Source organism: Mustela putorius, unplaced genomic scaffold (genome assembly GCF_011764305.1).
Source record: "Mustela putorius furo isolate JIRA1106 unplaced genomic scaffold, ASM1176430v1.1 tig00000095_pilon_pilon_pilon, whole genome shotgun sequence".
NCBI lineage: Eukaryota > Metazoa > Chordata > Mammalia > Carnivora > Mustelidae > Mustela > Mustela putorius.
In genome coordinates, this window is record NW_025421280.1 from 22,222,937 (window position 1) to 22,337,057 (window position 114,121).

Consider the following 114,121-nt stretch of genomic DNA (forward strand, 5'->3'; position numbering starts at 1 on the left):
AGAGCTCACCAAATTACTTTTCTGTTACCTCACCTTTACAGACTTCAGTGTTTGCACACTACTCAGGATGCTCTGCCTCATGACTTCTTGTACAAACCTGTGCTTTCCTGAGGGCAAATATTTCCTAGAAGATAACAGACTATATTCTAATCTATTCCTGGCTTTATAAATCATGGCTGTGTAGAAGAACTTGAGTAGGGATGCCTGGGAGGCTCAGTTAAGCATCTGCCTTCGGCTCAGGTCATGATCCCGGGGTCCTGGGATCGAGCCCTGAGTCAGGCTTCCTGCCTGCTGCTCCCCCTGCTTGTATGTTTGCTCTCTCTTGCTCTTTCTGACACTTTTTTTTTTTTTAAGATTTTATTTATTTATTTGACAGACGGAGGTCACAAGTAGGCAGAGAGGCAGGCAGAGAGAGACAGAGAAGCACGCTCCCTGCTGAGCAGAGAGCCCGATGCGGGACCCGATCCCAGGACTCTGGGATCATGACCTGAGCCGAAAGCAGAGGCTTTAACCCACTGAGCCACCTAGACGCCCCTTTCTGACACTTTTTTAAAAAAATAAGAACTTGAGTAAACTTGGACCTCTTTACAAACCCATTTAATTCTCCTAATGGTGAAGAATATATCACTTGGAATGTCAGCAGTTCTAACCTCGCCTGGAACAACCACAAAACACCAATAGTTGGGCAGATGGGCAGACCTTGGCTGGACCTTCCCTATGTACTTTCTGCTCTTCCCAAGCTCTTGTGAAGGAGCTTCCATAGAGCCTGGACTCCCTAACTGCCTGGAACAATGACAGTCTCTCTGCCTGTGTTACCATGACCCTCACTGTGTTTCCTCCTGGCTGGATTCCTCTTTATGAGTGTCCGATGACTATGTGTACATATCTAGGCTCCACAACAATCTATGTCTCAGCTCTGCCACTTCCCAGGTGGGACTCCAGCCACTAACTTAGGCTTATCAAGCGTCCATTTCCTAGCCTGCAAAGTTATGATCATGTTAGCCTCTCTAAGAGGAGTTGTGAGGGTGGAGTGGCTGACGTAGTTAAAACCCAAAGTCAAGGGCACCTGGGTGTCTCAGATGGTTAAGTGTCTAAGCATCTGCCTTGGGCTCAGGTCATGACGCCAGGGTCCTGGGATCGAGTCCTGCATCGGGCTCCCTGCTCACTGGGGAGCCTGCCTCTCTCTCTCCCTCTCTCTCAATCTGTCTCTCATAAATAAATAAATAAATAAATAAATAAAATCTTTTAAAACAACAAGAACACAAAGTCAAGTGGCTGGTATACATATGATCAGCTTCATCATTAGTTGTCTCGCTGGTGGGTGGTCTGGGATTTGAGGATTTTGTGCCACACCCTTTCTCCTGGGGAAGAGCATGAACACAAGCACTGGGGGCAGGCAAATGACCTGACCTTGGCTCAACCCAGGCTCTTCAGGCTTCACAGACGCCAGTCAGTGTGGTTTGGGCTACTTGGAAGCAGGGTAAAGAAGGATGCTTGTTTTCTATTTTTGTAGAAGCCAAAGGAGCTATGCCTTTCCACAGATTTAAATCAACATGCCCCTGGTTCCAATGGGGGTAATTAGCCCTACCCAGCCAGTGGGACTGGGGAGTTGCCCTCCTCAGAGTGGATTCCTGGCTGTTAGCAGACCTTCAGGATCTCTGTTGCCTTAGTGACAAATGACATAGTACAGTGGACCCAGGAGGACCTGGAAGTGCTGGTTAGTAGTGCCCCTACCTTCCTTTTAAACTCTCAGTTCCACTTCTCTGAAAAGCATACCCAGAAACATGCCTGCTCTATCCACATCCACACCTGGCATCCAGCCCAGGGACTCCTGCTGGCTGTGGGATGTTGCTGGCCTCTAATTGTCTGGATCTCTGATTTAGTCTCCCATTTTTATTCAGTTCGGGGTTGTTTCATTCCCCTTGACCTAGAGCAGGGGCTCCTCAACAGCAGGAATTTGTCTGACTGGTCTTATCCCCTAGGCTGGCCTTCAGTGGGGAATCAGGGCTAATGGCTGGGCTGGGTTCTCTATATGACCCTGAGCATTTCCTTCATCTGCACTTTCAAAGGGTTCACCAGCTTAAAAGCACCCCAGAGGGATCTTTGGCTATAGCGGTTACATCACTGCATTTGGGTTGTTGACTTAAGTAACCGGGAGGGTGCTAAGATTGGGTCCAGAATTTCTTTTCTTTTTTAAAATATTTTATTTATTTATTTGACAGAGAGAGACACATACACACAGGGAGAGAAAGAACACAAGTAGGAGGAGTGGGAGAGGGAGAAGCAGGCTTCCTCCTGAGCAGGGAGCCCCATGCGGGGCTTGAACCCATGATCCTGGGACAGACAGATGCTTAACCGACTAAGCCACCCAGGCGCCCCAGGTCCAGACTTTCTCCTGGTAGAGGAGTTGTAGAGGAGCTGTCTGTGCTGACCCAGGAGAATTGACTAGGCTTAACTTCATAACAGTGAGCAAACAAATCTCTCAGTCCGTGCAAACCAGGTGTGTGTTACGTCTGATACCATTCCTTCTGGATCCAGCTGCTGTCCAGCCAGGAAGAGGATGGACCTGGAGACCCTGCAGGAATTTCCCAGCCCCCTAAACCTTACTCGCCGAAGGTATCTTCTTCCCACTTCAGTGTGAGATATGACACCTGGCAGTCATTTTGGAGGATGACTGGATGGGAAGATTATCAGTCTATGTGCCAAAACAAATGGATGCATGTCCACTTTCTTCTCCAGTGTGTGCTCTCAAACACTTGGGAAAGGCTAGGGGGGAAATGGAAGAAGCAAAAAAAAAAAAAAAAAAAAAAAAAAAAATCCATCCAGGTTGGAAAACGCCCTGTCAGAGCCAGCCCGCTACTGGGATTTATGGAAACACTTCATCACTGGAAGGCAAATCTTGGGAGAATGAAGAGGTGCCAGGCCCCAGCAGCTGCAGCCGGATGCCAACTGGGCCACAGACAAGGCAACATGCAGATGAGCCCCAGGAAGGCGAGGAGTGGCAGAATGCGGGCTGTGGAGCTTTCCTGCTTCCCCACCCCCTCCCGCTCCCCCTGGGAGCTCCTTTAGTTGACAGGCTCTGCAGAGAGGCTCAGGATCCGAAGAGGAAGATGCTGACGGGGGTGAGAAGAATGGCGAGCTTTGTAGGCAAGAAGAGGAGGTAGAGAGTATGAAGGTGGAAGAGAATGAGGAAGGATGACTGGGGACAGTTCTGGACCATGTGAGGCAATGGGCTTTGGACGGTTCCAGAGAGGCTGGGAGAGCTGGCTCCTCGCTCTTCTTTCTGTTGTGCTGCTGCTGCTGAAGCCTGTCTCACCTCCCGGTGGGAAGCAACTCAGGAAAGCAGCTCCCTGCCCGCACTCCTCGGCAGGGAGAAACAGCACTGAAGAGGAAGGAAGGAAGACCAAAGAAACAGAGGCTTTCCCCACTGGCTGAGGTTTGTCAACACCGCTCACTCCACGAGGAAGAAGGCAGCTTCCCAGGCAAGCCTCAGGCTGGTGTCAAGATACAAACAAGAGGGGTGCCTGGGTGGCTCAGTGGGTGGCGCCTCTGCCTTCGGCTCAGGTCATGATCCCAGGGTCCTGGAATGGAGCCCTACATTGGGCTCTCTGCTCTGCAGGGAGCCTGCTTCCCTTCCTCTCTCTCTCTGCCTGCCTCTCTGCCTACTTGTGATCTCTGTCTGTCAAATAAATAAATAAATAATCTTAAAAAGGAAAAAAAAACAAACAAACAAGAGTTCTGTTCTTTGTCCTGCTCAGCAGCCTACCTGGGGCTGGTCTGGACAACCCTGTTTGTGTCCTCGGGTCTCTAGCTGACCCAAGGGCCTCAGTAGAGTAGGAAAGAGGAATGAAGCTGGAAGGTACAGAATTTGCTTAAGGGGCACCTGGGTGGCTCAATTGGTTAAGTGACTGCCTTCAGCTCAGGTCATGATCCTGTAGTCCCAGGATGGAATCCCGCACTGGGCACCCTGCTGAGCAGGGAGCCTGCTTCTCCCCCTGCCCCTCACCCTGCTTGTGCTCTCTCCTTCTCTCTCAAATAAATAAATAAATAAATAACATCTTATTTATTTGAGAGAGAGAGAGAGAGAGAGTACGCACAGAGAGGGAGAAACAGACTCCTGCTGAATGGAGAGCCCAACTTGGGGCGCAATCCCAGGACCCTGAGATAATGACCTGCGCTGAAGGCAAACGCTTAACAATTGAGCCCCCCAGGCACCCCTAGATAAATAAAATCTTTTTAAAAAAATCATTTGCTTGATGCATTGTCTCCATAATTCCTTTCCTGTTGTAATGCATAAATCTTTATTTGCATTATGTGAAAAAAAAAAAGCCAGTAAAAAGCCAGTAAAAAATCATCAGAAATGTTTACCACCAGCCTAACCCCATCGCCAATGCGTGACACCCAGAAAAGCTAATTAGGCCCCACTGCTATTAGAGTTATGTGCTTCCAAAGGCTTGTTATGACAAGAAAAAATAACGAAGACACAGTTTCTCCAAGTGTAAGCATTCAAGTCAAAACATGCTGCTTTTCCTGCCCCTCTGCACTCCCCCAGACAGCATCCCGGCTGGATTTGCCTTTGTCATTAACACGTGTATGTTCTCATCCCTCAGCCAGTGCACACCCAACTCCTCCTCCGTGCCAGGCCCAGAGAAGACTGCAGGACCTGACCTCAAGGCACTCAGCTGGTAGGAGGAAGACAGGCCCAGAAATAATTTCCCGTAAACTATAAAAATGCTGCCTTGATCCCTATTGCAATCCTGCCCACCAGGATCCCGGAGCTGCCTTACCTACCTCTGTCCCATGGACAGGAAGGTGGGTGCAGGGGTGGGGAACGGGCCCAGGTAGAAAGTCAGGCATATATGTCCTCTCCTAACCAGCCCACATGCCCTAGCAACCAAGGTTCCGACATGACTCGGACCAGGTGGGGGAATGCAGCTTGCTAAGCACCTCCGTGAGACTCAGTTCCACATTTCTTTGGGGAAGTCTTTTGGACAATGCCCTACCTCGGACACCCTCTCCCCACCACTGCCATGGTTTTATGGCAGCAAACCCAAGCATATTAGTGAGAATCACTCCTTACCACCAGACCAGCCTGTGGGACACAGCCACTCTCTCCACTGAGTTTCGCCTTCGTCCTGATCAGAGTGGATTGTGATAGTGCCTGTTATCCTTGTCCTCTTTACCGAGTGCTCAGGAAGCCTCCAGGAACCCCTGGAAGAGTTCTTGCCTTCCAACAAAGATTGACAGAATGGGGCAGGATGACTGATGGTGAAGCAAAAGCCTTGTGGCAAGGAGAAAGGTCCATAGCCCCTTAGGCCACAGCTAGGTGGGATGAGTTCAATATAGTTAAATTTCAGTGTCAGTTAAATTTGGTACTTCCGAGCCTTAGGAAAAGGATAGGACCGTGCGAGGCCCCAAGGACACAGCAGAAACCAAAAATGTCAAGCCGCTCTACCCTCCCTGGGCTTGCAATCTCCACGTCTGACCTGTGTCTGGCTGCTCCTCAAAGCAGGTCCTGAATCGGGGTGGGAGAGGGCATGACAGCTGGTCCACAGTGTAGGACCACTGTCCTTCCCTAGAGTAGGTGACCTTCCCAGTCAGCCTTCCCAGACTCACCTAGCTTCTGAGTTGTGCAGCAGCAGGTATCAGGGAGGCAGCAACATCTTGGCTCCCCCTGCTAGTTAGGTATTATTAACTCCTTCAAAGGGGAGGCCCAGCATGGCTACAGTCTTTCGGACAGTTGACTGAGTAGACTGAGGAATTCCTAGTAACCCTGGATAAGGAACATCTGCCATTTTCCACCAAAAAGGGGGAGTCTCCCCCACCTCCTATCTTTGCTGACTCCAACTAAGCACACCCCCATCCCCTGATCTGCTCCAGGGATCTTCTTGGGGCTCCCAGGGTGTCTCTTCCCTCTCCCACACCTGCCTGGCCCAGGGCTTCTCTGAGGAGGCTGGGGGTCCAGGAGTAAGCTGATGTGCCACTTGGAAGCCAAGGTAGGGCTTGAGGGGCACTGGGGTTGCTGAGTCAGAGGACTGGAGTCACAGTGGAAGCCTCCTCTGCCTCTCATTTGCACTCTAATCACTGGAAGACAGAGCTGCCCAACTCTCAGGAGCAAGACACCAGTGACCTCCAAGCCCCTTGTGCCCGCAGGGCAAGCTCACCCAGGACAAAGCTGGTCCTCCCTGAGGCACACCCAGAGCGAAGCTGCTGCCACCTCCCACCAGGACCTCCCCACCCCTGCCATCATTAGCCAGTGTCTTTCTTCACCTTTCTCTCCCAAGACCTTTTCCAACAGAGGTGTTGGAGGAAGTAGGCAGTGAAGTGAGGAGTGATCCCTGGAAAAGGAGCTGTCTGACCTAGCTCCCAGCCATTTCCACAAGTCCCAAACCTGGGCTCTGCCCTCTACAGCCTGAGGCTGTGACACCATGAAGAAAGAAGGCAACAGAAGGAAGCTCTGTACCTAGGAGCCTTGGCCGGCTGCCAACTGGATGTTCCCAGCTGCCCCAGTGTGTGCCCAGGGCTATGGAGGCAGCTTTGGGCAAGGTGTTCCCTGGGGCTTCAGGGTGCCTCTACCCCCGGGTCAGTCCAGAGAAAAATCAATCTTCTCTGGCCACATCCCTGTCTGCTTCCAACGCCAAGTGTCCCCCCAGGGGCTCAGACTAGCGGGACTCCCAGTCATGCCACTGGAGGGCCCTACTTCCACACAGGAGCCTTTCAGACCGCGCAATACTTTGGGCCTTGCGCTGAGGAGCTCTGAGGCCGGAGGAAGGGGAGATTCGGGGAGCATTCTTGGAGCGCTGAGCGCTACTGCGTGCAGACGCCGTACACAAAAGCTAAGGCAAGCTAGTGCGCAAAGGAAGCATCCTTTTTGGTTCCCGCCTGAGTACTTCGGAATTCGAGGATCCCCGGCGGGGTCCAGGAGCCGAGGCCCTTGGGAAATCCGAGGCCCAAATTTGTCCCTCCTGTTCCCTGCCAGCTTCCCTTTCGGAAGGAGCACGGCCCCAACGAAGGACAGGTCCCGAACCCCAGCTACACTTGTCGCGGTGACTTCGGGGACTGTGCGGCCGTGGCGGAGCGAAAAAAGAGCGGCCCGGCGGCACCCCAAGTCCAGCCGCTTCCCCTGTGGCCTCGGCCCTCCGCTCAGCTCCGCTCAGCCCTGCCCTCCCGCAAGGCCTCGGTCCACTCGGGGACGGCATCAGCCACGCTCTAGCCCGGGTTCCGCCGGGGGCTCCCTGGAGGCCTGTGCCCCGCCCACAGGGGGCCTCGCCCGCGTCTCGCTCTCCCCACGCCCTCCTCAGCCCTCCCACCGCTGCCAGGCTTACCCCGGCCTCTGGCGCCACCTAGTGGGAGCCCGCGGACACTGTCCGCCTCTCGGGCCCGGAGCGGCTGACAAGCCACTCTGCCTGGAAGCAACAACTAAGATTGAGAGTTACCCCCATCACCGCCCTGAACCCACCTAGGGGCACCGTTCTGGACACACGGACCCTTCCACAAGCTTCACTCCAACCCAGGTGAGACTTCAGGGTCACCTTTACCAAAGCCGGGGGTAATAGAGCTAGTGAGGGCCCCAGAGGCCGGTGCTCATGCTGCCCTCACCACAGGCTGCTCCTACACGGGCCCACTCCACCCCCAGCAGATGGTAACCCCCACTTTAAGTCTCTTGCCCTATCTTCTCTGGGTCTTCTATAGGTTCCTCTTAAGGGAAATGGTACCCAGTATCCCGCAGTGGGTTTGGAGGGGACTTCAGATAATTCTTTGCTGCTCTACATGAACAAAATCTTACAAGCAGGAAAAAAAACCTGAAGTGTTGAGAACTGAAGCTGCCTTGCACTAGCCACACGACCTGGTCGCTTCTCTTGGCCTCAATCACCTTGCCTCAAGATGGTGATCAAGAAGGTAAGCAAAGCAGGAAAAAGTTAAGTCATTAGCCAATTGGTTTTTTTAAAAGATTTTATTTATTTGACAGAGAGAGAGACAGCGAGAGAGGAAACACAAGCTGGGAGCATGGCAGAGAGAGAAGCAGGCTTCCCGCTGAACAGGGAGCCCAATGCAGGACTCCATCCCAGGACCCTGGCTCCGTGACGTGAGCTGAAGGCAGATGCTTAATGACTGAGCCACCCAGGTGCCCCACCAAATGGCATTTTTAAAAATATTTTCCTTATTACTTTGAGAGCAAGAGCAAGAGCACGAGCAGGGGTAGAGGCACAGGGAGAGGGAGAAGCAGACTCCCTGCTAAGCAAGGAGTCCGACGCAGGACTCAATTCCAAGACCCTAAGATCATGAGCTAAGACCAAGGCAGACGCTTAACCAACTGAGCTGCCCAGCTGCCTCAATTTTTGCTGTTGTTGTTGTTTTGTTTTTTGTGAGAGAGACAGAGAGAGAGAGAGAATTTCCTGTGGACTCTGCACTGAGCATGGAGGCTGACATGGGGGTCCAACTTATGACACCGAGTGCATGACCAGAGCTGAAACCAAGAGTTGGAAGTTCGACCAACTGAGTCACCCAGGCAGCCCAGCCGATTGTTATTTTTAAGATACAGTAATCTTTAGAAAGGAGTGAAGCTCACCCTCAAAAGGCTGACACTGGGGTGGGGTCTTCCATGCTTTAGAGGACCTAGGGAAGGGCCTCTCCCCGGAACTTGCTCAGCCCGGCACCAGGGGAGCCCAGGCTGGGAGCTGCAGCAGGATGTCACATAGAGCCTTCCCACCAAACTAGCGGCATTCTAGAGGAGCTCCTAGAGTCCCCGATACTTCCCAGCCAACAGCTTTGGCCCAGGCCGAGCCTGAGGATCTTGGCCCAGTGAGGTGCTTTCACAAGAGGAGAGAATGCAGGTTCTTCAAGCGTCATTCAGATGAGTGCTGGGGAGCAGGGGTCTGCCAGTCCAAACATCGGATATTCCCAAAGAAGAGCGGGACAATGCAGAGGCCAGAGGCCCTTGTGGTTTCTCTCCTTCCTGGCCCTGCTGACCTTACTATTCTCTGCCAAAGCCAGGAATCCCTTTGCTTGAGCTCAGAATACGGAGTCCACTCATAGCCCAGTGGTTTCAGGTTAAACATTAAGCAGAACTTCCTAAGGACAAGAGAGCAAGAGCAAGGTGACTTCCTGGGCCCCTGCTGCTAGGTCTAGTGGTGAAGCACGTATCCCTGAATTGGGGACAGCCCTTCCTGGCACTTATCAGCAGGGTATTCCACAAGTAGTCGTGGGAACTCAGCTCCACCTACAATCGGAGACAGGTCTCAGCTCTACCTCTTAAAGGTGATGGGCAGAGAAGCAGCCTGGGGGATACAGGTGGAGACAGCGAGGACCCTGTGGGGGTGGGAGCAAGCCCAGAAGAGGTACCAGTTGCTCTGTGGCCAATGGCTCCTAATACTGCCACTAGACACAGCTGCTGTGTCCCCTGCCTCCCACACCCTGGGCCGTGTCCCAGGACAACCCAGCCTCTTCCCGGGCACGGAGTCATGCTACCCAGCTGGCCTTTCCATCCCAGGAAGGGCACTTAAGGGCAGGCCCCCAGAATCCATAGGCCCAACCAGGGCAGAACAGAAACCATTCTCTCTTCTCCCCACTAAAAGGCCAAGGCCAAAACTGCCTTCTTGAGACTCCCTGGGAGACTGGCCAGACCTGAGACCTCAAGACAGTAAGGTCAGGAGCTGGAGTGGAACTGCAGAGGTGTACCCACCCTGGGGCAGCCAAGCCTACGGCAGGCAGGATCTTTCCCACGGTCGTCCCACATGAGGAAACTGAAGCTCAAAATTTCTCTGCTGGCTCAGGCAGAAAGAAGAGTGGCTAGGGAGAGCTGTGTGTTGGCAGTTTCTGGAGCCCACGCCCACCCCTTTCAGGGCATGAAAGTGCTAAGGCACGGAGGCTATCGGGTCAGCTGCACAAAGGCCACCTCCAAGTCCTCTGAATGGGCCTGGCTGGGTCCCCTCCTCCCTCCATCACATGGACACCAGACGTGCAGCCCATTCGTATCCTAGAACATTGCAGGGGCCGGGGAAATAGATGCTTGGAGGCAACGGCATTGTAATAAAGACACTGCTTTTATTTAGTTTGATATGTTTCTATACAGAATGCAGAAAACACATCTTAAAATCATATAGAAAGAAATAAAAACATGTCAGTGGTTGGTGAACACTTGAATGTGAGATTGGCTCTGTCTCACAGAGTCCAATGGCCATGGCCAGCCCGGCGCTCAGGAGAGGAGGCTGCCTGCAAGGGCATTGTTGCTGTTGTTATTCTGTTCACTGCCCCATCGCCTCCGGTTGCTGTGGCAACAGGCCATTCCGGGCCAGCCATTTCTCTGCGTGGCAGTGCCCGATGGTGGGGTTGCTAGGGGCAACGGAGCTGTTTGGAAGGCCTTTCAAAGCCCTCACCTGGAACACTAGGAATTGTTTATTTTTTGATGAGGTCATCAAAAATAATCTCACCAGGTCAGACCCCACTTGTGCTCCTGACTGGGGCAATGGGGAAACTCTGGCTTGGATCAGGGCTGGGAGGCATGAGACCCAGTCACCAGAGGTCCACTGAGCCCTCAACCACAGGCTCCCCCACCACAGGGACACTGCTCGCTTGAGTACCAAGGGCTGGGCAGGGGAGAGAGGCTGGGCCCTGTGGGAAAAGGCGCAGGGGGAATGCCCTCCTGAGAAGGGCAGGCTGGAGACCCCCTCCTCTCTGACCAGCCCTCCCCTCCTGAGGCAGCACACACAAATCCTCTGCGAAACAGTCGATATGGCTTAGAAGTGGCTGCTCGGTGTGCAAAGGGAGCCTGGGTCCACCCACCGGCCTGATCACGGAAGGGATACATTATTGCAAAAGGCATTCCTCCCTAAAAGGTACCCAAAATAACTCTTAGACATCAAGAAAAGTCATGCTCAAAATGGTTTCTTCCAAAGGAGGAGAATCAAAGCAGAGTGGGCACCCCTGAGTCACGGGACAGAGATGCAGATGGACGGACGGACGTTCTGCTAAAAAAAGGCAAAAGAAGCTCAGTGTAATTTGAGAATTTAAACCATTATGAAAAGGGGGGGAAAAATCAAAATGAGCAAAGCCGTCAGTTCCATGGAATCAACACTAAGAGCTCGTACAAACTGCTGTAAGCATCACCATTTTTAATCTTTTTTTTTAATAAAACAATTTGAGGCTGTATAAAAACTTTAGTAAAAAATTAGCTTTGAGAGCCCACAGATTTCGACTATGAACTATTGCTGGCACTCCTCCCCCGCCACCAGACCTTTCCCAGCCCAAGGCCCAGGGCTGCAGTGCCAGAGAAGAGGGATGGGGTGGGTCAGGGTGGGGCTGTGGACTGTTGGGGCAAAGCGGCCAAGGTCAAGTGAGGAAAGAGCATCACATGACATAAAAATATTGCATCTTCACCAAAATGTCCCCCACTGAGTGTTTCAAAAACCATGATATTCCTTTCAGGAGGGGAAAAAAAAAACACACAGAAGAAGGGTAAAAGAAATATGTTGATGTGGTCGAGTCCCTCGACCCCCCAAGCCACCCCCATGAGCAGCCGGCCCACCCTGGAGCACCTAGGTTGGGGGCCACAGCCACCACTGCCTCTTGGAGTCCCTTTTCCATGGAAATGAAGACCCCTTGGTGGTGGGCCACTAGCGTGCATGGGGTGGGGGTGTGGATGTCCACGGCCAAGAGGCCCCTCCAGCTTCCGGCCTCTGGCAAGAGCGGGAGAGCAAGCCCAGCACCAGGACCCCGGCCCCAGAGCCACGGCCGGGAGGCCCCCAGGCAGGCTCTGCGGTATCAGAGCAACCAAGTTTACATAGTGTGAAAAAATAGGATTCCTTTGATAAAAAATACTGTCCCTTGGTCTTCTCTAAGTTTGAAACACCCTGGGAGCTTATTTTTAGCAAAGCAATTTCCCATACCCACCCAAAAATTATACATACAAGTTTAGGTAAACAGCAGATTAAATGTAAAAACTTAACCTTAACTTCTGAAAGTCCTTTGACTTTAATCTTTAGCTACTGTTTTCCATGTTACATCCTGCAGCTAGACACACGTGAATAGAAAAAACAGTACAGTTAGTGTTAAAGGCAAAACGCAGAGAGCCGGGAGGCCGCCCAGCACTGCCCGCGAGTTCATTCACGGCCCCTCGCTCCCTCCATCTACCTCTACTCCAAACAGTGCTTTCAGAGCCAGCCATCAAAACCGCAGCAAAGAATTTTCTATGAACAAACAAAAAAGCTGTTAGGCAAAAAATAAAAGTAAAAATGTCCCCAAAGTCTCTCCAGCTGCTTTGGGGTTTGGAGGACCAGAGAGGGCGGGCTCGGCCAGGCCTCGCGCGTGTCAGTGTGTGCTAGGTCAGGTGTCGGCTCCCAGTGGGCGATGGTCTGCAGGCCACCGGTCTCCACAGACAACACCGTGTTGTCATCCAGGGCCCTGCCCTACCCCTGCCTCCACCCAGGCGCTTGTGGGTTAAGGGGGCACGTAGGGAGGGGGCGACCGGTATGGGGTCATGTTCTTGGGACGGGAGCCCTTGCCCTCCATGGGGGCCGTGAAGGGTGGGGGGGGCTGGTAGGGAGGCGCGTTGGGATCCTCATCCCGCAGGGGTGTGTACTCTCCCACGGTGTCCTGGTTCAGAGGAGTGGTCTCGGGCACGCTCTGGTTGGGGTACTCAGGAGGGGGGAGAGGGGCTTTCTCCTCCTGCAGGATAAGTGGCATGCTGGAGGAGGGTGGGGGCTTGGAGTCATCCAGCTCGTCTGCAAAGATGATAGGCACCCCCTTCTTGATGAAGGTGGCCTGGTCCTCGAGGGTGAGCTTGCCCTTCCGCTTCTTGCGGTAGCAGATCATGGCAATGATGCCGGCGATGAGCAGGATGGCCGCGACCACGACCGCCGGGATGACCGTGTGCAGGTAGACATCATCCTCACTGCTCTTCTCGGGGTCCCTGTCCGGCACCTCTGTGGGCGGCGCCTCTGAGGGCACTCTCTTAGGCGGCGCCATGGGGATAAACTGCAGATGCCGGCAGCTGCCAGCACCAGTCACCGAGATGCTCATGGCCTTAAAGTCAGGCTCCAGGGCATTGGAGAAGGCAGCCCGCGGCTTCCCGTCATCCTCTGCGATCCTCCGGCTCAGCCCCGTGATCTGCTCCTTGGGGCAGGGCTCCAGGGGCAGAGTGTTGTTTGTCCACTCCACCACAATGGAGCCCCGGGTGATGTTCTGCAGGGTGACAGTGCTACAGTTGCGGTCCCCAAAGGCAAAGGCCAGCTTCTTCACCAGGGCGATCTTCTTGTGGATGTCATTAACCAAGGGGGCTGGGTCACCCACAAACTTGGCCTTGAACCGCGCAGGAGCCCTGTCCCCTTGAGGGCGCTTGTGGACGTGGATCTCGAAGGCATCCACAGCGGACAGGCCCCCCTTGTCCGTGGCATGCATGAAGTACTCGTGCTTGCCCACGTGGCTGCTGTCGGGCAGGCCGTACATGAGCTGGCTGTTGCTGTTGAACTGCACCCAAGACTTGTCGCCTACCAGCTGCTGCTCCCGAAGCTTCAGGGTCAGCTTCAGCTTGTCGGTGGTGGTGTCCTCGTTGTCATAGAAGGTGTCTGACGGGATCTTCACCTCGAAGTAGGTGCCCACCCAGGCATCCACCCTGTCGATGTGGTTTTTCAGCTCTGGCCGCTGGTTGGGTTCTCCTCCGCGGGGAACCCCACTGGTGGTGGTGCGGATGCGAGTAGGCGGGGAAGCGGTTTCCAGTCTGGTGATGGGAGCTTTGGTGGTGACCCGCGGCACCGGTCGGGGTGTCCGTGGCTTTTTGGTAGGCCTTCGAGTTGTGGTGGAGGAGTCAGTAGAAGGCGTGGCTGGTTTTGGTGTGGATACACGTGGCTTCTTGGTGGTAGTCGTGGGAGGGGTGGCGACGGCCGTGGGCTCCACGTAGCCAGGAATGGTCATCGTTGGGCGGATCTGGCCAGGAACCGTGGTGCCAGCTTCTGACACCCGAGTGGGCTGGATGGGGCCTAAGGTCGGGGTCTGAATAATGGCACCTCGAGTCCGAGTGGTGACTGTGGGCTTTCCAGGAACAGGGTCTCTGACTGGAGGAGCCAGCGTCTCTGTTGGAGGAGCAATGGCTGGGGATGTGGGGGTAGGCACGATCCTGGACGGTGGCTCCTGGATGGCCGTGGTGGGAGGCCCAATGGCAGTGACAGGTGTGGGAGTGGCATGGATCTGCCTCCGGATACGCTTGGGGAGAGGGGGCTTCTTGTTGGCGATATGCCAACCCACCACAGGGTAGCCCAGCTGGGCAGACATAGCGCCCTCCCTGGCAGGGGCCTCCACACCACGGATATCAGGCACATTGTTCTGGTTCAGGGAGCAGCCCAGCTTCCAAGAGAGCAGGGCCCCGTTCTCCACCACCTTTTTCGCATTGCCTGGGCCGGCCATGAAAGCTGACATGTCGAACAGTCTGTTGTTCACCACGGGGACCAACTTCATGTTGGAGAGCTCCACTTCGGAGAAGCTCCGCATCCTGTGCAACAGGTCAAGCCTTTGCTTCGGGGTCATCTTGGTAAGGTCAGCATCTAGAATGACCGTCAGGACAGTCACAGGCTCGTCAGCAGCACAGGCAGAGGACGCTGCCTCAGCAGGCTCTGGTGATGCCGCCCGCACAGACTGCGGCTCGCTGTGGTCTTCAGGGTAGACCTCGATAGAGAACACACTGGAGCTCTGCGGGACGTGGCTCCCGTTGGCCCCCAGCCGTGTGGCACTCACTGAAATGTAATGCACACCCTTATCAGTGTCGAGAGGGAGGCCCTCCAGGGTGTGGCTCTGCGGGTCCCAGTGCAGCCAGGACGGCAAGGCCTCCTTCCCTGCCGTGGACACCTAGAAGAGACACCAGCATGAGTTAAGTGGCACTGTCAATGCCTAAGCAGACAATAATAACAACAGTTCCTCCCTGGCCTTGCCTAAGCTGTGCGACAGGCTGAAGGTGCTACTGAAGAATTTCTGTTCGGGGGCACCTGGGTGGCTCAGTGGGTTAAAGCCTCTGCCTTCAGCTCAGGTCATGATCCCAGGGTCCTGGGATCGGGCCCCACATCGGGCTCTCTACTCAGCAGGGAGCCTGCTCCCCTTCCTCTCTCTGCCTACTTGTGGTCTCTGTCAAATAAATAAATAAAATCTTTAAAAAAAAAAAAAAGAATTTCTGTTGGGAGAACCTGCTCTGCTCCTGGAGCTCTCACTCACCTGTCATGGAAGACGGGGGCTGCCAGACAGGCTAGCTTGGAAGGCGAATGACTGCCCAAGGTCACACTGCGGGCAGACAGCAGTGGTGGCACTCAAACACAAGTCCCATACCAGAGAACTCATGCCACTGGGCTCAAGAATGTTATGGGTCTCCATGACAGCAACATGCTTTGCCGCCTACTGGCCCGCCTGGCCTGCGGAGTCAGGTCCCAGCGTCTCCTCCCTCAGCACTCCTTTTCAACCCTGTCTCAGACTTCTCCCTGCCCTCTGCAGACACCACAGTTTTGCTTGAGTCATATACCCTTCCTGCCCAGAAGTGGATATGCATACAACCCTGGCTGCAAGGGACAACTCATTATCCCCAGACGCCTCACTTACAACTACTCCGTCAGTGGGACATACATTCAAGTACAGTGGGACACATTTGGGTAGCAAGTACAGCTAGCCGTATCTAATGTCTAATGAACCTGCTCTTCAAACCTCAGGAAAAACTGCAAAACCCAGGGTGGGGAGCTGGAAACAACTACTCTAGAAGAGTATTTATCAAAGAGTCCAAGGAGCTCTGACTAAGGGAGAGTTCTTTAGTCAACTAAGTTCGGGAAATAGAGCCCACTTCTGTCCTTGGAGAGCCCAGGCCCTAAAGCCGGCCTGAGGAGCTCACCCCCTTATTCCACCCAACAATTTTAGGGTAGAAGTCCTTTTCCACAGGGACATGACTGGTAATAATCAAGGTATCCAAAGGAATGCTGCCAGAGAAACTTCTACCAACAGCTGACAAGAGGAAAGCAAGGCTTGCCTCTTGCCCAGGCCCTATCTGTGACTACTCTCACCTCTGGGAAATGCCTATTTCTGCCCCCAGTGCAAGAAAGGTGGCACCCACCCTCTGGTCTAACAAAAGTCACTCTCAGCTCCACGATCCTGTCCCATCAAGCCTAGACACAAACGGCATGTCTTACCACCAGCCTCAGCCCAGGGATGGCCCTGCATGGCCACTGCTTGTCAGCAGAGGGACACTAACATGCTTCTCTGCCTGCAGCAGGTAGGCCAGAGCCATGCCTGCTGGGCTCGCTAAGAGGCTCTGGTTCCTCAGGATTCCTTCTGCCAAAACCCAGGTGTCTGACTGGGAAGTAGACCCATACCTGACCTTCCCAGTCAGGAACTGCTGGCAAAGTCATGGCATTCTATCAGTCTTACCAGAGACTAGATACTCCCCTGTGAAGAGATTTCCTACCTCCAGCAAAAACCCACAAGAAGACATCCGACATTATTAGAAGTTACCACTACTGGGGCTGTCCTTCGGTGACTGCTTCTGAGCCCCTGAGATCACAGAGGGTCTGTGAATAGCTTCATTCATGACACCACAGCAACTCAAGGTGCATCACCACCTACTTAAGGCACCACCAAGAACCCCACTTCCTGTCGTCACCATCCACTGCAAACACAGCCAAATGGATTTGTCTTCAGATCCATAAAAAACACTAAATATAGTTCTCCTTTAAAATCTTTTTTAGCTACAAAAATAATACTTATTTTGAATGTTTTGGTTAAAGCCTATGTTTTAAATTTTTTCAGTTCAGTTATATTAAATATGAAAATTGTCACATCTACATATAAACATGTAAAGCAAAGGCTAACTGCTCTCCTTTTGAAAAAAATAGGAAGCAAAGCTGTAAGGCCCAAATTGAGGAGTCAGGGACCCACAAAGTGTTTTACAGTGCTAGGCTGCGGCCTGGGGTCCTGAGAGGCGGATAGGAGGGGAGCCAGGCAGCAGCTGGGTTCCCAGCCACCCAAGCATGTTTCCTCAGCGCACTCCATCCCAGTGGCCACCACTGGGACGACAGCATACCCAGCAGAGGGAGGGCCTAGAATGGAGAACTCAAGGTGAAGTCTTCCCAGGAGAAGCCACCTGCAGAGAAGACCAAACAGGGCTGGGAGAGAGACCAGGACAGGCTCTGGATGTGGGTGCCAACTGGCTGGCCAGGACCCTGAACATTCCTGAGTAGCCAGGTGGCTGTACCTAGTCCTATATGCTCCATCAGCACAGATGAGTAAGTAGTCCCAGTGCTCTTCCAAGTCTCACCAGCTACACAAGGACACTTTCTAACAGAGAAAACCGAGAAGGGCCCCGCCTCCTCAAGCTTCCCAGCCCAGCTTAATTCCTATTCTGCTGACCCCAACAGCCACAGCTCTGCTGCCAGACATTTCCTAGGGAATAAGCCCAAGCCACTCTTCAGCCAAGGCTCCCACATGGCCAAGCTCGAGGACATACACTTATTTAAACTATGCCAAGTAACATTTTTACATGTTAATAACCTGTAACAGTCTCTCCAACCCACACTTCTGCCTTCCCTTCTACAGATCCCGGCCCCTCCGGATCCTGGAGCATTGGCCATGGCCTGGGCACAGGACATGTGTCCAACCCGGATCTATAAACCTGAAGCAGACAGTCCCCAGGGTCCTGGGTACTGCTCAGACAGGAAGGAAAGGTATCAACCTGAAAGTTCTAACACCATGCATCTCTGAGCATCTAGCTATCGGCACTGTCAGGCCCAGGCAGCACTTTAAGTGGCAGTGATTCTCTTCAATAAAGGGCCACAAGAAGCAAAACAAACACAAGCCCTACAAGGAACCCAGCCAAGTCACAAGCAAGCTGGCATCTCTGCATTTTCAAGGCCATTTGGGGAAAGCCCCTGAACTGGGAAGCCTGAACATGCCTAAAGGGCTGGCAGTGTCCACATTCCCTGAAAGATCCCACTAACTCCCTCCCTCCTAGGGCACTCAGTCAAGGGAATGTTCTGAAATGCAACACCTGCTCTACCCTGTCAAAGCGGGTGCCCCTCAGACCGGGGAAACTCCATACATCCTCCCAACCTTTCAAAGCTTCCAGACTCTAGAACGCTTTTCCTCTCAGGGCCTAAGTGCGAAGCAGGACATGAAAGCTCCTCCTGAGAGAGCTGCCCCCATGACAAGCCAGGACTCTTCCCTACAACAACAGCAGATGTGACAGGAAGTCCCATCTCCAAGCCTCAGTCCTTGGCTGAATCCTGGTTCCAGGCAAGCTGAGGCTTGACCCAGACTCAGCCCCGGTTTTCTCGTGTGTAAAAGGGGGGAAACGATGGCATCCTTGCACAATCGCTGGGCCAGGCACAGGCTGGGTTCTCTGCGGGGACCACCCCCTGCCCACTCCCAGGTTGAGAAGACCCAGTATGCATTGGAAGGCTGCTGCAGCAACAGGCTGAGGGTCCACCCCTCCTTCTGGCCTTGGACCCAGCACACAAACTGTGGCCTTTTCTCCTTGGTCATCCCCCAAAGCAGAAGCTCAAAGCATCAAAGGGAAGTGGGGAGGCCCCAGGAAGGGGAGCCAGGACTCTACAGGGGAACAAGGCCTTGGGACACTCGGGGACTTGCTTGACCGTTGAGAGCTATCTTCTGGGACTGGATGAAAACCCTGAGGTGCCTGGGGGAAGAGAGAACTTGCTGCAGGGGCAACCCAAAGACCAGCATTCACCTCTTCAGTCTCAAACGGATGTGCTCCAACCTGGCATGTTTGCACATGAGATTCCGACTATTCTTACAGTCTCTGGGTTTTATGCACACAAAGATTTCTGCCCTAGGTGTACCACCCACAACTGAGCCTTAATGGCAGGAATGAGAGACAAGAGGCAGGAATCAGAGCTCTGTGTGAAGTGCTCCTCAGCACCAGCACATATGTTTGGGGAACAAGCTGGTCCAGGTCATGGGACAGCCCCAGGGTTTCAGATCACTCAGCTCCCCATCACTAGATACCAACACTGTCTTGGAACTGGGGGAGGCAAGGCCTGCTGACCTTATAAAGCAGCCACCTTAAAGAAAAAGCCCTCAGGCTATCAGTGGGAACACCTGTAGGGGGGCAGAAGCTGCAGGAAAAAAGGTTCATTTAAGAAGATCACAGGCTCTAGCTCATAGACTCACACAGAGCAAGCCAGGAATCTTTCCAATTTTAGCAAGCCTCAGAGAAGACATGCTTCTGAGAAGGCAAGCCCACCACCGAGGAAAATAAGATCTCCAACTGCCCCACACCCAGTTTTAGAAATCTTGATCCACAAAGTACATCCAAAAACTAAGAATCAAAACCACGAAACTTGGGCAGACCCATATGGAGCTCCAAAGACTACCCGCCCAGCAATGCCCACAATGAATCACCATGACCAATAACTGGGGAACTACCAAGTGTGAAGGTTTTAGTCACTCTTTAGTCTATATCAGTAGATAACTAGTAACTGACTCTCTGTTCAGTTCTGGGCATTCTCTCCAACTGCCTCACTGCTACCCTCTCTCACACACAAAAGAATGTCAAACACAGGTTTGATAAAGATACATGATCTGTTCCAAACACCACACGACACAAGCAGCATGTCTCACCCCAAATCAGTATCCTTCTAAGCCTGGAGAGAGAGCAAATGGGCAGAGAACTTTCAGTACTTTATCCCTCACCAAAAAGCAAGTTCCCAATACCAAAACCAGATAAAGCCACCAAAAAAAAAAAAAAAAAAAAAAAGAGAAGCACAGGCCAATATCTCTGATGAACACAGATGCAAAAATATTCAGCAAAATACTAGCCAACTGAATCTAACAATCCAAACAACAATCCAAAAAATCGTTCACCATGATCAACTTGGATTTGTTCCTGGGATGAAAGGTGGTTCAATATTAGCAATTTAATCAATGTGATATGTCATATCAATAGGAGAAAGGCTAGAAATCATTTGATCATTTCAATAGATGCAGAAAAAGCATTTGACAAAGAGCATACATTCATGATAAAAAACCCTCAACAAAGTAGATCTAGAGGGAACACGCCTCAACACAATAAAGGCCATATGTGAAAAACCCACAGTAAACATCATATTCAATGGGGGAAAAAACTGAGTTTTGCCCCAAAGTTCAGGAAAAAGACAAAGATGTCACTCTCACCACTTTCATTCAACATAGTACTAGAAGTCCTAGCCATGGCAATTAGACAACAAAATGGGGAAAAAAGGCATCCAAACTGGATGTAAATAAGTAAAATTTGGGGTGCCTGGGTGGCTCAGTTAGTTAAGCGACTGCCTTTGGCTCAGGTCATGATCCTGGAGTCCTGGGACCAAGCCCCCGCATCGGGCTCCCTGCTCAGCGGGGTGTCTGCCTCTCCCTCTGACGCTCCCCATCTCGTATTCTCACACTCTCTCTCTCAAATAAATAAATAAAATCTTTTTTTAAAAAAAGGAGGTAAAATTTTTCCTACTGCAGATAACATGACACTTCATATAGAAAAGACTCCACAAAAAAACTACTAGAACCAATAAATGAATTCAGTAAAGTCACAGGATACAAAATCAATGTACAGATATCTGTTGCATTCCTATACACTAAGTAGAAAGAGAAATTAGGAAAACCATCGCACTTAGAAGTGTACCAAAAATAATAAAGTATCTAGGAATAAACTTAACCGAAGACATGAAACATCTGTACTCTAAGAACTATAGAAGACTGATGAGGGCGTGTGGACGGCTCAGTCGGTTCAGCACCTGCCTTCAGCTCAGGTCATGATCCTGGGGTCCTGGGATCAAGTTCCGCATTGGGCTCCTGCTCAGCAGGGAGTCTTCTTCTCCCCCCTCTACCCTTCCCCTCTGCTCATGATATTTTTCTCTCTCAAATAAATAAATAAATAAATAAATCTTTTAGAAAAAGGAGACACTGATGAAAGAGATTAAAGACAACACAGAGAAATGGAAAGACAGTCCATGCTCACGGATGAGAAGAATAAATAAATATGATTAAATATGGTTAAACTGTGTACACACCAAAAGCAATCTCCAGATTTGATGTAATCTCCATCCAAATACCTACAGCATTTTTCAATGAACAAACGTTCCTCAAATTTGTATGGAACCACCTGACTCTGAATAGCCAAAGCAACCTTAAAATAGAAAAACAAAACTGGAGGTATCACAATTTCAGGCTTCAAGTTGTATTACAAAGCTGAACAGAAACAAAACAGAAAACCCAGAAATAAACCCACAATTATATGATCACTTAGTCTTCAACACAAGAAAGAATATCCAATGGAAATAAGACAGTCCCTTCAACAAATGATGTTAGGAAACTGGTCAGCTATATGCAAAAGAAAGAAATTACACCACTTTCTTATACCATACACAAAAATAAACTCAAAATGGATTAAAGACCTAAATGTGAGACCTGAAACCATAAAAATCCTTGAAGAGAGCACAGGCAGTAATCTGTAACATTGGCCATAGCTACATTTTCCTAGGTACGTGTGCTGAGGCAAGGGAAACAAAAGCAAAAATAAACTATTGGAACTATGATCAAAATAAAAAGTTTCTACACAGTGAAGGAAACAATCTAAAACTAGAATGAAATCTAAAACTAAAAAGCAACCTAATGAATGGGAGAAGATATCTGCAAATGACATATCCATTCAAGGATTAGGATCCAAAATATATAAAGAACTTTTACAACTCAACACCCAAAAAACAAAGAATCCAATCAAAAAATGAGAGAGGGACAAGTAGACTCCACACTGAGTGCGGAGACCGACACGGGGCTCCATCCCATGACCCTGAGATCATGACCTGAGCCAAAATCAAGAGTCAGCTGCTTGACCAACTGAGCCACCCAGGTACCCCTCAGTGGTGCATTTCAAAGTGGCAAAGACTGCTGCCCTGGGATACCCGGCTGCTTAGGCCTCTAGAAGCCTTCTCTGGCAAAATCCCTGCCGTCCCTCAGACCTGGTTACTGGCTCGTGACCTTTCAGTTCCCCACTCCTCAGCCAAGTTGCAAAGCTGGGCCAACCTGCAGCTACCTATGGCTGGGTACCATATGCAACACCCTTGAGGCACTGAAACATGATGTGATCAAGGCATTCTCTGTGCAGGCCTACTATGTGGTCTCCTCTGCCTAGGGAGATAGGAAATGGTCCCTCTGGTGGAGTCTGAGCGTCCAGTCAAGTTTCAGAGGCCCCATGGTGCTGACTCACATCAGGGTGATCCTGATCTGGGCCCTGGACTACGACAATGAGACCAATTTACTCTGTGGCCAAGTTCAGCTTCTGTGAATGATGCACATGGACAGTCACATGACGGGGCTGCAGGGAAATGGCACAAGTCAACAGGAAGATCCTCTGGCTGGAGCTCAAGGAGCCAAAACTTTGTCCCCATTAAGATGAGGAACCATGGAAGTGGGTATAAGGGGCCTTTGCTTTGCTGGGTAAAGCAGAACCATACCCATGAGAGACCATCTTTGCTGGACATGCAAGCCTCAAACCAGCACACGGCTCTTGCCATAAAGGCCAAGGCCACCAGATCACATGCTGAACACAACTTGTCCAGTCCAGCCAGTGCCTTCCAGGTCTGAGTTATGAAGCATTTTACCTGATGTTAACTGTGCTCATCTAAGAACAAAAATTTTCCCCCTCAGAGGGACAGCTAAGCATAATTATAGCCATTAATAAAATTCTCACAATCAGCCAGTGCCTCAATCCCAACACCATCTATTTTTACTTTGTCATATTTTTTCAGCCCTTGTCAGGAAAAAAAAAAAATTTTTTTTAAAAAACAGAAGTCAAGTCCACACTTCAGTAAGTATTTGAGTTGATGGGTCTGGGCAAATGTCATTCTTACAACCCACCCCAAAGATGCCTTCCCTCGCCAACCCGCATTTCCCGGTGTGCTGTGTTCACAAGGGCTCCATTCAGAGCCAGGGAACACCCACTCGAGGCAGGAAGAAACTGCAGTTCATCTCATGCAGGCGGGGTTGCCACAAAGCTCTCAAGCATCCAAAGAAACGGTCCTTTCATGAGTTCCCCTTCCTGGCCAAAAAGAGTACCCATTGTTCTCAGGGGAACAATTGGGGGCCCACGCCAGCAGCTAGGAGCACAGTCCCAGGAAGGGCTGCTCCCAGTCTGCCGACATCTTGGGCTGAGGGAAAGTCCACATTGTCTCCAGCCTAGGAGGATAAGGGGAAGCAGGAATGAAAATTCAACCTTGCGGGCTCTACCAAAATGAGACATCTGAAGGGGCAGCCAATCATTTCCTGAGATGCAATGGTGTCTCTCCTGACCACCCTACAAAGGAGGGGTAAGAACGTCTCCAGGCACATAATCACCTTCCTCAGCCAGCCCCTTGGTCACTGAAGTCAGAGGAGAGGCACTTGCAGGGAGCTGAAGCCAATCCCGAGGGAGGCAAGAGTCAAGATGGGTAGCTTATACTGTGGCCAACTTGGGAGAGCCGATGATCTAGCCAAGAAAGGCCAACCTGGCTTTGTGGGACCCACCCACACAAACCCTGACAAGGAGGGAGGGTGCTCTAGGGTCCAAAGGCATCTGTGAGAGCAAAAGACAGCTGATGTGGGGTGAGCTCTGCATACAGGTATCCAGTCTGGTGCAAGGTCCACCTGCTTTTGAGTGTTCTAAGGCCACAGAAGAGAACAGAATCCCAAGGCCCAAGTCTCTCTGGAAGGTCATGCTGGCCACTAGGCCTGGAGGTATCCCACAGCCCCTGCTGGCATCATCAGGTCAAGGGGATCCATGTGGGAGTTAAGCCGGGGTCAGCAATAGCAAATCAATTCTCGAGGCAGAGCTAGAGAACAGCAAGGGAAGCAGCAGGTGCTGGGCAAGCTAATATTGAACAAGGGCCATCTGGACATGAAAGGGTGTCAGGCGTGAGGCAGAGCAGAGAATTCAGGACCTCAGGGCCACCTCCTCGGGTAGGTCCCCTCTTTTATTTCCTTGCGGCCTGGTGTATAAAGTACAGGGTAGCCCTTTGTGAAGCTGATGGGCACATTTGGCTAATGCAAAGCAATACGCCCTCTGCCACTGTGACTCCCAGAGTCACCACAACCTCCAGAAATAGGCAGCATAACCACACAGGTTCGATGTACACAGGTCAAATAAGGCTTGGGCAGGTGGTCAAGGCAGCTCACTCAGAATGAGACTGACTTTTCCATCCCTTCAATACACTACTGATTGCTTCGTCTGTTCCAAACACTGACTTACTCCATCACCAATCTCCATGCATATCCCCTGACCAGTCACAGCAAGAAAGACAACCACACTATCAAATCGCATCTGGGGGCATCCGGGTGGCTCAGTCATTAAGTGTCTGCCTTCGGCTCAGTCACGATCCCAGGGTCCTGGGTATCGAGCCCTGCATCGGACTTCCCGCTTGGCAGGGAGCCTGCTTCTCCCTCCCCCTGCTTGTGTTCCCTCTCACTGTGTCTTTCTGTCAAATAAATAAAATCTAAAAAAAAAAACAAAACAAAAAAAAAAACCTTGTCTGATTTCAAGAGAGCACCACGCTCTGTTTGTGAATCCTCATTAGACAACTGGGCCATGGCCAAAATGGCTAGAAGACCAAGCCTTGCCCAGAACCAGGCTGACAGAAGAAAGTCTATGCCAGAGGCCATGGTGGACCCTGAGCCAGGCATGTCCATGGGGCAAGAAAGAGGCCAGTATGGCTGGGACATGACATGCAAAAGGAAAAGGGGAGAGAAAGGAGGCCAGAGGCCAATCACGTGGGCCTCCATTCTAAGTGCAGCTCAGTAATAGTTGGGGGAAAGGGGGTGTGTTAGCAGATTTAAGCTTTACCAAGATAAGAACATCTCTTGCCTCAGTGCGGAAAACAGACTGAGAGGGGAAAAACAGAAAAAGGCGGGACACCTGGGTGGCTCAGTCAGTTAAGAGCATGCCTTCAGCTCAGATAATGGTCCCAGGGTCCCCAGATGGAGTCCCCTATTGGGATCCTTGCTCAGCAGAGAGCCTGCTTCTACCTCTGCCTGCCACTCGCCCTGCTTGTACGCTCTCTCTCTCTGACAAATAAATAAAATCTTTAAAAACAAACAAAAAAAGGAACAGAGAGCGGCAGCCTGGGCAAATAAGTGGCAGCTCAGGTGACGGCAGTAGTAGTGATGGATACCATTTGGAAGTCACCTTAAAACACTCCTTGGGGGGGGCGCCTGGGTGGCTCAGTGGGTTAAGCCGCTGCCTTCCGCTCGGGTCATGATCTCAGGATCCTGGGATCGAGCCCCACATCAGGCTCTCTGCTCAGGGGGGAGCCTGCTTCCTCCTCTCTCTCTGCCTGCCTCTCTGCCTACTTGTGATCTCTCTCTGTCAAATAAATAAATAAAATCTTTAAAAAAAAAACAAAAACACTCCTTGGGAATAAGATCTGAGATATTCCTCACATACGTAAGAATATTGGGCAAGTCATTAAAAATCATCTTCCCAAAGAATACTTAAGGACTATGAGGAAAAAACTCAAACTACAGGGAATAAAAAAAGGTAGGTTTAGGGGTGCCTGGGTGGCTCAGTCTGTTGAGCATCTGACTCTTGGTTTTGGGTCAGGTCATGAGATCAAGCCCTATGTCAGGCTCTATGGTCAGTGGAGTCTGCTTGGGATTCTCTCTCCCTCTCCCTCTCGCGTTCTTTCTAAAGTAAATAAATAGGGCGCCTGGGTGGCTCAGTGGGTTAAGCCACTGCCTTCGGCTCAGGTCATGATCTCAGGGTCCTGGGATCGAGTCCCGCATCGGGCTCTCTGCTCAGCAGGGAGCCTGCTTCCTTCTCTCTCTCTCTCTCTGCCTGCCTCTCAGTGTACTTGTAATTTCTCTCTGTCAAATAAATAAATAAAATCTTTAAAAAAAATAAATAAATAAATAAAAATAAAGTAAATAAATAAATCTTAAAAAAAAAAAAAAAAAGTAGGCCCAGAAAGATGTCTGGTATAGGGTATATATAGGTATACATAAACAAGTATAAATATTTTTTAAGATTAAAAATAATTTTACTTATTTATCTAAGAGAGCATATGCACGAGCTGGGGGAGGGGTAGAAGGCAAAGGAGAGAATCCCCAAGCAGACTCCTCCCCCATCATGCAGCTTGACATGAGGCTCAGTCCCATGACTGGAGACCATGACCTGAGCCGAAATTAAGAGCTGAACATTCAACTGACTGAGCTACTCAGTTATCCCAAGAAAGAAATCTTTCTTTTTTTTTTTAAGATTTATTTATTTATTTGAGAGACAGCATGTGCACCAGCAGGAGGAGAGGAGAGGGAAAGGGAAAGAAGCACTCTCCCTACTGACCATAAAGCCCAATGCGGGCTCACAACCCTGAGATCATGACCTGAGCCGAAATCAAGAGTCAGATGCTTAACTGACCAACTGAGCCACTCGGGCCCCCAGACTCTAAATAAATCTTTAAAAAAAAAAGGAAGAGGAAGAAGTTACACTACCAGGTATTTATCCAAAGGGCACACACACAGATTCAAAGGGGCACATGTGGGGCACCTGGGTGGCTCAGTGGGTTAAAGCCTCTGCCTTTGGCTCAGGTCATGATCCCAGGGTCCTGGGATCGAGCCCCGCATCGGGCTCTCTGCTCAGTGGGGAGCCTGCTTCCTCCTCTCTCTCTGCCTGCCCCTCTGCCTACTTGTGCTCTGTCTGTCAAATAAATAAATAAATAAAATCTTTTTTTAAAGGGGGGAGGCACGTGCATCCCAACGCTTATAGCAGCAATGTCCGCAACAGCCAAAATACGGAAAGAGCCCTGAAGTCCATCAATAGGTGAATGGATAAAGATGTACTTGCCCATCAAAAAGAATGAAATCTTGTCATTTGCAGCAACATGGATGGAACTAGAGTATTATGTTAAGTGAAATAAGTCAGAAAGACGAATATCATGATTTCACTCTTATGTGGAATTTAAGAAACAAAACAGATGAACATAGGGGAAGGGAAGGAAAAATACAGTAAGATAAAATCAGAGGAGACAAACCATAAGAGACTCTTAACTATAGGAAACAAACAGTGTTGCTAGAGGAGAAGTGGATGGAAGGACGGGGTAACTGGCTGAGGGGCACTAAGGAGGGCCCCTGAGGTAATGAGCACGGGGTGTTCTATGCACCTGATGAGTCACTCAACTCTACCTCCGAAACTAGTAATATGCTGTATGTTAATTTATTTTAAATAAACAACAAAAACAAAATTTAAAATTTAAAAATTTAAAAAATATATGGCCAGTATGATCTCAGGTCTAAGATGTCTGTGTGTGTGATAGGGACACCTCCTCACAAACAGAAAATGGTAGAAGACTTCACTCTGAATGGTAGGAACAAGAGATTTTTCTTTCTCCCTTTTCTACAACACACATTTATATCTCATTATTATAATTGAGGGGGGAAAAACCCTTTTTATATAAAGATTTATTAAGCCGCTTTACATCCAGGGAAATTGAAGCTCCAGAGACCAAGTCACGCTTTCTGATCTGATTTCCCACCCCACACAATGCTGATGGCAAGACTGTCTGGAACAAAGAGTCACACATTTTCATCTGTTTTTCTATAGGCTGATCAGCTACTAAATGGTCTGCTTTCTACAGATAAATGTGCTCAGATAAAATCCTGTTTTCCCAATAAAATCTCTTTACTCCCCATAAGCCTGTTAAATATTTCTCTGCCAGATACAGCAAATACCCAGCTTGCTGCATTGATTCAAGGCACCTCTTGTCAAAACTAATCCACGTAAAACATTCCAGTGATCACTGGAACAAGGGCAACCACTACAGGGTTTGGACATTCAGAAGATCAAATGTGAAGGTGGCCAAGGACTGCACTCCCCAGAGTGCCACTCTTCTTTTTCTAAAAGGCAAACTAGCAACTAGCTTGCTGGGGCATTACAAAGATGACACGGAAAACTTCTGCAAACAACAACGAGCTCTGTGGACCTGAGCCAGGATTTTTAAGAGTATGACCACCTCTGACCTCAGAAGGCCACCCTGAGAACAAGCCATGACCTAAAGAAAAGGGGGCTGGAAGAAAATGAAGGGAGCACAAGGAAGGTGCAGGTAAGGAGCAGGTCTGCCCAGATCTAAGGGAAAATGGCACAGAGCCACCTCTCAGTGGGACGAGTGGCATAGTGTTTGTGACCATATCTAATCTAGATGCCTGGGGCTTGTGGATCAGAGAGGAGAAAGTTGGAAAGGACCCACCAGAGACTGTGAGTGCTTTGACCAGTGAGTACAGTGAAGTGTTGCTGTGCAAGTTACCAAGCCAGGCCTTAAGAGACAGGGAGTTTCCACTTCCTGTTTCTTGGAATACCCAATCCTGGAACCCACCTAACTGTGCCGTGAGGAAATTCAAGCAGCCCAGGGGACGGTCTAAATGGAGAGGAACCAAGGACCCTGACGAACAGCCCCAGCTAAGCTCCCTGTCCAGAGGCAGCACCAACTTGTCAGCCAGGAATAAGCCATTTTAGAAGTGGACGCTCCGGGCACCTGGGTGGCTCAGTGGGTTGGACTCTCTGTCTTCGGCTCAGGTCATGATCCCAGGGTCCTGGGATCAAGCCCCTCGTCGGGCTCTCTGCTCAGCAGGGAGCCTGCTTCCCTCTCTCTCTCTGCCTGCCTCTCTGTCTACTTGTGATCTCTGTCTGTCAAATAAATAAATAAAATCTTAAAAAAAAAAAAGAAGTGGACCCTCCAGACCCAGATGAGCCACTCTCATTAGTGCCATGTGAAGCAGATATGAGGTTTCCCGATGAGCTCTGACCCCCTGAATTCCTAGCCACAAAACTGTGAGCAAACAAACTGGGAGTTCTAAACCTCAAACTTTTGGTGGTTTAAACACAGCAAGAGATCACCAGAACACTGTGTCTGCACATGTCTAAAGGCAAAAGAGACATAAAAACTACCATCACAAAGTACCAATCTTGGGATATTTTTAGTTCGGTTTCAAGCCATACCTCGAGGGAAGAATGCTTGCCGTAGGACAACTGTGGCCAAGAGCCAAATGTGGCCTACCACTTGTTTCTGTACAACCTATGATCTAAAAATGGTTTTTGCATTTTCAAATGATTGAGAGAAAATAAAATGAAAAGATTATCTTTTGACATGTGAAAATTATATGAAATTCAAATTTCAGTTCTAGCGTCCACAGGTAAAGTTCTATTGGAACACGCTCACGCCCATTCATGTACACATTATCTATGGCTACTGTTGTGCTACAATGGCAGGGCTGAGGAGTTTCAACAGAAACCACGCTGCCAGCAAAGCCTAAACTATTTACTATCTGGCCCTCTAAGAAAAAGAATTGACCTCTGCTCTAGAAGATGTTCCTAACTTGAGAAGTGCAGCCTACCTATCTTGTGGCCACCGTGCAAACTCACTCAGGATCCAGGGGAAATTCCAAGGACCCACAACCCCAGACAAAGGGATGGTGCTTCCTGACACAAAGGCTTCCTATTTCACCTGATTTCCATCTTGGGCCAACCAAGACACTCTTTTGTCACGTGGGTCTCAGATCCCCTTGTTCTCTGGATTGCTTCCCCAAAGGAGATGGGGCAAGGCTGAAGGCTGGATGCTAATACTCGTCCTTAAGTGATCAAACACATTAGTAAACATACAACACCAATGAGAGCAAAACTCCTATACTTACTTATACCATATTTTATAAAAATAGGTTCAAATCATTTCAAAGTTCTGTATTTCTTGGGTTTAATACCGTGGTTAATGAAAGAAGACCTTTTCCTGCACTTAAGCCTTTCCATCAAATCCTAACACAATGACCATGAAATTTTCCAAACCACAGATGTAAAGGCTTTTTAATGGTAACACCTTCAAAAATAGGAGAAAGAATAAAAGTTTAGGAAGCTATTCAGAGGTATCTGGAGACCCTCTGGTGAGAATCAGTGGTTGTCCCTCTCTTATGATAATTGCACAGGTTCTGGAAGAACTGAGCTCAGAATGTGGAACTTAGAATGGAAAGCTAAAAAAAACCCCAAAAAACATAAACAAACAAAAAACAACTAAAGCCAAAATGCAGATGAGACTTCTTCCTCATTTACTTAAGCTTTACATCCATCTCACCTTGATGAGTTCTCCATTGGAGGCAACTGAATCCGCTGGAATGGTCACTCGAAACGAGCGCCCAACGACAGCCGTACCATCAGGAATGCCCACCACTGTGGGAACAGCCTCGTGAAGATCTGAGAGCACTGAATGCATGGACGCCTCGAGCTGGTTCTCCCAGTCCCTGCCAGCCTCCGAAGGCCAATGGGACTGAGCCACAGTCACAGACAGCAGAAGGAGAAAGGTCCTCCCCCAGAGGGGGAGCGGCAGCGAAAGGCCTGCAGACATCCTCATCCTGGCTTGGGTCTGCTCAAGCCAACAGTCTTACTAAGAAAGGAGGCAAGTGACCTGGTCCCAGAGCTGGGTCCTCACCCTCTGCACACCTGCTCCATCCCAGGGCCTGAAAAAGAAGAGAGCAGACTCAGACTTTAGCAAACCCCATAATTTCCAAGTTGTACACAGGCAGTTACTACCCCCAAGTGTTGACAAAACATCTACCCTGAGTTAGATCAAGTCTCACCCTACGCTGTCCAGGACAGAGGAACCAGCTACATGTGGCCACTGAGCACTGGAAATGTAGCTGGCCCATTAAGGGTAAAATATACATTGAATTTTGAAAAGTTAGCAAAAAAAAAAGGAATGTAAGATATCTCCTTAATACTTTTAAAATACCAATTACATACTGAAATGATATTCTTTTGGATATAAGATATATTATGAAATAAAATATTAAGTAAATAATACACATTAACAAATGATAAATAAAGAAATGCTTAAGAAAATACAGGACCAAAATTAATACCTCCTTCTTATTTTTATTTTTTCACATGCCTACCAGAAAATACTAATGTGTGGCTCACATTATATTGCTATTGGGCAGTGCTGCTCTAGACCTAATTCCCAGTATACAGCAAACACAGCAGTCATGAAGACACGATGAGACGAATCTAGAATGTGGGACCTTCTACAAGATAACTGGCCTGGTATACCCAAATGCTGACACCCCTAAACACAGGGGGACTGTTCCAGATTTAGAAACGGCCACCAGATGTACTGTGTGCATCTTGACTGGATCTGGATTTACTTAAAGCAAAAAACTTAAAAACTTTAAAACACAGAAGCCCAGCTCCGAAAGAAATAATTGGGCCTCTGGGCAGGAGATTGGATTTATTATTAATTTTTTCAGGTGAGATGATAGTAGTGTGGTTGTGTAAGAGATTGTCCCTAATTTTGAAGGATTTAGGGATGAAGGAGCAAAATTCTCTGCATTTGGGGCGCCTGGGTGGATCAGTGGGTTAAGCCTCTGCCTTTGGTTCGGGTCATGATCCCAGGGTCCTGGGATCGAGCCCCGCATTGGGCTCTCTGCTCAACAGCGAGCCTGCCTCCTCCTCTCTCTCTGCCTGCCTCTCTGCCTACTTGTAATCTCTGTCTGTCAAATAAATAAATAAACTTAAAAAAAAAAAAAAAAAAAAGATTCTCTTTTTCCTTCTCCCTCTGCCTCTTCCCCCACTAAAAACAATGCTTTTGAAGAGACTAAAAAACCAAGCATTTGCACAGAGAAATTCAGCAACTGTGTATTCCTCACATCCCAAGCACTAATCACAGGACTTGTTTATTAAACCCGTATTTACAAACTCAGTGCCAGTGAACAAAACTTATTTGGCCTCACTTGCTTCCCATCCCCAAAAGAGAGATTAGAACCCTGCACCTTGTCCCTCAGTCTCCTTACTTGCTTCAGCAGGCAGCTCAGAACACTTGCCCTAAGGCTGACAAGTCATACTGATGCACTGTGGGACTTGATGGGTGTCCCCAAGGTGACCAGAGCAATTTCCCATTCTAGAAAAGAAAGCCCTGCCCTAAGCCAACCTGCCAAGGGGCCACATGATATTTTTTGACTGGGGTATGCAAAGTAAATGATACTGCTAAAAAAAACAAAAACCAAAAAACAAGGTCACCGAAGTGGGCAATGTACTATAAAGTCAATGCAAATCCAAGCCAATTCCAACAGGCCTGGGGTTGGGGTTTTTCTGGCTATTGATTTTCCCATTTCTGTTCCTACTTTGTTTTTGAACTAAAATTCATGAGACAGCCAAAGCCCAAGTAAAATAATTTTGAAGTCCGGGAGTCCTAGCTTACCAAAGACTTATCATGAAGGTATTTAAAGCAGCATTACAGCGGAAGGGCAGAAGTGGATTGTGGAAGCAGACAGAGAGCCCGAAATCAGCTTGCAAAGGAGCAATTCATAGGCACCAGGACCAAGGGCCATTTATGCAGGAAATCAAGTACAATTAGGGTCCTCCCTCGCTTCTCCATTATAAATAAGTCCTGGGTGGATTAGCTATACAAATGTAAAAAGCTGAACTTATAAAAAAAAATTTTTTTTAGACTTTTATTTATTTGTTAGAGAGAAAGAGAATGAACACAAGCGGAGGGGGAAAGGCAGAGGGACTGAGCAGGGAGCCGATACGAAACTTGATCTCAGGATCCGAGATGATGACCTGCCATAAGCAGCTGCTTAATTGATTAAGCCACACAGGTGCTGCTGACTTATAAGTATTTTTCTATGAAAATAACTATTTTTTAAAAGATTTTATTTATTTATTTGACAGAGATCACAGGTAGGCAGAGAGGCAGGCAGAGAGAGAGGAAGGAAAGCAGGCTCCCTGCTCAGAAGAGAACCCAATGTGGGGCTTGATCCCAGGACTCTGGGATCATGACCTGAGCCAAAGGCAGAGGCTTTAACCCACTGAGCCACCCAGGCGCCCCTGAAAATAACTTTATAAACAGCAGTTATATCTAGCCCTAGTTTTTTTGTTTGTTTGTTTTACATATTTATTTGACAGAGAGAGAGTGTGTGTAAGCAGGGGGAGTGGCAGAGGCAGAGGGAGAAGCAGGCGCTGGACTGGATCCTGGGATCCTGACCTGAGCTGAGGGCACTTAACTGACTGAGCCACCCAGGAGTCCCAAAATCTTAGAATACAGTAGAATGTCAGGATAAGAAAGGATTTCATTTAACAAGACATCAAAAAATAAAGCATAAAAGAAAAAAAACAACTGGACTTCCATATCTAAGAAGATGAGGTAGACCTATTTTTCTCCTAGTTTCCCACTAAACAGGACAAAAAATTCCAGAAATTATATATAAACACGAGACTCTAAAAAGTCAAGGGAAGAAGGCAGACCAGTGAGAGACCTCAAGACTCAAGGAAAGACAAAGTGGTGAGTTCTTTTTGCCTCAAACATCCCAGATTTGGAGCTGAAGATGCTGGCAACCCAGAAATGCCAACAGATGACACGAGAGAGAGTCCCAACAAAAGTCTGCTCTCTTTAGCCAGAGGAGCAGGAAGAGGGTAGCCTAGCAAGACAGAAAACATTTAGACAATAACAGCTCTATTCTAGCCAAACACCACAGAAAAAACTATGGCCCCACTCCCACCCAAGCCAGCAAAGGCCAAATGGAGAGCCTCAGACTTCCACCCTCATGAGGCTATAACAAGGCTCCCTAATCCCCACTGGGGTGGTATCAGAGAAGGCTAAGTAGGACTTTCACCCCTACTGTCCAGTAACAACGTACCACCTGGCCTACTCCTCTAGTTCCTTGGTGTCAGTGGAAACCAAACCTAGACTCTATGCCCATCCAAGCAGTAACGAGGCGTTTCTCCCACTACCTGTGGGGCTGGTGTCAGAGAAAAACTAGTGTCAGAACGCTCACTACCGCTCATTGATAAAGAGGACTAGGGAACGAGAATTCCCACCCCTACCCAGCAGCAGTTAACAAGGACTTCACCAGGCTTAAGGTGTCAAAAAAAGGCTGAGTGGGGCAAACAAACAAACAAAAAAATCAGACTCTTAAATAGGACTGGTAGTTGCCAAAGGGGAAGTTGGGGGGGGGGTGACATAGATAAAGGTGATTCAGAGGTACAAACATGGGGCCCCGGGGGGCTCAGCCCATTAAGCCTCCAACTCTTGACTTCAGCTCAGGTCATGATCTCAGGGACCTGAGATCAAGCCCCGAAATGGAGTTCCACTCTCAGGAGGAAGTCTGCTTCTCTCCTTCTCCCTCTGCCCCTGCCCCCCAACTTGCACTGCTCTTTCTCTTTCAAATAAGTAAGTAAATCCACGGGGGCACCTGGGTGGCTCAGTGGGTTAAGCCCCTGCCTTCGGCTCAGGTCATGATCTCAGGGTCCTGGGATCGAGTCCGGCATCAGGCTCTCTGCTCAGCAGGGAGCCTGCTTCCTCCTCTCTCTCTCTCTCTGCCTGCCTCTCTGCCTACTTGTGATCTCTCTCTGTCAAATAAATAAATAAAGTCTTTAAAAAAAAGTAAGTAAATCTTTAAGAAAAAAAAGAGGTACAAACTTCCAGTTATAAAACAATCATGGAGATACAAAGTACAGCATAGGGAATAGTTAATAATACTGTAATAGTGTTTGGTGACAGATGGTGACTACGCTTATCATGGTGAGCACAGAGGAATGTATAGAGCTGTTGAATCACTATGTTGTCTGCCTGAAACTAAGAGAATACTGTATGTTAATTATACTTCAATTAAAAACAAAGGCTGAGTAAGGAACCTGGACTTCTACCTCCACTTTCCAATAATCAGGCAGTACCTCCCTCATTTGTCTCCTGCCAGAGTATTAGAAAAAGCCAGGAAAAATAATCAGTTTCAGAACAGAGACAAAACTGTTCAGGTTTCAATCAAATACCACTCATCAGGGGCACCTAGGTGGCTCAGTTGGTAAGGCGTCCGACTCTCGGTTTCAGAGCAGGTCATGATCTCAGGGTTGTGGGACTGAGCCCCACATCAGGCTCTGTGCTGGGCATGGAGCCTGCTTGGCATTCTCTCTACCTCTCCCTCCGCAGCCCCCTCTCCCCCACCCTTTCTTTCCCTCTCCAAAAACAAAACAAAACAAAACAAAACAAAAAAAACACACTCATACCATAAACCAGGAAGATCTCGAACTGAATTAAAAGGCAATCAATAGATGACAATACCAAGATGACGAGGATAGGTGGAAAGTAAAAGAAGAGAAAAAGAGGGGCGCCTGGGTGGCTCAGTTGTTAAGAGTCTGCCCTCAGCTCAGGTCATGATCCCAGGGTCCTGGGATTGAGCCCTGCATCGGGCTACCTGCTCGGCCGAAGCCTGCTTCTCCCTCTCCCCCTGCTCATGCTGCCTGTGTTCCTACTCTCACTGTCTCTCTCTGTCAAATAAATAAAATCTTAAAAAAAAAAAAGGAAAAGAAAAAGATATAACATGCACACATTAATTTAGCGAAAGCAAGAAAGGCTCTATCAATATCAGATAGAATAGACTTTAGAGCAAAGACAATTACCAGAGACAGAGGGAAATGATATAATGATAAAAGGCTCAAGCTACCAAGAATAACAACCCTAAACGTACACACACCAAACAACAAAGTTATATGAAAACTGACAGAACTGAAAGGAAAAATAAACAAATCCACAATTTTAGTTGGAAACTTCAACACCACACTCTCAACAACTGAGAACAACTAGAAAGAAAATTAGCAAGGTTACAAAAGAATTCAAAAATACCGTCGATCAACATGATCTAATCAACATTAACAGCAGAACATACATTCTTTTCAAATGTCCATGGAACATAAATACAGATAAATCATATCTAGAGCCATAAATCAAACGCTAAAAAACTTAAAAGAAATAAAGTAACACTGAATGTGTTCTCTAACCACAATGGAATCAAATTAGAAATCCGTAACAGAAGGATAATAGGAGGGGCACCTGGGTAGCTCGGTCGTTAAGCCTCTGTTGTCGGCTCAGGTCATGATCCCAGGGTCCTGGGATTGAGCCCTGCATTGGGCCTCCTGCTCAGCGGGGAGTCTGCTTCTCCCTGTCCCCTTCCTCCCTGCTCATACTCTCTCTCTCAAATAAATAAAATCTTAAAAAATTTTAAAAAATTAAATTTATATGGAAAGGCAAAGAAACTACAATAGCCAAAAAAACAATTTTGTAAAAGAAAAAGAGGGATTATTCTACCTAATATCAAAATTTAGCAAGCTACAATAATCAAGACTGTATTAGTGGAGAGACAAACATATAAATCAATGGAACAGCACTGGGAATCCAGAATATTTTTTTTTTTTAAACATTTTTTTTTTCTTAAGATTTTATTTATTGGGCGCCTGGGTGGTTCAGTGGGTTAAGCCACTGCCTTCCGCTCAGGTCATGATCTCAGGGTCCTGGGATCGAGTCCCACATCGGGCTCTCTGCTCAGCAGGGAGCCTGCTTCCCTCTCTCTCTCTCTCTGCCTGCCTCTCTCTCCGTCTACTTGTGATCTCTCTCTGTCAAATAAATAAATAAAATCTTAAAAAAAAAAAAAAGATTTTATTTATTTACTTGAGAGAGAGACAGTGAGAGAGAGCACATTAGCGAGGAGAAGGTCAGAGAGAGAAGCAGACTCCCCATGGAGCTGGGAGCCTAATGTGGGACTCGATCCCGGGACTCCAGGATCATGACCTGAGCTGAAGGCAGTCGTCCAACCAACTGAGCCACCCAGGCGCCCCCAGAATATTTTTTAAGATTTATTTATTTATTTGAGAGAGAGTGTTTTTTTTTTTTAATTTTTTTTTTAAAGATTTTATTTATTTATTCAACAGAGAGAGATCACAAGTAGGCAGAGAGGAAGGCAGAGAGAGAGGAGGAAGCAGGCTCCCCGCTGAGCAGAGAGCCCGATGCGGGACTCGATCCCAGGACCCTGAGATCATGACCTGAGCCAAAGGCAGCGGCTTAACTCACTGAGCCACCCAGGCGCCCGAGAGAGAGTGTTTTAAGCAGACTCTGTGCTGAACACTGAGGGGCTCGATTCCATGACCCTGAGATCCCAACCCAAGCCAAAACCAACAGTTGGACACTTAACCCACTGAGCCACCCAAACACCTCTAGAATCCAGAAACAGATTTAAACAAAAATACCCAACTTATATTTGAAAAAAATACAAAAGCAATTCAATGGGGGAAAATAGCTTCTTCAACCAATAGTGCAACCCAGATGTCCTTCAGTGGATGAATGGTTAAACAAACTGTAGTACATCCATACCATGGACTACTAATGAGCAATAAAAGAAATAAACTATTGATATACTAGACCAAGTGAACAAATCTCAAGGGAATTGTGATGAGTGTAAAATGCTAATCCTAGAAGTTTACATACTATATTTTTATACATACCTTACATATACGTTATTACATATATTATATTTTTATAATATTCTTGAAGTAACAAAATTATAGAAATAGAGAATAGATTAGTGATTACCAGGGACTAACGAGGCAGCTGGGGTATCAAAGAAGTTGGTATAGCTCTAAAAGGGGCACAGGAAAAGGTGGGTTCACAATGGTCTCCAAATTCATAACTGCTTTATCTCCTAAAATAGGATATTACAAAAATACAAAAGAAGAGGAGTGACTGGGTGGCTCAGTCAGTTAAGCATCTGAATTGGTTTTAGCTCCAGTCGTGATCTCAGGGTCATGGGATCAAGTCCTGCGTCTGGCTCCCCACTCAGTGCCATGCACTCTCTCTAAAAAATAAATAAATCTGAAACAACAACAACAACAGAACATTAAGGCATGACAAAGCGGAGTAGCAGATACTAAGGTTATATATAATGTTAGTCTATGTTCTCTGCTAGAGACCTAAACACCGTGAAGGTAAAGGGCTGTCATCTCAAACTAATAAAAATCCTAAAACAGGAAGTCCTGCTCCGTGTCTTCTTCACCACCTTCTGAGGACTGGAAAGCCCTGTCCTCATTCATGTGTCTAGCAAATTCTGAATGGCATCCAGATCTCAGCCCCTGGAGCTACTGCCCTGCCCCAACCCTACCCCACTGATCAACTCCATTTCTGTCTACCCCTACCCTCCTGGGCCCCATTTCACTCAAGTTCACATACTCCTAGTTTCTAGTTTCTAGGACTGCACTTGCTCCCTAAAGGCTCAGATAAAAAAACACATGAAGCTGCTCCACAAAGATAAGAAAAGTGATTTGAGATTTATCTACCTTGGAAAGTCAATGAAGATATTTTATGATCTGGCACGACCGCATCCTCTCATCAGTGCTAGATAAATACTGGGTATAACACTGTCCTCCTTCCTGTTTCCACTACCTTGTTCCACCCTAAGGCCATAGGCAACCGGGTAGTTCTCATGGGATTTCAGACCCATTCCCCAAAAGGGACTTCTCCTGCCAGCCATCTGGCTGTATCACTTTTTCCCAGCACAGACTTGCCAAACGTGTTAAATGTCACACTTCCTCAAGGGGACACCAAATGACCACGGACTTAGAGGCTGGGGTCCTGTGGACATCAGCTCCCAAGAACCACTTAACTCTCTGTGACCGCTACAGGGTCCTCCACCAGGAAGGGCAAAGAAGGAAACACCCTGACTCCTCAACACACAGGTTCATTGTACTCTCGGTAGAGGTCTTCTCAGATTTCTATCAAGTTCCCCAAGTTAAAGGTTTTTCTTGGAATTCGTGTGTGTGTGTATGTTTGTATCTCCCAGTTTCCTGTCTGTGCCTTCATACCCCTTTTATAGCTTATTTTATTTATCACTTAATTTTTAGAACTAAATCTTCTGTTTTATACTATTTTTTTAAGGATTTGATTTATTTATTTGAAAGAGAGAGTGAGAGCACAAGGAGGGGGAGCAGTAGGCAGAGGGAAAGGGAAAGGCAGGCTCCCTGAGCAAAGCCTGATGCCTCTGCAGGGCGCCATCCCAGCACTCCGGGATCATGACCCAAGCCAAAGGCAGACACTTAAGGATTGAGCCACCCAGGCGCCCGTTTTATACTATTCTAAATTGTAACTTGACAGTTTACTGTTGCACAGTGCTTCTCTTAATGGCCTTTTCTTTCTTACACATTGTAACTCTTATTTAGTTAAGTGTTCAGCTCAACTAACACCCTACAAAACTGGAAGCTTGGGGGGACAGGGGGACATTTGTCACTATCAGTAATGTATACTAAGCACACACACATTTCCAGACACACACCTAATGAATTAATGGAGAGGATACAGAACTTGGTGTTTTTTTAGCTTCTTCCTGTGTCTTTACTCTTTAATTTACTTATTTTACTACTTATGAGATCCAGTTGATCTTTTACTTTTCTAATCTGATTCTCCATTTAAAAATTCTCAGCTTAGGGGCACCTGGGTGGCTCAGTCTGTTGGGCATCTGCCTTCAGCTCGGGTCATGATCTTGGGGTCCTGAGATCCAGCCCCATGTGGGGTTCCTGGCTTAGCAGGGAGTCTGCTTCTCCCTCTCCCTCTGAAGCTCCTCCTGCTTGTGCTCTCTCATTCTCTGTCAAAAAAATGAATAAAAATCTTAAAAAAAAAAATTCTCAGCTTATTTGAAAACAGCAACAGTATGAGACACACCCTGTCCTACCAAGAACATAAGCTCAGTCTGCTATCTGCGGACACATGACGACATGGGGTATCTGTTTCACGGGTATGACTAAGTGCCTCTACATTTAGCAAGCAGGCGATGTCCAGGGCACAACTCCAACTGCTATACGTCGGTTTTCCATGCCCCGGGGAGAAAAGATCTTTTGGAAACTTGGCAAAAAGCAGCCTGTGTCTTTCTGATGCTGGCTTCCTATAAGCAAGGGTCATATCTCCCCATGCAAGGAACTTGGCAGGCTGCATTCAAACGCCCAAACTAGGACATCCCATTGGAAGGTTTTTACATAGTCTCTTACTCACGCACTTGGTCATTCAGAGATGGAAGCACTCCAGAGACCCGCCTCCTCCTTTTTTCAGGGAACAAGGCCCTAGGAGAGGTAACATTCGACCATGGTCACACAGCCTGTGGCCAGAATACGGTGAAAGTGCTCAGGAAACAGAGACTCAGGCAGAATCACACAGTCTTCCTGACACAGCCACTCATTTTAATACTGCATATGTGCACTCTTATTATACCTTCTAGAAGACCAGGAAGTGCTCAGGGCAGCCCAAGAACATGTTACATCTCAGCTGAACTCACCACTATCTGGCTAACAGAAGCTGACAAAGATGATCTATCAGAGAACACGTAGTGGAATGGGTAACTTACTCCCTCTGTATCAGTACCCAGTCAGTGCCTGCCATTAAGTCTGAATTCAGTTCTGTCCTCTACCCCAGAGCAATACAACTCTGTGAAGAGGGGCCTTCCCAGTGCCTTAGTGAAGCCCCTGGCTCTCTAAACACATGTTCAACAGCCATGACAGAAAGTGTGAAAAGTGAACAATGCTGCCAGGCGGCAGTTCCACCCCTTAGTTCTAGACATCCCCCCGCCCAGGGGGGCAGGGAAACCTTAAAAGTGTCAGAGCCGGGGCGCCTGGGTGGCTCAGTGGGTTAAGCCTCTGCCTTCGGCTCAGGTCATGATCCCAGGGTCCTGGGATCGAGCCCCGCATCGGGCTCTCTGTTCAGCGGGGAGCCTGCTTCCTCCTCTTTCTCTCTCTGCCTGCCTCTCTGCCTACCTGTGATCTCTGTCAAATAAATAAATAAAATCTTTAAAAAAAAAAAAAAGTGTTAGAGCCTGCAAAGCCTGGACACAGCACAGCCCTTTGGGACACTGCTATCCCAGGGCAGGCACTCGGGCTGCCCTCTCTTTCTTCTCTTGGTAAAAGCCTGCACTCCTGCCCCAAGAGCCAGGGAAGAGAGCCCCACGGTACCCCAGGTACCCATCGCACCCCTCCCTGGGTCAGGTGAACATTCAGTACCTGAGAGCACCACTGAGGCAGCACTTCATGGTGCTGGCTGTGGTCAAGAATATCTTAGCAGGGGAAGCCCCCACCAGGCTCCTGGGATATGGGTCCCCAAGAGTGAAAGGACAGTCTGGGATAGGAAGCCCAGGGGGCCCAAGACCCCAAGACTCATTTCAGGTAAGTGTCCTCACTCATAGGAACCCGATCTAGTTGGGGTTGGAGCTGGCAATCCCCTGAATCTCCCAACAGCCTCAACGATGCTTTCTTTCTCCAACTGTGACCCTGGGGACTCTTCAGTGATAGAGAGACACACACAGACACACACACACACACACACACACACACACACACACACACACAAACACATACGTCAAGTTTTCAGCAATGCCAAAAAGGTAGTGTCCTTTATAAACCAAATACTTAATATCCGCCCTGGAGGCAAGTGTATTTTAAGTTTACAAAGTCAAGAGACACAACTAAGGAATCAAAAGCAATATATATGACAGGCAAGAACCCCAAACTTCCGGGGGCCCAGTTCAGCAGGAAAGAAAGAATCCTTCCGGCCCTTCCTGTCACTAATACTAATCCCCAGCTATATATGACTAAGGTACATGCCTTGTTTGAGGGTGGGGGTTGGGGGGGGCATATGTCCATGAGGCACAAGGCCTATTCTGTCTAGACAATCTAGACAGAGCTGGGGATTGCCAGCTCCTGGGAACTAGAATATTCCACCGGAAGCCCAGCTCCAGGAAAGCAGATCTCTTCTGCTCAGCCTGCCTTTCCAGAGCTGATGAGTGCCCCATGCACACAGGAAGCTCAGTCAATAAATGCTTTCCACACAATAAATGCAAGAACAAATGTGTATATGGCACCAGCTCAATTCATAGTAAACTTAATGTTTCCTCATATGCAGAAAAGCCCACAGGGAATGAAACTAAGACATCTTAACTAAAATCCTAGAAGAACAGCTCCCTACGAGTTTTTGCTTTCCAAGAATTAAAGAAAAATTGTGAGAGTCAATCCCATACTAACTACACAAAATGTGACTGAGGCCGACGCAGCCCTCACCCCCAACCACTCCCAGGAACTGTACCTCTCCAATAGCTAGGTTACCTAGAAACTGTACTTAAACTCTCAAACTGCTTCTTTTCGCCGTAGTAATTAAAACATTTAAGGAAAATGGGACTATCTTTTTAAACCAAACAAATAATAGAAGTCCATGTCTCTGTTTCAAATGGTTTTAAAAAAGTTAAAAGCAAACCAACTGAAACAACCGCTTTAAGTTCCATCTAGCAAAAATGCTCTTGTCCCCGGGGGTACCTGGGTGGCTCAACTGGTTGGCCATTTGACTCCTGGTTTGAGCTCATGATCTCAGGGTTGTGAAGCTGAGCTCCCCATCCAGCTCCTCGCTGGGTGTGACGCTTAAGACTCTCTCTGCACCTCTCCCTCTCCCTCCCCCCACTACGCTCATGCACTTGCTTTCTTTCTCAAAAAAAAAAAATAAAATAAAATAAAATCTTTTGTCCAGACACTCAAAAGTTAAAATTAACTGTTAAATATCAGTCAAACATTAATATAAAAATTCTGGAGGGCTAACCAGTTTAAAACTGCTCAAACGGATGGCCTACAGGATGTACTCCCACAATGGAAAACAATAGTGTGAAGTCACTGTTTATTTGGGCTCCAAATACCATAAGACAGGCAGCTTTCTCTGCTTTGAGTTAAAAATGGGCCTTTTTCCCTCTTTAGCATCAGATGAGACAAGTGTTGAACCAAGTCGCCGGTGAAGATTCAAGGTGTTCCCTCAAAAGTGCTCACAGCCAGAGACAGCTGAGGACCCACCCGACACAAGGCAAGCCCCCACCTGGCCGGCATGCTGTGGGATACCACCAGAGGTGTGGGGCAGACCCCCAGAGACACCACCAGGGAGCTGGAGAACCCACCAAAGGAGTCTAGGCTTACATACACAGCAAGACACTTGAAGTAAAAATATGTGGAAGAAAAAAATTACTTCTGCGAAGCAAGCACTACATAATCATCTATTAGAAAAGCTGCTTCGAACTTTTCTCACTTGGAAAACTCTTGCAAATTCTCACTTATCACAGTTACCAAAAGGAGAGGTGCAGGAAGGGCAAGGGTTTCTGCTGATGGTGGTTTGGTTTTTTTCAACCAACGCAGGAAGGAAGCAAAGCTTTAATACCTAAGTACAAACTCACTCAGGTACAAACATGTCCTAGAGGAAGAGAAGGAAAAGGCTCAAAATCCCAGGGCTGCAGGCCATTCTCCACCAGACCGTGGTTTTTCATCTGGGTCTATTTTTCACATGTTCTGTGACAAAACTCACTGAGAAACAGTTCATTCTACACTCCACTGACCTCGGTATGCCCCTTGCTGTTAAACATTACTTGGTACTAAACTGCAAACTTAAAAATTATTAACATGTAAAAATCTGTTAGATGTTTTTTTACCACAATTTAAAAAAAAAAACTTTAATGGATAACAAGGTAAATTTTATTATGCATTTTAACCACAATTACAAATTAATATTTTTTTAAAAACATATTACTCGGGGCACCTGGGTGGTTCTATCAGTTAAGCATATGCCTTCCACTCAGGTCATGATCCCAGGGTCCTGGGATGGAGCCCTGCATCAGGCTCCCTACTTAGCAGGGAACCTGCTTCTCCCCCTCCGTCTCCCTCTGCCTACCGATCCGGCCCCCTTGTGTGCATATGCACGTGCTCTCTCTCTCTGTCAAATAAATAAAATCTTAAAAAAAAACACCACACACATGTTACTCAGAGTCATACCAATCAGACTTCAGAAAAAACATTCATGAGGCTTAGGTCCTGTCTGAATCACCAATGCCCAGGCAGGGCCCTGAGAACAGAAAAGGGTAAACTGAGCCCAAAGACAAGGGCCACCTGGCTGTAGCAGCTGGAGTGAGAGGTGGGGTAGGGCGGGGAGTAAATGTGAGAGATCGGGGGCCAGACTCAGCAGAATCCAAGAGAGAATGAATTACCACATCCGCGTACCCCTGTGGCATCCGAGAACCCAATTACAGCAAATTACAATTATCTCAAGACAGCCCAAGAATAATTACACTTCAGTGCATATTTACTGACTACCTACCCTGTGCTAGGTGTGAAGCTTCATCTGCTATGCATGCAGCCTTCCCGCATTTCATACGAAAATATTCAATTAGGATTTGCACATATTACTAAGTCATAAAGCACAAGAGATAATAAAACTAAAGTACTTATAAATCGGCAAATTTACAAACACAGAGTAGGTGCTTACTGGAAACTAAAATGTTTCCTTCTGACTCCACAGACTTGCCCTGGCTATCCAAAACCCCTCCATCTCAGCACAAAGGTAGAGCCAGACTATGTTTTGAGGGCAGGATGGTCAATGTCTGTCTGCATCAAGGTCAGATGCCAAGGGCTACCCAGAGGGGAAAGGAGGCAGAAGAGGTCCACTGCTGGGGTCTCAGCCACATGTGCCCTGCTGCCCTCTCCCCCAGGAGATCTTAGCACCAAGCAGGTGCTTGGTCTGCCATCTGCCGAGTGTGAGTTTCCACCAAATCCTTGAAATGATTGACTAAACACAAAAGCAGTCATCACATCTGATTTCACAGGTTAAAAGTTAAAAGCTGATTTCCTGATATATTTTTCCATTATCCTATAAAAGATTACAAATAAGGGCCATCACTCAAAACTAATATGTTAATCTGACTTCGATGAACTAAGTTGAGAAAAAGCGTGCTGACTGCTGGCCTTCCTGACCTAATTGGCTAATTAGACTCCAAAACAGAGGAATAAGGGGAAGCAGGGGAGTGGCCCCAGCGCTCCCTGCCCCCTAGTCAGGTCTCTCCTTACCCCTTACCCCAGCCCTCGGCCCTGCCAGCAGCCTCACAACACAGACGCCACAGAGGGGTGTCCTTGCTCTGGTGAATGGGGGTTCTTGCACCTTCACCGGAAGGCTGCCACTGCACCCCATGTTTATCCAGGCACATACTTCGACCTTCAGTATTTAACGGTGCGATCTGCTTTGGCTACATTCTTGTTTTGGGCCACATTCTTAAGGCTCGACCGTCGAGAATATTTCAACCATGCCAGAAACTGCCAGACCAACAAACATTGTTTATAAAAGGACAAGACACAACTAGCACCCACTCGTTTGCTCAGGCTTTCTTGCTGGCTGAATTCCTTCCCTCCCACGTACAGCTCTAATTGGCCCTTCTACCCACCTCAGCCTTGCAACAACTATAAACTCTAAATCATTACAAACTTCTCCGGTAGGTTTTAGAGGTATGCTTCTGAAGGCTGTGGAGAAAGAGCCAAAAGACGGCCTTGCAAACTCTTAGAACTCCTATTCTGCAAAGCCATGGCTGTGCTGTTTTCAGGCAGTGAGGAGGAGGCAACGCCAATGCAGAGCAGGACAAGGTCGCCTGACTGCACTGACCTCACAATCAGGCTTCCCTAGAGTGGCACCTGAGAGCACCAGCTCCCAATCAACAGGCAAAGGCAAAACTCCTGGGCCGGGTCCTGCCAGCACCTGCATTGCTAGCCTTACCCAGAAGAGGATGCTGGGTTGCTCCTCAAGGAGATTCAGAGAATCTAAATCTCGTTTCTCCTCAGATTTAGGGAAATGTGTCCAGTTCGGGCACCTTCACACCAGGTATGCTGGATCTCCTCCCATCTGATCAAGAGTGCAGGTCCAGGGCGCTAAGTCAGCTGGGCAGCCAACTCATTATTCCCACATGGGTCATGAGCTGCAACCCCACATTGAGTGAGCAGGTCACATTTTTTTTTAAAGATTTTATTTATTTATTTGACAGAGAGAGATCACAAGTAGACGGAGTGGCAGGCAGAGAGAGAGAGAGAGGGAAGCAGGCTCCCTGCTGAGCAGAGAGCCCGATGTGGGACTCGATCCCAGGACCCCGAGATCATGACCTGAGCCGAAGGCAGCGGCTCAACCCACTGAGCCACCCAGGCGCCCGAGCAGATCACATTTTACACACACACACACACACACATCCCAGGACCCCGAGATCATGACCTGAGCCGAAGGCAGCGGCTCAACCCACTGAGCCACCCAGGCGCCCGAGCAGATCACATTTTACACACACACACACACACACATCCCAGGACCCGAGATCATGACCTGAGCCACAACCCACTGAGCCACCCAGGCGCCCGAGCAGATCACATTTTACACACACACACACACACACACACACACACACAAAATGAGTACACAGGCACCTTGCCCTTCCCAGTCTCCACACAGTTATCTGCACCGGGAAGTTGACTACTTAAAAGACCGCTTTTTTTCTTTTTTTTTTTTTTTAAGATTTTATTTATTTATTTGACAGAGATCACAAATAGGCAGAGAGGCAGGCAGAGAGAGAGGGGGAGAAGCAGGCTCCCCGCTGAGCAGAGAGCCCGATGCGGAGCTCGATCCCAGGACCCAGGATCATGACCTGAGCTGAAGGCAGAGGCTTTAACCCACTGAACCACCCAGGCGCCCCAAAGGACCTCTTCTGTAAGCAGAAAATTTACCTTTGTCCTCTCACTGTACGCCAGTCCACTGAATCTTGAAGTTCTGGGGTATTTCTTTCTTTCTTTCTTTCTTGTTTTTAAACCTTAAAGCTGTGTCTTAAGAATAGACCTAATTAAGAGTCAGGGACCTCTTCTTTGCATTCTCTCATGCACAGATCAAGAGGACACTATCAGAGATTTCATGGCAACACAGACCTCCTAACAGGCCAGCCAATTCCTCTCAGAGCCATGGGGATAGTCACTTGCCCTACCTGCTCAGAACTTTCGTGGTAAGAGAAAAGACCAGGAATGTAGAGGTCACAGGCAAGAGAGAGAGAGGAGGGGGAGAGAGGCCGAGAGCTCTGATTCTATCTCCTCAGACTAACTGCCCTGAAGAGCTTGACTGATAAAACAGAATCTGGCCTTTGTTCCCCGACTAGTCCCTCTACCTCAGTTATCTCTTGATAAGATTTCTGATGCGAGAGTGGGAAATGCAAAGATAAAACAGTCAAAGCAACAACCGCCAGGGAATGGGAGGGAGATTGCCCCCCACACCGCAGCCGAACCGTTCATCCTGAGGCAGTTCAGCCAGGCCGCATTTCTTACCTGGTTGAGAAAACGACCACAAAAACCATAGCCCTCACTCTCTCTCTGCTGATGCCTCTGCAGGAACACTTCAGGATCTCACAGATTGTTAGAAGCCAAATGAAGTGTCCCACCCAGCAACCTGCTCTCAGAAAGGCAGAGGGAGCAAACAGGAAGCCACAGGTTCCTTAGAGAGGATTTTCATCCCAAGGGAGGGAGAGGCCCTCCAGTCCTCTGCCGGCCTCAGATCATTAACCACGTTCAACCAATGCTTTAAAGGAAAATCCAGATTTCCTTAGCACAAAGAACTAAAAATACCGCAAATTCACCAGTTACCAGTTTATTTATGTAAAGAGCTAGAGTTTTGTCTTTTTAAAAAAATAATCAAGCGGGACACCTGGGTGGCTCAGTTGGTTAAATGGCTGCCTTCGGGTCAGGTCATGATCCCAGTGTCCTGGGATCGAGTCCCACATCGGGCTCCTTGCTTGGCAGGGAGCCTGCTTCTCTCTCTGTCTCTGTCTGCCACTCTGTCTGCCTGTGCTCACTCTCGTTCTCTCTCTCTGACAAATAAATAAATAAAATCTTAAAAAAAAAAGAATACTCAAGCTCTCATAATCCACAGACATCTCAAAAAGTCACTCAGGCTCTCTACATGCACAAAGGTTACGAAAGCAGGAAGTCACCCTGCATGCTCTTGACACCAGAGTTTCCACCTCTCAAACCCCAAGGGTTAGTGAAGCTGCAAATTGGAGCAGAGGTTTCTGGGACGGTAACACTATAAAGTAAGCAACTATAGGTAATTCACAGAAAGCTAATTTAAAATCTGCAAATCCACTTTTTTGATTATCTGTAATGCACCCAGGGATCTCCACTATCTTTTGCCCTTACAGACTAACTGCTTAGTATTGAATTTGTCACCGCCCGAGGAGCTAAGGGAGTGAGTGACAAGGTTCACCTCCGTGACTCACTAAGCACCACGCACAGGACCAGTGTACACCGGTCTGGTACTGGTTACTTCCCCGTGGCTCCGCCCCCGTTGGAGGCACCACAAGGAGGACAACCCGGACGGCGGCGCCTGGATACCAAGACCTGCAGATGGCCAGTGCACAGCACTTAGGGCCTCAACACAGTGGCCTTTAAAGAAATCATTTCCGAAACACTCGAGACTGCACATGTTCTAACTGCATCTACCCCTCGACAGGAAAGAAGCAGTCCTGCCCAACAGAACCTCAGGTGTGACTGTCCTCTGGGTATGGAGCAGGCGAGAGGTCAGTGACTATCCAAGGTCCCAGCACTCCAGAGAACAGAGGAACAGAGGCTGTGATGGATCAACAGCGATTTTTTTGGCCAACAGAATTTTTAAAAAATTGTTTTATAAATCTAAGTTCATTCTCAGAAGCCCTTTTTTCTAGGCAAATACAGAATAAAATAACACCAATCACAACAATGATCACTAGCATGGACACATATTACTTTGGACAAATGGCAAATTAAATAACGATACTTGGTATCTATTTTGCTCTTTAGATGAAAGACACCAGATTAATATTACAGAAACACATACTCTTTGCTTTCGCAATAATTACTTTTCTTTCTCCATAAGCACCTTGCTCTAACAAGAACATACATGATAGGAATATGTTCTTGATAATTTTTATTCAACAAATTTGGACCACCTACTCAGTATCAGATACTGTCCTACCTTCCCCTACCTGCTTTTTAATTCCAATCCCACTCCATTTGTTTTACTCTCCACAAATGAAGAACAATATAAAATGAAAATGCTTACTTCTTACTTAGAAGATTAAAATCTCAAAAAAAAAAGTATATGAGCTTCTCTTGTTTCCCAATAAAACTTGCCCCACTAGACTGAGTGTCCACTGAGGGCCAGAACGAGCCCTAATTCACCTGGGTCCTGGGCTCAGACTGGTTCAATGGGAGACAAATAGCAAAGCTTGGACAGAGTGGAGGAGAATGTAGGTCAGCATCAACCAGGGAACACCAAGGCCTCAGAGTATGGCCTCTATTTCCTAGACAAGTTGGGAAGGAAAGGGACAGAAGGATGCAGGCAGACACCTACTTTCGCTCAGTCTTCCATGGGAGATGGGCCCACTGTCACCACCCATTGATGTGAGTCAAGACCCAGCCTTTCCATCAAGTTGAAAAATAGGTTAAAGACCTGAGAGAGTGTGCACTCGATCCTTACCCCCTTCCCACCTCCAGGGTGCCTCCTGCCTCACCTGTCATCACTGCCCCCCACCCCCAGCCTTGGCCAATGCCTTGGCCGTGACTCCTTGCTCACACCTGGCCTCTGGTCACTCTGCTCTGGGCTCCTCCCCTCCACAAACCTTCAGGTTCTCTACTTACCTTCAGGACTGGGCTCCAAGTCCTTTTCTCCCAAGGACTGCCATTCTTTCGACACTCCAAGAGTGCTTTTCCTCCTACCCAAGCATGTCCAACCCCTGCCACTCATTTAACGAGCCCACTCCATACCACGCCCTCCTTAACACAGAGCCACAGATGTTCCCACAGCACAATTAGGCTCCACTTAACCCGGACTGCTCACTCCCACGGCAACCCAACCCTTCAACGGAACAGGTGTTCGACAAGCACAAATCAAGTGTTTTAGCTCAAACGTGGCAATCCACCGAAGTGAATGCCTTCCCTTTGCTTTACTACTTCACAAAGAGTTAGACATCTCCAGGGTCAAGAGTGAGACTTCTCAGGAAGAGGGGAGCAGAAAGCACCCCTTTTTGCACTGGCCACCCAAGGCCAATCTAAGCTTGCTTCCTCAGGGACCTTATCCCCCTGGTTTTAACCTGCACTGAGCTGCCATAATGAGGAGGATCATGTTCTGGATGCAACCCCTTAAGACTGGCACGTAAACCCGCACCCTCACAGCAACCCTACAGAACATCTCCTTTATGACATGAAGAAAACAGAGATCCACAGCCAGTAAGAGGCAGAGCCGGCACCCGGAGCCCAGTTCACCAGATTACCTTGCCCAAGCCACAACTGCCATCACATGGCTCTTGCATTCCAGGCAGCTCACGGCAGCTGCCTGTGGGATCAGGCCCACCCTCACTGCCTGGCACAAAAAGAAGTACTCATAAGCGTTCATTAAGTGGATTTTTTTTTTTCTAGCTCCCTCTCACCCTCCAGCTCCCAGTCTCCAAATGCTGCTTCCTCCAGGAAGCTGCCAAATGCAGCCATCCATTATCTAATAAGCCCTTCAACACACCTTTCCTATTTCATTAAATTCTCAGCTCTGATTTCCCCATGTAGTCGAATGATGACACAGGGAGGCCACGGTCAGCCCCACGTCTTCCCATGACACCGGCACCTGCCTGGGGGAGAACTATGTCAAGACCACCTGAAACACAGGGTACATGTGCTCCACTGCCTCAAGGGACACTGCACCTTTAGTTCAAAGCCCTAACCAGTCATGGGCACTGCCTGCAGAGCTGGATTTCAGGGTCCCTGGTATCAACAGCTGGAGATATCCTTCCTCTTTAGAGATCATTCAGTGGTTCTGATCATTTCCCTACCAATTAAGTAGCAATACATTCTTTTTGAGCAGGAAGGGAATTCATTCTTTTATGTTGTTGCTGAAGTCCAGCTTACTCTGCTGATAACGTGTTCACTTGTTCCACTTGACAACAAAAATCAAAAACTGGACACGGTGAAACTCCTTTATTCAACTGCAACATGATTAAGCAACTAAATACAACGTTAGTTTTAGCAGACTTTCAATAAATAAAAAGATGTATCATGCATCTATATCTTGGTTTCTCAATACCATGTCAACTAAACGGCACCACAGCTCCTTGTGGAAATGGCTGGTCTCAGGCTGGGGTCAAGGAGGCTGGAATATCTAGTTGCATGAGAAAGTCAGGGAGTGCTCAAACAATGATGCAGACATGTCAAAAGAACACAGAAGGGACTCCCACTGCCAAGCCGGGGACAACCTGGACATCAAAATAATGACAAGAATCACAATGAGGGGCGCCTGGGTGGCTCAATGGGTTAAAGCCTCTGCCTTTGGCTCAGGTCATGATCTCAGGGTCCTGGGATTGAGTCCCACATTGGGCTCTCCGCTCAGCGGGGGGTCTGCTTCCCCCTCTCTCTCTACCTGCCTCTCTACCTACTTGTGATCTCTCTGTCAAATAAATAAATAAAATCTTTAAAAAAAAAAAGAATCACACTGAGTCAGCAATATGAACTAATAAACCAATAACCCAATGAATAAATAAATGGGGGAGGCAAGAAAACTCTTCTTTTTTTTTTAAAGATTTTATTTATTTATTTGACAGAGAGAGATCACAAGCAGGCAGAGAGGCAGGCAGAGAGAGAGGAAGGGAAGCAGGCCCCCCGCTGAGCAGAGAGCCCGACGCTGGACTCGACCCCAGGACCCTGAGATCATGACCTGAGCTGAAGGTAGTGGCTTAACCCACTGAGCCACCCAGGCGCCCAAGAAAACTCTTCTTAAAATAAGATGACACCAACACAGAAGAAACGATCTTAGAAGGATCAACAGATGCTGAAAGTAGAAGGTCAGAGTTTAACGAAAAACAAGGTATCTACACAGTCTCAAAGTGTCCCACCATAAACTACTCACTAATGGCAAAGCGGAAAACAGCAACTTTAGAGTAAACTGGTGGGTACCTTCTTAATCAGTGCTGATCATTAGAACAAGCTGCATCTCAGGGCACCTGGGTGACTCGGTTGAGTGCCTAACTCTTGATTTTGGCTCGGGTCATGATCTCAGGGTCATGGTATCAAGTTCCATGCCCTGCATTGGGCTTTACGTTCAGTGCAGAGTCTGCTTGGGATTCTTATTCCCTCTCCCTCCGCCCCTGCCCATGCGTACGTACTCTCTCTCTCTCTCAAATAAATTTTAAAAATCTTTTAAGGGGGTGGGGGCGCACCTGGGTGGCTCAAGTCGGTTAAGCAAATGACTTGATTTCGGCTCAGGTCATGATCTCAGGGTCATTAAATGAAGCTCCACATCAGACTCTGCACTCAGTGCCAAGTCTGCTTGTCCACCCCCTCCTTTCTGTTTTCTCCGCCCCCGCTTTCTCAAATAAATCCTTAAAAAAAAAAAAAAAAAAAAAAAAAAAGGAATGCGGGGCATGGTCCACCTCCTCTCTCAGGACCTCAATTCTTCCCTGGCAGAGCAGGGATATTCATCAACAGTTGTGAGGCAAAGTCAGCACATGAGCTCTGTAAACTTGACAGCCTATGTAACCTTAACCCCACCACTTACTTCACACCCCAGCACTCTGCCCACTAGCATTCCAGGGTCCAAGCACCAAACTCCCAGACTGCATGATTCAAAACACACGTCCCACTAAGCCTCCGAGCCCTCCAAGTTTATAAAGGGGAAATGGAGGTATTTTAAAAGCATTTCCTCCAGAAACACTATGAACACAAAATACACACAAAAAAAGGGCTTTGTTTATTTGTTTTAAAAGTGACTTGGGTTATAATGGAAGAAAATGTCACACTGGGGCCTGAAATTACTACATTGGGCTATGTTTGCTTAAGATTAAAAATAGTTTCATCTTCCCTTCCCAGAAGCCCTCCCTCCCAAAAGAAAAAACCCTGACTAGACCATCACCAAGATCAGAAGTACCAGAGCAAATCTCAAGATCTACACAAGCTTAACCCAGTGTTTGTCAGCATCACATTCCCCACTAACAATTCCCAACCACAACTTGGAAGACACACAGCACGCCTCACAATGATGCCATCGGCTGTCTGGTCCTTACCTTCGGGTTTAATGCAATAAAAGTAATTCATATGGGGGCACTGGGGTGGCTCAGTTAGTTAAGCATCCAACTCTTGGTTTTGGCTTAGGTCATGCTCTCATGGATAGCAGGATGGAGCCCTATAATAAGCTCCGCACTTGGAGGGGAGGGGGTCCTGCCTGGGGATTCTCTCCCTCTGTCCCTCCCCTCTAAAAAAAACAAGTAATTCATATGGAGGTAAAACAAATTCCAGTAATACAACAGAGCACAAGTGAAAAGCAGGCTTCTTTCCCAGGCCCTCAGATGAGCAGGCTGGGTTTCTTCAGTAGCTGTCTGCAAAAGGCATATTTAATGTGTCTCTAAATCCATAAACAAGTACATTTCTCTTTAATTCATTCTTTTTTTTTTAAAGTAGGTTCCATGCTGGACTTTTTTTTTTTTTTTTTAAGCTCTCCACAAATGAGACATTTACTGTGTCTCTAAATCCATAAACAAGCACATCTCTCTTGAATTCATTCACTTTTTTTTTTTAAAGATTTTATTTATTTATTTGACAGAGAGAGATCACAAGTAGGCAGAGAGGCAGGAAGAGAGAGGAAGGGAAGCAGTCTCTCTACTGAGCAGAGAGCCTGATGTGGGGCTCGATCTCAGGACCCTGAGATCATGACCTGAGCTGAAGGCAGAGGCTTTAACCCACTGAGCCACCCAGGTGCCCCATTCACTTTTTTTTTTTTTTTTTAAAGTAGGCTCCCTGCAAGCCCAACGAGGGGCTTGAACCCAAGAGCCTGAGATCAACACCTGAGCTGAAATCGAGTCAGATGTTTGACTGAATCAACCTCTCTTTAATTCTTTTTTTTTTTAAGATTTTTTTATTTGAGAGAGATAGAGCACAAGTGCATGAGCATGACTGGGGGAAGGGAGTGGGAGAGGCAGTGGGAGAAGCAGACTCCCCACTGAGTAGGGAGCCTAACCCAAGCCTTGATCCCAGGACCCTGAAATCATTCCCTGAGCCAAAGGCAGAGGCCCAAACAAATGAGCCACTCAGGCACCCCTCTTTAATTCATTCTTTTTTAAATAAGATTTTATGTATTTACTTGTCAGAGAGAGAGAGTAAAGCAGGGGGTGTGGCAGGCAGAGGGAAAAGCAGGCTCCCTGCTGAGCAAAGAGCCCAATGCGGGACTCAATCCCAGGACCCTGAGATCATGACCAGAGCTGAAGGCAGAGGCTAGCTAACCAGCTGAGCCACCTAGGCGACCCTCTTTAATTCATTCCTAAAGCCCAAATGAAATCACGTATTTCATAATTATTGCTTTTTAAATTTTACTAGAACTGGGAGACGTCAGCCCCAGTGGCTGGACCCACCTCCTGACTGACCCTTGCTGCTTGTAACACATCTAAGTGTCTATAAACTGCCTGTTTTGCTCTCAAGGATGCTCTCACTTTTTTTTTTTTAAGATTTTATTTATTTATTTGACAGACAGAGATCACAAGTAGGCAGAGAGGTAGGTAGAGAGAGAGAGAGAAAAAGAGAGGAGAAGCAGGCTCCCCGCTGAGCAGAGAGCCCCATGCAGGACTCGATCCCAGAATCCTGAGATCATGACCTGAGCCGAAGGCAGCAGCTTTAACCCACTGAGCCACCCAGGCACCCCAATGCTCTCACTTTTATACTTGCTTTCTTCTGGGAGGAAATCAGAGCACAAAATCCTAGATGTGGATTTGTTAGGCCCAAGGTTATATATATTAGAATTGATAGATATTGCCAAAAATGCCTTCAATTTACATTCCTGCCTGAAGAGATGAGTGACTTTTCCCTTACTTTCACTAGAAGTGAGTTATTGGCAAACTCCTTCATTAACAGCATAAGAAAAGGTGGGTGGGACAGGCTGAAACAGAGAGCAGCCCCTCTCGTATTGCCGGACTATGGGCCATGACGGGCGGCAGGTATCATAAGTGCAGACTGGGAGTAGTGGTACTTTGTGGTCAGGCAGCATGACAGTATGGGAGGGTGAGCATCCTGATGACTAATGAATCAAAACATGGTGCTATGTTTTTCTAGTCAGACTCGACTACCTCAGAGGAAAATTGCTATGGAGAATTTATGGGTGAGTGACTCCAAATAATAAGGTATTTGTAGTGTTCTTTGCTCCCATTGTTTCTTCCCTGGACCAGCCCTCTGAACCAGGCCACCTTCTGGGCCCACCCCAGAACAACTCCAGTGCTGAACACAAGGACTGGGGAGGGAAGCTAGAGACTATTATGGGCCCCCAAGTCTAATCTTCATCCTGTGATTTCACTGTTCTGAAAAACATTAACCTTTCCTACCTCTTTGTGTCTAAATCTAAGTTTGATGCCTGTTGTCCTTCAACCAAGGAGTAGGGCCTGACAGGAATGCTGGAGCCCATCCGTCCTGTAGGTGGCACCCTCCACTCTTGGGGCCCTGGGGGAAGAACCATCTATCCCAAGCCAGGGCAGCCATCGGGACAGGCTGTCGGGCACCCAAGCACAGAAGTACTCCCCAGCCCACACTCAACTTTCTCTAAGATCGGCCTAACTTATACACATGAACAATCAACCCAACAGAAAGTGGTGCTCACAACAGAGAATGACATTCCAAAGTCCTAACGTGACCTTCCCAACTCTCTATCATGCTAGTTCCTGGTTCGAAGGCTGCCTGGAAAGACCACGGGACCTAGGCAACTTCACCACGATGAGGAGTAACAGGAACTAGGAGGCATACCTTGCCGTGAGGACCATGATACAAACCGTGGACAACACCAGGACCAGAGAGAAGGAGCATGAAGCCCTTCAGCAGATGTTACATTATCTTCTAGAGCCATACACCAAACCACTGAGGGATGAAATGACAGGTGTCTGAAACATGGTTCAAAATTATGTGGGGTGGGATAGTGGTTGAAAGTGTGAGTAGAGATTCACTGTTCCAGTGTTTGAGTGTACTTGAAATTCTCCAAGTAGTAAAAAGTTCAAAAATAAAATAGAGGGGCGCCTGGGTGGCTCAGGCGTTAAGTGTCTACCTTCAATTCACGTCATGATCCCAGGGTCCTGGGATCGAGCCCCGCATCAGGCTCCCTGCTCAGCGGGAAGCCTGCTTCTCCATCTCCCATTCCCCTTGCTTCTGTTCCCTCTCTCACTGTGTCTCTCTCTGTCAAATAAGTAAATAAAAATCCTTGTATTTTTACAAGAGGCATATATACAAAATTCTTCCCAGTAATTAAAGTATCAAATATATCCAGCAATTCATTCTTAGGTATACACCAACAGAAGACATGGACAAGAATATTTGTATCTGTATTATTTGTGATATCAAAAACTGGACACAGCCCAAATGTCTACCAACAAGAAGAGCAGTAAATTGTGATATATTCATATGAAATACTATACAACACTCTTTTGTGTTGTATATTATTCTGTTGTACAGAACCACACAAATGTCAGAGACCTAATGTTCAGCAAGAAAAAAGCAGACAAATGAGAGTACACACACACACACACACACACACACTCTATCACTCCACTTACAGGAAGGTCAGGAGCAGCAAAACTAAGCCCAAGGACAGAGGTCAGAAGAGCGCTTACTTATGGTGAGATGCTGACTGGGGAAAGGCATGATGGAACCTTCTGGAAATGTTCTCTATCTTGATCTGAGTGGTATATACATATGTAAAAGTGTGCTTAGCTATACATTTATGATTTATGTATTTTGCTACATGTCTAAATTATGCTTCAATTTTTTACAAAACGGTGACATCAAAAACAAAAACAAAAAACTCCAAAGTGTCCTTGGGTTCCATGGTGTAGTGGTTAGCACATCTGCCTTACACAAAAAACTCCAAAGCTACTAGTTACCAAGAGATTTGGTCAAACAGCTTTATCTATAAAAGAACATACTTTCAAAGCCTGAAGAATGAGAAAACTCAGCTCTGGCCCAGGATAAATTGGCCAGGGCCTACTACTTGCTGACCCCCTGAGGTAAAAGCAGGGCTGCTCTCTAAGTACTTTCACTGCTACCTGATCACGGACACCTGAGACACCAGAGCAGCCAACACTAGGAAACAGCTTTCACTCCTGCTTTTCCACACTAACCAAGCAGCCATAGTTGTGTCTCACAAAAATCTGAGTAATACAATTTCTTCTTAAGATTTATTTATTTATTTATTTGAGAGAGAGAGAAAGATAGTGCGAGTGCAAGGTAGAGGGGCAGAGGGAGAGAAAGTCTTAAGCAGACTCCTTGCTGAGCATGGAGCCCCACACAGGGCTGGATCCCACGACCACCGCCTGAGCTGAAACCAAGAGTTGGATGCTCAACAGCCTGTGCCACCCGGACGTCCCCTGAGTAATTCAATTTTTAAATGAAATGGTAAAGATCTCTCAGACAGGAGATTCGGCACTCCCCTCACCGCCATGCTGGATGCCTGACACCCACTCCTCTGGGCAGCTCCTGAGCATTGCTAAGCAGCTTCTAGAAGCAGCCCTTCCTCCCCTTCCTCCAGCACAGCCCACACTTCCCTGACTCTGGAATTCCTTACATTCTCCTCCCTAAAGGACAGCCCTCAGAAAACTTGGATTCAAACCAAGAAAACCTCCTTAGGTCTACCTCCTTAGGCCTAAGCAACCTTAGTGGACAGACACAATGCATGCAAAAATCTGAATTTACTTGGCTTCGAAATTACTTCTGTATAAAATAAAAGAAATTTGGAATGTGTGAAGTAATAAACAAACACCACAGACGTATGTTAAGCGTCTCAGCACCAGGGGGAGGTCAGATAAATCCTGGTACAGTACATGATACCTCTCCTTGGGGGCAGTTCCCGCTGGTAGGGCAGTGGGCTCAGCATATAGTACATACGAAGGTTTAGCCTAGTCACCAGCACAGTCCTTTACCTCCAGATCCTCACAGCAATACTGGGTCAGGCAGCAGCTGTCTGAAGTAAGCACAGAGTTGCCCTCACATCAGACACATGCTTGGGCTGCCCATCAAATTCTGGGATAAGCTGGGTGGGGCCCACAAACAAGAAAGCCAGGGCCAGCTGACAAGTTCCCAGGCCTGAAGCCTGGGCCTCTTCTCACACTGAAACCACCCCTGGCCCTCCACATGCCCACATCCTCAGCCACCTGCCGGCACAGCGCAGCACTGGCAGCTGACACACTTCCCTATACTGAAAGGCAGGTTTCTGTCCCCAGAGCTTGAGACTAGTAGGTGAGGCCATGACCAGGGCCCACATGAGCCTTCCACTGCTCACCCACCACAACGGCCTAATGGCACTGATGAGAGGAAAGACTGGATTGTGGCCATTCTCTAAGCTCTACCCATTTCTCCGTTTCCTTACCATTTTAAGTGGGTGACCAAAACATGCCCTACAACGAGAAGAAAATCCTGGGAAACAGCTTCCAGACACAGAGAGAATTTGTAAAACACAACACTCATAGGACAAAGTACGAGGCAACCATTTAAATCATCAAGACCAACATCTTCAGTTTACAGATGAGTAAAATGAGGCTTCCACAGTCCCTGAGATGGTGAGCAAACAAACAGGAGGAGAATCCCTCTCCTAAGCCTCAAATCTTTTTCCCATCAGAACACCACAGAAACACAGGGAGAAAGGAAGGGAGGAAAGCTGAAGAAAGGAGACAAGAGGGACAGATAAGGAAAGGCAGAAGCACCATGAGTTAGTGGGGAGGGCCTGCAAAGTGGGTGGTGCTGTGAGCCCCTCCCGGTGAATTAGGCCAGAGGAGATACCCCGGCTCTTCCTCTTGCAACACCCTGTCACACCAGTCCCAGAGAGACTGGTTTGGCGAGGACTGCAGAGCCACTGAGAGGCTGGGCTGGGCTGGGCCTGGCCTCTCCTCATGGAAGCGGTGCTCTGGGTACCAGCTGTGAGCAGCGTATAACAAGAGGAAAGCTGCCCTCCGGAGGAAAGATGCAGACCACCCCAGCTGTGCCAGAGGGTCCGAACCTGAGGTGGATCATGCCTTTGGATCCAGCCACCCATTCACAGGAAGTATGAAAAAGATCGTGCCCACCTGCACCCTAAGACACCATCAGCTACACCTGGACTGTGGGAAGACTCCCACATGGTGTCTAAGGGTCCAGGGGCTTGAGCAGGTAATTGCAAGGAAAGGGACAGAGGGAGTATCTATAGATCAAAGAGACTTAAAAGATATATGAAGTTTTGGTTTTGTTTTGTTTTTTTAAAGAAGATGGTTATTTGGGCTCCCACTTTTTTTTTTTTTTAAGATTTTTTATTTATTCATTTGACAGAGAGAGATCACAAGTAGGGAGAGAGGCAGGCAGAGAGAGAGGAAGGGAAGCAGGCTCCCTGCTGAGCAGAGAGCCCAACTCGGGGCTCGACCCCAGGACCCTGAGATCATGACCTGAGCCGAAGGCAGAGGTTTTAATCCACTGAGCCACCCAGGCGCCCCAAGATATATGAAGTTTTAAAAATGGACAAAATTAAACTACAATGTCTAAGGATACACATTTGGGAGGCAAAACCAAAAAGAAACAAAAGGAAATGGATACAAAGGTACGTTGGGGGTCACTTTTGGAAGGAAGGAGAGAAGGGGCTGTAGCAGGGATGGGACCCACCAAGGGCACTCTAGTGGGGCCAGCAAAGTTTTATTTCTTGACCTTGTAATTCACTAAGCTATACTTTTGGGGGGGGGGTCCTTGTTTTCTCTATTTTTGTTTTATTTTATTTTTAAAATTTTTATTTATTTATTTGAGAGAGAGAGACAGCACGAGAGGGAACACAAGCAGGAGGAGTGGGAAAGGGAGAAGCAGCCTATCCGCTGAGCAGGAAGCCCAATGTGGAGCTCGATCCCAGCACCCTGGGATCATGACCTGAGCCAAAGGCAGATGCCTAACAACTGAGCCACCCAGGCACCCCTTTGTTTTATTTTATACTAGCACAGTTTAAAAACTTTTTAAAAATTTAAAAAATATATACAAAGACCCAATTATTATGTCGCACACCTAAAATTAATATGTTACATGCCAATTTTTTCTCTATTAAAAATAAAGGATTGATTTTTTTTCCCCTACACACACACACACACACACACACACACACACATATTTTTGGGGGCACCTGGCTGGCTCAGTTGATAGAACATGCAACTCTTGATCTCAGGGTGGTAAATTCAAGCCCCTTATTGTGTGTGGAGCCTGCTTTAAAATATAAAAGAAAATAATAACAAGATGAGGTAAACATAAAACCAAACCAACCCTGGAAGAGCCTGAAGACTATGTAAAGCAGCACTTGCAGAAAGAGAACCCTGCCAGGAAGGGTGAACACAGAGGGCCGCGCCACGGGAAACTAGGCGCATACCTCTACATCTGGGGTTTGGCATTAGGAACCCCCAATCCATTCCCTTGGTCCCACACTCTCCAACAGCTGTTAGGTATTAAGCTGACATTGCAGCCACCTGTGTGGCTCCTTGAGCCATCTCTCAACTGGTTCCCAGGAACAAAGTAAAGGTGTGCTGCTTATTTTTAAGTGGGTGACCAAAACGTGTCCCCTCCAGGCATTATTCCTTCCACTGCATATTTTCCTGCTCCCACAGCCTGAAGGGCTTTAACGTGCTTCCCTGCTAAAGCACACCAGCACAGCCTTTCAGATTCCACAGTTCAACTCTGGCCTAGCCCAACCTCACCGCTTCAGTTTCTGTTCAGAAGCTATCTCTATTTACACCACCATGAATCCATCATTTCAAGGCTGGCCAAAGTCTCTGCACACATCTTACATCCTTACTGCTAGCTGGCTTGACCCCACAGTGGTTTCTAGTCCCCAGCTCTCCCTGTCCCCTGTGCCTCCTACGTCCTCCAGCTGACTTGGGGATTAACCAGAACAAACCTAACAAAGTTCCTCCTCACTGTTATCTTCTTCCTCCCCTCCCCTCTCTTCTGCAGCTTCCTCAATTATCCCCCAAATACCTCACACATCCTTATCCAAATCACCACCAAACCAAGAGGGCTCCCAGAGGTCACTTTAACCACTCTCTGAAACACCATTTTGCAGGCCCCACCAGGATCACCTGAGGCACAGCGTCGGGGCCAGGAACTAGTTCAACAGGTCACAGACACATCTGTGTGTGCCCAAATGTCAGCCTAGTTTTGAAAATAATCTAGAACTGCAGAAATGGCTAATCTCTGCGTTGGACACCTGAAACAAATGTACCACTATGTGTCAACTATACTTCAATAAAAATCTCCTCCTCCTCCTCATCATCATCATCCAGAACTGCCTCCCAGGCTCTCCAGGGTCCTCTCCCTGATCCCTCATACTGCCCTCTGAAACAGGCCTAGCCTCCCACTCCCCCTTATGATGAATCAAAGGCACACGAACTGCCTATGGTCACTTCCCAGGAATGGTACCCTTAGCCTCTCCAAACACACTTTCTTCGGAAAAATACCAATGGAGAGGAAATAATCTTTACTTCTCTTCCTTCTTTTGCCTGGTTGGAGCAGGGCCCATACCGGTCTCACCCACCACTAGATCCAACCCTGAAGCCTTGCACAGTGCCCAGAGCAAGACAGGGACTAAAAGAACACCTGCTGAATGAAGGAACAAATTGCTGAAGGCCAGCACCAACAGGACCTGCCCACTGCGTGCCGGCAGACAGTCCTGTCCACAGTCCGTAGGCTAGCCTGTCTTGTAAGACTGCTTAATAGTCCGTATTTAATCTTACACACTCCTAGATCAAATTCCTTGTCTTTAACTTTTTCCAATAATAAGCACACATTCATAAGGTGTGCTAATGCACACAAAGCACAGTAAGGACCTGACACGAAATAGACACTTTAAAACAGACATACAAAATACAAATAAGCCAGTCACCCATCATTTCATGAGTGTAATATTTCTGTGCTTCAGACAATCTACATAAGCAAAACTAGCTAAGGAACGTGGGTGTCAACTCTGTACACCACTGGGTGTTCGGGCTGCTCCACCTCAGATGCAGATCTGAAATAAAACTCCAAGGTCAATAATCCCCTGACAATTAACAGGAAATGGACTTGCTTCCACATTGGGGTTCCTTCCCCTCTACTGATCAGCTCCTATACTGTGGCCTCCTCTGGACCGCACGGGTTCTGCACAGTCTGGGACAACTCCCAGACTGGGAGCAGCCCTATACACTCTGCTTCCCCTCTGGCCTCTTAGAGGATTTAGAGTGAGCATTTACAGCTTTATTTTCAACTCCCCTCTAGTGGTATCGGGTCATTTTCTTATCTGATAACAACCAACAGCTCTACCCTCATCTGCCTCTAACACAAAGGTCAGAAACCAAACGCCTCTACTATCTGGAAATCACCTGGAGACTTCCCCAGTGGAACCCAGAGGCAGCCCCCACCCAGCACAAAATCGTAAAACACAATGCCCATGTCACCTGGGGGCTGGAAACCAATTTTTGCCTTTAGGACAATTAATCCCTGCTTCGAAGCTGGGTACTGCTGCCTGTACCCTCATCACACTCCAAATATTTGTGCTCAAGGAAGCCGAAAACAGTTCTGATTTCCAGGGAGGATGCTGATTTTACAGAGTAAGGTTCAGACATTCCATTCTCAGTTCTTCCTAGGAACCAAAAAAAGGGGGAAATTCTTGTTCTAAAGAATTCCAACCCTATAGCCCTGGTGAATTACATGTTCCAGGTAAAGCATCTCCTCCTGCCAACATATGACCAGGGGCACCCACTTGCTCCAGGTCTCTTACAGTGCATGCTAGCTGCAAAGTCAGTTTTAGAAGTTACCCAGTCAGGAGGTCAAATGATCACGTGGGGAAAAAATCAGTACAGGTCTGGTCCTTTGAAAACCTAGGACTTTTACTCTAAGGCATGCCCTGTTGATAACTACAAAAGGTATCAACACTACACAGAAAAAGAAAAAGCACTTCCGGTCACTCAACTCATATGGCAACCTTGCTAGTCTATGCTCCTCCTACTTCGCTAGTGAGATTCAAGAAAACAAACTGGACACCAACAATCTCCAAAGACATTCCTTAAAAATCTAAACAGTGCTGGGGCGCCCAGCTGGCTCAGCTGTTGGAGCTTGTGATTCTTGATCTCAGGGCCATGAGTCTCCACAGTAGGCATAGAGATTACTTTTAAAAAGTCGGGGGAGGGGTGCCTGGGTGGCTCAGTGGGTTAAGCCTCTGCCTTTGGCTCAGGTCATGATCTCAGAGTCCTGGGATCGAGCCCCCGCATTGGGTTCTCTGCTCAGCAGGGAGCCTGCTTCCCCCTCTCTCTCTGCCTGCCTCTCTGCCTACTTGTGATTTCTGTCAAATAAATAAATAAAATCTTAAAAAAAAATCTAAACAATGGTAGTTAGTTAATAGAGAGACCTTGGTCCTCAGACTATTTCAGTTCTCTGCTCATCTTGACAGGGACCAATGCCTCCAAGGACCCCTGCCCCAAAAAGACACCACAGCTCCTCCCAAAGCTCAACAGTAAGTGAGCAGTCAAGGCAGAGCTGTTTTCATGGAGGTACCCCTGGGCTTGTGTCTATGTTTGTTTCTATCAAACACCTGCTACATATAAAATCACCTATCACGGTATTTGGGTGTCTCGTCAGTTACACATTTGCCAGCTCAGGTCAAAATCTTGGAGTCCTAGGATGGAGCCCTGAAACCCAGCTCCGCTCTCAGCGGAGAGTCTGCTTCTCCCTTCCCCTCTGCCCCTCCCCCTGCTCGTGCTCCCCTACATGATCGCACTCTCAAGTAAGTAAGATGTTTTTTTTCAAATAACTAAGATCTTAAAAAAAAAAAATCACCTATTACATATGTAATTATAAAACACAATAATAAAAAACACCCCTAAACCCCTAATTCACCCTAAGAAACATACCAGCTTTTAAGTATTAGATTCGTAGTTTACACCAGAAAGGAAGAGGACAAATATAATATCAACAAGCAGCAATTATGGAGTGGTGTAGAATACATGACCAGCCGGCCAATCTTGATTTCCTTCTTTCTTTTTTTTTAATTAATTAATTATTTATTTTAAAGATTTTATTTATTTATTTGACAGAGAGAGATCACAAGTAGGCAGAGAGGCAGGCAGAGAGAGACAGGAGAAAGCAGGCTCCCTGCCAAGCAGAGAGCCCGATGCAGGACTCGATCCCAGGACCCTGAGATCAGGACCTGAGCCGAAGGCAGAGGCTTTAACCCACTGAGCCACCCAGGCGCCCCCTTTCTTTTTTTTTTTAAAGCTTTATTTATTTAAGTGATCTCTATATCCAACATAGGGCTTGAACCCAAGACCAAGAGTCAGATGCTCTGCTGACTGAGCCAGCCAGGTGCCTTCTTAACAGTCTATGGGGAAGATATTCTATCCCAATTTTACTGAGGAAGAGAGGTCAAAGGCCTTTCTTAAGGCCACATTAGGATACAAGGGTCCCAGGGGACTCAGTACATCTGGTAGCTTCCTTCTCAGACCCACATTTCTACTGCCGAGGATACTCCGTGTTTTCACCGTTAAAACTCATCATCATGCTTGTGCCAAAACTCTTGCTGGTGTTGCCAAAATGCAATGACCCTCAGTGAGGAGACCTCACATCTCTGGAAGTCATGACCCAGAACACTAAGTATGACCGGGCACTGTCTGAAAGAAGTCCTCCTTCAAAACTCAATGCCACCGTTCGCAGTGGGAGCTCAGCCTGGCAAGTACATTTTATTCCTTTATTTGATAAAAACAAAATGCCACTCCCAATCCTAAAACAGAGAGAAGAAATGTATCATTCCGCTCCAGCAGAAGGATAAAATAAGCTAGATTTCCCCCCCCCTAATAAAAAGAAAAAAAGAAAAAGGTAGGAGGAAGGCAAACACCCAGGGTAGGGCTAGTGCCAGCTGTTCCTTTCATAAGACACTTCCACAGAAGACAAAGAAATCATACATATTGAAGCATCAGGGGAAGAATGCATTTTTTACTCAGATAATCAACAATTTACAGGACCATTCCAAAGTCTCCCTAATCTGGGTTTTAGAGGAACACATTTCTCAGCAGCTATCCACGCAATCATACAGACTTCATGTAGAAAAGCCCTCAGCAGACTTCAAGAGGGTCTGCTCAGGCCTTCTGCCTCTTCCTGCCTCACCAGCTCACTGATTTACTCCTCACAGAACCTCCTAAAGCACAACAGCTGACCACACATCTGTCTTCCTGTCTGACGCTAACACCCCTGAGAAAGGCAGCTCTGTCTGTCTACTCACCAAAACTGTAAGTACCACAGACTTCTTTTTTCCAGGGGCACGCTGGCCTGGGGTCAAGAGAACTGCCTGCTCGGTCAGGAAGGCCGTGTGATAGCAGCAGAGTACCCATATCCAGATGGAATTTTTTTTTCTTGAAAAGCTAAGTCCCTCTGGCTTCCCCTATCTAGAGAATCACATTCTGGCATCTTCAACGAGTTCTACGGTTGATTAAGGCTAAAAACAATTTTTTCCAGCTTTACTGAGATATAATTGAAGGCCAAAATAAAATCTTTTCAATTTATAAAAAATAATTTCATTCACAAATAGATTAATCCTCTGTTTCCCAGAGGATTCCAAACATAAGGGGCCTGGAGGGAGCGCCCAGCCTCCTATGACCAGGCACTAAGCCACCCTTGGGAGCAGCAGGCCTGTTTCTCCAAATATGGCCTTAAATCTGCTGCAAGAGTAAGCTCAGGCCTGCAAAGGGGTCCGCAAGAATGTTTATTAAGACGTGACAAAAAGGGGGCGCCTGGGTGGCTCAGTGGGTTAAGCTGCTGCCTTCGGCTCAGGTCATGATCTCAGAGTCCTGGGATCGAGTCCCGCATTGGGCTCTCTGCTCAGCGGAGAGCCTGCTTCCCTCTCTCTCTCTCTGCCTGCCTCTCCATCTACTTGTGATTTCTCTCTGTCAAATAAATAAATAAAATCTTAAAAAAAAAAAAAAAAAAACAAAGACGTGACAAAAGGGATGCCTGGGTGGCTCAGTTGGGTAAGCAGCTGCCTTCGGCTCAGGTCATGATCCCAGCGTCCTGGGATCGAGTCCCACATGGGGCTCCTTGCTCAGCAGGGAGCCTGCCTCTCCCTCTGCCTCTGCCTGCCATTCTGTCTGCCTGTGCTCGCTCTCTCCCCACCTCTCTCTCTGATAAATAAATAAAACCTTAAAAAAAAAAAGACGTGACAAAAGAGGGCAGACCTAGGGGCAAACAAAGCACAAGGACCATCCCTCAGAACAGTCCTGAAAGGCAGGGCCACATGGAAGGGACTGTCTGGCGGGCCCTCACCACCCAGTAACCACAGCACACAGGGTAGAGGCCACAGCAGACCTGACACAGCCGTGGAGGGCTGTGCCTGCAGGCACGGACCACAATGGGCCCTATTCTCCCTGGAAGCTCATGGCAGGAGGGGAGAGGGGAGGCGAGGACATTCCTTCACCCCCTCACACAGAGTAAAAGGGCACAGGGAGCCCAGGGCACCAGAGGCCAGCATAAGAAGAAAGCATGAGCAGCCATTTTCCTTCCCAGCTTTCTGAATCAAACAGAAACCCCTCCTACAAACAACCAGAAAGAGAGACCCGAAGTGCCATCTGATTAAGGTGGCCTTCAATGGGGCTTACACAAGAGTCCCCTTTCTGGTCAGCAGTGCCCAACCAGAAGGGAAAATAACTCAGAGCTTTGAAGGGACAAGGGACCCCACAGGACCTGTCAGCTCAGGGCTGGCACTTCAAGCAGAAGGATCGACTTTCTTCCTGGCACCAGGGAATCCAGCCACTTTTTAAAGTACTTAAAAACTGGAAAAAGCACATCTTCAGACTGGCAAACACAGTATTTTAAGTCTATACCGTTGACCCTTCTGACAAAATATTGTGATCTTCTCCAGGTAAGCAGAAGCAACAGCTGGTAGCACAAATCCAGAAGAGAGAGGGAGACAGGAATCCTACTGTTATCTATTTGTGACTTTAATGAATTCTATTTTTAGATCTTTAATAAAGAGCTTCTCTTCTAGTCTCCTCCCACCAAATTTCTCTACTCGGGCAACTCAATCTACCCAACACTGCTCAGTCTAAAAATACTAAGACACTTCTTCAGGCATGCTTAACATAACAGGTAGAGCAAAGCTCTCTACACTTCCTCATTTTCCACGAGACTCAGAATCCACCCCTGCTCAAGGGCTACTCATCAGACTGATCTCCGTTATTAAAAAAAATCCAGTGAGCAAGACTCCCGGAGGCCAGGGTAGATCGGAGGCAAAGACAACCTACCAGCCCAAACGGGATTTTTACAGTGAGGAGAAATGCACATTTTATGGAGGTATTCCATAATACAACAAAGGCCCAGAAAATGGATAATGTCCCAGGTTCTGATTAATAGCGAAATTAAAAGGAAATGCTATTGGAATTCCATTACTGACACTATAATTTTTCCTGGCAAAAACTGGCTAGATAATCAACCCAGTCCCGGAGAACAACTGAGCTATGTAAGAGAGGTGTTTAGGACAACCAAGGCAAAACTGGGACGGCCTTGGGAATCTTAAGTAATCCCGCATCTACCACTAGCATGTTTAGGGGGGAAATGCTCCCAGCACAGAGAAAGGTGAAATAGAAATGACTGGATCATTTGCCAAAACAAACATCTTTCCAAGTACACTAATCAGTTTCAATACACAGAAACCAACTATAAGAAAGAAGTCTGGGGGCAGCTGGATGGCTGTCAGTAAGCATGCGACTCTTGATCTCAGGTCGTGGGTTCAAGCCCCATGTTGGGTGCAGAGCTTATAAAAAATAATAAATTAAATAAAATTATAAAGAAAGAACGCTATATGAACTGCTTCTTATTTATAGATTTCCTTACTCCATATACAGAAATTCAATACCTGTAGAAATGAAGAGCAAGTGCCAAACAGGGGACCAAGCTGGGCACTGGCCACTACTTCCCTGAATAGGACACATCCTTCCAAGTGTCTCACTTGTCCTTGAGCTCTCCTTAACTGGCACCCTCTCCCATACTTAGGGCATCCAAGGGCTGTGAATGCCTTAGAAGAACGAATCCCACAATGATAGAGAACATGGAGTCTGAGCCTCTGCATGGCTATAGAGACAGCAAAGCTATGCAAGTCAAAGAAAAGGGACTAGAGAAAACACACACCATACTTAAAAATAAACGCCAATACAAACCTGCCTCACTTGACATTATAGGTGTGCTCCTGCAAGACCCTAAGTCACGTCTCACTCTTTTCAAAAACTTTGTATTTAATATGGTGATAAGAGAGATTATAAAAACAAAACAAGGGGCACCTGGGTGGCTCAGTGGGTTAAAGCCTCTGCCTTCCGCTCAGGTCATGATCCCAGGGTCCTGGGATTGAGCCCCATGCCAGGCTCCTCTGCTCAGTAGGGAGCCTGCTCCCCCCCACCACCCTCTCTGCCTACTTGTGAGCTCTCTTGTCAAATAAATAAATAAAATCTTTTAAAAAAATTAAAACTGATGTACCATCAGATTAGTGAAAAATTAAAAAAAAAAAAAAAACCTAAAGCCCAAAGATGTTAATAGCAACATTACCTATTACAATCAAAGTAAGAAACAATAATCTAAGAACTAGGGACAGGTTAACCATTAGAAATGTCACATCTCTAGAAAACAGCTCATGCGATAATGCTAGGAGAAAAGCAGGATGAAAATGAAATCTATCCTCTAACCTAAACTCAGTAAAAGGGCTGCCCAAGGTCTACTGGAGGATGGCCGGGTCTCAGAGGATAATGACTATTCCTAGGGAGAACTAGGGATTAAGGGGATGGGTGGAAGAAAGCTTTCCCCTATATAATCCTTTTGAACTTTCTGAGTTCTTACCATGTGTTGGTATTTCCTATTTTTTTTTAATATTTTATTTATTTATTTATTTGACAGAGAGAGAGAGAGAGATCACCAGTAGGCAGAGAGGCAGGCAGAGAGAGATGGAGCAGAGAGCCCAATGCAGAGCTCGATCCCAGGACCCTGATATCACAACCTGAGCTGAAGGCAGAGGCCTAACCCAGGTGCCCCGGTATTTCCTATTTAAAGAAAGACTGGGGCACCCAGCTGGCTTAGTCGGAAGAGCATGGGACTCTTGATCTTGGGGTTGTGAGTTCAAGCCCTACATGGGGTACAGAGATTACTTAAACAAATAAAACTTTAAAAAAAGACTAAAATTGGGAGACAAAGGATTTTTCTTGTCTACTTTTTATTTTCCAAATTTCTTTAAAGATTTATTTATTTATTTCAGAGAGAGCGAGCGGGGAGGACCAGAAGGGAAGGGAGAGAGACCAGCAGACTCCATGCCATGCTCGGAGCCCAAAGCAGGGCTCAATCTCAAGACACTGAGATCATGACCTGAGCCAAAACCAAGAATTTAACCAAGTGAGCCACCAAGGCACCTCTCCAAATTTCTTATTTTAAATATATGCATTACTTTTTTTTTAATTTAATTTTATCTATTTATTTGACAGAGAGAGATCACAAGCAGGCAGAGAGAAGGGGGAAGCAGGCTCCCCACTGAGCAAAGAGCCCGATTTGGGGCTCGATCCCAGAACCCTAAGATCATGACTAGAACCAAAGGCATAGGCTTAACCCACTGAGCCACCCAGGTGTCCCAAATATATGCATTACTTGAAGCAGCTTTTTCCCCACTCAAGTGTTTTAAAATTCCATAATCATTTTAACAAGTATGGAAGTATCCATCATTTTTCTTTTGCAGAAATCTCTGAAATTTTTAAGTACCTTACCTCACCTTCTAGTGCTAGACTGCTTTAAAAGCCTTATCTTCCTGAAGAGCAGAGGCCCTGCAGGAAAAGAAGGATCCAACATTGGTGAATGCCCACAACCAAAATAGAATTACACCAAAGGAAGTGGAGAATGCCACTCAGTCTCCTGTTCACCCCACCAATCAGTCACCCTTCTTTGTCAAAGACTGACAAAGGAAACTAAATGTTTTCTGTAGAATTAATCCAGGATCAAAAATTATAAACAATTTCAAAGATAAAAAATAATTCTAATAGGGGCACCTTGCTGGCTCAGTCAGTAGAGCATGAGACTTTTGATCTCAGGGTCATGAGTTCGAGCCCTCTTGGGCACAGAGATTACTTAATAAAAAATATTAATTAAAAAAAAAAAAAAAACAGGGGCGCCTGGGTGGCTCAGTGGGTTAAAGCCTCTGCTCAGGTCATGATCCCAGAGTCCTGCGATTGAGCCCCATGTCGGGCTCTCTGCTCAGCAGGGAACCTTCTTCCCCCACCTCTCTCTGCCTACCTCTCTGCCTACTTGTGATCTCTCTCTCTGTCAAATAAGTCTTTTAAAAAATTTTTAAAAAATTAAAAAACAACTCTGCAGTGCCTGGGGCGCTTAGTAGGTTAAGCGCCTACCTTCAGCTCCTGTCATGACCCCAGGGTGCTGGGATCCAGCTCTGCATCAGGCTCCCTGCTCAAAGGGGAGCCCTCTCCTGCTCCCCCTGCTTGTGCTTGCTCTCTCACTCTCTGTCAAATAAATAAATAAAATCTTTTAATATATAAATGAATAAAAATTTTAAAATTCCAATATCTAAAACTTAAGACAGTGATATTTTAACCTCAATGCTATTAAATGCACACCATGATGTGTAGCACAAAGACATTCAGTCATAAAAGTGATTTTTTTGTATTCAGCTGATTGTTCCCACTAGAAGACTATTTTTAGGGGTGCCTGGGTGGCTCAGTGGGTTAAGCCTCTGCCTTTGGCTCAGATCATGACCCCAGGGTCCTGGGATCGAGCCCCGAATCAGGCTCTCTGCTCAGCAGGGAGCCTGCTTCCTCCTCCCTCTGCCTGCCTGCCTCTCTGCCTACCTGTGATCTCTCTCTGTCAAATAAATAAATAAACTCTAAAAAAAAAGAAGAAGAAGAAGAAGATTACTTTTAAAATAGTTTAAAAAATTTTTTTTAAATAAATAAAATGTAAGTATAAATTGGGGTGCCTGCCTGGCTTAGTCAATAGAGCAGGTGGCTCCTGATCTCAGGGTTGTAATTTCAAACCCCAGGTTGGCTGTAGAGATTGCTTAAGTAAATAAACTTATTTAAAAAAAAAAAAAATTTTTTTTTAAATAAAAGTACAAATTAAGCAAGCATACCGCTGAAGTTTCATTCAGATTTACTTCACTCCCACAGAGAACTCAGAACAGGTTCACCAACATAAATACCTTCAGTTTATGATACTGCTCCACGGCGTCCCATCGTCCATCTCCCTACCCTGGACCCAGTGCAAAGCTAAGAAAATGCTTAGCAATCAAACCCAAGAAATAGGAAAATAGGAAACCCTATTCATTAAAGCTAAATTAAGCCCTCTGGCTGGTGTAATTTTGTAAACTACTCTAAAATCCTATTTATAGAAATTGCTATCTGAGCAGTATTACTGACTAATGATCAGAGTGAAACAGGACATCAAAAGGCAAAGCAGGTTATGTGACTCATAGGAAGACTGCTTTCAAGTAGTACCCAAAGGCATGGACACAGAAAAACCTACTGGGAAATGACCAGATTAATCACATTTATATTCAAAACCACCATTACCTTACTCCAGGCCTGGAGTGTCCATACAGGAAAAGCAGAAAAAGATGGGGGCTGAAGAACCAACAGCACAGTAACACTAGCAAAGACACGAAACACTCTTTAATGGGGGAGGAGGAAGAAAACTTATTCCAGAAAATGATGGAGAAATCCTTGACCAATACACAAGACACACTGAAGAACACATTACCTGAATTTATTCTCACTTTGAGTACCCTTGAGGTTAAATACTCTCTAGTCCCCATGTGGACCCCTTCAATGTTCAAACCAGCATTTACTTCTCTGATACTCTGGAAGCCTCCAGCCCCCAAAGAGTCACACTCCACAGTGGCTCCAATCTAAACAACACACCCAGAGAACCTGGATATTGAATCAAACTTTTCATCACTGACTTCCTGTATAGGCTAGAAAAAAAAACCTCATAAGGCAGGGTGCCTGGGTGGTTCAGTCCTTTGAGCGTCCAACATTTTGGTTTCCACTTTCGGTTTTAGGTCATGATCTATGGGTCTTAAGATTCTCTTCTCCACCCTCCTACCTCTGCCCCTCCCCCTCTGCTGTTCACACAGTATCACTTGCTCTCTCAAATAAATCAATCTTTGGGGGGGGAGCTCACAAGGCCTCACTCTTATTCTTGCCCATCCACTAAATGGATCTAGCACCACTTGCCATTCCACTAGGCTAGTTGTACACCCCTTATCAAGAAGAGTATGACCAAAATAAAAACTCAAAAAGGCAAGCGAGGTAAAGCAGGTCCAACTTCACACTATCATGGTCCACCTTTAGTATTCTGCATGGGTCAAGTCGGCAAACTAATGACAATTCTTTCAATGAATCCACTTGAAAGCCACACCATCCTTGCTATGATTCTGAGTCTCCCAAACTGCAGACATTTTATATATACATATGTGTGTGTGTATGCGCACATATGCACGCACACACTTAAACACAATTTTTTTTTTAAACAGGCTCCATGCCCAGCATGGAGCTCAACATGGGTCTTGAACTCACCACCCTGAGATCAAGACCTGAGCTGAAGTCAAGAGTCAGACACTTCAGAATATAAAATCAAGGGCACCTGGGTGGCTCAGCCTCTGTCTTTGGCTCAGGTCATGATCTCAGGGTCAGGGATCGAGCCCCACATCGGGCTTTCTGCTCAGCAGGGAGCCTGCCTCCCCCTCTATCTCTGCCTGCTGCTCTGCCTATGATCTCTCTCTCTCTGTGTCACATAAATAAATAAAAGCTTAAAAAAAAAAAAGGAATATAAAAATCAATGCACAGAAATCAATTGCATTTCTATATACCAACAGCAAGACAGAAGAAAGAGAAACTAAGGAGTTTACAAATGCACCCAAAACCATAAGATACCCAGGAATAAACCTAACCAAAGAGGCAAAAAATCTGTACTCAGAAAACTATGAAGTACTCATGAAAGAAACAGAGAGACACAAAGAAATGGAAAAATGTTCCATGCTCATGGATTAGAAGAACAAATATTGTGAAAATGTCTATGCTACCTAAAGCAATCTACACATTTAATGCAATCCCCATCAAAATACCATCCATTTTTTTCAAGGAAATGGAACAAATAGTCCTAAAATTTATATGGAACCAGAGAAGACCCCAAATAGCCAGAGGAATGTTGAAAAAGAAAGCCAAAGTTGGTGGCATCACAATTCCAGACTTCAAGCTCTATTACAAAGCTGTAATCATCAAGACAGTATGGTATTGGCACAAAAACAGACAACTAGATCAATGGAACAGGATAGAGAGTCCAGAAATAGACCCTCAACTCTATGGTCAATTAATCTTCGACAAAGCAGGAAAGAATGTCCAATGGAAAAAAGATAGTCTCTTCAACAAATGGTTTTGGAGAAATTGGATTGCTGCATCCAGAAGAATGAAACTGGACCATTTCCTTATACCACACACAAAAATAAGACTCAAAATGGATGAAAAACCTCAATGTGAGCCAGGAATCCATCAAAATCCTTGAGGAGAACACAGGCAGCAACCTCTTAGACCTCAGCCACAGCAACTTTTTCTTAGACACATCACCAAAGGCAAGGGAAGCAAGGGCAAAAATGAACTATTGGGACTTCATCAAGATCAAAAGCTTTTGCACAGCAAAGGAAACAGGCAACAAAACCAAAAGACAACCAACAGAATGGGAGAAGATACTCGTAAACGACATATCAAAGGGCTAGTATCCAAAATCTATAAAGAACTTATCAAACTCAACACCCAAAGAACAAATAATCCAATCAAGAAATGGGCAGAGGGGGGCACCTGGGTGGCTCAGCAGGTTAAAGCCTCTCTACCTGCAGCTCAGGTCATGATCCCAGGGTCCTGGGATGGAGCCCCACATCCGGCTCTCTGCTCAGCAGGGAGCCTGCTTCCCTCCTCTCTCTCTGCCTGCCTCTCTGTCTACTTGTGATCTCCCTCTCTGTCAAATAAATAAATTTAAAAAAAAAAAAAGAAAGAAAGAAAGAAATGGGCAGAGGGGGGCGCCTGGGTGGCTCAGAGGGTTAGGCCTCTGCCTTCGGCTTGGGTCATGATCTCAGGGTCCTGTGATCGAGCCCCGCATCAGGCTCTCTGCTCAGCAGTGAGCCTGCTTCCCCCTCTCTCTGCCTGCCTCTAAGCCTATTTGTGATCGATCTCTCTCTCTCTCTGTCAAATAAATAAATAAAATCTAAAAAAAAAAAAAGAAAAAAAGAAATGGGCAGAGGACATGAACAAACACTTCTGCAAAGACGACATTCAGATGGCCAACAGACACATGAAAAAGTGCTCCACATTACCTGGCATCAGGGAAATACAAATCAAAACCACAATGAAGTACCACCTCACACCAGTCAGAATGGCTAAAATTAACAAGTCAGGAAAAGACAGATGATGGCGAGGACACGGACAAAGGGGACACTGTTGGTGGGAATGCAAGCTGGTGCAGCCACTCTGGAAAACAGTATGGCGGTTCCTCAAAAAGTTGAAAATAGAGCTACCCTACAACCCAGCAATTGCACTACTGGGTATTTACCCTAAAGAATCAAATGTAGTGATCCAAAGGGGCACATGCACCCGAATGTTTATAGCAGCAATGTCCACAATAGTCTAACTATGGAAAGAACCTAGGTGTCCCTCAACAGATGAATGAATAAAGATGTGGTGTGTGTATACACACACACACACACAATGGATTATGCAGCCATCAAAAGAAATGAAATCTTGGCATTTGCAACTACGTGGATGGAACTAGAGGGTATGCTGAGTGAAATAAGTCAATCAGAGAGACAATTATCATATGATATCATATCATATGAGGAATCTGAGAGGCAGGGTGGAAGGTTTGGGGGGTAGGAAAGGAAAAAAATGAAACAAGACGGGATCCAGAGGGAGGCAAACCATGAGCGACTCTTTAATCTCACAAAACAAACTGAGGGTTGCTGGAGGGGTGAAGAGGTAGGGATAGGGTGGTTGGGTTATGGACACTGGGGAGGGTATGTGATATGGTGAGTGCTATGAAATGTGTAAGCCTGACAATTCACAGACCTGTACCCCTGGGGCAAATAATACATTATATATTAATAAAAAAAATTTTTAAAAAAAGGTCAGACACTTAAGCAAGTGAGCCACCCAGGCATCCCCAATTTTTTTAATTCTTTTTTTTTTTTTATTAAGTAGGCCCCACGCCCAGCATGGAGCTCAATGCAGGACTGGAACTCATGACCCTGAGATCTAAACTGCAAACATTTTAAAACATACTAGTTCTCTATCCACCAAGTGGGTCAACAAATCATGGCTTCTCCTCCCTGAGTAAATCCCTTTCTTGCCATCTCTTTCAACCACCCTTTCTACTTCCTTCTTTATACCTTTACCTTCTACCTCCTTCAACTGCACTCCTGCAAGACTCAAAACTAGGGCACAAGCACTATCCCACTCAGAACTTCCAGGGACACCCCACTGGCCCAGCTCAGCCTTCAGGTCAGATTTTTGCCCCACTTTCCCCAAGGGACACTTCCTTTGGCTTTACTCCTTGGTCCTCAGGCATGGGCTGATCTTTCGCTCCTCCACCTTCTTCGGGTCACCCAAGGACAGCCTGCCTGCCACAGACTAAGCCTTCCCCCCCATTTTGCTGTCTAGGTGCCCCATTTATTCCAAGTCTCTCAAGTCCTCACCAGTATTTGGCTGATGCTGTCTTATATTCCACTGCCACCTCCTGTCCCTTCTATTCAATGGTAGATCCCTGATGATACCAGCACCATTCAGGTGCCTAATGTCTGCTGAACAGTCTCATTTTGAACTTTCCTTTTTTCTCCTCACTCACCTGTTGAACAATGTCCTTGTTTAGATCACCTACCTCCTTACTAGACCACAGCAGTAACCAACTTGCCTCCAGTCCAGTCTCCATTCTCATAATAGGGGCTTTTTTAAAAAATATTTTTTTTTAAGATTTTATTTATTTATTTGACAGACAGAGATCACAAGTAGGCAGAGAGGCAGGCAGAGAGAGAGGAGGAAGCAGGTTCCCTGCTGAGCAGAGAGCCCGATGTGGGGCTCGATCCCAGGACTCCGGGATCACGACCTGAGCCAAAGGCGGAGGCCTCAACCCACTGAGCCATCCAGGCGTCCCCTAAAAATATTTTTTAATGTTTTTAAATAAACCCTATGATATGCCCAGCATGGGGATCAAACACACAACCTCAAAAGCAAGAGTCCCACATTCCACTGACTGAGCAAGAGGCACCCCAAGGTCACTTCTTAAAACCACCACAGCTGGGTGCCTGGGTGGCTCAGTTGGTTAATCGACTGCTTTCAGCCCAAGTCATGATCCTGGAGTGACGGGATCAAGTCACAGATTGGTGGGGGGCTGGGGGGGGGGGAAAGAGTCCCTGCTCAGCAGGGAGTCTGCTACTCCCTCTGACCTTCTCCCCTCTCATGCTCTCTCTTTCTCAAATAAATAAAATCTTAAAAAAAAAAAAAAAAACCACCACAGCTGTGCTCCAAGTTCCTTCTGGTTCCAACCCAACCTTCGAGAACATATAGAAAAGGTGCCCAGTCTTCTCTTTTAACCCTTGCCTCTGCTCACTTCTTTTCCTTCCAGAGTTGAGACCTTCCTGCCATCAACTCCTTCACCAATCAAACCACTACCCTTTCCTGAAGGTACAGCTCAACTGAAGTCCCACCCTAAAGCCTGCCCTCTGTAGCCTAGGACCCAGGCTCCTCAGCTTACTTCAGCATTGTGCCCAGAGCACCAGTAGAGGTCCCAAGAAGGCTCAGACAAACCCTAGTTTCTGAGAATGGTCCCTCACAGCATGTTCCTGGAATTCTTTTTTTTTTTTTTTTAAAGATTTTATTTATTTCTTTTGACAGAGAGAAATCACAAGTAGATGGAGAGGCAGGCAGAGAGAGAGAGAGAGAGAGAGAGAGAGAAAGAGAGGGAAGCAGGCTCCCCGCCGAGCAGAGAGCCCGATGCGGGACTCGATCCCAGGACCCTGAGATCATGACCTGAGCCGAAGGCAGCGGCTTAACCCACTGAGCCACCCAGGCGCCCCTGTTCCTGGAATTCTTCGTGGAGTCCCTGATCACTTCTCCCATACTGCCCTGGCACTGTACCCACCACCAAACACCTGGGCTTGGCCTTCACCAGAGAAGCACCCAACCAAGGCTACCATCATCATTCTGATGCAACACAAACTCAGGTGGGCACAGTCAAATGTTCAACCTGTATTCAAAGCCGGACTCTGCCACATGATGACAAGTTGTGTGACCCTGGGAACATTCCCTCATCTAGGACTCTGCTTCTTCAGTCAACATAAAGGATTCTCATAACCATTAGCAATAGCGCACACAGAACAGAAACAGAAAGCCCATGACTGTGGCTGACACAGTCTATCACATCTCTGACCTAGAAAGCAAGAAAGGCCAGAACAACTGTAAGGTAAAGGATTGTACATACTCTCGTCTGCATCAAGAATGAACACACCTGTTAAAAAAAAAAGAACACACCCCTACTCTGAGACCAGTACAACAGCCCTGCCCAACAGGAAATGCAATGCCTCAAGTTCGAGAGATAGGATTTTTAACAATCATATGCCACCTGGAGTCCAAGTGGCTCCAGGATCCCCCGCTTACCACACCATTCTCAGTGTTTTAACAGACACCAGCGAACTCACACAAGATAGAGTTAAATCCTTGGTCATGTTACTCTTCTGACCCACACATTCCTGAATACAGACTTCTTCTCCTTGTCCCCAACCTCCCCCCACACACCCCAGCTTGACATTCCCTCTGCTCAACCTCTTCAGACTCTCAGCTGGCTCCTCCTCCCACCTTAGCTCTCCTCTACTGGCAGACCTCACAGCTGGAGGTCCTGAACCCCTCCCCCTCCCTGACACCACCTATGTGGTCACCAGCATCTTTCTAAACACCACCATCCTTCTAAACACAGGTCTGGACCATGCTACTCCAGTAATTGAAAAGCCTTCTCAGACTTCTGCACCCTGAGAAAGTCTGAACTCCCCAGCACAATGGGCCTAGAGAAAGGCCTAGAAAGGCCTAGGGATCCCACTGGCCAAGCTGGAGGACTCACAGGTGCTATTTTAGGAGCTCATGTACATGTGATTCCCTGCATCCAGACCTTGCTGTCCCCCCCCACCCCCCAACTAATTCTTGCTGGCCCTGCAAGCCTCAGCTTAGGAATTCCCTTTCCTCAGGCTCCCAAAGCACCATGTGAGCACACTTACTGGGCAGATACTATCAATCACAGGTTCCCTAATTCCCACTGTCCCTGAAACTTCCTTAAGGGCAGAATCAGCCTCTTTTACACAAGTCCCCTGAACCTACCACAAAATTAGGCAAGTAGGCAAATATTCATTAAATGAATGAATGTACTTTGTCATATCAACTTTTCCAAAACAGTAAAGACTTGCTCTCTTCCTCTTTCAACCAAGGCTCCTATCAACAAGAGCTTTCATGTTCCAGCTGGGTGGTTGTTGCCCGTACAGTACTGCTTACTCTTCCTTTCATACAGTATCCCACAGGCTTTGAACAGGCTCACACTATGCACCTTCATCTTTCCTCAAATCTGCTTTCTCCAAGAAATGGCTCCTCAGCCTCCTTTAAACATGCAGACCATGAGCTCTTATTCCTTGGCTCCACAGCAAACAAAGTTCAATTCAACTTCTCTGGAGTCCAAATAGAGATCTGTATGCCTCCAAGGTTGAATCTTTTTAAAAACAGGGACATTCCAAAATTATCACGTCTCTAAACACTCACCATAGAACAACCTGATAAAGTTACAGTATCCCATCTACAGCAGACTCAAAAACACCTGGTAGCAAATCCAACTCTTTATCTGGGCTCATGTCCTATTAACACTACCCTCCCTGAGCTGAGTCTGGGTTCCATGCCAGGAATCGCTTCTCCTCGCTTATTTAGGGAAATAGCAGGCCCGGCTCTTAAGTTAGAACTTCAGGCTATCAACGTGCTGTCCCAGGCTCTAGCTTCCACCAAGGCAAAAACTTCATGCTCATCATTAAAACTAATTCTGAAGTCAGTTTACAAACCTAAGAGCCTCACATGCCATAGAGATTAAAATATGCATTTCTAATAAGCACGTAAGTTTGTATGAAATTAACTTGGAATTTTTGGCAGGATTCTAAGCAGAGAGAGCATTTTCTCTAGAGACACTTTACAAATACACCAGCCGGTGAATCCGGTTTTCCAAACACCAAGTAAAAAGGTGAAAAGGCAGGAGGCTTCCAAAGAAGCTCGAGTTGGGGGGGTGGGAGGGTGACCCCAAGGCTCTCTGAGCAGCTCAGGTCCCAGCGGCTGCGGCGCCCTTCCCCGCCTCCTGCGGGGGGTCAGTGCCCCATCCTCCGGCTTCTGTCCAACTGGGCCGCGCAACGACCCTCTTTGCAAGCCCAGCGGGAGGCCCCAAGGCCGTACACGCCTGTGGCCAGAGCGCAGGCCCCGCGTTCCCCGGAGCGCGGGCCGGGCTGAGGCCTGGCCCATCGCCGCGGCGCGGAGCCCGGGCCCGGCCGCGGAACGCCCTAAGCCTTTGCCTGAGGGGCCGCGAGGAGGGGGCAGCTCTCCCCGGGCCGTGCCGCTGCCTCACCCGCAAGGACGTCCGCAACCGTGTCCCCATCCCGGGCCAAACCGCGAGCAGCAGCAGGTGTTCCTCGGGAGGCTCGGCCGGCCACGGGGATGGGGGCCTGGGCTGCTAGGCTCGGCGGCAGGGGACGGGCGGCGCACTCACCGAGCGCCGGCGGGCGGGCCGCGGCAGGTGCTTGCTCCTCCCGGCCGCAAGACGCCACGCCGCCGCCACCGCTCCCCGGGGACTCGGCGCCAAGCTGCCGTCGCCGCCGTCGCCGCCGCCGCCGCCACCGAGCCTGAGGACCGCGAGCGCCGCACCGCAGCCTCCGCGCGAGCACGTACCGGGCGGTGAGAGGGCGCCGAGCGCGAGGGCGGGGCGCGCGGCCGGAGCCTAGCAACCGCCTGACACGCGAGTGCCGCAGCCAATCCCGCCGCCAGCTCCGCGCGGCACCGACCAGCAGTCCGCGCGACGCCCGCTTCTGCCTGCGTCCGCCGCCCCGCAGCGCGCCGCACCCGCGCGCAGGCCCCGCCTCCACCCGCGCCGCTTTGCTCATTGGCCCGCCACGCCCCCGCCCGAAAGACACGCCCCTCCCTGGAAGCCCCGCCCCACGGAGGCCGGGTCCGTCCCCCCGGACACGCCCCGGCCGGTACGGGTTGCCCCCAGTCCTCTGGCCTGGCGGTGGGGGAGGGGCACCCCGCCCAACCTCAGGCCTTCCGGCTGTGAGACTCGTCCAACCCACCCAGGGTGGTCGGGCTCGGGAACTAGTTCTGCCACAGAAGGCCACCTATCGTTTGGATCTCCTGATTTCTTTCGAATGCAAATCAAGCGGTATTTCTAAGCCTTGAAAACGGTCAGGAAGGGTCCTCTAAATCGCTACACGGATCGGGAAACTGAGGCGAGGGCCGGAGGAGCGGGAAGCTGGCCTCTCTCCAAAGGCCTTGCCCCTAGCAGGCGAGGTCGTCCGGGAAGCGCCTCAGGCCTGACCCTGTCCCCTTCCCCTGCCCCCAACTCCGGAATCCGATGCCTCCTCTGGCGCCAGAAATAGCTCTGACCCGCTGGCGCTGGTCACTCACTACTTGTAGCCTGCATTCTTTCAGGGGGTGGGGGAGTAAGGAGCGGAGGTTACTGCTGAGGTCCTTCTCCCTTCAAGGGGAGGGTCCTAAAGGGGCTCTCGCTCGTCGCAGGGCTTACCTATGGCCTCCAACCCCAAATGCCCCAGAGACCTGAAAAATCACTGGGTGGATCTGGGGATGGGATCCATGATGGACTCTGTTCACTTTCGCTCCCAAATCCTGCTCAGGATGTGTCCATTCCCTCCTGGGCCTGTGTCCAGGTTGGAATTCCAACCCAGAACCTTTGTCAGAGAGCACATTCTGAACACAGAGCTGGCTGCTACCTGCTGGGCTGTCCTCCCTGAATCCATACAGGTGTGAGTCTCCCCTGCTTGCTTTCTCCCCATTCCTTAAGGAGTGTCCTGGATAAACAAATTTCAGAGAGCCAGAAGGAAAGTCATCTTCCAAATGCACATAGCTGTTTGTGACTTTTTTTTTTTTTAAGATTTTTAAAATATATTTGACAGAAAGAGAGAGAAAGCACAAGAAAGGGGAGTGGGAAGAGGGAGAAGCAGACTGCCTGCTGAGCAGAAAGCCCCAGGAGGAGCTCTGTACTAGGACTTCATCACTGGGATCATGACCTGAGCCAAAGGCAGACACTTAACCAACTGAGCCACCCAGGGGCCCCTTGATTTTATTTATTTATTTATTTATTTATTTATTTTAAGTAAGCGCTACATCCAACATGGAGCTCGAACTCACAAGCCTGGAGTCAGGAGGCTCATGCTCTTCCAAATTCGCCAATCAGATGCCCCTTGATTTTTTTATACTTAAATGCATAGGCTCCAAACTTCATTCACACAGACTAGAAAAGGAACTGAAATCCAGGGAAAAGGCCTCAAACCATCTTTCAGATGTTAAAACTAAAAAAATTATTAGTCTCTCAAATCCAAATTTAAAATTCTGCTGCTTTGAAAAGGCTAAGAATGTGAAAACTTACTTGGGTTTCTAAATAAAATATATTCTCTCATTCACTTCTTTACTAAGTTTCCTTACACACCCCACCCCCAACCCAACATACACCAGGCACTGCTTTGCGACCCCTAGGTTCTGCGGGGTATGTTAGTGCCTGACTGTATAGTTATATACATATGTTTTTCCAAAACAAAAGATATCAGTGGGTACTGGCCTCCTAAAGTACTTCCCTCCTACCATCTGCACAGAAGCTGCTGGCCACTTCTAATCCTCACTGATCATCCATGGATCCCAGAGTAACTTCCCTTCTTCCTTTTTAGCACTGGTCTTCCTAGATGAAGCACCAGGCCTCATTCTGGCCTCCAGAGTCCCAGTGCCCCATGCTTAAGCAGCCCCCAGATTTCTGACCAAGGAAGGGGCCTCAACTGGTTGGTACCAGAAGGTGGGATAGTCCTGGAAGGAGGGAACAACAATCAGAGTGTGCCTGAAGCCCTTACAGCCAAATCCTTTCCAGTCCTTGCTTCTCTAGGTTTGGGGTTACTTTGGAGGCTCTGTGGCCCCCAGGCTGGCCCTAATATTCTCCCCCCTCCCTACCCCTTCACTCCTGGCAGATCTCACATGTTTTCTTCCCCCCAGCCCAGAATGGCTCTAACCTCCGGATGTCATAACAGGCTTTTTTCATTTTTGTTTGGAGTTGGAGTTCTCTCCATCCTCCCTATTCCAGGCCCTAGAAGGACGAAGGCCTGGCTGGCCAGAACTGACCAGCCTTCTGGGGCCTAATTAGCCCCAGCTGGAACCCAAGCAGCTCCCACAGAGCCCATAGGTAAGTAAAGAGGGAGGTGGACAGCCAATTTCATGGGCCCCTAAGTTAACCAGGGGCCATAAAGGGAAAGGCCTGTTATTCTCTATAGTCCTGGAAGTCAAAGCCTTTCTCCTCCCACTGCATAACCCAACCTAGTGCTCAGCAAGAGGTCCCCAATGACTCACCCTTGGAGGCTATTCTAGAATCCCAGGAGGGCCTAGGCCACCTGGGATGGTGATCACAGCCAGTTGGAGGGAATAGCCAAAAGTGAGGCCCAGGAAAACACCCAAGAGGCCCATATGGTATGGGCTGGGGGAGAAACTAAGAATAGGACTCTTTAGGGGCGCCTGGGTGGCTCAGTGGGTTAAAGCCTCTGCTTTCGGCTTGGGTCATGATCCCAGGGTTCTGGGATCGAGCCCCGCATCGGGCTCTCTGCTCAGCAGGGAGCCTGCTTTCCTTCCTCTCTCTCTGCCTGCCTCTCTGTCTACCTGTGATCTCTGTCTGTCAAATAAATTAAAAAAAAAAAAAAAGAATAGGACTCTTTAGACCTACAGCCTTCAACTCTCCAGGCCCTTCAGCCTCCAAAGCTTCCTCCACTTAAACCCCAAGCCAGAGGCTCCAGAACAATGATCTGATCTGGGTTTGTCTCCCCCACTGGAGCATGAGCCTTTGAGGCCAGAGACCAGTCTGTTTGACCCCATATTACAACCACCACCTAACTGCCTGCACATCGTAGAGGCTCCATTTCTGTTTGAGAAGGAAAGAATGAGATGTTGCCTGCCTCACTTCCTGGTTGGTAGTCACCACAAATGTCCCAAGCCCTGTGCAAAGCCGAAGGCAAATGCCTCAGTGTTTACCTAGGGCTAAAGCCTTGGTTCCAGCTCAGATAAAATCCAGCAGATACCAACATGGACCAAACTTTCCTCTGGTTCTAGGATTGATTCCAGGACTTTTTCTCTGGCATATTCCCAACAAATTGAAGGCTAAGGGCTGGTGCCCAGCTTCAGACTCTTCCAAGGGAAAGGAGGTTCCTGCCACTGCTGCTCCCCCGGGCCCAAGGAAGAGGGGCAAGGGGCAGGGCTAGCTGAGGATGGAGGCTTCTGACCCAAATGCCCAAGCAGGGCCAGCCAAGTCAGGGCAAGGGAGGGGTCCCTTTTGTCTGGATTTAACAGAAGGAGGATTGTCTGGTAGCTCTGGCAGAAAGAAAGGGCTGATAAGTTCATCCGGAAGAAACTGCCAGTAGGCGTGTTTGCGCGTCACCACCAGCCTTCCCAGAAGCCAATTCCTTCTCTTGCGGGGCCCTCCACTCCTGTACTTCCACTAGACCCCTTTCTACATGTCTGGCACAGGCCCTTCCTCCAGTCAGCCAGCAGGTTCCACACCTGTCTATCTACAGGTATCCAATCCCCTGGGGACAGAAACCCCACAGCAAGAATAAGTGTTGAGTGAATGAATAAAAATCACCTCTTCCCCTTGGGTGGACACTAATGTCTCGGCCACATTCCACTCCCTGCTAGCTCTGAGATAATACAGTCCTCCAAGGCTGACTTTGGGCGACGGCTCCTAAAACACAGAGTTTACGGCCTTGAACACTGGACTAAACACCAGATTATGTCTGGTCTCGGCCAGGCAGCCGGTGAAAGCAAGTAAACCGAGGGTCCTGTTTGTTCATTCTCTTCAGTCACTGACCAGCCAGCCCCAACCCAGCAGTGGGAGAAGTTACCTATACCGTTCTGGTTCAACCAGATTGGCAGTCCCTCTCTGCTCTCAGTCACGTGTCTGGTCTGGCTCGGGGATCCGCCACTGACTTCTCTAGGACAGAAACACCTCTTCCTCTCAGAGCGGGCCTAAGATCTGGGCCTGTTTGTTTCATCAGCCTGGGTTCCCCTTAGCGTCCTTTAGTCAAGAGACATAAATGGGTTTCCCAACAATCACTGATTCTCATTCTGTTATCATGGCTGTTGGGTAAGCCCTTGGAACACTAGAATGTGTTGGACCCAAACCGACAGTCTTAATCCTAGGCTGAGTGCTGACAGAAACAGGCAGGGCCTCTAGGAGCCCTCACCTGTGGTCTGATACTCCCCAACATTTCTGGGAGCCAATTTGAGGGAAGCTACTAAAAGGACAAAGAGTGAATATTAGCCCCTCAGCCAAGCTTCCCATTGTGTCCACATGAAGAATAAGTCCCCGCTGGGACCAAGAGCCAAGTTCACTTTGTGATCGTTCATAAGCTGTTTGCCTTCCCTGAACCTCTTGGTCAACCCATCATCAAGTGATGTGTGTGGGCTTCAGACCTGCCTGCTCACGGAGAGTGACAGGAAGACCACTTTATGTGGCTGAGTCCGGACCAGGATGAAACACCCACCACACGTTGTCAGTCCACAGATATTTACCGAGTCTGTTGTGCGCTGGGAACACAGGGAGGGACGAAAGGAACAAGCACTGCTGTTGTGGAGCCCAAATTCAAGTGTAACCAGATAGAGACTAAATAAGTAAGTCAACCACGGGCTGGGATTAGTAGGGAGTAAGTCAGTGCCCTCAATCAGGGGATGCGAGGGCAGGACAGGGGCTGCTCTGTGGTCCAGTTCATCACGGAAGTAAGTCCTGCAGGAGGTGAAGGACGGAACCCTGGGGTTTTCAAGGGAAGGAATAGCACAAGCCTAGGGAATGGCCGTGGTAAAACAGAGGAAGGAGTGGGCAGGCAGATCTGAGGAACCCCCGAGTTAACCATGGCCTGAGCAATGAATGGAGGAGTGAACAAAGGACAAAACAACTAGTGTGACGATAGGCGCCAGAGCTGGATTTAACCGGACTGGGGGGCTTTGCCAGGAGCACAGGATCCCAAGAGCAAGGGGCATGGAAGCTGAAGGGTGCGAGCAACCAGGAGGGGAGTGGGAATGGTGCCCTCGGGCCTCCTGGAAGGAATGTGGTGGGGTGAGGAATGAGGGGGCAGCAGCCTGGCCCCAGCCCTGGAGCTCCCCTGCCTCTGGTAGGTGGGGAAAGAGAGGTGAGAGAGCAAGCAGGGGTAGGGACAGAGATGGGGTCTTGTGTGGGAGGGACAGCAGGCCCCACAGAAGTCAAGTCAGAACAAGCATTTAGAGACAACATTTTGCAGTTTCTTTGCCTCCACCTTCCCCTGGAATGCAGAGAAGTGGCTCCCCTCCTCCCAGCTCCAGAGGAGGAAGGAGACGGGGAGGGAATATCCATTCCCTTGGGCTGGGGCAGCTCCTAGTAGGTTTTACAGGTTGGGGTTTCGGAGAGACCCTGCAGAACCCACCAGAGAACAGAGCACCTACCGCCAACTCCTGGCTGGAAGGAAGTCCATGGGCTGGGCCAAGGTGGAGGTGGGAGAGAGTAGGGGGATAGTGGTAAGTGTGGAGGAGGTGGAGGATCCTGCCTAAGACAGGGTCCAGGGCAGTCCCCTACCCAACTCCCCTGAGGCTGCTGCCAAACACAGGTGCAAAGAAGGCAGGTAGGGTGACAGGTAGGGTGTCATCTGGCAGGCAAGGGAGGCCTTGGTCAGCTGATCCATCCATCTCCCTCCTGCTTACTGCTCAAGGCCAGTGACCTTCAAAGGTCCCTCCCTGCAGTTGCCATTTACCCAAGCTGGACTGAGGTCCTGGCTGGGGTCACCCATGAATGAGCAGGAGAGGGTCTATGTCCATCAGTAGGCTGAAACTGACAAGGGACCCCAGAGACCAGGAAGACCTGGAATGGGAAGCACTGGAGGTTGGGTACAGTATGGGCCCTTGAGGTAAGAGAGACCCCAGCTCGAAGCCAGGGCTCTGAACTTCTGGGTGTGGGCATGGCTGGCAGCAAGCATGGTGATGGCTCCATGCAGAGGCATTGACATGTCCCATACCAAAAGATGATGGGTAGAGAGTTTTTCCAGAAAAGGTGAAAACATTTCCTTCCTTCCTTCCTTTATTTTTTTAAGAAACGTTTCAACTCTGCCTCCCCCAGCCCCAGCCCCGTGTTCCCGGGCACATAAGTGAATGTGGCAGCTGGCATAATACAAAGGTGGGGACATGGGGGTGGAGGGAAGGCTGCTTCTGAAAGGGATATCCTGGACCTCAGAGCCAGGGCCCAGCAGCTGCTCGTTTCATGTTGGAGGGGCCCCAGAAAGAAGGCTGGCCTCAACTGACCCCCTACCTTCCTTCTGCCAGAAACTTCCTTGTATCCTGCTTCCTGGGACCCTCAGTGATTAATTCAATGTCAGCAGCCCTGCTGTTGAGGTAAACAGAAAACTGGGCCTCTTTACAGGCTTCTTTGCTGCACCCACAAATAATAGGACCAAGCTCACCCCCACTGAGTCCCCTCAGATCACAGGAGGCAGGGCCTGAGGGTGCCCCAGGCTTCCTTGCACTTCAGGTGGGTGGGTACTAGTGGGAAGTCCAGGGTTGAGGCCCTGAAGGCTTGGTGCACACAAGCAGGGGCCCTGGCTCCTGCCTCTGACTGAATGGGCACTTGGGCAAACCCCTTTCCCTCTCCAGACGCTTTCCCTTTCTGACCCCTGTGGGCCAAAGTTTTACAAAAGGCCCGTAGTTGTTTCCTCTCCTTCCTAGAAGGGCCTGAACACAAGTGCATATGAGGAGCTGAGGAGGAGAAGAGAGGGAAAAAGCAACCCAGGGACTTGTGTGGGCTGGGGCTCCAGAGGGGTCCCACGGGAGACAATGCACCCCTTGGAGAAGGATGGACTTCGGGAGAACCTCTGGAAGGGGTTTGGAGAGCACTTGGCTTCCTCCCTAGCTCCCTTCTCTACCCTAGCATTTCCTTCCCTGAGGAATTCCAGTTGCATCGAAAGGCAAGGGGGCAAGCAGATGCTCCCCTTCCCCTCTTCCACCCCACCCCCCCAACTCTTCACTGGCTGTCATTCTCCATTCCCACGGCCCAGCAACCAGGGAGCTTCCTCACCTGTCGCTGCCCCGCCTGCCTCCCTCTTCCGGGCCCGCAGCTGTTCCCTGACAGCTGGACCGCTGTGAGGCTCTGCCTCAGGCTGAACTGCCAGGACCTTTTCCTCGCCTGTCTTGATGGCCCCAAGGCCCACCCACAACCCTGCCTTTCAAATGTCCCTGACCCTTGGTCCTGGAGACCCACCACAGCTGTGGGCCACCTGCACCTTTGCAAGAAGCAACAGCTGCCTTTTCTCCCAGGCTCCTCCAGGGCCAAGGTCCCCTTGCCTCCTGTCAGCCTGAGGGTGAGGTGCCTGCCCCCTATCCCGCATATCTCCCTTGACTTCTCGGGCCTTGGTCTTCTGAGGATCTTCTCCCATAAAACAATGAGAGGGGGCTTCGGGGAAGAAGGACTGTGGGGCCCTGTCCTCTGCTGGAGGCCACCTTCACACTACCCACTGAGCCGGTCCTCATGTGGGAGCAGCCAGAGCCGACTTACAGACCAACCTACCTGTCCTACTCGGGACGCTGCCTGACTTCCTACTGCTGGAGGACACGGACTTTCCCCCTCCCCTAACATCCCCTTCCCCTGCCCAGCTTGACCGCTCCCATATAATACCTTACCTCCCACCTCTCCACCCTGTATCCTCCCCATACATCTCCACTTCTGCTTCTCTCAATACCTATTGCCAGTTCTTTTGCACCCCAGTTTTTATTTTTATTTCTTAAGTAAGCTCTATGTCCAGGGGTGCCTGGCTGGCTCAGTCAGTAGAACTGGGGACTCTTGATCTCAAGGTGGCAAGTTCACGCCCCACACTGGGCATAGAACCTACCTTTTGGGGTAATATTTATTTATTTAAGTAATCTTTGCACCCAACGTGGGCTGTGAACTCACCACCCTGAGATCAAGAGTCCCCAGCCAAGCACCCCATACCCCAGTTTTTCCTTTGCGCGTGACCCGGGTGACAGGGAACCTCTTTCAGTTGCTACAAAAGCGCCAGGCATCTGCCAGCTCCTCTGGAGCCCTCCCACATGCAACCCTTCTGCCCACAGCATTCTTTTTCCACTTAGCCTACCTCATTCCTACTCACTGCGGTCTCAGTTTCTGGCCTGGGCAGGTGTCCCTGCTCTGGATCCCTGATGAGCATCCCATATTATTATGTCAGATTTAAAATTTATCCCTAGGGACGCCTGCGTGGCTCAGTTGGTGAAGCCGCTGCCTTCAGCTCAGGTCATGATCCCAGCATCCTGGGATCGAGTCCCACATCGGGCTCCTTGCTCCGCAGGGAGCCTGCTTCTCCCTCTGACTCTGCCTTCCACTCTGTCTGCCTGTGCTTGCTCTCGCTCGCTCTCTCTCTGACAAATAAATAAATTAAAAAAAAAATTCTTTAAAATTTATCCCTAGCACAGACTGGACGATCTGTGTCAGTCTACACGCCCCACCCCCCCCACCAACAACCCCTCCATCCCAGGAACCTCTCCAACTTGAGGCAGGGCCTGGCATTTAAAATGTACCTAATAACATTGGAATGAATGAATGAACATTTGATTGGAAATGAAGTCTCCTGGAGCCTTCTGGAGAAACTTCCCCATGAGTCCAATTGGCATTTCACTGCCCAAACTCCAGAAGCCAACCACCTTCAGGATTTCCAGCCACCTGCAGAACAAATTTAAGCCTCACCCTATACCACTGAGGGCTGTCGGGACCTGCCCTAGGCTAGTCAAAACCCACCAGTCTCAACCCTTCTCTCCAACTCCCTGCAGAATAACACCTGTAAGGGTCCCTCTTCTTCCACCTACCCAAATCCTGCTTATCCTACTCAAGAACAACACCCACAAGCCTTCCTAGCATCTGACTTCCCATCATCTCTAGGAGACCCCAAGCTACTAGAGGGCAAAGACAGCCCTTGATAATAACATCTACCTTCACTGGGTTCTTTTCTTACCCTTGGACACACAAAATTTCTCCATGCCCCCAGACAACGTTGCATGGCAGTTATTGGTCCCATGTTGCAGATGAGGAAACTGAGGCCCAAGATTTAAGTCACTTACCAAAGATTATGTAACACAGGAAGTGGCCAAGCTGTGGCTCTGTGTTCACTTTTACAGCCTTCACTGTGCCTGCCCCCAGGGTAAGGGACTCCACTGGCACTTGCTGAATGAGGGAACAAATAGATACAGTTACATCGAAACTTCAAGTAGCAGGACACAGGAGCCCAGAATACAGAGGCTTGGACTCAGGAGAGGGGCTTCCAGACATGGAAGAAACATGACCTAGTCCCTGACTTCCCTCCCCACTTGTGCACATAACCAGTGGCCACTCGGCCTCTCCTTGGCAGAGTCTTGACACTGTTGATCTGTGAGAGTAAGTCAGGAACCAGTAGGGGAGGGAAGAGGTTGCAGGATAACTTCAGTGGGGAAGAAAAGGCAGAGGCCTCCAGGTCAGCCAGCCTATTTCAAAGAGCAGCAAAAAGTCCTGGGGGCCAGTGGTTGGACAAAGGTATTCTCAGGATAGCCCAATTATAAATTTCTGCAGGATTATTAGATTACAGAGTTCCGGCATGTAATCCAAGTTCACTTCAGTACTGAACTGGAAAAGGGTAAGGAACTGGGTGGAGGGCAGGGAAGTGGGAAAGTCAAATCACAAAGCCCTTTCTTTACTGAGCATCTACTCTGTCCCCAGACATGCAAGAAGGCCCAAAGCAGAAAAGTAGAAGTCACAGCTGGGAAACTAAGAAGCATGTGTTTCGGCTCTGCAGGGGGGAATGCTGCACATAGGAATCAAGGTGTGTGGAGGGGAGTCAAGCAGCCTGCCTGGGCTGAGGTGGCCAAGTGGAGGAGGGGTCCCTGCAGCTGAGTCTCTGGGGAGGGGAGCCGCTGAGTTTCCTGTTGGCTTGCTAAATTCCCAGGAGGGGTTCAGCAGTAGCCGAGTCTGTCTAGGCCTGCCCAGATGGACAACAATCGGGCAAAGGTGACTGCCCAAGCAGGCCCTGACCAGACCTCTTAGACTTTGCTGGAACTTGCCTGGCTCCGAGCAGAACAGCTCTGAGTGAGGGCCAAGTAGGGGGAGCCCAGGGAAGGAGATAGGGGCACTAACAAGATAGGCAACTGGACCTGCATTGCCCAACACTAGAGTCATCTGTTCCAGATTCCTTTCATAATGGGATAAAATGTACCAACAGTGAAGCCCAGAGTGGGGCCTGGTAGAGCCCAGTGACTACAGTGGCAGGACAGTTGCGTCCCAGGAAAGCCAGGGAAGCACACACATTCCTTGGCTTCCTGTCCCCAGCAGCTGCAGGAAACTGTTCCAAACTCCCAGCTGTGCCCAGCAGTCCCCATGGACAGGAGAAAGTCTTGTTTCTTGCCATGCCTCTGATTGGACACAGAGAGTCTGGGATGGTGTGGCTGAGTACCCAACAGCAGGCCCCAAGGGAGAAGGTGGGGCTGCCAGTCAACATTTGGAGAGGCAGCCTTGGTCCTGTCTGGGACTGAACCTGGGAAGGGGGTACCATGGATTTCATTCCCCGTGGCCAGGGTCCCCAACCTTCCTTACCTCCGTAATCTGAAAAAGCTATCAACACTTTCCCAGACAAACACTCCCCCCACACATAATCTTGCCTATAATTCAAAAGGGTCCTAAACATCTGGCAGTGCTCGGAAGGACTCCAGGCTAGGAGCCCCTGGAGTGTGCTGAAAGTGGGTGAAATTCCAGTCTCTTTCTGCCTCTACTGGCTGTGAGTCGTGGGCCACCTCCTGGCCATCTTGACTTGTACTGCCCTCTAGAGCCTGAGGAGTTGACTAGGGGAGCTTCAAGGGGCCCCTCAGCTCTGCCATCTCCTTGGAGCTATTTCAACCCATCCTACTGGAGACTATAAAAGAAAGAACAGCTTTAAAACCAGCTGAGAATCTAGACCTGCACTCATCAGAGGTGGGCTGTCCCACTCACACTAGGCTTCCCCAGATCCCCAAGAGCGTCTGCCGCCCAACTACCTTCTACCCATGCAGATGAATCTGGCGGTCAATAGGTGGGCCTCTGGGAGCTTTTGACGTTCTGGGGTTTCAATCACATATACACTTATCAACACACCTTCTGTCATTCACCACATTTACCAAGCACCTACTGTGTATCAGGCCTCGAGCTCCAGGAGGCACAAGTCCAAATCACGCCCATAGTTCTGGGTCCTGCCTGAATCTCATGTCCTCCCAACCTTTGACCCTATGCTCCACTTCCCCAGTGCAGCCCTCCCAATTGGTTTCATCTCGAAAGGGAGTCTTTCTTTCACTAATGTGGGGCTTTGGTAAACTATCCAAGTGTGGCCACCTCTAGGCAGAGCCTGCCCTTTTTATTCATTTCTTATTATCTCCTGCTGCCAACTGGCAACTTTGAATCCATAATAGGAAGTAAGGAAAGAACTCCTGCTTGCCCTAGGATCCAGGGGACCTTTAACAAAGTACCCTGGCTAAATCCTGGCAAGAGTATGTTGGATGTGGGGTGACTGGTTGGCTTAGTTGACTAAGTGGCTGCCTTCGGCTTAGGTCATGATCCCAGGGTCCTGGGATCGAGGAGCCTAATTCTCCCTCTGTCTGCCTCTACCCCTACTGGTGCACGTGTGCTCTCTCGCTCTCTCTCTCTCTCTCTCTCTCTGACAAATAAATACATAAAAATCTTTTTAAAATTTATAGGGGTGCCTGGGTGGCTCAGTGGGTTGAAGCCTCTGCCTTCGGCTCAGATCATGATCCCAGGGGCCTGGGATCAAGCCCTGTGTCTGGCTCTCGGCTCAGCGAGGAGGCTGATTCTCCCTCTCTCTCTCTGCCTGCCTCTCTGCCTACTTGTGATCTCAGTCTGTCAAATAAATAAATAAAATCTTTTAAAATTTCAAAAAAATTATTAAAATAATTTAAAAAGAGTATGTTGGATATGTCTCTGGCCATTTTGTTCAGAGTGTTTATCACTACTAGACATCATATGTAAACTATTTTATTTGTCTTATCTTCTCTACTAGAATGAAAACTCTATGAGGGCAAAGATTGTTTACTGCTGTATATTTCTGTGAAAAAAATGCTCAGTTGGGGAGCCTGGGTGACTCAGTCAGTTAAGCATCTGCCTTTGGCTTGGGTCAGGATCCCAGGGTTCTGGGATCCAGTCTCGCATCGGGCTCCCTACTCAGCCGGGAGTCTGCTTCTCCCTCTCCCTCTCCCTGCAGCACTGCCTGCTTGAGCTCTTTCTCTCTCTTGTTATGTCCAATAAATAAATAAAATCTTATTTTAAAATGCTCAGTAAGGGGTGCCTGGGTGGCTCAGTGGGTTAAAGCCTCTGCCTTTGGACAGGTCACGATCCGAGGGTCCTGGAATCGAGCCCTGCATCGGACTCTCTGCTTGGCAGGGAGACTGCTTCCTCCTCTCTCTCTGCCTGTCTCTCTGCCTACTTGTGATCTCTGTCTGTCAAATAAATAAATAAAATCTTTTTAAAAATACTCAGCTAATTTTGCTAAGTAAGAAAATTCATAAGGTTGAGACCAGATTCTATACACAACGTGGTATACTTCTGCCAGACTTGAACCCCAGTACAGCAACTCACTGACAGTATGGCCTTGGGAAAGTTCTTTACCTTTCCACTGAGTTTTCTTTTTCTTTCTTTTTTTTTTTTAAAGATTTTTATTTACTTATTTGAGAGCAAGAAAGAGAACATGAGTGGGGGAAGAAGCAGAGGGAAAGGGAGAAGCAGGCAGCCTGATGCAGGACTTGATCCCCAGACCCTGGGATCATGACCTGAGCTGAACGAAGGCAGATACTTAACTGAGCCACTCAGGTGTCCTCCACTCAGTTTTCTTCCTGCAATATAAGAGTACTTCTGATTTCTACCTTAAAGGGGAGTGGGTGGAGTGAAGAACACGAACATCAGGAGAACAGTGCTTGGCACATAGTAAATGCTAAGTAAGTGCCAGTGATTATTATTATCATCATTACTATTCTTTTTTTTTTTAAGATTTTGTTTATTTATTTGAAAGAGATCACAAGTAGGCAGAGAGGCTGGCAGAGGGGCAGGGGGAAGCAGGCTTCTTGCTGAGCAGAGAGCCCAATGAGGGGCTTGATCCCAGAACCCTGAGATCATGACCTGACTAAAAGCAGAGGCTTAAACCACTGAGCCACTCAAGAGCCAATCTTCATTACTATTCTTATCCTGATTTGTTTGTTCAACATTGCCAGGAGCTTTCCCCACGTAGATCAGAAAGTTGATTGCTATCAGAGACCCACTATGCCGTTGGACTGCGGTGCCATTCACTCAGGACAAATTTATACATACTCTTTCTGGATCCCCAAACATTACAAGCAAGAACAACTTGTGTATGTGAGAGAGAGAGAGACAGAGTGTGTGTGTGTGTGTGTGTGTGTGTGTGTGTGTGTGCAGATATACACACACAGAGCACAGTCTTGGAGGAGGTTGGCTTTCAGCAGGTTCTCAAAAGGCCTAGGTTGAACAGAAGTTTAGAAGGACTGGACAGAAAGTTGGCTTGCAGGAGGCTCTTTCCGGCAGCTATTTCCAGAGTTCAGGTATGGATCATGCAGGTGAGAAGCCCATCATGGTCTTGTTTCTGATTATCCATGAGATTCTCAATACCATAGTCATATTGGGGGACACCTGGCTGGCTCAGTCAGAGAGCATGAGACTTTTGATCTCGGGGTTGTGAGTCTGAGCCCCACATTCGGTGTGGAGATTACTAAAAAAAAAAAAAGTTAAAAAAATAGCTGCTGTGGTGATACTGACAATGTCTAGAAAAGACCTTTGGCAAGTTGAGGGTCCAAGGCTCAAGTGAAGAATACCATTCTGGGCATCCAGAACCCACCTCCAGCTTGTGCCAGTCCCACCAGCCTGGATGGGAGAAGCATGATTCTAATGGAAGCATGACTCACTTCCCAGTAGGTGGCGCTGCTGCCCTGAGTGTAAGGGTTGCAAGCTTGGCGCTGTTCCCGTAAGGTTAGTACCTACACCAGGCCCAGAAGACAGTGCCAAGGAGGGCAAAGCCATTTCATTCTCTCATTAATTCAGCAAACACTAACTTTAAAAAATATATTTTATTTATTTATTTGCGAGCGAGAGAGAGTGAGCACAAGATGGGCAGAGGCAGATGGGGAAGGGGACTTCCTGCTGAGCAAGGAGCTGGACACCACCAGGCTCCATCCCGGGACCCTGAGATCACAACCTGAGCCAAAGGCAGACACAACCAACTGAGCCACCCAGGCACCCCTTTTTTTTTTTTTTTTTTTTTTTGAAGACTTTATTTTTAAGTAATCTCGGGCCCGCATGGGGCTTGAACTCACAACCCTGAGTTTAGAGTCACATGTGTCACCGACTGAGCTAGCACTGCTCCCCAGCATTATATTTCTAGTGAACAGGCACCCTCTGTTCCAGAGCGTGAATCAGACAACATACAAACTAATATATGTGCAACACGATGTCAGATGGGGAGTTCTTGGGGCTGAGAAGTGACAAATGAGCAGACAAACAGGAGGGAATAAACACGTGAGCTTGGGGACGATGTGGAGGCCAGTGTGGTCAGATTGAGGAGTATAAGAAGCAGGCCAGTGGTACAGTGTGAAAGATCATTGCTGGGCCACCCGGGTGACTTGGTTGATTAAGCATCCGATTGTTGATTTTGGCTCAGGTTGTGATATCAGACTGCTAAGATCCAGCTGAGCCCCACCTCAGGCTTGGGGCTCAGCAGGGAGCCTGCTAGACATCTTCTCTCCTCCCTCTGTTTCTTCCCCCCCAACTCTCTCTCTCTCAAATCAATAAAAGGGGTGCTTGAGGGCACCTGGGAGGCTCAGTGGGTTAAAGCCTCTGCCTTTGGCTCAGGTCATGATCCCAGCATCCTGGAATCGAGCCCCACATAGGGCTCTCTGCTCAGCAGGGAGCCAGCTTCCCTTCCTCTCTCTGCCCACCTCTCTGCTTACTTGTGATCTCCATCTGTCAAATAAATAAATAAATAAAATCTTAAAAAAGAAAAGAAACTACTTTAAAAAAATAAAATTAAAATTAAAAAGGGGTGCTTGGGTGGCTCAGTCAGTTAAGCGTCTGCCTTCGGCTAGGGTCACGATCCCAGGGTCTTGGGGTGGAACCCTGCATCAGTCTCCCTGCTCAGTGGGGAGCCTGCTTCTCCCTCGCCCTCTGCCTGCCTCGCCCTCTGCTTGTGCTCTCTCTCTGTGTCAAATAAATAAATAAAATATTTGTAAAAAATCTTTAAAAAATTAAGGATATGCATTCTCCTATAAGCATAATACTGCAATCAGAAATAAACCCTAGAGGGGCACCTGGCTGTCTTGGAGGAGCAAGTGGCTTTTGATTTTAGTTCAAGCCCCATGTTGGGTGTAGAAATTACTTAAATAGGTAAATAAACAAATAAAAATACTTTTTAAAAAGTTTTTATTTATGGGGCACCTGATTGGCTCAGCGGGTTGAGCCTCTGCCTTTGGCTCTGGTCGTGATCTCGGGGTCCTGGGATCTAGCCCCGTGTCAGGCTCTCTGCTAGGTGGGGAGCCTGCTTCCCTCTCTTTCTCTGCCTGCCTTTCTGCCTACTTGTGGTATCTCTCTCTCTGTCAAATAAATAAATAAAATATTTTTCTAAAAAGTTTTTATTTATTTGATTTGTTAAATTTATTTGACAAAGAGAGAGAGAGAGCACAATTAGGCAGAGCAAGAGGGAGAAGCAGGCTCGCCACTAAGCAGAGAGCCTGATGGGTGGCTCGATACCAGCACCCTGGGATCATGACATGAGCCAAAGGCACATGCTTAACTGAGGCACCCAGGCACCCCATAAATATACACATTTTTTATTTTTTTTATTTTTTATTTTTTAAAGATTTTATTTATTTGACAGAGAGAAATCACAAGTAGGCAGAGAGGCAGGCAGAGAGAGAGAGAGAGGAGGAAGCAGGCTCCCTGCTGAGCAGAGAGCCCAATGCGGGACTCGATCCCAGGACCCTGAGATCATGACCTGAGCCGAAGGCAGCGGCTTAACCACTGAGCCACCCAGGCGCCCCTATACACATTTTTTAAAAAGGAAATAAACCCTAGAGTAGTGAGTCTCAACATTTTTAATCACAAAACAACATTACACTCTTAAAATTACTGAGGCTTAGGAGGGATTTTATGTAAATGATATCTATGGATGTTTATAATAGAAATTAGAACGGAGAAAATTTAAACCATTTGCTTATTTATTTTCATTTTATTATAATTAAATTAAATTAAAATAATTTAATTTAATTTTCTTAAAGTGTATACTCATTCTATCTCTAAAAATAAAATAAATTTTTTTTAAAGATTTTATTTATTTATTTGAGAGACAGACAGTGAGAGAGAGCATGAGCAAGGAGAAGGTCAGAGGGAGAAGCAGACTCCCCATGGAGCTGGGAGCCTGATGTGGGACTCGATCCCAGGACTCCGGGATCATGACCTGAGCTGAAGGCAGTCGTCCAACCAACTGCGCCACCCAGGCGTCCCTAAAAATAAAATAAATTTTTAAAAAAGAACACTTGGGACACCTGGGTGGCTCAGTCATTAAGCGTCTGCCTTCAGCTCAGGTCATGATCCCAGGGTCCTGGGATCGAACCCCACATTAGGCTCCCTGCTCAGTGGGTAGTCTACTTCTCCCTCTCCCTCTCCCACTCCCACTGCTTGTATTCCTTCTCTCTCTGTCTGTCAAATAAATAAATAAAATCCTAAAAAATAAAATTAAAATTAAAAAAAGAACACTTGTAAAGGTAATTCAGTAAGTATGAAAGCCAGTATCATTGTATTTTTACTTTAGTCTGTAATTTCTCTTTTTTTAATCTCTTTTTTCTATATGATTTAAAAGGCAGAGCTGGGGCACCTGGGTGGCCCAGTGGGCTAAAGCCTCTGCCTTTGGCTCAGGTCATCATCAGGTCATGATTCCGGGGTCCTGGGTTCCAGCCCCACATCGGGCTCTCTGCTCAGCAGGGAGCCTGCTTCCCTTCCTCTCTCTCTGCCTGCCTCTGCCTACTTGTGATCTCTGTCTGTCAAATAAATAAATAAAAATCTTTTTAACAAATAAATAAATAAATAAATAAATAAAAGGCAGAGCTGCCTCTGCCTTCAGCTCAGGTCATGATCTCAGGGTCCTGGGATCAAACCCCACATCAGGCTCTCTGCTCAGCACGGAGCCTGCTTCCTCCTCTCTCTCTCTCTGCCTGCCTCTCTGCCTACTTGTGATCTCTCTCTGTCAAATAAATAAATAAAATGTTAAAAAAAAAAAAAAGAGCCAGGGCTGCTTTGGTCAACTCATTTTTGATAAAGCAAGAGAGAATGTCCAGTGAAAAAAGGACAGTCTCTTCAACAAATGGTGTTGGGAAAACTGGACAGCCACATGCAGAAGAACGAAACTGGATCATTTCCTCACACCACCCACAAAAATAGACTCAAAATGGACGAAAGACCTAAATGTGACACAGGAAACCATCAAAATCCTAGGGGAGAACACAGGGAGCGACCTCCTTGACCTTGGCCACAGCAACTTCTTACTAGACACATCTCCAGTGGCGAGGCAAACAAAAGCAAAAATGAACTGTTGGGACTTCATCAAGATAAAAAGCTTCTGTACAGGGAAGAAAACAATCAACAAAACTAAAAGGCAACCTATGGGATGGAGAAGATATTTGCAAATGATACTATGGGATAAAGGGCTGGTAACCAAAATCTACAAAGAACTTACTAAACTCAACACCCAAAAAAACAATCCAGTCAAGAAATGGGCAGAAGACAGGAACAGACATTTCTCCAAAGACATATAAATGGCCAACAGACACATGAAAAAAATGCTCAACGTCATTCATCAAAGAAATACAAATCAAAACCACAGTGAGGGGGTGCCTGGGTGGCTTAGTGGGTTAAAGCCTCTGCCTTCAGCTTGGGTCATGATCCCCGAGTCCTGGGATCGAGACCCTCATCAGGCTCTCTGCTCGGCAGGGAGCCTGCTTCCCTCTCTCTCTCTGACTGCCTCTCTGCCTGCTTGTGACCTCTGTCTGTCAAATAAATAAATAAACTCTTAAAAAAAAAACACACAGTGAGATACCACTTCACACTAGTCAGAAGGGCTAAAATTAACAAATCAGGAAACAACAGATGTTGGTGAGGATTTGGAGAAAGGGAAAACCTCTCACACTGTTGGTGGGAATGCAAGCTGGTACAGCCACTCTGGAAAACAGCATGGGGTTTCCTCAAAAAGTTAAAAATAGAACTATAACCCAGCAATTACACTACTGATTCAAAGGGACACATACATCCCAATGTTTATAGCAACACTATCAACAATAGCCAAATTATGAAAAGAGCCCAAATGCTCATCGACTGACAAATGGATAAAGCAGATGTGGTATATATATATATATATATATATATATATATATATATATATATAAAATGGGATATTACTCAGCCAACAAATGAATGAAACCTTGCAATTTGCAATGACATAGATAGAACTAGAGGGTATTATGTTAATTTTATTAAACAAATAATATTAAAATAGTATTATTTTATAATATGTTATTTTATAAATAATATATAGCACATAATTTTATTAAATATTATTATTAATAAAAATTAAGTTTAATATTAAATAATATTAAAATATTGTTTTTGTCAGAGAAAAGCAAATACTGTATGATTCCACTCGTATGTGGAATTTAAGAAAGAAAGCAGATGGACATAGGGGAAAGGAAGGAAAAATAAGATAAAAACTGAGAGGGGGGAAAAAAAAACTGAGAGGGAGACAAAGCATAAGAGACTCTTAACTTAAAAAAAAGAGAGAGACTCTTAACTACAGAGGACAGGGTGCCTAGGTTGCTCAGTCATTAAGCATCTGCCTTCCACTCAGGTCATGATCCCAGGGTTCTGGGATAGAGCCCTGCATCTGGCTCCCTGCTTCTCCCCCTCCCACTTCCCCTGCTTGTGTTCCCTCTCTCATTGTGTCTCTCTTTGTCAAATAAATGGATTAAAAATATTTTTTAAAAATTATAGAGGACAAGCTGAGGGTTGCTGGAGGAGAGATGGGGAGGTTGGGCTAAATGGGTGATGGGCATTAAGGAGGTACTTGTGATGAGGACTGGGTGTTATATGTAAGTGAGGAATCATTAAATTCTACTCCTAAAACCAATACTACACTACCCGTTAACTAACTTGAATTTAAATAAAAACTTGGAAGATAAACATATAAATAAATAAAGAGCAGGGCCCCTGGCTGGCTCAGTTGGTAGAGCATGCAACTCTTAATCTAAGGGTTATGAGTTCAAGCCCCACATTGGGTTTAGAGTTTACTTAAAAATAAAATCTTGGGGCATGTGGGTGGCTCAGTTGGTTAGGGATCCCACATGTGATTTCAGCTCAGGTCATGATCTCATGGGTCATTAGATCGAGCCCAGGGTTGACTCTACACTCAAGGCAGAATCTGCTTGAGATTCTCTTTCTTTGCACCTCCACCCAACTCACATTTGTGTGTGTGCTCTCTCTCAAATAAATAAATCTTTTAAAAATATTTATTTTTAAAAGAACAAATGCATAAAACAATTATAAATTTATGTTAGCAGTCATAAAGCATATAAAGATATATTTTTTAAAGATTTTATTTATTTATTTGACAGAGAGAAATCACAAGTAGATGGAGAGGCAGGCAGAGAGAGAGAGAGAGGTAAGCAGGCTCCCCGCTGAGCAGAGAGCCCGATGCGGGACTCGATCCCAGGACCCTGAGACCATGACCCCAGCCAAAGGCAGCGGCTTAACCCACTGAGCCACCCAGGCGCCCCTAAAGATATTATTTTTGATAATAACAATATAAAGAACAGAGGGGTAGGAACAGAGATGTATAGGAATAGATTGCTTATAAATTTGTTGGAACTAAGTTGGTATTATTTATTTATTTTTTAAGATTTTATTTATTTATTTGACAGACAGAGATCACAAGTAGGCAGAAAGGCAGGCAGAGAGAGAAGGGGAATCAGGCTCCCTGTTGAGAAGAGAGCCCAATGCAGGGCTCCATCACAGGACCCTAGGATCATGATCTGAGCCAAAGGCAGAGGCTTTAACCCACTGAGCCACCCAGGCGCCCCTAAGTTGGTGTTATTTAAATGAACTTGTTATAAATTTAAGATGTCAATTATAATACCAAGTTAGCTATCAAGAAAGTAGTTTAAAAATATACAAAGGGCACCTGGCTTGCTCAGTTGATAGAGCAGGATACTCAATCTTGTGGTCATGAGTTCAAGCCCCATAGTGGGTGTAGAGCTTACATAAAACAAAACAAAACAAATATACAAAAATATAAATAAATACAAAAAAGGAAAGAAGGAAAACAAAGTAGTACACTACAAAAAATTTAACTAAATTTTAAAAAGCCAGAAAGGAAGGAATTAAGGAACAACAACAACAAACATACAGAATGCCTACAGCTAAACTAAATGTCACAAGTAAATCCTTTATCAGGAATCACATCAAATGTAAATGAGTTAAACCTTACTAGTAAAAGTTTAGAAGATTGGAATTTAAAAGCCCAGATCTATCTATATGCTATCTGTAAGAGACTCATTTTAGATAGAAGGACACAGAGAGGTTGATAGTAAAAGCGTAGAAAAATATACTCCATGCAATTAGTAACCAAAAGAAAGTTGGGCGGCTATGTTATTATAAGACAAAATAGACTTAAGTCAAAACAGCCTATAAGGGACAAAGAAATATATTTTAATATTTATGTATTTAAGTAATCTCTACTTAAATCTCTACCTTAATCTTAATCTCTACCCAACATGGGGCTTGAAATCACAACCCTAAGATCGAGCCACATGCTCAGCGTGCCTAGGTGGCTGAGGCGGTTAAGTGTCTGCCTTCAGTTCAGGTCATAATCTCAGGGTTCTGATATGGAGCTTGGTGACTGGCTTCCTGCTCAGTGGGGAGTCTGCTTCTCTCTCTCTCTCTTTCTCTCTCTCTTCTCTCAAATGATTAAATAAAATCTTTAAAAAAAAAAGTCACGTGCTCTACAGACTGAGCCTGTAAGGGCCCATTTATCCAGAGTGATTCCATCTTGGATTAAACAGTCATTTTGTTGTTTATGCAATAAACCTAAACTGTTCCTGCCCGGCCCCCCAGGGACTTACTTAAAAACAAGTCCAGGAAACCAGTCCCAGGTAACAAAGCCCAAATACAAGGGTTCAGTCAGGCCAGGTGGAGACATCCAATGGGGTGGGGGGGGGGTGCATACACTGTCTCCCTAGCTACCAAGGAGTATGGGCCCACCTTTAGGGCGCCAATTCTGACCAAGGTGATAGGTTAGTTCAAATGTCTACTAGGGTAAATTGTAATTCAATTGGTCATTTATGTGTGACCTAGCATGACTGTGCAGCTTTCTCTGTGTGTTATAATCTCATTGGCCACCTGTGCGTAGTCAGGCCCAACCACATGGCCTTTGCCCTTAAAAGCTAGTCTGTAAGGCAGAGAGGGATCACCCTCTCTGTAAGAGGCTTGGCCCCGGCTGGTCTGTTTGATTCTTGAAGCTTGGTGTGAAGTAAAGCTTTGCTTGACCTTCACTTTGTATCAGTCTCGCTCGCTCCTTTAGTCATGGACCCGACACTGGGGGGCCTTTCAAGCCAACCGAGCAACCTAAAGGAAGAAATAATATATTTTTTAAAGATTTCATTTATTTATTTGACAAAGATCACAAGTAGGCAGAGAGGCAGACAGTTGGGCAGGGGGGGAGGTTAGGAGGTTCCCTGCCAAGCAGAGAGCCCAGTGTGGGGCTCAATCCCAGGACCCTGAGATCATGACCTGAGCTGAAGGCAGAGGCTTAACATACTGAGCCACCCAGGTGCCCCAGGAAGAAATAATATTGATAAAAGGGACAACACAGTAAGAAGATACAATTATAAACATATACACATCTAACAACAAGGCCCAAAAATACATAAAACAAAAATTAACAGAATTGGACAGAAAAGTAGATAGTTCTATAATAATAACTGGCAGCTCCAATCCTTCACTTTCAATAATGGCTAGAACAACCAGACAGAAGATCAACAAGGAAATAGAAGATTTAAACAATGCTGTAGACCAAAGTAGACCTAACGGTGTGAAGATTATGTAAAAATAAAATCTTAAGGGAGCCTGGGTGGTGGCTCAGTCAGTTAAGTGTCTGACTCTTTTTTTTTTTTTTTAAGATTATTTATTTATTTATTTGACAGAGAGAGATCACAAGTAGGCAGAGAGGCAGACAGAGAGAGAGAGGAGGAAGCAGGCTCCCCGCAGAGCAGAGAGCCCGATGCGGGACTCGATCCCAGGACCCTGAGATCATGACCTGAGCCTAAGGCAGCGGCCCAACCCACTGAGCCACCAGGCGCCCCAAGTGTCTGACTCTTGATCTCAGCTCAGGTCTTGGTCTGGGAGGCATGACTTCACCCCCTATTGGACTCTATGCTGGGGGTGGAGTCTATTTAGAAAATAATAATAAATTTTAAAAATAACAAAACTTTAACCAACAAATAAACAAAATGCTCTGTGATGGTTAATTTTTATGTGGGCCACAGAATATCTAGACATTTAGCTAAATATTATTCTGGGTGTGTTTGTGAGGGTGTTTCTGGGTGAGATTAATATTCAAATAGACCGAATAAAGCACATTTCCCTCTCTAATATGGGGGGGCTTCATCCAATCAATTGAAAAACTGAAAAGAACAGAAAAGTTTAGTAAGAGGAAACTCCTCCTGCTTGATTGAGCTGAAACATTGGTGTTCTCCAGCCTTTGGACTGAGACTGTAATATCAGCTTTTCTTGGGTCTTGGTCCTGCTGGCTTTGGACTAGAATTTATGAGATCAACTTTCCTGGTTCTTGGGCTTTCAGACTTGAACTTGAACTGTACATTGACTCTTCTGGTTTTCCAGGTTGCCTTCTGCAGATCTTGGGGAGGTCTCAGCCTCCAAAACAGCATGAGCCAATTCCTTATTCTCTTTCTCTCTCTCTCTCTCTCTCTCCATCTACATATAACACAACATGCTCAGAAAACAAAAACAAACCATGGGGTGCCTCGCTTTCTCAGTCAGTAGAATATATGACTTTTGAACTCGGAGTTGGAAGTTCTAGCCCCACATTACATAAAAATAAAATCTTTAAATATGCTCATCATTTCGGGGCGCCTGGGTGGCTCAGTGGATTAAGCCGCTGCCTTCGGCTCGGGTCATGATCTCAGTGTCCTGGGATCGAGCCCCGCATCGGGCTCTTTGCTCAGCGGGAGCCTGCTTCTCTCTCTCTCTCTGCCTGACTCTCCGCCTACTTGTGATTTCTCTCTCTGTCAAATAAATAATAAATAAAATCTTTAAAAAAAAAAAAAAAAAAAAAAATATGCTCATCATTTCTCTTTAACTTTTAATTTTTTATTTACTTTGTTTTTTAAAGACCTTATTTATCTATTTGACAAGAGACCCAGAGAGAGAGGGAACACAAGCAGGAGGAGTGGGAGAGGGTGAGGCAGGCTCCCCACCCAGCAGAGAGCCCGATGTGAGCTGGATCCCAAGATCCCAGGACCATGACCTGAGCCAAAAGCAGATGCTTATAACAACTGAGCCACCCAGGCGCCCCAACTTTTCTTTTTTTTTTCAATTTTAATTCCAGTGCAGTTAACATATGGTGTTATATTTGATGTAGGAAACAAAGGCAGGGTGCACAGGGTAGGGGGTGCTCAGTTAGTTAAGCATCTGCCTTTGGTTTGGGTCATAATCCCACGGTCCTGAGATCAAGTTCCACATAGGGCTCCCTGCTCAGCCGGAGGCTTCTGCCACTATTCCTGCTTGTGTTTGTGCACTCTCTGACAGATAAATGCATAAAATCTTTTTTTTTTTTTAAGATTTTATTTATTTGACAGAAATCACAAGCAGGCAGAGAGGCAGGCAGAGAGAGAGAGGAGGAAGCAGACTCCCTGCCAAGCAGAGACCCTCCATCCCAGGACCCTGAGATCATGACCTTAGCAGAAGGCAGAGGCTAACCCACTAAGCCACCTGGGCGCCCAATCTTTTTTTTTTTTTTTTTAAGATTTTATTTATGTATCTGACAGAGATCACAAGTATAAGGTTTTATAGATGAGATAAACGTGACACCAGGCGAAGTGGGTGCAAGGCAAGATTTATTAAAGGCACTCTCCCGCGAAGTTTCAGGGCTCAGGAGAAGGGGAGCCAAGAAAGTTGCCCTGAGAGGAGGTGGGAACCCACGGGCGAAATTCCTCTTGAAAGGGGAGTGGGGGAAGTCGCACTGGGAGGGAGTTGGGAGGGGTGTCTTTTATCTGTTTCCAGCATAAGTATCAGGTTACCTATGGAGACATGACCTGGGGTGGGACCCTGAGGTCATTTCTATTGTTCCTCCTGCACTCCCGGAGCCTGCGACCTAACAACAGGTATGCAGAGAGAGAGGAAGGGAAGCAGGCTCCTCCCTGCTGAGCAGAGAGCCAGAAGCGGGGCTAGATCCCGGAACCCTGGGATCATGACCTGAGCGGAAGGCAGAGGCTTTAACCCACTGAGCCACCCTGGTGCCCCAATGCATAAAGTCTTTAAAAAAAAGTGGGGGGGAATACTTGGGTGGCTCAGTTGAGTGAGCTTCTGCCTTCAGCTCAAGTCCTGATCCCAGAACCCTCGGATGGACTGAGTCCCACATTGGGCTCCTTGCTTAGCCAGGAGCCTGCTTCTCCCTCTGCCTGCTGCCCACTCCCTATACCCGCCTTTTGTGTTCATTCTCTCTCTCTCTCTGGCATATAAATAAATAAAATCTTTTTTTTTTAAAGTGCTCTTGGAACTTCCTTTATCTTTACTTCTCCCAACCCCAGGGTATACAATCACTTGCTCATCACAATCCCCAGGCCTGAGGGAGTACTAGGCAGCAACAGGCAGAAACCCTGCCTCGGGATCCTGTCCCTGTGCTTTAATAAAACCATTTTGCACCAAAGAGGTCTCAAGAATATTTCCTTGGCCATGGGCTCCGAACTCACCAACACAACACAGCAATGTCCAAAAAAACTAAATTCATATTGTCTTCCTCTTTCTTTAACATTAATATTGTCTTCCACTTTCTTGAACATAGGGAATATCATGTTTGAGTTTTAATGTCCTTGTCTATTAACTCTAGAATTAGTTATTTCTGGGTCTGTTTCTCTTGTTTGATTTTTCTTTTCATTATAGGTCATTTCTTTGCTGCTTTACATGATTGGTAATTTTAATTTTTTAATTTTTATAATTTTTTAAGTAGGCTCCACGTCCAATGTTGGGCTTGAACTCCCAACCCTGAGATCAAAAGTCAGATGCTTGGTGCGCCTGGGTGGCTTAGTGGGTTAAAGCCTCTGCCTTCGGCTCAGGTCATGATCCCAGGGTCCTGGGTTGGCGCCCGGCATCGGGCTCTCTGCTCAGCAGGGAGCCTGCTTCCTCCTCTCTCTGCCTGCCTCTCTGCCTACTTGTGATCTCTGTCAAATAAATAAATTAAATATTAAAAAAAAAAGTCAGATGCTCTATCAACTGATCCAGCCAGGTGCTCTGTGACTGGTAATATTTAATTGGATGACAGACTTTGCAAGTTTTACCTTTTTAAGTGCTGATACTATTGCGTTCCTATAAATATTTGTGACCTTTGTTCTTGGATACATTTAGGCATTTTGATCATTTTGAGGCTAGATTTTAAGCTCTTGTTATGTGGTGTCTGAGCAGATTTTAGTCTAAGGCAAATTTTCATGCACAACTGAAGCAATATCTAGGCACTTTGCACAATGAATTAGTGATGGAGGCAGACTGGGTCAGAAGACCCAGAAGGGGTCCTGCATGACTGGCTAAGAGGGTCTTGGCTTCATGAAGAATGGAAAGCAGAATTTACTGAAGATTTATGTATATAGAATCATACGGACAGAGTGTCCAGGAGACTTGGAAAGAACATGAGTCTCATTTTTGCTTGAGGCCTGGGGTTTTTATTGGAGATTATGGTCTGGTGCATGTGTCCTTTTAAGCATCAGGAACTGGTCAGAACAAGGAGAGGATCCGGATGCTCTTCAGAAGTCATTTATTTCCTGAAGTTAAGCGTCTTGGTGTCAAGGTGTTGGGAGTCAGTGGTCTTGGATAATGTTTATGATGACCCTGCCCCATCACTCCTTAGATGTGATCTATTGCGCCAGAAGACTCTGAAGATATCACTATCTCTCTATCCCTTACAAGGAAGACATATGCTATTTGAATTACTAGGTATGTGTAGAGTAGGGTGAGGTGCTCATTCTAGTAACAACAGAAGCCAGAGCAGAGGTCCCAAAGATACAAATGTAGTGATACACAAGGAAACCTGCACCCCAATGTTTATAGCAACAATGTCCACAATAGCCAAACTATGGAAAGAGCCCAGATGTCCACTGACAGATGAATGGATAAATATGTAGAATGATGAGAGACTATGGACTCTGAAAGTTTCATAGGGTTTTGAAGGGGCAGGGGGTGGGAGGCTGGGGTACCAGGTGGTGGGTATTATAGAGGGCATGGATTGCATGGAGCACTGGGTGTGGTGCAAAAATAATAAATACTGTTATGCTGAAAATAAATAAAAAATTTAAAAAAAAGAAATACCAAAAAAATATGTAATACACACACACAGAGAGAGAGGGAGAGAGAGGGAGAGAGAGAGAGAGAGAGAGGAATATTACATAGTCATCAAAAATGAAATTTGCCGGGGCACCTGGGTGGCTCAGTGGGTTAAAGCCTCTGCCTTTGGCTCAGGTCATGATCCCAGGGTCCTGGGATCGAGCCCCACATCGGGCTCTCTGCTCAGCAGGGAACCAGCTTCCCCCTCTCTCTCTGCCTGCCTCTCTGCCTCCTTGTGGTCTCTCCCTCTGTCAAATAAATCAATAAAATCTTTAGGAAAAAAATGAAATTTGCCATTTGCAGTGATGTGAATGGAGCTACAGAGTATTATGCTAAGTGAAATGAGTCAATCAGAGAAAGACAATTATCATATGATCTCACTGATGTGTGGAATTTAAGAAACAAATCAGAGGATCATAGGGGAAGAGAAGAAAAAATGAAACAAAATGAAACCAGAGAGGGAGACAAAGTATAAGATACTCTTAATCTTAAAACAAACTGAGGTTGTTGGGGGGTGGGTATGGTAACTGGGTGATGGATATTGGGGAGGGTATGTGCTATAATGAACACTGGGTGTTATATAAGACTGATAAATCACAGACCTGTGACCCTGAAACACATAATACATGTATGTTAATTAATTGAATTTTTTAAAAAAGAAAGTTAAAGCAAAGGGAAAAAATGGCTATTTTTATGGGGTCTTCAGCTTCCCTGTCTCATTAGCATTTTGTTTTTGTTCGTTTTTTTTAACTAATGGTTGATGGGAACACAAACTTTCTGGGTCAAAATAAGATTTGGTGTTATCACCTTTTAATTCTTTTCGGTAGTTCTTTGTCTGGTTGTCTGGCCTTGGGTAGTTTCCTCAAGTGCATGTGCTGATCATATTAAGCTGAAACCTCAAGGGGATCCCCCCTAGGGATCTCTGGAGTCATCTCTCTCTGCAGTTCTGTCCTGTCTAGCTTCTAGTCATCTTTGCCTCCCCAAACTCCCAGTTTTGTCTCCTCAACACAGGGAGTCTGACAGACTCCTTCTCAGTTCTTCCTCATTTTATTTGGAAATTCTTTCCAGACGGTAAGCTGGGATAATCATTGAGTGTTTTTTTGTTGTTGTTTCTCCTCTTTTAGGGATCACTGTTCTGTGGTGTCTGATGGACAGTGTCTAAAAATGATTGTTACACATATATTTTTTTAAAGATTTTATTTATTTATTTGACAGATAGAGATCACAAGTAGGCAGAGAGGCAGGCAGAGAGAGAGGAGGGGGGAAGCAGGCTCCCCGCTGAGCAGAGAGCTCCACGCTGAGCAGAGAGCAGAACCCCTGTGGGGATCTCAGGGTCCTGAGATCATGACCTGAGCTGAAGGCAGAGGCTTTAACCCACTGAGCCACCCAGGCGCCCCTGTTACACATATTTTGTGGGCTTCTTTAGTTGGCTCAGGTCGGCAGGGGGATAAATCTTTTTCCCCAATTACTCCATTTTAGGTGGAAGTAGAAGTCCCTAAAATAGGACAATTTGTTCATTTGGATTGTATTTATTGAGCACCATCTATGCCCAGCATGATGCTAGGAGATGTGGGATACAAGGCAACAGACTAAATTCCTGCTCTCTTACCTCGTGTAGCCCAGTGTGGGAGACAGGCTTTGGGGGGATGATTACAATAAAATGTGGAAAGCCTCTGACAATGTACAAGATCTAACTTAGTCCAGGAGATCAAGAAAGTACTCCTTAAAAAATCAAAATCTAAAGCAAGAACTGAAGGGTAGATAGGTGATTGGTGGTAGGGCAGAAGTGATCTAAAGAATGTTCTGTGAGCAGGCTAGAAGGAAAAGAGAGAGCACCACGTGGGAGGAACTCAAGTGAAGGTAGCAGTGTTGGGGAAGGGGACAGGTTTTCTTTTTTAAAGTTATTTTTGTTTTATTTGTTTGTTTTGTGATCTCTATGCCCAACTTGAGGCTCAAATTTACAACCCAAGGTGGAGAGTCATGTGCTCTTCTGAATAAGCCAGCTAGGTGCCCCCCAGGGAGCAGGTTTTAAGTAGCCTGAGGTAGGGGCTATTCATGCCTTGGACTCATGGACTTACCAAAGAGCTTTTGGATTTGACCTTGAAGCAGAAGGATTCCAGGAGGATTTCACACTGAAAAGGCTATCTGGCCACAGAGTAGGTAATGGATTAGAGGGGCAGGAGTGGAGGTGGCTATTTACCAGGAAGATATGAGGCAAGACCCATCTGCAGTGAAGGACCACACAGGTCTGTGTCTGCTATTTTGTAACTGAATAATATGAATTTGCTCCTTGATGAGTCACAAAAACTACACCGGGAGGAGCTGTTACACAAAGGAAATGTTATGTGCAGCAAAGAAGGAGATCACAGGAAATAACTTCCAACCTTGACTCCCAGAGAAAGGGTGAATAGGTTCCCTTTAATCAGGGTTAGGATGAATATTTTTATACTGACTTATTTTATATATTTTTTAAATTTTATTTTTAAGTAATTTCTACACACACTGTGGGGTTCAAACACACGACTCCGAGATCAAGAGCCAGATGCTTTTCTGACTGAGCCAACCTGGTGCTCCCTAGGGTTAGGATGGATGGAAATGGGAACCTTGGGGTACTGGCTGGCTTGGTCAGAAGAGCATGTGACTTTTGATCTCAGGGTCTTGTGGTCTTGTGTTTGAGCCCCACAGCAGGTGTAGAGATTACTAAAAATAAGTAAATAAATGAACTTTTAAAAAAAAAGAACAAGAAATGGGAGCCCTGTCATCGGATGGAGAAGTAGGCATAAGGTCATGTATGTGCCTTAAGGAAACACACCTATCCATACCTTGCATGTTATGTAAATGAGGCTTGTGCTTCAGCTCGGGTGGAGACTTCAGTATTATGAAGAGGTAAAGGTACCTATCGGTGACTCCATGGGTCACTCCAAGGTCCATCTGCCCAGGCATGAGTCAGGGGTTCAGCTCAAACTGGTTTGGGTTGTCTGGGCTGTCTGGGCTGTCGGAGCTCTTTATCCAAGCAGGCGTTATTGCTTGAGGGCTAGTTTTGGTTTCCATCACAGCAACACATCTCTGAGTTAAGAGATAAGCTGGAAAGGAGAGCTTAGGGGAAAATGTGGGACAAAATTTGGTGCGTACTAATAGGCGAGTAGTAAAGGTTAAGTCTTGGGGTCTAGCTGGTGACCCTGGGCCTATGCTTTCAGAGCTGAGTCCTAGAGCCCAGAACTTATATATATCCTCCTGATGTCCAAGGGGCCTGTTATCTTCTGAGATTTGAGAAAGCCTCTCTTGACCATGAGGTGGTCTTCAGAAAGAGGAAACTCTCAGGAACCCAGGGAGTGAATCATTAGTCTGAGTCCAAATGGAGACAGTGATGGCCAGTCCAGGAGACCACCAATTATTTTCCCCTGGGGGTGCCTGAATGGCTAGTCATTAAGCGGCTGCCTTGATCACATGGTCCTAGAATGGAGCCCCATATCAGGCTCACTGGAGCCTGCTTCTCCCTCTCCCTCTTCCTGCTGTTCCCCTACTTATGCTCTCTCTCCCCTGTCTCTCTCTCTGTCAAATAAATAAAATCTTTAAAAAAATTATTTTCCCCTGACAACAGTGTCACGAGCAAAACCCCTGCCTCCCGCCAGGAGGTCGCGACGTGTAAAGAAGAGATAGAGAGATGGATATGATGATGTAACTCACTTGATCTTTATTGGGATGAGGTCCGCACCACTATCGTGGCCTGGTCACGGTCCGCTGACATTGTCTCAGAGAAGGAGACATCGCCTCACAATCTAGACAGAGAGGTCACCGCAGAAGTTGAGACTGAGAACCAGCGAGTGGTCGGCAACGGAACTGTCCGGGCGTTGGTAGCACCGGAGATGATGTTCTCCCGATCGGGAACTCGCTTCACCTCAGTCCAACCCGATGCCTCTTTATATACTGTGCTAAGTCTCCTTCATAAACACATCACATCACTTGTTTTTCTTATGCTTACACACCAAAAACGTAAACACGTCGTAAGGTCTACGATATTTCGCACAAGTTAAAATTTTTACAACTTGTTACTCCGTGCTAATCTTATCACTACACGCATATGGTCTAGGCTTTACTTGCTATGTGGTTAGTTTGCAATTTGTTCCTGTTTTTCATTTAGTAGGGGTTAGCACTTACTACATATTATTTATTTATTTATTCATTTATTTATTAAAGGTTCGTACTCACTACACAACAGCTAATGAGAAGATGAGAAAACAGGGAATGTTTTCTGTCCCTGGAAGTCTCTGGGGGCACCTGGACTAGGAAGGCACAAGTCTTCCAGGCTGTTCCTTGGGCTGGCCTGGAATCCTGGTTTTGTGTCTGTCTGGTATCCCACTTTGAGAGCACTATGGGTTACACTGGGCCTGTGTCTTTGGGTTCCTCAATAGGCCCCAGTCACCAAAGCTGATTATTACCTGGAAGGTTCTACCTGTGAGGAAGGAGCCCAAAATAGGCCCTGGTTCCAGCTCTACTTCATACTGCTTTATTGGCTTAGGAAATCACTGTAACACTTCTGGCCTCAGCTTTGTTATCAATAAAACAGGCTTACCTAATGATATCTGAGGCACTGTTTCCACAAGTGCCTAGAAGGATGGTGATGATGATAAACATAATAGTTAACATTCATTTTTTGCTTTGCTTTTTTTTTTTCTTTTAAAATCATGTATATTGGGGCGCCTGGGTGGCTCAGTGGGTTAAAGCCTCTGCCTTTGGCTCAGGTCATGATCTAAGAGTTCTGGGATCGAGCCCCACATTGGGCTGTCTGTTCAGCAGGGAGCCTGCTTCCTCCTCTCTCTCTTCGTGCCTCTCTGCCTACTTGTAATCTCTGTCTGTCAAATAAATAAATAAAATCTTTAAAAAAATTTTTTCTCAATAAATAAATAAATAAATAAAATCATGTATATTGAGGTATAATATAGATGCAGTCAAAATGCACAAAAATTGGGGCACCTAGCTGGCTCAGTCTGTAGAACACGTGATTCTTGATCATGGGGTTATGAGTTTGAGCCCCAAGCTGGGTGCAGAGATTACTTAAAAGTAAAATCTTTTTTTTTTTTTTTTTTTTTTTTTTTTTTTTATTTTTTTTTTTTTAAAGATTTTATTTATTTATTTGACAGAGAGAAATCACAAGTAGATGGAGAGGCAGGCAGAGAGAGAGAGAGAGGGAAGCAGGCTCCCCACTGAGCAGGGAGCCCGATGTGGGACTCGATCTCAGGACTCTGAGATCATGACCTGAGCCGAAGGCAGCGGCTTAACCCACTGAGCCACCCAGGCGCCCTAAAAGTAAAATCTTTAAGGCACCTGGGTGGCTCAGTTGGTTGGGCAAATGCCTTCAGCTTAGGTCATGATCCTGGAGGTCCTGGATCCAGTCCCACATTGGGCTCCCTGTCCAGCAAGGAGTCTGCTTCTCCCTCTGACCCTCCCTCCTATTTATTTATTTACTAATAAATAAATAAAATCTTTTTTAAAATAAAAAATAAAATATTTTTAAAAATCCATAAATCTTAAACATTCAGTTTCATAAGTTTTAAAAATTGTCTATACAAATGTAACTATCACCACAATCAAGTTTTGAATGCCTGGGTGGCTCAGTCAGTTAAGTATCTGCCTTCAGCTCAGGTCATGATCCTAGGGTCTTAGGATCAAGTACTGCATAGGGCTCCTTGCTCAGCAGGAAGTCTGCTTCTCTCTCTGCCTGCTTCTCCCTCTGCCTGCTGCTCCCCTTGCTGTGCTCTCTGACAAATAAATAAATAAAATCTTTTAAAAAAATTACAAATCACCAAAATCAAGTTATAGAACCTTTCCATCACCCCAAAGTATTCCCTTGTACTTCTTCATAGTCAATCCCTTCCCTTCTCTTCCTGCCCCAGGAAAAACTGTTCTGATTTATATTACTATATATTAGCTTTGCCTTTTTTACAATTTCATGTAAGTGGTATCATATACAATGTACTCTTTTGGGTTTTTTTTTTTTTTAAGAATTTCCTTCATTCATTTGAGAGAAGGAGAGAGAGCAAGCATGACCTGGGTAAAGGGCAGAAGGAGAAGCAGACTCCCACCAAGCAGGGAGCCTGATGAGGGACTTGATCCCAGGACTCCAGGATCATTATCTGAACCAAAGGCAGAAGCTTAACCAACTGAGCCACCCAGTTGCCCTTGGGTCTGATTTTTTTGCTTAACATAGTACACTTGAAATTGAATGGTGCTGGTGTGCATACTAGTTGTTCACTTCCTTTAAAAAAAAAAACCTGGAGGGGCGCTTGGTGGCTCAGTGGGTTAAAGCCTCTGCCTTTGGCTCGGGTGGTCCCAGGGTCCGGGGATCGAGCCCTGCATCGGGCTCTCTGCTCAGCGGGGAGCCTGCTTCCTCCTTCCTCTCTCTCTCTGCCTGCCTCTCTGCCTACTTGTGATCTCTCTCTGTCAAATAAATAAAAATTAAAAAAAAAACCCTTGGTATTCATAATATTTACCATTTTACTCATTTTAAGTGTATAAATCAGTGGCATTAAGTATATTCATAGTGTTGTATAATCAACACCACTATTTCCAGAATTTTTTTTTTTTATCATCCTTAACAGAAACTTTGTACCTATTAAACAGTAAACTTATTTCCCCTCTCATCCTTGGCAACTCTGTTTTACTTTTTGTATGAATTTGCCTATTCTAAGTACTTATGTAAGTGGTATCATAATATAATATTTGTCCTTCTTGTCCATCACTTAACATGATGTTTTCAAAGTTCACACTAAAGCATTTATCAGTTTCATTCATCTTTAAGGTTGTGTAATTTCATTGTATCTATATACCACAATTTGTTTGCCCATTCCTATGTTGATAGAAACTTGGATTTGTTAATTTCTTTTTGTTGCTAACCAGTATTCATTGCATGGATACACCACAATTAGTTATCCGTTCATCTCATGGACATTTGGATTATTTCCTATTTCTGGCTATTAAGAACAGTCCTCGGGCGGGCCTATGCAGCATTCACTTCTCTTGGGTAAATATTTAAAAGTACAATGGCTGGATCATATTGTAGGCATGAATTTAGTTTTTAAAGAAATGCCAAACTTTTTCAAAATGGCTGGAAATTATCAAGGGATTAAGGTTCCAAGCACTCCAATTTCTTGCCAGTCTTTAATTTTAACCTGTTCAGTGGGGTTATGGGAGTTCTGATTAGAACGTCCCTGATGACTAATCATATCCAGCATCTTTTCATGTTTTTTCTCTATTTATATTCTTTTTTAAATTTTTATTTTTTTTATTTTCAAAGATTTTATTTATTTGACAGAGATCACAAGTAGGCAGAGAGGCAGGCAAAGAGAGGGGGAAGCAGGCTCCCTGCTGAGCAGAGAGCTCGATGCGGGGGCTTGATCCCAGGACCCTGAGATCATGACCTGAGCCCAAAGGCAGAGGCTTTAACCCACTGAG

The 114,121-nt window shown here is 47.1% G+C and overlaps 1 protein-coding gene across 5 annotated transcripts; it reads right to left on the reverse strand.

Annotated features, from left to right (window-relative positions):
• Positions 1-10,024: 10,024 nt before the first annotated feature.
• Positions 10,025-79,812, reverse strand: DAG1 (dystroglycan 1). 5 transcript variants are annotated; one of them, XM_045079875.1, is made up of 3 exons: positions 79,639-79,812; positions 30,087-30,468; positions 10,025-14,835 (listed from the first exon to the last, which is right to left on the reverse strand). In XM_045079875.1, exons 2-3 carry the CDS (start codon positions 30,360-30,362, stop codon positions 12,436-12,438), a joined length of 2,676 nt encoding a protein of 891 aa, XP_044935810.1. In that variant the 5' UTR covers positions 30,363-30,468; positions 79,639-79,812; the 3' UTR covers positions 10,025-12,435. The 5 variants fall into 5 exon arrangements, with proteins under 5 accessions (XP_044935810.1, XP_044935806.1, XP_044935818.1 ...); XM_045079871.1 differs by lacking the exon at positions 79,639-79,812 and adding an exon at positions 79,460-79,632; XM_045079883.1 differs by lacking the exon at positions 79,639-79,812 and adding an exon at positions 79,319-79,446.
• Positions 79,813-114,121: the final 34,309 nt, after the last annotated feature.

What these genes read in the sequence shown, in the direction of transcription:
- DAG1 (XM_045079875.1), bottom strand. Translation starts at nt 30,362, where the DNA reads ATGAGGATGTCTGCAGGCCTTTCGCTGCCGCTCCCCCTCTGGGGGAGG. An exon ending in CCAATGGAGAACTCATCAAG is followed by an intron (nt 14,836 to 30,086) that starts GTGAGATGGATG and finishes TGTCTCTTCTAG; the next exon opens with GTGTCCACGGCAGGGAAGGA.